The sequence below is a fragment of the Salminus brasiliensis genome, chromosome 1 (genome assembly GCF_030463535.1).
Source record: "Salminus brasiliensis chromosome 1, fSalBra1.hap2, whole genome shotgun sequence".
Classification (NCBI taxonomy): Eukaryota; Metazoa; Chordata; class Actinopteri; order Characiformes; family Bryconidae; genus Salminus; species Salminus brasiliensis.
The window spans coordinates 78,453,814-78,597,992 of record NC_132878.1 but is presented as its reverse complement, the minus strand read 5'-3'; the positions used below and the strand labels follow the sequence as shown (position 1 = coordinate 78,597,992).

The 144,179-nt window shown below is 40.4% G+C and overlaps 6 protein-coding genes across 13 annotated transcripts in view; 4 read left to right on the top strand and 2 right to left on the bottom strand.

Annotated features, from left to right (window-relative positions):
* hhla2b.1 (HERV-H LTR-associating 2b, tandem duplicate 1) overlaps window positions 1-5,014 on the top strand; it is a 7,152-nt gene extending 2,138 nt beyond the window's left edge. Inside the window, exons 3-5 of the mRNA XM_072678039.1 lie at window positions 2,930-3,229; window positions 3,712-3,990; window positions 4,617-5,014. Of these exons, the coding sequence (XP_072534140.1) occupies window positions 2,930-3,229; window positions 3,712-3,990; window positions 4,617-5,014 (977 nt within the window). The remainder of the gene's footprint in view (window positions 1-2,929; window positions 3,230-3,711; window positions 3,991-4,616) is intronic.
* Window positions 5,015-11,921: 6,907 nt separating this feature from the next.
* On the top strand, window positions 11,922-18,688 carry hhla2b.2 (HERV-H LTR-associating 2b, tandem duplicate 2). Its single transcript, XM_072677910.1, has 7 exons — window positions 11,922-12,060; window positions 14,919-15,218; window positions 15,536-15,787; window positions 17,714-18,019; window positions 18,141-18,248; window positions 18,399-18,416; window positions 18,642-18,688. The coding sequence occupies exons 1-7, from the start codon at window positions 11,994-11,996 to the stop codon at window positions 18,686-18,688; spliced, it is 1,098 nt and encodes a 365-aa protein (XP_072534011.1). The 5' UTR covers window positions 11,922-11,993.
* A 2,419-nt stretch (window positions 18,689-21,107) lies between these two features.
* cip2a (cellular inhibitor of PP2A) lies at window positions 21,108-34,866 on the bottom strand. The gene is made up of 21 exons (XM_072658145.1): window positions 34,743-34,866; window positions 33,847-33,994; window positions 33,403-33,515; window positions 32,652-32,746; window positions 31,869-31,965; window positions 31,641-31,763; window positions 31,386-31,531; window positions 31,229-31,304; window positions 30,790-31,017; window positions 30,430-30,589; window positions 29,305-29,446; window positions 28,716-28,815; window positions 28,515-28,633; window positions 27,351-27,540; window positions 27,154-27,228; window positions 26,922-27,032; window positions 24,146-24,342; window positions 23,815-23,928; window positions 22,444-22,526; window positions 22,159-22,277; window positions 21,108-21,573 (listed from the first exon to the last, which is right to left on the bottom strand). Exons 1-21 carry the CDS (start codon window positions 34,842-34,844, stop codon window positions 21,421-21,423), a joined length of 2,691 nt encoding a protein of 896 aa, XP_072514246.1. The 5' UTR covers window positions 34,845-34,866; the 3' UTR covers window positions 21,108-21,420.
* A 4,837-nt stretch (window positions 34,867-39,703) lies between these two features.
* Window positions 39,704-50,207, bottom strand: LOC140536373 (SH2 domain-containing protein 1B). The gene is made up of 4 exons (XM_072658132.1): window positions 49,979-50,207; window positions 45,735-45,798; window positions 44,077-44,239; window positions 39,704-41,801 (listed from the first exon to the last, which is right to left on the bottom strand). Exons 1-4 carry the CDS (start codon window positions 50,110-50,112, stop codon window positions 41,761-41,763), a joined length of 402 nt encoding a protein of 133 aa, XP_072514233.1. The 5' UTR covers window positions 50,113-50,207; the 3' UTR covers window positions 39,704-41,760.
* A 1,799-nt stretch (window positions 50,208-52,006) lies between these two features.
* On the top strand, window positions 52,007-58,718 carry plcxd2 (phosphatidylinositol-specific phospholipase C, X domain containing 2). The gene is made up of 4 exons (XM_072658120.1): window positions 52,007-52,144; window positions 52,944-53,410; window positions 56,297-56,538; window positions 58,565-58,718. Exons 1-4 carry the CDS (start codon window positions 52,045-52,047, stop codon window positions 58,716-58,718), a joined length of 963 nt encoding a protein of 320 aa, XP_072514221.1. The 5' UTR covers window positions 52,007-52,044.
* Window positions 58,719-68,721: 10,003 nt separating this feature from the next.
* Window positions 68,722-138,952, top strand: phldb2b (pleckstrin homology-like domain, family B, member 2b). 8 transcript variants are annotated; one of them, XM_072689966.1, is made up of 22 exons: window positions 68,722-68,965; window positions 80,563-80,634; window positions 81,575-81,698; window positions 84,445-84,627; window positions 96,089-96,208; window positions 101,156-102,327; window positions 108,474-108,791; window positions 111,749-111,880; window positions 113,545-113,682; window positions 114,957-115,085; window positions 117,373-117,528; window positions 119,642-119,752; window positions 121,215-121,304; window positions 122,013-122,192; window positions 123,935-124,072; window positions 125,086-125,185; window positions 129,225-129,417; window positions 132,981-133,071; window positions 134,693-134,839; window positions 135,751-135,970; window positions 136,075-136,160; window positions 136,804-138,952. In XM_072689966.1, exons 1-22 carry the CDS (start codon window positions 68,963-68,965, stop codon window positions 136,942-136,944), a joined length of 4,044 nt encoding a protein of 1,347 aa, XP_072546067.1. In that variant the 5' UTR covers window positions 68,722-68,962; the 3' UTR covers window positions 136,945-138,952. The 8 variants fall into 8 exon arrangements, with proteins under 8 accessions (XP_072546067.1, XP_072546057.1, XP_072546048.1 ...); XM_072689956.1 differs by having other exon boundaries at window positions 111,746-111,880; XM_072689947.1 differs by having other exon boundaries at window positions 81,569-81,698.
* The last annotated feature ends 5,227 nt before the right edge of the window (window positions 138,953-144,179 follow it).

Below are 144,179 nucleotides of genomic sequence, written 5' to 3'. Positions count from 1 at the left end.
CTCGACCCGCCATCCCTCAAAATCTGTGGAAGACAAGCGTCCAGGCTTTTTTCTGTCCTGGCACCAAAGTGGTGGAACGAGCTTCCCCTGGGTGTCCGAACGCTGTCTTCAAACGCAGACTGAAGACCCACCTCTTCCGAGAATACTTGGACGATTAGAGTACTATGGTCACCTTATTGTCTTGTGTTTAGTAATGTCAAAGCTTAGAGGTATCCTTTGAATTATTAGTCTATTCTAACTAGCTAAGGTTTTTCTTGGGTAAATAGCAAAGCACTTTGTAAGTCGCTCTGCATAAGGGCGTCTGCTAAATGCCATAAATGTAAATGTATTATACAGTGGGGAAAAAAAAGTATTTAGTCAGTCACCAATTGTGCAAGTTCTCCCACTTAAAAAGATGAGAGAGGCCTGTAATTGACATCATAGGTAGACCTCAACTATGAGAGACAAAATGAGAAAAAAAATTCTAAAAATCACATTGTCTGATTTTTAAAGAATTTACTTGCAAATAATAGTGGAAAATAAGTATTTGGTCAATAACAAGAAACATCTCAATACTTTGTTATATATCCTTTGTTGGCAATGGCAGAGGTCAAACGGTTTCTGTAAGTCTTCACAAGGTTGGCACACACCGTTGCTGGTATGTTGGCCCATTCCTCCATGCAGATCTCCTCTAGAGCAGTGATGTTTTGGGGCTGTCGGCGGGCAACACAGACTTTCAACTCCCTCCAAAGGTTTTCTATGGGGTTGAGATCTGGAGACTGGCTAGGCCACTCCAGGACCTTGAAATGCTTCTTACGAAGCCACTCCTTTGTTGCCCTGGCAGTGTGCTTGGGATCATTGTCATGCTGAAAGACCCAGCCACGTTTCATCTTCAATGCCCTTGCTGATGGAAGGAGGTTTGCACTCAAAATCTCACAATACAGGGCCCCATTCATTTTTTCATGTACACAGACCAGTCGTCCTAATCCCTTTGCAGAGAAACAGCCCCAAAGCATGATGTTGCCACCCCCATGCTTCACAGTTGGTATGGTGTTCTTTGGATGCAACTTAGCATTCACTTTCCTCCAAACACAACAAGTTTCTACTTTGGTTTCATCTGACCAAAAGACATTCTCCCAATACTCTTCCAGAACATCCAAATGCTCTCTAGCAAACTTCAGACGCGCCCAGATATGTACTGGCGTAAGCAGATGAACACGTCTGGCACTGCAAGATCTGGACAAGATCTGGACAAGAGTCCCTGGCGGCGTAGTGTGTTACTGACGATAGCCTTTGTAAAGTTGGTCCCAGCTTTCTGCAGGTCATTCAAACCCCGTGTGGTTCTGGGATTTTTGCTCACCGTTCTTGTGATAATTTTGACCCCACGGGCTGAGATCTTGCGTGGAGCCCCTGATCGAGGGAGATTAGCAGTGGTCTTGTAGGTCTTCTATTTTCTGATTATTGCTCCCACAGTAGATTTCTTAAAACCAAGCTGCTTACCTATTGCAGATTCAGTCTTCCCAGCCTGGTGCAGGTCTACAATTTTGTTTCTGGTGTCCTTGGACAGCTCTTTGGTCTTCACCATAGTGGAGTTTGGAGTGTGACTGTTTGAGGTTGTGGGCAGGTGTCTTTTATACTGTTAACGAGTTCAAACAGGTGCCATTAATACAGGTAATGAGTGGAGGACAGAGAAGTTACAGGTCTGTGACAGCCAGAAATCTTGCTTGTCTGTAGGCGACCAAATATTTATTTTCCACTATTATTTACAAGTAAATTCTTTAAAAATCAGACAATGTGATTTTCAGATTTTTTTTATAAAAAAAATAGTTGAGGTCTACCTATGATGTCAATTACAGGCCTCTCTCATTTTTTTAAGTGGGAAAACTTGCACAATTGGTGACTGACTAAATACTTTTTCCCCCACTGTATCAGTGCTTTTAAACACTGATATAAACCATTTTATTACCTGAACCTTCACCTCAACCTAAACCTAAACTAACCCTTAAAGGCTGGTCCATACCTACTGCGGACACATGTACCACTAAAAACTCTACCAAAAAATTGGCATCAACACTGCACATTGACGCACAGTAGTACTCAAAGACATTGTTCAATTCCTCAGCAGGCCACACAGCAATGAATTAATTATTACATTCAATTAAAACCAAAATGATATCACAAATATTATATGACATGAAATGCAAGAATTCCAATATTTTAAAAGAAACCTTTCATTTGGATACAGACTGTGAGCTTAAAAGCTTTGCTGCTTTTCTCTAAAGCTTGGATCCACATCAGAAGGTCTTATGACAGCCAAATTGCCCAAGATCTTTTTCCTTCTCCTAAAAGAAAATACCATACAAGCTTTTCTTACCTTACCAATAAAAACACAAAACAGATCTTACGAAGTACAACTGGTTTATGAAACAGATCATTCTAATGAAATGATTAAGCTTTATGCCACATCCATCAATACTTGAGTGTCATCATGCAGATAAGCTATGTTCATATAATTTAGTCCTCCTTTAAAAAGCAGCTTTGTCTAGTTAAATGCAAAGATCTCTATAGACCCATTACATATCCATTACAAATATATATAGAGTTTATTCCAGGTGATTTAGAGCATTTCTATAGACTTCTAGTACCACTATTGATCTAGAATTATTGGCACAGTGTACAGAGAAGCTAAAAACAGACAAAAATGGAAATACATGTTCTCATTGGACAGGAGTGAGAAATATGTTTTCGCCTTTTTTAATGAGTTTGTATTACTTTTAATGTTTTCCTTGGAAATGTGAAGGACATACCTTATTCATTTCCTTAGGACCCACGTGTCACATCCTCACTCTCATAACTACATAACCTATGCATTAGTTACTGAATAAAAGGTCATAGTAATGTTTAAGAACAAGCATTAGCTCCAATTATTTTGTTTCCTTTCTTTTATCAGACATCCAGGTAGCCTGCCTGTTCTCTAAGGACTGCATCCTACCCTGCAGCTTCAAACCCACTGGTGGTGAGGAGGTCCAGTGGTTCAAGCAGTACGATCTGGTCTACAGTCTTCCACAGGGCAGTGACCATCCCAGTGAGCAGTTTGTGGGCAGGACATCAGTGTCAGCCCAGCAGCTTGCCCTAGGCAATGCCTCTCTCTTGCTGCAGCGCTGTGGGCTGCAGGATAGAGGGCGCTACAAGTGCCGCATCGCCAAGGCCAAAGAGGAGAATGAGTCCTTTGTTATAGTGAAAGTAGAAGGTATGTTTTTAGATTTGAAACACTATTATATGGGCTAAAATAAGAGTGTACAATTACAGTGAAAATCTTGGCATATGAAAACTGGTAGACTTGGCCTGTTAGACTGACTGTGGCTGTAAATGTTTTATATACACTGCCATTCATAAGTTATAGAGAATAGACTGATATAAGCTAGAAAACAGATGTTCCTTTTACATTTTTTATTCAGTATTTCATTATCATAGTATTTCATCAACTGCAAGCTGATAAATAAATTAATTAATGTAGTTATATATTCCCAGCTCATTAACAATTTGCCAATTTTTTGTAAATTATGCTAATTCCATGACTTAAACTTGCAATTTGTAGCCACACATTATTTTCATTAAGAGGGAATGTCACAGCAGGGCTCCAAACTTTTGAATAATCATTCTCTGACCTGAGTTTCTGACCTGTAGTGCACTGTACATTGTCTTTTCAAATATCCTTGTCTGTCAATTTAGCCCCTATCCACTCAGTGAACCTAGAGGTCACTCGTCTAAGTGGCTTCGAGGAGGTAAAGTGCTCCACTCAGGGCGTCTACCCTGCCCCTCGCGTGTCATGGTCTACTGAACCGCCCACACTGTTAAAACCGGTCACCCGCAAAATACCCAATAGGCTGGGCCTGTATGACGTGGAGAGTAAACTGAAGAGACTGAGAGATCAATCTAACATCACCTACATCTGCACCGTTAACTCATCCTACTCCAACCAGACCTGGAGAGCATCACTGACAGAGACAGGTGAGCACTTCAACCTAGAAAAAGATATTTGTGCCCCTTACTTATTACACATTCTCATTGTCTGTCTTTGGGGGCACCATCCTTTTCAAAAAGGTTTAATGCATACACTAAATATACTATATATAATAAACTATAATAATAAACTATACTATTATTATAACTAATTTTTAAAAATGTGAATTTATGCTCATTTTCCACAGTATATTTATCTTGATTTTATAGTGGATAGCAATGGTATATAGACTGGCAGGAAAGTTGACCCAAAGTTCGGAACTTCTTTCATGCTACATTGTTGTATTGTTGTGGACACCTATCAGTCTTGAAAAGGTTTCAAAGCCAGTTCTAACACTCTAGGAACCCACACCCACTAATCTTAATTTCACACTCATTTAACCAGCACACGTGTCTTCTGTTGTCTCTACTGTGTTTTGTTTCGATTCGGCAGGGTCAGGGCCCAGGGACCGTTTAATTATGCAGAAATGTGGAAAAATCTGTGGAATTGCAAAACAACAGCAAGCAAACTTATTTAAAAAAACAGCCAGATGTCTAAATACTTTTGATAGCAGTGTATGGAAAAAAAGAAACTACCACCATTTTCACACACATGTTGCTGATATCTCTTGCAGTCATCAACGACATTACCCTCACATCGAAATTAGACTCATCTCTTGTCTGGACGGAAGTAAATTCAGCTGAGGGTAAGGATTTCACCATCCCTTGCAAAGTTCCATGGGTCACACGGAACTTCTCGCTGACCTGGACCTTCACGCTGACCGGAACAAACAAGCCCACAGTCATTTGCACTTATGACAGCGAGGCACAACTGCTGACTAACCAGTGGGAGGGCAGGGCCTGGCTGGATGCCCTAGTGGTGCAGGCGGGGGATGGATCACTGCGGCTCCTCAGCCCTCAGAGCGCAGAGAACACGGGCACTTACATCTGCATTGTCTCAAGCTTGCAGAGGAGTCATGAAAGCCAGACAGCGGTCAACATCACTTCACTGGCTCATGAAAGTACAGTATAACAGTCTAACAGCACTCGATTTACACAAACAATCAGGAAAGCTAGTGATCTTTAATTCAGACAGGTTTCCTTCTTTGGAAGAACTTTCATTTCATTTCATTTCATTTCAGGGGCAGTGGTGGCTCAGCAGTTAGAGCGCCGGGATATTGATAACAGGGTTGTGGGTTTCATTCCCGGGCTCGGCAAGCTGCCACTGTTGGGCCCTTGAGCAAGGCCCTTTACCCTCTCTGCTCCCCGGGCGCTGGAGTTGGCTGCCCACCGCTCTGGGGGTGTGTGTGTGTGTACTCACTGCCCCTAACACGTGTGTGAGTTCATGTTCACTACCAGATGGGTTAAATGCGGAGGACACATTTCGCTGTACAGTGTACACTGTTCAGTGACAAATACGTGCACCTTTTATTTAGAAAAGCTATTTAGCAGCCACTTTATTAGAAACCTCTACTTTATAAGGATCATGTATACTTTACTGATCAATTTTATCAGAGGAATTGGTTATTTTGCTGACTAACTCCACCAGTTTCAATTTTCAACCCATTTTATTTCCAATCAGTGCTTAAACACAACAAGCATGATGATTCTATGAAATAAAAACAGTAACAAAAATGACAGACATGTAATCATATTTCCCAAAAGTCATTAGGCCTTCGCTGATTGTTCCCATCTGCTGAAAAAACTGGAGATGTTTAAAACAATTAGGTGGTAAAATTCTTTCAAAGTCCCATCCCAAATAAAAAACACCTCAGTGTGATAATGTACCGAATGCTCGACCACCCAAATAATATCTGTCCAACGGTGGTCAGAATCTAACACATGCAGCAGTAATTAGAAGGTGAATAACCAACTGTGCTTTACTACAACCTCTGAAGTACAAGGTTAGAGCTGCTAATAAAGGGGATGATGAGCATGTGTAATGCAGGACAGTACGCTGACTGTACACTTGTGTAACTGACTTACAGAGAAGTCTCGTTTCCTTGTTTCAGAGAAGTTTCACAGAATAAGTCGTATTTCTTTTTAATACTATTTCCTTGTTGGCACAAACATGATTCCTTTTTAACTGCATTCCCCTGCAGGTCAAAGAACGGAGGTGACAACAGAGACGTCTACACTGTGGTGGGTTCCTGCTGTTGTATTTGCTGTACTTGCCATTATTGCAGCACTTACTGTAGGAATACTGAAACTGAAAGGTAAGTTTTAGTAAATAAACAACACCTTTGACATATTTAGTTTAACCAGTCCAATTGGTTTACAAGTGTCTCTCCCTTCTCTTTTCTAGATGACAGTTCACATTCAAATAAGACTGAAAAGGTTAGAGAATTACATCAGGTCAAAGGTAGGTATGAGGTATCACCTTTTCTTGATGAAAGACACAAAATATGGTTGTAAAGCTGGGGTTCATTCTAAATGTATCAGTAATGATTAAACAAATTAACAAACAGATCAAATTACATAATTACTATAGAAAGATATGTCCATCAAGGCAAAAGTTTTTTCCACTGTGTAGGGGCCTACTAATGTTCAAATAAGAGTGTTACAGGGTTGTATTTACTGCCAAAATGAAGAATTCTCTTTGTGTGAACAGGTTTAGATATATTTCCTCATTTTGTTCAAGAGTTTGGGGGTTTTGACTAAGATTTTTCCCCGTCTGGTGCAAAAGGAACTGGTCTTGGAAATTTTGATGAATAAAATGTCAAAAAATCTAACTGTATTTACTCAGCAGTGTGCACCAATCTGAATGAAGGGAACCAACTGACTTTGTTGGTCCAGCTTGCTGCTGTTCAGTTGGACACTGTAGCCCATCTGTTCATGCATAATGTTATTTACATTTTGCAAGGACAAATTAGTTTTTTTTTTGCATTGGAAAAACTACCACTTGAAAATGTCCTATGGTTTGTGACTCTAGAGGATGCTCCTTCAGGAGTCCAGAATGAATAGGGTCATATAGAAAGGCAATTATCCTCATTTAAAAATAATGAATAAACTGTTTTTCTAACTGCTCTTGATTCCCTAACACAGAACAGCATAGAACAGTTTAGCACCACAGACAGATTTTCGAACCCTTTTGATCTCCAGTTATAAGACTTTCTAACACTGTCTTTTGTACATTCAAAATGTCAGTGAGCGCTAACAGCCAATCAGCACTCGGTAGCCAGAATGCTGACATCTTTCTACCCTAAACTCCTTTGATATAGAAAGGAAATGGGCTAGTAAGTTTTCAGTATTGCAATGTTTTATGTAACACATTCATCTGCTTCCCAAAGTTAAAAAAAAAATGCCTAAAAGACAAGACACACGGGAGGAACAGGGAGAGGCCAGGGAGAGGCCAGACTTCTCATTGACTGGCTTTGATTTAGCTGCCTAACTATGTCTGGGCGACACATAGGAGAGGGGCCACCTGGTGCAGTGGAGGTTTAAACAAGAGTATCTAGTTGGTGCTGGGATTTGCACCCACAACCTCACAGTTGCCTGCTCACCTCCTTTGATGCTAGGCTATCAACCACTGCAGTGAAATACCGCTGATATAATCATGATTATAATTATTATAATAATAAAAAGAATTATATCCATAAAGTCCAGGGATGTAAAAATGCTCAGTCGACAACTAAATTTGATTCAATTCACAATACTGGGTTCACGATTTAAAGACCACAGAACTGTATTAGGTCATTGATTAATCTACTAATGACACTAGATCTGGGAGGTGGGAGGAGTGTGGAGCCGAACATGAATGTGCCAGAGTGGGTTGCTGATTTGGTGCTGGTTGTTTGGGGTTTGTGCATTAGAGAATAATGAATAAAATTCCTGTTGCTCTATGTTGCATTGATACATCGCCACAATACATATTGTCACATTTGTTGCATTGTAATATCTCAATGTTAGGATGCATTGTTTTCCCCCTGATATACAGTACACACATGTGTACAGTCTCTCACAAAAGTGAGTACACCCCTCACATTTCTGCAAATACTTGATTATATCTTTTCATGGGACAACACTATAGGAATACAACTTGCTTTACAACTATTAGTAAATTTGGTGGTTTGGGTACAATTCTCTCAACTAGCCACAGGATATTCAACATGGCACCTCCTGGCAAAGAACTTTCTGAGGATGTGAGAAATACAAAGATGGCCTAGACTATAAGAAGATTAACTAACTAACACCCTGAAACTGAGCTACAGCATGGTGGCCAAGGTCATACAGCATTTTGTTCAGGACAGGTTCCACCTGGAACAGGCCTCGCCATGTTTGACTTAAGAAGTTGAGTCCACGTGTTTAGCGTCATATCCAGAGGCTGGCTTCAAAAAAAGACGCATGAGTGCTGCCAGCATTGCTGCAGAGGTTAAAGAAGTGGAAGGTCAGCTTATCAGTGCTTAGACCATACGTCGCACACTGCATCAAACTTGATCTGCATGGCCGTTGTCTCAGAAGGAAGGCTCTTCTGAAGCTGCCAAACAGTTTGTTGAAGACAAGCAGCCCAAGAGCATGGGTTGGATAAGTTATAGCCAAGTTTTATTTCTATAGTGTTGTCCCATGAAAAGATCTAATAAAATATTTGCAGAGATGTGAGGAGTATACTCACTTTTGTGAGATACTGTATCTATACACACATACTGAATTACTTATCACCTTACTTACTGTGAGATTGCGGCAGAAATTTACAGATATTTCTTTTTCCACAGTAACCATTACAGACAATGAGCCTGTATCAGAAGGCAGTCATTTAACAGCTGACCCAACCAATGAGCACACATGAGGAGGGAGTGGAGGTTATGCACTGAAGATGCTACTGCATTTACAGCACCATGACTGAACCTTCATCTATCTTCAACTGCCCCAGGTTGTCACCTTTAGCATGAGTCGCTATGATATGATGCTTCAAAGCTAAGATAATGTACAAATGATTCAGAGTTTTTAAACGAAGTTAAAAGTCAGTTTTGTTGGGCGTGACTTCTCCAGTCGAAAAAAGTCAAACAAACAACAGACTCCAAAAATAAAAAGGAAGGAAGGAGAAGGAATTTAAGGGTAATTCTTGGGTGCAGGTCATAACTTCATACCCTAATAGCGGTGAGTTTATTAAAACTGTTTGACAGCAAACATGTTAAAAACATTAGCTTCACAGCTAGATTGCTATATAGACTATAGGAGCTAATTGAGCTGTAGCTAGCTAATTGACTCCATTTTTAACTATGCACCCTTTACATTCCTTGAAAACACATTCTAGTATGGTGGTGATCTTGCTGGTCATCCAGTACAGTCATGCTAGTAAACCAGCATAGTTGTGTCCAAAATCCAACATGTGCGTCTTTTTTTTTTTTGGTGGTGAGACGCTGTGCTAGTCATTGCCGGTTTTGGTAGGTGTTGTGTTGAATAACAGTTTGTAAAACAAAGTTTGATTTATGAATGTCAAATAAAGATATTTGAGATACCTAACTGTGAGTGTTATACACCAGCTTTTTGGGGTGCTTCACATCTACACAAAAAGACAATACATGTTTGCAAAATAAAAGGGAAATACTTGGTATCTTGTCCTTTTTTGTGTTAACAGAAAAGGTTTGATGTCCTGTCTATGGATATACACCAGCCATAACATCAAATCCATCTGCCTAATACTGTGTTGATGCCTCTTGTGATACCAAAACAGCTCTATCTTGTCAAGACATGAACTCGAAAAAACCTCTGAAAGTGTCCTGTCAGGGGTGCTTAATGATGCAGTAATGTAACTTGAAGGACTTAAAGGATCTTTTGCTAACGTCTTGATGCCGTATATCACAGCAGGACACCTTCAAGATCTGCTGTTTTGGACGTGATCTGACCCAGTCGCCTAACCATCATAATTTGGCCCTGGTCAAAGTTACTCAAATTCTTACACTTGCCCATGCTTTTTCCTGCTTCCAACACACCAACTGACTTTTCACTTGCTGCCTAATATATATCTCACCTCTTGAAAGCTGCCATGGTAATAAGCCTGTCAAAGCCTTTCAGCATTGAGCATTGCGTTCTCTGGAGTGACCGTGCTCCAGCCAGTATCTTTGGGATGGGTTGGAGTGGCGTTTGTGATGCAGAACTAACCATCAAACATCACTACCTGACCTCAGTAATGCTTCTGTGGCTGACTTTTATTTCAATTCTACTACAATATCTTTCACAATTTTTTCATTTTCTAAATGTCTGCAGAATTCAATGGTTGAGATGTAAACAAAGCAATTCCTGTTCAGGCTCTATCACAGACATTTTGGTATGATTTATTAAGGATGAAATGTAAAAACAAAAACAAAGAAAAAGAAAACATGAAGAAAGTTAGCAAGTTAGTTAGAGGTCAGAGGTAAGCAATGACTTCAGGTCATTTTAGTCTATCTAAATATGGGGTGTGCTGTAAATAGGGTTTATACGTCAGCCATGTAAAATTGCTGGACACTTGACCATTGGCTTCATTTTTTGTGTTCTGTCTTTGGTCAGCTACAGGACTGATTTTTTTTCAGTGATCAGATTCTAGTGCTGCCATGTGCCAAAATACAGGGCCATGCAAAGGTTTGGGCACACCAAGTCAAAATATATGTTACTGTAAAAAGTTAAGTGAGTAAAAGACGAACCGAACTACAAAAGGCATAAAGCAAAGGCTGAAACAACTCCTCATAGTTTTTCAGTTTTCAAAGGAAGAATGGGTGAAATTTCCTAAGCAAGAACTGAAAGACGCTTAGCTGACTTTAATCAGAATTTACAAACAATAATATTTGCCAAGAGATGTTGGTAAGTACTGATCATACAGTGTGCCACAGCAGTTGCTGTTATTTTGAAAGTATAAAAAGTGATTAAAAAAAAAATAAAACTAGTTATTTTTAGTTATTTTTTATGAAATCAAATTTTTAATTTTAGAAATCCATTTTTGATTATTTGCATTGCTGTTCACAAAGGAAGTGCCCAAAGCTTTTACATGTTACTGTATACAAATTGCATTGTTTTTGGTTTACCACAAGGGGGCATTAATGTGCTGCTCTGTATGAATGTTAGCACATTCCAATAGATGTTATAATCTGAACTATTGCAGAGAGTGTGCATTTGAGAGAAAATATGGTCTTTTCTAACATTACTTTCATGTGGTTTCAACTTGTTATCAAATGGTTATCTTAATCCTTTGTCTCACCTTTTGTTACCCTTCGTCTGCCGGCCTAAAGTGGTCACTCTATGATAATTCGTATAACCCCTAAAAGGTGACAACAATCAAGTGAGCATACCGATGACCTTTGATGTGTGATAACCCTCAACCCCACCTGAACTTCACCCACCTCCTACCCCTCTTTAAAGTGATAACTATCACCCCCCTATTGTTGATACTCCAAGTGACCTATCCTTCATCCCCCTCCTACCCCTCCTTAAACTCCTCTTCATCAACCTTTCTCCTCCCACAATTTCTAATGTATATAAGGCCCTCTCAAAATACCCCTAATCAGACTGGGTTGACCGTGACCGATCGAGTTGTACATCTCTGTGTGTACCAATAAACTCATCAACACTGAAGATCCAGTCTCCTGACTCCTGAATCTGTCTCCTGGATGCCGGATTTCTAACACATTTCATGATTATTTTTTTCACTGTGTAAAACAGGGATGCCCCAAAACTTTGTCTTGGTGGGCTGAGGGCCAAAATGATGAAACAGTATACAAATAAGAAGGTATAAATATAGAACCTATCAAGAAGATAAAATAGATGTACATGCAGTATTGTCCTTTGCTAAAACAATAATAAAAAACAAGAATATATGTTATATTTATATCAGATATAAAAATATGTATGTCCTCTCATTGGTAAATAATAAAAGCCTTATCGAAGTGTGTATGCATGTGCCTTAGTTAATGACTGACATGCAATGCAGATAAACCTGTTGAACGAGAGCAGAGTAGAGAGTAGGATTCAATCTCAGTTTGACGTAAAAGCAACTCTCGGTTGTTTTGTAATAGGAAAGCTTTACTCAGTTTGCTGTGATGAACATAAACCAGATGATTAGGACTATAATATTGCTGTGGTTGCCGGCACTGACCGTGGGAACAAGTGAGTACACATTTCTGTTGCTTTCCTGACAACAAAATCTGCTGTCAGAAGTGAAACCTGGTCGAGTCAGATTAAGGGTCTAAGTCTCGACCTCAAAGTTCAGATACTGAGACGAGAGTCTCTAATTTAGCTTAGTGTAACATCAAATGGAGGCTTACTTTACTCATTAGCCGTGTATACTGTAACTGAAATATTCAAGTATTAATAGTGTATCATAAGTCATTCTAATGGCAGTACAGTATTACCAGACATTGGTCATAAGGCTGCTTTAGCTTTAGAAACAATATATAGTGAAAAGTTATTATTTCCAACTTTATTTTGATGAAATTCACAGGTTTATAGTTCAATTCAGAATTTTTGAGTTATCTAATAAAAAGTGTAAGCTCTTTTTAAAATCATATGAATAAATATATTTGGTTTTGGTTTGTTGTTGTTGGTTTCAGTTCTAATTGTCATTAACACAAACTGTGTTTTCCTGGTCAATGATTGCCTTAATTCCACTGACCTTTGAAACCTGAGTGCAGGTTTCTTGTGACAGAGCAAATCATTACACAGTACAAGTTAGCACTACAGAAAGTCTCTCAGGTCTTCAGACTGCCTATTTGTCCTGCATGTAACACATCGACTATGATCAGTGTATTTTCACTTACCATATAATATATTCCAGACCTTGATGTGCACCGGTCTTATGAGATAATTAATTTATGTGCTGAATTTGCTTCAGCTATGAGTGGTCATACGTTTTTGGCTTATCGGTGGAAATGTAGGCTACTCTAAAATGTATAATGTGCACCAACTGTGTACCTTTGTACAACTCTGTACATTTCCATAGTATAAAGAAACACTTGGGTTAAAGATGAATGTTCATAACAGCAGCGAGTACAACCAGGTTTCGGTGACTTACACCTTGCTTAGCTTGTAATTCTGCATTCCAACATTCATTTCTTAAGCACTGTCAATCACGTAGTCTGAAAAAGGTACTTCACACATACATTTGTTGTTTAGTGTACAACTAATATACGCAAATGAGTCAAATCATCGTAACCTGCCTACTGCCAGGCGTTCATGTGCCAGCAAAACAGCTCAAACTGGCTAAAACATGGACTCTGCAAGACCTCTACAAGAAGGTTTTTCATTTTTCGTAGATCAGACTTGTTCCAGTACAGCTATCAGATTGAGATCTGGGGAATTTGGAAGGCAGGGCAGCTCCCCTTGAACTCTCTGTCATGTTTCATCTTTCTGTGACTTTTGTGCTACAGTAGCCCGTCTTGTGGGTCCAGATCAAACAGGATAGCCTTCGTTGCCCTTGTGCAATGGTCTTCGGTGTCCAACACCATATGACTGGTTTATGGTTTTCTTTTCTTAAACCACTGTTAAGGATAAAGGATAAGGGTGCACGTATTTGTCACTGTACAGTGTACAGCGAAATGTGTCCTCCGCATTTAACCCATCTGGTAGTGAATACACACTCACACGCACACGCACACATGTGTTAGGGGCAGTGAGTACACACACACACCCAGAGCGGTGGGCCAACTCCAGCGCCCGGGGAGCAGAAAGGGGTAAAGGGCCTTGCTCAAGGGCCCAACAGTGGCAGCTTGCCGAGCCTGGGAATCGAACCCACAACCCTGTTATCAATATCCCAGCGCTCTAACCGCTGAGCCACCACTGCCCCTGTTGGTCGGTATGCACCACCTCTGACTGGAAACACCCCACCAGCCTTGTGTTTTCAGGGAGATTTGACCCAGTCAACTGGCCGTAGCGATTTAGCCCTTGCCACTTGGGTCTTCTGGCTGTCTTCTTGGCGCCCATGCAACACATTGAATACGATCAGCAGATGTACAACATCTAATAAATTCCAGACCTTGTTGTCTGGAGAATGAGAAATTGAATGTTTTTTGCTTAATAATTATGTTTTGGCTCATCAGCATAAATGTCCCCTCAAAAGTACATGTCTACCAACTTTAAAGACTGTACTACATTCACTATCACAGAAAGGGATATACTTGTATTTCCTCAACCTAGCAGTTGCTAAACAGAAAAAAATAAGTAAGTGTGAAAGTGCAGTCAGGTCCATAAGTATTTGCACAGTGACACAGTGCACATTTCACAGGTAGCCTGTGTACATAAAAATAATGGATCTCAAATGAAGAAATCAAAATGTAATTAGCCATTTATGAATCATAGCCTTTTTTAAACGCTACTTTAGATGTTTTGCATCAGTCTAATCTGGTCTTTCTGTTCTTTGGCACTACCAGTGGTTTGGGTCTTGACATAAACCTTCTGTATTTGCATTGATGAGGATGTCTCTTGATGCATATTCTTCAAAAGTGTTCTTGATTAGGTGTTGGAAGGTTTTTTCTTCACTAAAGAAAGAAAAAACTGCAATCTTCTACTTTAGTTGTCTTCCATGCTCTGTGGTGTTGCTATGGTTGCCAGAGGATTTCTTAATTTTTAGAAATGCACATAATTGTTGATTTGGTCACTCCTAAAGTTTCTGCAATCTCCCTGATAGGTTTTTTTTCTATATTCAGCCTAAGGATGGCCACTTGGAATAAACTCTAGACCTTTCACCTCCTCAATTTGTTGAGGCAACAAGATGCCAAGAAAATAATTTTCAGTTAATTAATGTTTTATGTCTGTTACATTTCTGAATTAAAGAGACTGAAAGCATACCCTTCAACAGTACCACCTCAGAGACAGTAAGGTACCATGCCAGTACCTTTACTTTTAGAGGGTTTACAGCAACAGAATTGGCTTTAGCATTATCCCATTGATGGGCATCCTATCAAAGGTGATGAAAAAGATATCAGCTATAAGCAATTTTTTAACTCCTCTGTTTGATTTGTGTTCTGCAGAAACGGTCACCTGTCTCTTTTCTAAAGAGTGTATGCTTCCCTGCCAGTCAGTTTACCATAATGTCATCCACTGGAACAAGGATGAGAAGAACTTACTTTCGTTCTTCGAAGGTAAAATGCAGCTGGGAAACCAGGATGAAGACTATAAAGGAAGGGCAGATCTGTTCTCTGATCAGATCCCTAAGGGAAATATATCTATGATCCTGGGTGGGATCAGGATCCAAGATGAGGGGAAATACAAGTGCTACACTGCCATCAAGTCAGACAACCAGGAAAGTTTTGTCTACATAAATGTTAAGGGTAAGTGACACATATTTTTGAAGCTGAAGTGATTTTAAATGATAACCTTTCTAATAAATGTCAGGGAGCAAGTAACTTCCAATGGCGTCTAACGGATTAAGAAAGAAGAAGTAATGTGATGTTCTTCAGTGAGAAACGGGTCTTGGGTCTTTCTTAATCTTTTGCTTCATTAACTCAATCTAGGCACTTCAACTTAGTTACTGTTTGGTGAGATCAGGCAGACATTGTGTTACTCTTTGCTTAGGACAAAGGTATTTGCAGATGACTACTCTACTAAGTCTTGCTAAAACCTTGATTCTTCTTTCCCTTTCTTTTAGCCCCGATTAAATCAGTGGACATGAAAACGACAGATAAAGGGATTACCTGCACAACAAGTGAAGTTTACCCAAGACCAAAAATCTCTTGGAACGTTAAAAATAGCGTTCAAGGGGATGCCTTTCCAGACAGCCGGGGTCTGTTCTCACTGAACAGCACTCTCTCAATTCAGTCAGTCCAGAACAACTTCACATACACCTGCATCATCACCTCTGAAGATGGGACCCAGACATACACTGCCAGCTTGAAGCTAGGTGAGAATTACAAACTACCATCAAGCCAACACTTCCGGGTCAAAAACACTATTTAATACCAGACATAATACAATGTACAGTGGGTGTCCACTCTAAGTGTGAAACAATTAGTGAACATGCTTCTATTTAGCTTTTTCTTTAGAGTTTTTATTTTCATTTTTTATAGCAAACTACTAGTCTTGTACAAAGACTATTACTGACGTGGTGTAGTGTGCTTGCCAGGCTGGGGAATGGGGCCCCATTAGTAAATAATAAAGATAGGACTGATATCATATTTCACACTTTAGTTTATTTTCAGGGTTTAAAGGCTGAGGGTCTCAGGCTTTTGAAGTCCACTGCACTTAAATGCAAGCCCAATTATATGGAAAACTGACCATTTCTGACAAATCATTATATTGGCTTAAGTAGGAATTGCAAAGCTTGACGGGATCCTTAGTCGTTTGTTGCTTTTCGTTAATTAATGTTTTATTTATAACCAGACTTTTACATGTTTAGGTGATCTGAGGTCAACCTGTAGTGCTACAATACAGCTAGATGGCCAATAAGGCAAAAGTCCACCAGAGGCAGTGCTCCATTGCAGGCTGAGTGATGATCACTACACCAGTGTCAATATCTGATGTTATATTATTGTGATTATACCTCGTCTCTTTTACCGCCGTTCATTATTAGGGTTACAAGAAACGGTCAGGACGATGTTAGGCGATGTTACAGGTCATATTAAGCTCATGGCTGCATACAGCGCCAAAGCTAATGGCTAAATATGAAGAACTTAGCACTAGCTGAAGCTGGGCTGTGTTTCCTATCCCCCGCTCTCTGCTCCTATCAGACTAGGTCGCGCTCCCCCTGATTGGCTGATCTCCTTCAGTGTCTCAAACCACACACTGTACCCTACCTACCTACACACCCACCTACCTAGTATGAGTAGTGCTCTGTATTAAACCCACGCTTTCTGTGTTAGTGAACGTATGCGCGGTTTGGGACGCTGCGTAAATCTCCAGCATTTAGCTTAGGTTTCCGTTGGAAATATCAGGCTGGTCATTAATAGTTTTATCGTACAAATTGTAACAAATGTAACACATTTTCAAAGCCAGTAGATATTATGAACTCATTATTATTAATATTATTATTATTATTATTATTATTATTATTAATAATGTTGGCAGTATTTTACTTGGATAAATATAGAAACGTTGTTGATTTGTTATTGCCGGGGTTTTACGTCTAGTCTGCTAGATTACGTGAGAATGTGGCGGAGTAATACTCGAAGAGCTTCGGCTTCGGTCAGAGTGCCAGTATCACTCCGAGAACGTGTCTCAGCCAATCACATTGCAGGGTCGGAACTAACTGAAATGCCGCAACTATACTTTTTACACATTATTATTATTATTATTATTATTAATCATATTATGAATATTATTATGAGTACTATTAATAATAATAATAATAATAATAATCTTATGAATATTATTATGAGCATTATGATTATTATTGTTGTTGTTGTTGTTATTATTATTAATAATCTTATTATGAATATTATTATGAGTATTATTATTAGTAGTAGTAGTAATAATAATATTAATAATCTTATGAATATTATTATGAGCATTATGATTATTATTATTGTTGTTGTTGTTATTATTAATAATCTTATTATGAATATTATTATGAGCATTATGATTATTATTATTGTTGTTGTTGTTATTATTAACAATCTTATTATGAATATTATTATGAGTATTATTATTATTATTATCATTACTATTATTTTGTACATTTTACAGACAAAAGTCTAATTCTGCTCATAGTAGGCAAAACAAAACATGATTATTTGTGTGTGAGCTGATACTGATAAATCTAGAGTTCAAATACAGGACACAAAGGCCAAAGCAGAGTAGATTTCACTCATGTCATATCATATCCTTTCAGTTTCAGGCCAAACTGAAATTGATTCAGGAGAGGATGCAACAATTTATTGTCCAGACCCTCAGGGAGAGACTGAAAACGTCAGCCTCATCTTGACATTTAATGGCTTCTCAAAAGTTCTGAGCTACAACAAACAAACCTCACAACCAATCAACACTAAATGGATGGATACAGAGGCCCAAATAACACCTGAAGGAAACATCAAACTGCACAAACTGGACAGTGAGAAATACACAGGAAACTACACCTGTGAGAGGTCGACTGCCCATTCCAGACAGGTTATACAGACCTCAGTGCAAGTCAAACCAGGTAAAACGTAAGCCCCTAGATAATCGGTTAATAATGAATAATGATCCAGTTATTATTATTCGTTAAACACTTAATTACTTGTAGTAATATATTATCATACTGAATTGATGAATTTTCTCAGCAGGTGTACCCGCCGGTGTCATCGCTATCATTGTCATCGGTATTGGTGCTGTCATTGGTGCTCTCATTTTCATCATCCTCTATAAAAAAAAGACATGCCCATTCCATGGTGAGTTTGTGTCTAGTAATATAATGCGTCTGATACACCAAGTGATAAAATTATGTTTAGATTTATTTTGATTGTGGAGAATTGTGTCATTACTGACTTTGAGCTACCATGACATGCTGTACAAGTCTGACTCTGACCATCTTACCTCAGGAGGAAACAGCACAGGAGGTAACAGCAGCACTGGAAACAGATCTACAATTAATGAAGTAACAACATATTCAAGTGTCAGAAAAGAAGAAATATAACATCATAACATCATTACTGTGAATTGCATCAGCCAGGGACCAGCAACTCCAGCAAATCTATTCCATTCCAATGGAATATATGTCTCTGATTTGAGACCTGAAGGACAATTCTCCTGTAATTTGTAAAACTATGCAATTCATGTGACAGTGAGCATCAGCTGCTTGATATCCAAACTGAGAGACCAAACATTGTGAGAAAAACTGCTGATAAAGACACTGATAAAGAGTGACCATGTTTGAGTAAAGGTGACAGAAATCGACATGAACTAATGCAATGCAGTCCACAAGTGGGACTGATCTACACAGAGGGAACCCCTTCTGGTCTACTCAGAGCTACTGTCAGCCTTCGCTTCAGGGAATAATAGACTCAGACCCAAACTCAGGTTGCTCTTCATCTTAGTTCTGCTCGATTTAACAATCTTTCAGAATCTTTCAGATCTTAGAATAGGCTTTTCACTTGAATTTTATATGAAGGAGGGAATGAGAGAGACAGAGTCCTGTTAGCCTGTCCTGTGAAGGATTTCCATCATGTTTTTATATACATTTATATGGAATTATAAAAATAGGTCAATCAGAAATGGTTGGCCAAAACAGTTGGGGACCATGAAAGTCACAAGCCTCATTCTCATTGTTAAACCATTCATTTGCTTTTTTGTTTTCTTTTTCTTTTTTGCTGCCAACCTGTTAAAGGAAGAAACTGTAAATGTTAAAATTACTTTGCCAAAACATTAGAATCATCTTCCTCGAATGCTGCAGGTACTCCACACGCTGCCAAAACCGTTTAACGCGGCATGGACTCGATCATTGTGAGATGGAATAACTTTGTATAGTTTTGTATTCATTTGTATTTATCTGTAAATACAGACCTATAATATTTGTCTGTCCTGCTTGTTATAGTTTATATTTTGCAAATGAGAAATCGTTGTCAGAGAAATTGTAATCTGCTAGTTAGCTATTAGCAAACTGGTTCCAGCCATCTATATCTCCCTCCTCCCCCCAGACTTAGCGGCCTCTGGCTTTTCGGTGCTGAAGTGCAGAAAAACTCAGCTTAAAAAGTAACAAATACAGAGTACATTTGATTAACACATACAGTTATTTTTTACAGGTTTCAGAAGAAACAACAAGCAAAAAGGTGTCCTAATACTTTTGTCCATATAGTGTAGGACAAGTTGATGACTGACTAGCTTTTATTCATTTACTTCTGAACCCCTAAAAATGGAAAGCTTTGTTGGAATTCCTACACTCTTCACCCAAGCTGAATGCAAAAATACTAATGTTACTGGTTATTGCATTAATCTAACATACTGTTTAATTAATCTTCTCATTAATCTAACAAACAATAAAGAAAACTAAATAATAAACCTTTGCAATAACAATGCTATTGTTAACATCCACACACACGTTTCATTTAGAGACTAATTCTGAAGGATGTTTGCGTGTTGCCACATTCCTTAACAGGGCTTGACAATAACCTTTTCTGTAACTAAAACATAAACTTAAACACAGCATTTACAACCTACCAAGTCACAGCAGTTGAGTCATTGCTATTCATGTGTTTGGAATGATACACACCCATAAGCAAGAAGCATAAGTGAAACTATGACTAATTTTATATATAATTATTAAAATGTATCATATCTTGAATCACACTGTAAAATGACTTTATTTTGTGAAAGCTTTTCATATCTACACAGTGTGTGTTCCAAGTTTGCCCATGATGGAGAGCTTGAGCAGTTTCACTTTACATTTTACTCAGTTTACAGATCTGTAGACCACCATATATATATATATATATATATATATATATATATATATATATATGAACTGAGTAAAATGGAAAGTAAAACTGCTCACACTGTGAAAACTATAAAATCATATCAATATCAATTGGTATTGATCATGGCTCCATCTACTGCCCGAATGGCTAAATCACTTCAGTCCAGGCTTATTAGAAACCAGTGTATGTATTTAGCTCCTGCAGCAGCATTGATTTTGTTGTATTTACATGATTTTTGCTCAAGTGCACAAGTGCCAAATAGCACCTTTATAAGCTGAAGGAAACATCAAACTGCACAAACTGGACAGTGAGAACTCACAGGTGTAGTTTCCTGTGTATAGGTCGACTGCCCATTCCAGACAGATTATGCAGACCTCTGTGCAAATCAAACCAGTTAAGCCCCTAGATAATCGGTTAGTAATGAATAATGACCCAGTTATTATTATTTGTTAAACACTTGATTACTTGTAGTAATACAATATTTTAGAGTTCATACTGAATTTATGGATTTTCTCAGGTGTACCCGCAGTTGCCATCGCCATCATTGTCATCCTTATTGGTGCACTCATTGGTGCTCTCATTTTCTTCCTCTATAAAAAAAAAAAAAAGACATGCCCATTCAAAACCAAAGAAAGAAATGGTGAGTTTGTGTCTAGTAATATAATGCGTCTGATACACCAAGTGATTTATTTTGATTGTGGAGAATTATGTCAGAATTGTGTACTGACATTGAGCTCCAATTTTAAGCAACAAAATTTCTCAAAATAATAAAATCAAATTTGACTCCAACATTTTACCTCTGAGAAAAAGTATTAAATAATTTGTTGCAGAGAAATCATTTTATTTATTTGTTTACAAATGTTAGGTGAGGCGAAAAGCAAGACAGAAAAATGCCAGCACATAGAAAAGGCAATAAGTTATTTGGACCTCAATTAAAAATCATTAAAATGTATCATATTGTATCACACTGTAAAATTACTGTTTATTTTGTGAAAGCTTTTCATATCTACACAGTGTACCTTTGCATGTGTATGTTCCAAGTTTGCCCATGATGGAGAGCTTTTTTGTGTGCGAGTGAAATGTATGGTAGAAGTGTCAGGAGTGTGACACCTGTTCAGGTGCATGTCATGTTTGTAAGTGTGTATGTTCATCACAGTGAAAGGTTGGCTGATGCGTCGCTCTTGAGCTTGCCGCTGCTGAGACTGTGGATCATGGCAATCATCTGTGTGTGTTTGCTCAGCTCCTCCTCCTTCTTCTGCAGCTTGGCTTCTACCTGATTTTTCTGCAGCTCCAGAGATGAAGCCTGCAGAGCATGAACAAACATGGTAAACATCTAGAACGAGGCCACAGCCTACATCATAGCCCTCTCTTTTCCTGACCACCACTCCAACACTGGCCAAACAGGGCTACAACTAACAATGCCTTCTGTAACCATCTTACTAATGTATCTAATTAGCTAATGGTTTTATCCATTATGCTTTCTGCGGTTCCTCTGGTGTCACCATCATTCATCTCAAGTTACAGGTGGCCCCAGAGGAACCGAAGAAAGCATAATAGATAAATTATAGAAAATTAATAATTATAGAGAACGTCCACAAGAGGTCACTCATGAGACACAATCCAAAACAATTTGGGGCTTTTAAAGAGTTTTCCCTTTTCTTTTTTTAAAGACCCATGCCTTTATTAAAGAGATGGTCAAACAGAGCATGTCTCAAAAGCATCTTGGAGTGTACCGTGATCTGTCAGAACAATCATGTGAACGTTACAGAGCATTACAGATTTCCTAATTAAGCAAAACACATAGCAATAAAATGTTTTAATGGATGTCAACTTTGTCAGTTAATTGTAATCAGTCCCAAAAAAAAAAAGAGCCACAAAGCCACCCTACCTTAATGCTGGCCTCCTTTCTGGCCTGCTCAGTCTTGTTGAGCTCCTTCCTCAGAATGTTCATGCTCTCCTCCATCTCGCTAGCCTGCTCCTCCTGCCTCCTCATTTCAGCCTGCAAACCTGTTGTGTAGTACAGTGAGCCATTACTTCCATAAAGCCCACAAACCTCCACAATCCCCCGTCACACCCCCGCAAAATACCACAACCCCCAGCACAGACACCCAAGCGCAGCAGACCAAACCACCACACATACTTCCATTTCGAAAACACCCCCACACTGTCTCACCAGCTATGGCGCTACGTTTCTCTTGCATGGTTTCTTCCAGGGCTGCGATCTGCTGCTCCTTCTGCACCAGCTCTGCAGAGAGCCTGCAGAAAAAAACACATAACATCTCAACCACATTGCCAATACTACCCCACAAAAACTTATAAAAGCCTTCTGTAAAGATGCATCATACGAAAGAATTAGAGGAGAGGATAGCATCAACAATAGACCGAGAATAAACATGCCAAAATGATTGCCCTTAGCTTGTCAAGGGTCGTCGCAGTAGCGACGTAGCAGTACAGTAGAGGAGAACATCAATAAAGGCCTTTTGCTATGGAAGCCACTTACTTAAAAAAAAAAATGCAACAACTGTGCACATCCACACAGATTCCTTAATACAAGACAACAAATTTGTATGCGCAACAACATTAATTAAACAGAAAAGGTTGACCCTTACTAAATCTCATGTCATTTGCTAATTGGTTACAGCACACATCAGTCCGAGTAAAAGTTTTAGGTTGCTTTTATGGACAGACCTTTGGACTTTTCAATTTGGTCTGAACCACAATAGCAGGTGTGAAAGTCTTAGGTACTGCTGCTGGTAATAATGCAATAATATTAATAATAAAGCAGAATAGAGGTAACACAGTGATCTGTTCATTTATACTCTCAGGGAAAGGCTACCTGTCGAACTGACAACATGCCGACATCTGAAAACTAATCAATGTCATGGGAAACACAGCCCATGTAGGTGATGACAAATGGACATATCATTATCACGCAAAATGCCATGGTGCCAAGAAATGCCAAGAAAACACCACCTCAGATCAGGAAGAAGAAAACTTAAGAGGAACCAAGACTCCGGTCGAAACCGGATAGCACAATAGACAACACAGCAATAGACCAACAGCCGAGTCAGAGTGGAAAAAAATTAAGAATTATGACTATGTGAAAGCAAACGGAAGCCAGGTAGGCAGCACAGTAGCAGAAAGTCAAAGTTTTACACGTTAAAGAGACTATTTTGCCTTACAACACCCCGCATATCTGCCATGAGTAGACTGTTACATTGAGGTCCCTCAATGTAACAATACAATTGTGCGATCCCCCCCTCAATTCACAGCAGCCTAGTCAGACCGCCAGTTTTGTTGGGCCAGCAGTGCAGTGAAGTGTACTGAGAATTCAACCGCCACCAACAAACTAGAGGACTCTAAACATTTAAAAAAGACAAAGGTTTTCATAGGGTGTCCTAACTTTTTCACATGACTGTATTGGATGTATTGGCAGCGAACTGTATGAGCTGGGGACAGGCTCAATGTTTACATGCTTCACCAAATGTCTTTGAGGCCTTCATGACAGTTGCACCTGTGAGGTTAGCATTGACCCCAGACTGACCTCTCCTGCTGCAGTTTCAGGCCCTCATTACTCTTCCTCAAGCCCTCGGCCTGCTGCGTAAGAGAGATGTGGGCAGCCTGGAGCTCCTTCAGCATACCCTCATTCTTGTTGTACCTAAAGAGGACATCCCGGTCACGTGCATGTGCACACAGACAGACAGACAGAAATTACTGCAATGTTTGGAAATTGGGTGGTGTGCTGCAATGGTAGTAAATGTAGAGGCAGTCATTTTTTATTTTTTTTATTTTTTACTTTTTGAAGACCTATGCAAAATGTATATATGCTTGTGAAATATACTGATATAGATAGATAGATATACTGATATACTGACCTGCTAAGGAGTTGATTGTAGGTGCCCTTTAGGTTCTGGTGTTCATCAGACACATTCTGCAGTCGGCTGTTGTGCTGCAGGAGCTGCTGGCTGTCGGTCTTCAGCTTCTCCACCTCCAGCACCTGCTCACTGAGCTCAGCCTGCAACTCCTCCTTCCTTCTCTCAGTCTCTTTCAGCAGAGAAGCCAATTTTCGTGCCTACAGATAGAAAGAGAGCAAGAAATAGAGATGACCACTATTAATAGAATCTGTTGTAATTTCCTATCATTCATATATCAGTATGTGATGTCCAAAAAGGAACAGAAAAAAAGTGTGATCTGTGCACATATTTAAATGTGTAAAATGTGGGGTTTACATGAAGCCAATATACACTATATGGCCAAAAGTTTGTGGACATATGCTGTTCCAGATTTTAGGAGATTATAAAGAAATTGTCCCCCCCTCCCCCCGTCTTTGGGAAAGGATCTGCATTGGATTTTGGGAAATTGCTGTGAGAACATAGCCAAAGGAGCATTAGCGAGTATCACACACTCATACTGGGTGATTAGTTCTGGATCTCAAAACACTATTTAAGCTCATCCTAAAAGGTACTGGATCATCGGTCCAGAGAATGCAGTGCTCCACAGCAGTGGAGGAGTGGGGAGGGGGTTAATTTTTTTTTTTTAAATAACCGTCATTTCTCTTCACGGCCTCTGAGTGGGCTCGCAAAATAAATGCAAACGTTTGGGGAAATTATTGCCATCTAGTAGTCGAGAGAGTTGTCAGTTGTCTGAGTAGTGTTGTCAGCCTGTGTTTCAAAAGTGTGAACTACGATTTTACTACGTTACCCATATATCTTTCCTACACTTGCTGGGGCTTTACCTATGAATATACACTATGAGGGGATAAGAATTGGGTTTTTTGTATTTTTAAATTTAAATTGCAGTTTACACTTTTGAAACACAAACTCAAATATTAACAGTAAGATCACAGTGTGTATTTTATTTTTTTAATCAACCACAGCCCTCACCCACAGAAAGTGTGTCAAGTGAGTCAGCAGTGAGTAAGTGACATGTTTAGCGTAATGAAACACAGCTGCAGTTAGCTCAATCGGCCAATGTCAGAACAACTGGGATACAGCTCTGGTTAACTTTAGTTGAAGTTTACCAAGATGAATACATACCACAACCTAATAAACTTGACAAAGGATAGCTGTAGTTACAGTGTTGAAACTAACTTAAGCAAATGTAAGCATAAATGTAGCACCACTGCAAAATCCTGCTAGTACACTAAAAGTTATTGTGTAAATGTGAATTTCATTATATGTGTATTTAAAAACTGAATTGTAAAACCTGCCATTAGTCAGGGGAAGTATGAGTTTTGGGCTAAGTCCTGGATGTTTCAAATGCCTGGCTCCGCCTCTGCTCCACAGCTCTTTTCTATAGAGAATACACAATCTTTGTTTTCGAAACTGGATGCCCGTTTTTAGCAAAGGTTACACCTTAGTTGAATTTATTAATTAGACGAGGTGTCCACAGACCTCTCTATCTAGTCTGTGCCATGTAAAAGCCTAAACTGGGGTCAACAATCTTATCCACAAAGGGTAGGGTTTTGAGAACTCATCGTCATAATCAACATCACTGATTACGAAAATACGCCGATTTGTCTTTTAGCATATCACTTTAAGTGCTATTTCTTCATAAGCCCATTTTAAAAGTAATCTGTGCACCTCTGGTGTTTTTTTGTAACAGAACATTGCACCATGCATTATCGAACATTGTTATTTGGTCGTTTTCTATTTTTCTGTTTCCCTTTATGATTATGTACAAGTAAGAGAATAGCTTAAATAAACATTACAGACTTTTACAAAAACCTGCAAATTGTTTTTATTATTTTTCTTACACTACATTGATGCACAAATACATTTGCCGATCATTATATTAACCACAATTTACTCCAGTGAAAAAATAAATCCAAGTTATAACCCTTTTATGTTTTAAGTCTAGTATTTATGAAAAAATATATTTCATTTCAGGTTTGCTTTGACATAAAACAGAGGTTACCTGTTAACATTGAGCTATTTTGTCACAGAAGTGCATCCTAATATGACAGATCCCTGCCTAAACTCTTACTAAAAACCAATACTACTAACGTAACTAATTATTTTGAGTTGTTCATCACACATTCATTTAAACATGGTAATCACTGATCTAATCTCTTTTCTCTCCAAGACTAACTCTGAATTCAGTAAATTAATCAGGTTCTTCTGTGCAAGATTAGTCTTCATGGTTTTTCATACTGTGTATGGGTTCCCCTTTTTAATAGTTTGTTCCTCTCAAGGTCTCTTCCTCCTGATCTGAGGGAGTTTTTCTTTGCCACACTCACAATTAGCTTGCTCACTTTGGCCTTAGACTTGGGTCTCCGTAAAGCTGCTTTGTTTATTTTTTTTACTGCTTCATTTTAAATCCACTGAGGTGGTATACAGGGGCACAATTATGTCCAATAAGTTGAATTACTTATTCAACAGAGCCTGAATGTAAATCTGGCTCTATTTCTGTGTACACATACATGTGCAAAAGTCTTGCACATCTGAGAATAATTATTAACAGTATGCATTTATTCATCTGGGCAGAAAGCTAAGCAAAACTTAATTAAAATAAATCAATGTGCTACCATTGGAATATAACAAATCACAGTGTCTAGAAAGTGTAACAACAAACACGCACAAAGACAAAAATGTCCCCTCGCTGTGCACAGCAAGTTTTTAAAAGCATGTTGTGAGTAAATGCGTGTCTGACCTCAGCTTCTGCTTGTGCTCTCTGGCAGCGGTACTGGGCGATGAGCCGGTCCGCCTGAGACAGAGCCAGAGCTTTGGCCTCCAACAGGTCCTGCAGACGGCCCTCCTTAGACTGCATGCACACAATACACATAGATATCACAGTTTCTATAGAAACCCATACAGAGCCATACACAAATCATTAAAGAGCATACACAGTACTCTGAAAAGGTAAACTCTGAAAGGCAACATACCGCCAAGGCAGAGATTTTCTGTTCATAGACATCAATGATCTCAGACATGTGCACGTCTTTCATTGGCTCCTGTAACTGGAATAGAAGTAAGAGACAGCACCCGATGTGCAAAAATACCAACAATCCCAGACAAAAACCTGTATCCCCAAAACACACACATACACACACAAAAAAAAACAACTCACAGGTACACACACCTGCATGCCACTCTGGAGCTTCTCAATTAGGCTGTCAATGTTCTTGCCAGATAGGCCGTTAGGGCCTGTGGAGGGTCGAGGAAAACTCTTCCCAAATGAACCTCCATCTTCCTGGACAGCGCTGCCTCTGACCGCCAGTTCAGCTTCCCTCTGTCGGTATGCATTATTAGCAGCAATACTTTCTCCTAGACTAAAAGGAAAAAGTACAACTAACTACAAAGCCACAAAAAGATTTAACCACGCAATCATTTAAAAACACAGACAAATAACACAAACAATGTAACCTACTGAATTTTTCCTGAATTCCACATGGTCAAGAAGAAAAACCTTTTTTGCACTCAAAACACTAGCTAGTTGTGGTTTAAGTTGGCTGTGTTGGTTTTGTAGGATCAGTCAATAAGGTTGCACATAAACCTTGATTTTGAAATGATGTGAACGTGGTCATACAGGCCAGAAGACATTTTCCATCCACCCATTTCTTCTCAGATATTTGATATGCAGAGACTAATTATTCTTAGAGGAGGGTGCAATAAGATAAGAACTTGTCACACTCGTCTTCAAACAGTTGGAGCCACTAGAGCAGAGCCTTTTAAGATCATCTGTGCTGCACAACAAGATGTTATTTAGACACTGCTGACATAGCCATATTGGAAGACTCAATAGTTTTCTATTTAGTTATTAGTATTATGTTTTGATATGTTTGATAAGATCAATCACAAAATTAAGGATATCTTATGGCTGTATTCATTTTAATGTAATACATGTGCAGTTCAAATGTAATTTGCATATATTCTGCATAAAAGTTGAATTGCTTTGTTTGTGTTAGGTAAGAGAAGTGGAGATACCCAAAGGTGTGATAGACTGACTCTCACTCTTATGTGAATGTACCTCTGAAATGCTTTTTTATACATAGTACATTTTTATTTTACAATTTATTTATTTATTTATTTTTCTCTTATCTTTCATTATAACTGGATGCTTTCAAGATGATTTCTTTTCTCTCAGTGTTACTGTAGTAAATTACCCAAACCTGGAGTTAATCTCCAATACTTCTGCCCTGTCTTCCACTTCAGTTAGAAAGAAAGCGAAACTGAAGACTCTGAAACTGAACGCGCTCACCCCTCTTTGACACTAGGTGTGACTGTTAAAAACGTTTGTACTCACATGACAGCAGGGAAATCGGGTAGTGGTGCTGCCTCAAACAGTATGCGCAGGGCAGCCTGCACACGCTCTCTGTGGTTAGATGTTAGGGCCAGAGAGAGGGGCATCACTATACGCTGGTCCTGCACCAAGAACAGATGTCATTGGATGCACCTGTCCTAAGCCAGGCCCACAAACACATAGTGAAAACTTCAGAGGAACTACCTGCAGAATCCGGTAAAAGCTTGTCTCCATGTCAGACACATGCTGCTTTAGCTGGCTCATCAGCTCCAAAGTCTTCAGTACAGTCTCAGAGCACATCTGGCTGCAGGAGCAGAGGGAGACAAATCATGTGTTACCCAGTATGCATACCCGTTTGCTGTAAGACTTTCAAAATCTATGCATTCCTATTTATATTACACTGACCGATAATGAACCGATGTCTCTGTCAACAAGCACATTGTCATTTTTGCTATGGGTGATGTTGACAAATGTCCTCTCTGTTTAATATGTCAAGCACTATTTTTTTCCAAAAAATTGGGACCCCTAAATAACACGCTTTACACACAAAATTCTATACTCAGAGATACTCAGGTTACAGTTTATGCGAGTGTTTTCCTGACACTTCAGTTACACACTGCAGCTAGTAGTGAGCCGGGAGAAGCAACAGTAGAGATGCTATTCTATGTTATTAAAGCTGTTATTTAAAGGAAAAATGCTACATAGTGCTGCTTTAACTGTTACTTTTAGACTGACAAATGACAGACTCTATCTTCAAACTGTGCCCCAGTTGGACAGCTGACATCCTACCCACCTGAGCTGGGAGTCGGCGCCAGAGCAGTTGGAGCTGATGTAGTCCTGCGTGTTGGAGAGCATTAGCTCCACCTGTGATGCACACAGCTCAGAGCTCATGTGCTGCGACAGCAGGGTTTTCAAGAAATCTTCTCCACACAGGAGTGGGCGTGTTAAGGACAGAAAAACTGACCATCTTGCATGAACATTCTAGCTACAAACCATGGTTCTACCAAAAACAAAGTTTTTTTTTCAATTCTGTTACCAATTCCCACCTATTTGCTGGGTCTCCCCTTCACACAATGCCACCAGTGCTGGAAGGAAAGTATGTTGTTCCTTAAAGACAGATGACGCCAGCCACATCTTGCTGCTAACACAACATCTTCAGAACACTTTAGCTGAACACATTTGGAGGAGAACACTAACTGCCAACTCTGTTACATCGACTAACAGATACTCTTACTGGTGATGGCCATTAGAGCCAGGGCAATGCAAGGCAGCTTAAGCTCTCTTGGACATCTGATGCCTAAATATTCCAGAAATATAGTTTAAACCCCTTTACTAATGGGAACTATTATCAAGATTGTTGTGTTGATTTCAGCATTCTATAGAACATTCTATATTCTACATAACTCTATATGTGGTTCAAGTAGAATACAGTATACACTAATACACTAAATACAGTTTAATAGCTAAAACCACAGAAAAATTATAGCGCCCAAACAAAACCATAGAAGGAGAAGAAAATGAATATATAGCCGTCAAATGCAGTATCAGATGCAGTTTCACATCATCTGACATTTGAGAACAGTGTGAAGAGTTGCAGGGGGCTAACATGGGTAAGGAATAAGAGTTACTGTCCCTGAAAGGGGGTAGTGAGGGTGCAACCAATGGACTCAGCAGAAATAAAGGGAAAAGGACTAAAGTACAAAAAAAAAAAATAATTTAGTTATCAAACATGCCCTGGTGGAAGTTGTAGATTTTTTGGCAGAACCATCACTATATGGCCCAAAACAGTTACTTTGGCAGTTATATACGTTTGTACTATTGTATATTGAACTGATGACCAAAAACTAACACCATGGCTTGGATGGTTAAGACAGGAAGATTGTAAAATGAAAGTAAAGATGTATATGAGCATGGATATCCAGCAGAAGATCCACGGTGCGTCCTGCCCTTACACAGTGCCTCTTCAGCAGCTGCTCTCCTTCACTGTGCTCAGGAGCCAGCAGTAAGCTCTGCAGTGCTGGAAGAAGGAGCTCCACAAACGAGTGAGCTGAACCAGAGAGTGAAGAATCAATCACCTCCTGAGGATGAAAAGATTTTACAATTTATTAGAGTGTATCATTTAAAAACGGACAATTACATTCACCAAATCAGTATAGCATTTTTTGCTTGTAGCAGTAAAGCTATTAATATTCTTACAGTCTGTTTTATATTTGATCACATAAAATGATAATGGTCCATATCAGTTTTAGCTTCTTGATACTCGTGACTAAACACACACCTCAAACAGCTCAGTGAGCAGAGAGAGAGCCAGCAGAGAGCACTGCTCTGGTCCTTGCAGAGGCCCCGTGGCCCACTGGAGAAGGTCCAGACATGGCTCTGGCCCTCTAGCCTGGACACCGCTCCTGACCCCAGGCTGCAGTCGAAGGGTCACAGGCCGGAGCACTGTTTCACAGCAGAGCCTGCGCAGGGCTGGAACTGAGCACAGAGATACAAGTAGCTCCAGCACCTGCAAGCACACAAGACATTATTGTTTTTGGCTTTTTAACCAGTCTTTCTGTTGTTTCTCTTCATGTCCATATAAAAACATTATACATGAATAAATATTTAAATAGATGGATTTCTAAATAAGTTAATATCATGGGAATATCTTATACCAGTATTAATGTCTCCGACCATAAGTTTCTCCAACTACAAAACTACCAAGAAGAACGTGTCACCTTAACTGCAGTATCAGAGTCTTTCCCATGGAGCAGGCCGACCACCTCGTTCAGGCAGACGGGAAGGTGTTTATAGCTAGAGTAGGACAGAGTAAACACCTGTTAAATGTCACCGTAATTCAGATAAAGCATCCAGTTTCAAACAAGAGAGACCTACTTGGTGAGGTAGTCTGCGATCTTGGGGTTTTTGAGGAGATCCACCAGTAAATCAACAGCATAATTTCTTGTGAGGGTGCCATCACCATTGACTGTGATGTTAAATATGAGCTGGAAAGTTTGGTGGATGTTCTTTGCATTGAACAGCTGCGCAAGAAAAGCCACAAATAAAACCAGTTATTTAAAGTTAAAGGCAAATTATAGTGTAAAACCACAGAATCACACACATACAAGATGACAAAGAAGATCTAGCTACCTTCTGTCCCACTTCCTCATTCAGAGTTAGACTGGATAGAATAGACAATGCAAAGACTACCACTGTCAAACAGTTATGACCAAGGAAATTAATTAAGGCCCTGTAGAAAGCCTTAACATTGCTCTGCAAAAGAAGAAAAAAACCCTTTTAACAAAACGCTTGGTAACATTTTATATTTTAAAAACCATTGCTTTATCTTCTCAGGTGGCCTAGAAGATAACTTCCTACCTGAGACTTGATCTGAGCCTGCACAGACAGGTTGTGTCGACACAGATTGGCCATCAGGCCCAAGCAGGGCTTTGTAATGTCATCATTACTAGACTGGCTAAGAGCAGGAAAAAAAAAAAACAACAGTCAGCTATATGTCCAGTTGCTTTTCGCACACTGAACTTTATACTTTTCAATCTTCATACTATATACACACGCACATTAAACCACACACTCAGATCTTTAATTTTCACTTCCTATTTATTTTTTTGGTCTCTGTACTTTTAAATCTATTTACAGATAGTTACTGTACATGACTACAGTTGCAATCAAATGATTCAACCCCAATTGAAAAATAGGTTTATTAGCAAAATGTACAACCTTTCAGCTGCTTGCAGTAAACCAATGTACAAGAGCAAATTAAATAGCTCAACACAACTAATAAATCAACAAATGCCACTTTTAATGACACCTGCAGTCTCAGAATTATTCAACCCCCTCATGAGATGGGTCTTTAATACTTGATAATTAATACTCCTTTTTGATAAGAGCTGAAGAAATATAAAATACAAACTCAAGTGTGCACTTCTGCTCGGTTTGGTTAAGAATTTGTGACCAGTGTAGCTATGGTTTTGTAAAAGACACCACAAACAGGAAATGCTGAATGTGCAATCTTAAGCACGTAGACTAAAGAGCTTAACACTGTATCGTAGGCATTAAGACGCAAATTGAGGTAATCTACAGATGTTTAGAACATGTAATGTGCAGTGATAAAAATATGCAGAATCAAACAATATCTCTTACATATTAAGCATGAGGAAGCTGAGGAGTTCATCTATATGAGAGGCACAATGTAGTATCCTCACATTGTAGGAAAGTCGCTGTAAGACTTGAAGACACTAAGGAGAGAGAAAAAAAAACCCACCACACTAATCATCAGACCTCAGGAAACTCAATTTCTCAACATTTTGAAATCATAAAAACAAAGTCACCCATTACGTTTACAGTGGTGTAGCTCTACCACTTAATTGATATACTATTATATAGCTTATATACTACATAAAAAGAGTGAATAATGCACAAAACAGGAAAGCCTGTCAGAAAATTAAACTCATTTAAATACATGTGTCTTAAAGGTGCATTTAAAAAAAGGAAACAAGCTGTTTATTTCTATGGCATAGAATACAAGAAACATTGTGAGATGTGTCCATTACATACTACTACTACTAATAATAATAAAATAAAAACACACAACTAAAACAGAGAGCTTTATATTAAACAATACAAGGTGAATACAAATAACAAAGCAATAATGTGGAATATAAAGAAAGTGATCATTAAATTAATCAGAAGACTAAACATCTGTTCGTCAAATATAATTAAGACAAATAATTTTTGTGAATGCTAGCAAATGTTGTATCTATTACTATAAAATTATGTCTCATAGATTGCATTAATTGGTACTTTGCTCCAGCCTCTTTTGTCAGATCAGTTTGGTGTGGGCTTTAATGGAGAGAAAGTAAGCAGGTTTTTTTTTTGTTGTTGTTGTTTTTACCTGCAATACAACAGGCTCCTCTGGGGTGGCTCTGTTCCAATGGACAATGGCAGCCAGCGTGCCAACAATGCTGTAACTGCTGTGAAGGGCTTCTTTGCTTTCATCATCAGACGCTAGCAAAGAAACAGGGACACCTTTATATTATTATTACTATTTTTTTTATTGCGGCTGTTAAAACAAAAACTCTGTATTTCATGTAATCAGCGAATATCTGTAATTCTGAATTATTTCTAGCAGATCATTCACCATGAAATGTACATACAATTTAAAAGGTAGCTGGCATTTTCCAAATTAGACTCAAAAGTATGGCAATGGAGAAACAAGGTTGTGTTTAACTGACTTGCATAACATTCAACTATACAGTGCTTGTTTCACAGGACAACAAAAAGAATGACTTTCGAGACCCATGAAAAGAAGACCCAGATGAACCCCATGAGAACGTACCAAGTTGAGCCAGCAGAGAAAGGATGGCCCCAGTGAGGGCATGGCTGGTGTTTGGATCTCCGGCTACTTCCAACAGGCTACTCAAACACTCGCTGGGAAGCACCTGGCCCGAGGTTAAGAGTCTGGAGCACTTCAGGCCTGACACATCCTGCAGAAAGGAAACAGCCAGCCACAGCCAGGAGCTCAGTATGTACACGCCAGAGGCAGATAGTACTGCTACACTTACAGAATGTATGATGGATTTTATTTTAGCCATCCTAGCAAAAGTACCAAGGTCAATATATATATATATATTTTTACTTTTTTCCTTTATTTAATAAAAATATTTCCTTGATTTGAAAATGTATTCCCGCGTTTTAATAATAATAAAAAGTACCAAATTCATGGAACAATTTATCAAACTGGGGAAAACATTAAAATGAAGCAACCGTTTCCTAAACTAAAGTATTGATTTATTAAATTGAAGAGGAATTTATGTCTGTAAATATATATTTTTGTTCTACCTTCATACATTTGGAGCTCTGTACCATCCACACTCACTTTTGTCAGCTACATTTTGTTGTGGTAGCTACATAAGTGACAGCTCCTGTAACCTCCACCTTTACAACTGATCACACCTCCACCCACTGAGGTTAATGCTCTTTTGTTGTTGCTGTTGTTGTTTTTACACCAAAATAAACGTTAAAAAGAGAAGGACAGAGTCTAACAAATGTGGGTTCCTATATGCTGATCGCACTAGCTATAAAGTTTCACTGCAGTCATCTGCAATTATTTGGTATTCGTAATATTAGCTACTTGTGCCATTATTTCCCATGGCTAGTTTCTAACTCCTCGGAGGACTGTGCTCTGCTGTGAGCTGGTTTTACAGGTAACCTCTGATAGAAAGGGCGACTCACTTCAATCTGCTTCTGCAGCTGTGAGGAGCTCAGAGTGCTTCTGTTGTTTTTGTACTGCCGAATCGCCAGAAGCAGAGACTTCAGACACGTAGTCACGTCCATCCTGAGAGATTAACTTAAATGAAACACCCGCTCTGTTAAAGAGGAGAGGTGGAGACGAGTCTACTGAATGAGAAGGAAAGCTAAACCACGGCACTGAAGCGAGCTCGAGTTAATGACCCGTCGTTAGCTAGTTAGCTAGATAGGATAGCTAGCTAGCTTAGCTTGTCGTTTAACGGACTTTTGTCAACGCTGTTTGTCCTTCATGCTGCGGTGGAAACTGAATTACGCTATTTTCCCTTCGTACATGATAAAAGAACCCGTAAATAGCTATCTATATTTATTATTATTACTGTTAATATGTGTTCCTACTAAGTTTCTGTCTCTTCCATTCGGCCTGACAAATCTTTTCCTCCCGCTTTCCACTTCAAACCGCTGGAAGAGTTCATGACCTGTGGAGGGGGAGACCAGTGTGAACGAGTGGTCCAGTAAGTAGAGGGAATGCATAATTATATTATAAACCATGTTTAATGCGTTGATATTGGTTATTATGTTGTTATTTCTGTCATTGTTTAAGTTTTACAGCGTTTTATGACTAACCTGTTTTCTGTTTTATTAAAAAATACCCCCCTACCTGCAATGATGCCGTACAGTGACGCAATTACGTACCGCCCGTTAGCCACGCCTCTCCTGGACACGCTGCATGGCTGAATCTCAAATGTCTCACTACCTTTCTCCCAGTGTGGTGCACTACATCGATTTTGCATCAATTTTTACACTCAAAACGTGCACTGGATGATGCAGTGTCGTGCGCCCTACGGCAAAATTCTGAATGTATTTTTATTAACCATACAATGCACAATTCAGGTGTAGAAATAGCTGCTTGATCTACATAGTGCACTTCACAGGCAGTATGAAGGCGAGGCGAGATTCAGCTTGTTGTTTCCAGCGGAGGAAAGTGACTGAAAAACTGTAGGGTGGATCTTTTATCCGTATAATGCATGTAAAGGTAATGAGTTAGTTATATTAATACATAAATGAGATCAATTATTTAATTAAGAATAAAAAAAAAAATTTTTTTTTTAAATCTATTTTTATTTTTAAAAATTCCAGACAAAAAAGTTTTACCCCTGGTCTTCCTGGACTTAAATCTTAAATCTATACCTTTAATAATCAGATGACGAGGTGTTTTTGGTGAGGCTTTAAATCCCAATAACCCTGTACCAACTGTCAAGTATGGTGCTGGTATCATGCTCTGCGGCTGTTTTGCTGCCAGTGGAACTGGTACATTGCACAAAGTGAAAAAAGAATAATGCAAAGGATTCTTCAGCAGAACTTCGTAACATCAGTTGACAGAACAATGACCCCGAACAAGTGGACAAAGCAGGCTAACATTTATCTAGCATTTATTTAACTGCAAGCCTCTCCAAAGTCCTAAACACGCCTCTACTGAAGAGAACTGTACTTGAAAATTGGGTCTGTGGCAGGAAACCAACAAATTCAATGTTAAATGTTTGTGCAATACATAGCCTTATTGCTGTTTTTGTACTTAGGCTATATCATATAAATATTATATATATTATAAATATAAAAATATTACTTTGTTCAGAACGTATTTTATGTTCTTAACCCTAAATTGAATTAGAGTAGCTAAAAGTCATTCAGACATCTTTGTTGTTGGTGTTTTAATCATTCTATTCTTAATAAACAGTTTTCTTAAATAATAGACCTATGCTTCTTTAGTGTTGCACTGTTCATTAAACATCATTCTGAACAGATTTCGGTCATTTAAACAACTTGTAATTGTAGTTAAAAAAGGTCAGTTTTAACAGTCTACTTACTAAAAAAAATGTTGGGTTTAAACAGGCTTGGGCTCATAATGACAGTTCATGGGACGGGCTGGGGCGGGCCGGTGCGGACCCAAATAGAATGTGTGCAGGCTCAGGAAGGGTGGGGCTGTATTTTTAAGCTCTAGATGCTTTCAAAAGCATGTGTGTCATATATGTGTATGTATATCATTCACTCTGTGTTTATTTAAGGAAAAAAAAACTTGCACCAAATTCTCATTTTCTATTGAAGATGTATGTTGAAACTGATTTTGCCCCAGAAAAGAACTGTAAAAAAAGTGATTAAAAGCCCAACATTGCTAGAACATTCCTGTCCATGATAAGTGTGCGTAAACTGCCTAACACAACTGTACATCAAATGCGAAAGCAAAAAATGCACATGTGTATGCTAGCTCTGAAAGCCTCCTCCTTCCCCTCTTCCCAGTTCTTATGAGCATGTTCAAAGAAATGATACATCTCTAAAGGGGGGTAGGCTTTGGTTTCCAGCCAGAATAAAGGAGAAGAGAGAGGACAAGGCAATGATTAGAGATATAAGATTCCCTTGTATTGATATGTAGCCTTACACTATGGAAGCCCATTTCCGCCAGATAGAGGAGAAAATAAGCACCGATGAGCGTTTTCTTCCTTGTCTGTAGTTTTTAGGGCAGCAAGTATCATTTGATGTAGTTGAAACTATGGGCAATTTATCTGCAATGTTGACACATATTCATAAGTAATTACCTTTTTGCTAATATAATATATTGTCCTAATAACATTTTGTCTGGCTTTTATATTATTGCATCTCAAATACAATTCTTCTACAGTAGCTTAAATGTAGGCTATTCAAGAATCTAGTCATGTCAGGGTAAAAGTGACATTTTGTTTATCCAAGAAGGTAAAACCACACAAAACTCACCTCCTCGAACCAATCAAAACAAGTTCTGGAAATGTTTCATATGTTATTCCCAGTTAATTTTTTCACAAATGTGAATGATAACATGATGTACATGGTGCATAAAGCTCATCTGTGTGCATGGGAGAGTTTGTGTGCGGCTTTGTGTTGCAACAAATAGAATCACAAACACAAGAACAGAGGAAGCTTTGTGGTTACAGAGCTATCTAAAGACGAAAGGCTGCTTTATTAAGACCATCGCATGGCAAGAAATGAAAAACCCACACGTAGGTTAATATGAATCAGTTGACACTGGTACCATAAGCATGATTATTAATCTTAATAATATACTAATACATTAATATTAGTAACTAATGTCCAAGCATGATTGTTTTGTGCTCCTGTTCAAAAAATGGATTGTGTTTACATAACCATAATTCAACAGGTTGTTTTTGATATAACTCGTTCAATCTCAGACTTGGGGATACTTTAGAATATGTTCTCCAATGTCTGCAGGATGTCTACTACTACCAAATTAGCAGTAGTAATAGAAGAAGTATTGCAGCATTATGTTTTGCAATACTGTTTCGATTCTTAGAAACACGATTTTCAGATTTTTTACTTAATAGTTTACAGGCAAAGACTTTTCTTTTACTCACCACCATATTTTAGGCTTATGGTGGTGTGTTTTATAATATGATAAATATATATATATTTTTTTAATGAGATGTAATGTCTGTTACTTCTTTATGACAAAAGAAGTTGAGCCTCATTCATCAAAATATTTCTATATTTCTATTTTGTTATTAAGCAAAAGTCCTAAGAAAAGTCTACATCAGGTATGTGATATGTTTGAAATCCACAGCTCTGCTCTTATAATGATGGATCCTATTCTCCCCATAAATTGAGCAAATTTTAAAGAAGAAAACATTGGTGAATGTCAGAATCTTTGTAAAAAACTATTAAAAACTATTTTCTTTTTAAGAACGGTTAATGAGGCTCATTATTCACAAAATAATAAGTAGCCTGGAGTGAAACACTCCACATAACTTTTGGTGAGTGGGTGGGGCTAAACTGCTGTAGACTGAATAGGAACTGTGCTGATTTCAAAACATTGTGCTTTTGCAGCGTATGGACTTTTATGCTTTTTTCTTTTGTTCATAAAAGTGAGAATAATATAGCATAATATAGGAAATATGGGCTCTTAAACTACACAAAAGCTGATTCACTGAGAGTGAATTAAAGAAACAATGCAGAACTGAATGATTTGAACTGATCTAGCTTAAGATTCATTCAAATCCATTCACACAAAAAATTCTGTGCACACTTTAGCCACCTTGAGACATCAACACAGTGAAATAAATAATTAGAGTCAACTTCAGAATTTGGATCTTATACAAGACTGCCATTATGTTTCTAAATAGTCTTACAGGGTATATATAGAAACTGTGTGTTACTGTGTGGGACATAACGGACAGGCAGAGCAGCCACTGCAGTGTGAATAAGGCTTAGAAACCACAAACACAAATTTTCACACACCAACACTCTCCAGCACAATACTTCAGCCACAAATGAAAGACCTAATCCATAGGCCTGAAATCATTGCTGGTTTGTAAGGTTGATTTTTGCATAATCAATTTTACAGGAAAAAAAAAAGGCCAACGTAGGCTGTACCTACACATATTTCCACTTTCCGCAGTATTATGTCATTTGCTGTTTCCATTGCGCATTTTTAAATATTGTGCAGGAGCAAATGACTGTGGTTAACTTGTGCATGTATATGTGGTAACCTACATACACTGCATGGCAAAAATACATAGCTGTTTTGTCTAACTTTACTGTGGGTAGGCTGGAATCACATGGTGTCAAGCTATGCTACACATTACAATCCACCAGACAGTGTCTTCATCTACAGTTTTGAAAAGCTTTGTTGACTGTCACAGGATCGTCATATTGGCAAAGTACAGACATGTAAAAAAGTCCACTAATTTAAAATGAGAAAATTGTCTGCAGTGTATAGTTGGATAGTGGTTGGGCACCAGTGACTGTATGTACTGCAATATTGCAGTCAAGTTGAAAGGGACAATATGTATTAAAAGTAAATGTAGGTAAACAGAAGTAAAATAATAAATAGGCTATCAAAAATCACATACTAGTACATTTTTATTTAACATTTGCAAACAAGCAAACATTAAGAAGGGACAGGTAAAAAATAAAAAAGTAATTAATGAAAAATGCATAAGTATTCAATGCTGTGGAAGCTCCAGTTTTTCAAAGATGAAAGATATTGATCTAATAAAGACATAATTGACTTAAAATTGACTTCTACTTGTCAATTATTAAAAAGTTCACATTTTCTGGACAAATTTAGGAATATGAGGCTGATGGAAAGCTGTGAAGACTGAATAAAGACCAAATGCATTCTAAGAAAATTAGAGATATATTACAAGTTATAGACATGCAGAAGATAACCTCAGTGTGAAGTTACCCTACCCTCCCTACCGGACCTGCACACGGCCAGAACCAAGAAGCGTGTAGAGAACATCGTCCGTGATCCGTCACACCCTGGACATCACCTGTTCCAGTATCTTCCCTCAGGTCAGCGTTTCAGCCAGTTGAGGATCAAGACCTCCAGGCTACAGAGAAGCTTTTTCCCACACGCCATCACACTCATGAACAGCTGAACATTACAACACTACATTCTGTATACAGTCTACTACATACATACATCCTATCCAGATGTTCTCTCACTCTCCTTTCTCTGTACTGCACTTTATTTATCTGATAGTGTCTCAGAACAACCTGTACTAACGTCTCAACCAGTGACTCCTCTGTTCTCCATATTTATATCTATTTAATCCAGTCTGCACTGTTCTTTACTGCTGCACTTAGCACTTTACTTTAAATATACAGCTCTGCACATGTTAAGTTTACAGGTGTGTCTGTGCGTGTATGTCACTCTGATTCTCATTCTGATTCTGATAAGGAAAGGACTACAGGCTATTAATCCAAACTTAAGTGTAAGAGCAATAAGAAGGCTTGTAATAGGTTGTGCAGAGACACCAACAACCAATCTGAAGAATGCTGTGGCTGAGAGTGGTGTGAAATTGCCCCTTCACTTTTTTTTTCAGCCACTGAACTCTTGTTGCTCCACTCTCAGCCACCAGCATGAACCAGTATAAACCACCTACACCATTAAAAAAATAAAGGTGCTACAAAGGGTAGTGCTGCTATAGAAGAAACACTTTGGTCCCCTAAAGAAGATCTTGAAAAGTTGAAAAACAGTATCATCAGGTGAAGGCCTTTAAAAAGTCACTTTTTTCCAACATGGTTCTTTATGGAATCATTTTTTTTTTTTTTTTTATGGCATCATCTAAAGAACCCTTGTTGTGTAAAATGTGAGATCTGTGGTCAGATCAAACAAAAATGGAGCAAAATCCAAAATGTTATGTGTGGCCCAACTTGATTAAACTGAGGGAGTATGAGGGTGGCATCACCATCTTGCAATACAATATGCTTCAGTCTGCTTTGTTCTGCTAATACATGCTTGAAGAAACTTCGCTTTATATCAGTACATGGGGGTTTATTTACCAACCGTTCATAAGAAGAAAAGTCTTCTTAGAACCCCCTTACACACAAAGATTTCACAAAGATTTTGACATTCACCAACATTTTCTTATGTGAGGTTTGTTCAGTCTATGAGGGCAAAGGGATCCATCATTATAAGTGCAGAGCTGTGAACAAATCTGCAGTTTAAAAACACATCATGAATCTAATGTAGACTTTTGGTCAGGACTTTTCTCAAGAACAAATTTAGGAAAATTCTTAAGAAGATATTGGTGAGTGAGGCCCAATGATCCCAAGCACAAGACCAAAGCAATACAGGAGTGTCTGAACAACTAAAAGTTCTCTGAGCAATGCTGGTAGAAACCTACCTCAGCAGACCCTAAGTTTAAAAAAAATCAAAGATTTTTTCTTACAATTGTACAAATAGCTCTCTGTCCACAGGAGCTTCTTCAAATAATACAAAAACGTAAGACCTACAACATGCTTTTACATGATTATTTACATATGAAACAGACTAAAAAGTTAATATGACTGAAACCTTTCATTTCTTCTAAAGAATGCTTCAGGTTGCTTTAGTTTATGCAATCTGTGTATGTTCATTGGCCAACAAAGTCTGCACAGCATTTGTGGCCAACCTTGGCTGCAAGAAATGCAGAAACAATTACAAAAGGTTTGAAGAAAGAGTTCAGTAGAATCAATCTGGCAGCACGACCACATAGTCAGATGACTCCACATCTAAAAGAGAGAGAGAGAGAGAAAAAAACTTTAGAGACTTTAGTGACACCACTAATGTTCTAAAAATCAACCACGACTGACAAGGTAAACAGCTGCAGTACTCCAGTGCTTGAGTGCAAGTAGAGATGCCCTTTGTAAAATACAACTCGAGTACAAGTAGAAGTCCTCCATTTATGTTTCTACTTGCGTTAATGGTCACCCACTGCACACCATCATTATGGACCAAAGGAGTAAGTTCAGTGGTAGGTTGCTGTCACAGAGCTGCTCCACAGACAGACTCAGGAGATCCTTTGTTCCAAGAGCCATTAGGCTCTTCAACTCTTCCCAGTGGGGCCGGAAGAGGGAGGAGGACGGACGAGGACTGAGGTTCTTATGTTAAATAATAGGTTTATTTATCTGCACTATTTCCACTTTACTGTACATCCTGTACATCTGCACTCCTGGACACTACTCACACTTTACTTTCCTTAAATATAAAACCAAATATATGCACAGATCTATTCAGTATTGTCATCTATCTGCTGATACCCACTCCTCTTGCACATTATTACTTCTGTATTCTTTATAACTGCATTGCCTTTCATCTCATGAAGGTGCAAATGCATATTTTATATTTATATTTTATTCTATTTATTGTTGTTTTGGTAATTATTGTATTATATTACTGTATAATTGCTACTGGCTGCTAAATTTATTGTCTATCTATCTATCTATCTTTTTAAATATGTGCAGTAAACACACTGAGTTATTGTAGATATTATGTACTGAATTAGTAAGTTGTCTCTGAATATGTAAGCTGTTACAGTATTCTAAACTAGTAAGGCCTGTGTGGAGGCATGCATGAACAAACTGCTCAGACTATTAAAAAAGAGCATTACTGAGAGACCACATATACAGTGTAACACAGTAGAGCTACTGTTACTCCTTTATATAGCCATCATATACAGAAATATTTTATGATTTCATTCCTTTAATTGCTAGTCTTGTTGTGCACTGTAGTTTGGTTCCAGTATTAAATTATAATACTTTTTTCACATTTTTATGTGTTAGTGCTTTCATAATTATTACAACTACTTCACTGTTTCTTTTGTCGTTGTTGTTTTTTTGGTTGTTTCGTACAACCTCTAACCTCTCTGTCTGAGTCTCTCAGTTACATCGTCATTTATTGTCCTAACCAATTATTATTGAACTTTAGACCATAGTGTGATTTCCTTCAGGGTGCTTGTCATAAGAGAAACTAGTAGGCCTGGCAAGTTAGAATATAATACACTATATGTTCACACTAATGTCAAGCAGGTTAGCCTGTAACCACAATATCTACACAGATCTGCCATAACATTAGCACCACTGACTGGTATAGTGAGAAACACTCAACATCTCAAGTGCTAAAAGCAGGAAAAACAATTGGGTCAGTTGTCTTACGGGGCTTGTGGGTTTTTTTCTGGTATGTAGTGCTCAGTATCTACAAAAAGTTGAACAAGAATGGGCATCTTCCATCTCAAAACTTACAGGACTTAAGGACTGCTAACTTAAGCTGCTAATGCCTTGATACAATTACCACAGGACACTTTCAGAGGTCTTGGAGATGCCATGCCTCAAACACTCCAATCTGGGGGGCCTCCTCAATATTAGGAAGATGGTAATAATGTTATGGCTTAAGTGTGTATGCCAAAAACATATCATTCAAATGATATGTATCAAAAACATAACATATTTTTTGAGTCAGCTTTTCATCAGCGTTTACACATGCTTACTGTCCACCGCACCCCTGCATATTTATTCTTTACATGAGCCATTTTCTGTCCCACTTCTATGAAATGGTAATGCCACATGCTGAAGTAGTGGAGTAATGAGAAATGTCTTGAATGTAAAATACCTGATACCTAATACAGTAACTGTCCACCACTGAAATCAATTCTTCCCTGCAATGACTGGAGAGGCCTTAAGCTCACTGTCAATCCTAACTGCCGATCGATTCTATTCATCTCTAGCTTCTTTTGCACACTACCCGTCAATTATTTATTATTCTTTGTCTGTATTGTGTTGTATTGTCTGTCTGCACTTGTACTGTGTTGCACTTGTGTTCTGTATGCACTGTGTCTATGTTGCACCATGGTCCTGGAGGAACGTTGTTTCGTTTCACTGGGTACTCTGTATATAGTTGAAATGACAATAAAAGCCCACTTGACTTGACTTGACTTGACTTTTACGTCCTACTCCCTACCACCCCCTGTCACATTTAAAATGTGTCTAATATCAAGAGTATTTCACTTACTTTCATAATCATGGGCATCATGGGAAACATCAGGTTCTGATTCTATGTTTTTTCTCTTCACGGAGTAACGCAGGCGTGAGGCCAAACCTTGATTCCTCTTCTTATAGTGACGAATAAGCTCCTGCAGGGTTTTAAAGTACATCTCCTTTGTTCCTGTACTGGTCTGAAAATTAGACAAATAATATTTTAATGGCTTTCATCACAGGAACACCCAATGTAAAACATATTTCCAAACACAACATTACAGAACACACTTATAATAAAGGCCAAAAAGCTGTTGCTTCATCTGCCCATCTACATCATCTTTTAAGTGTGTTTCCAAGCAACAGATTTTTTAATTTAATTCTCTCTTCTCTCTCTGGGGCAATGCGTTGAATTGACTGCCCATGCTAGCCAAAGTTAGCAAAGTCAACTTGGCTGCCCAGGTTAGCCAGGTTTTAGCACTGCAACAATCTGACAATGTAGCAGCATATATAGTGTACTGCTGCCCATCTCGTGAAGCTGACCCCTATACCCATATGACCAGAACCTGAATCCAAATATTTCCATTTGTGTCATTAGAATCATTGTTTGTGCTGGTTTTGCTTTTGAAAATATGTTTGTATATGTTATTAACTGTTAATTATGTCCCGCAGCTCCTTATAAGTGGTCAAACCACACAAAATGGTAGTTTGTAGGTTTTAGTTAATGTGGGGTTTGTGCTGGTTTATGCCAGTAAAAGAAACATTTGTGCTATTAAAATTCTTGAGTTATAAAGCAATACATTTTAATAAGGAAATTCTAAAAAATATAAATAGAACATCTAATTTCTCAAAAATGGCATCAGCACAAACGTCAATTCTTACAGCACACATCGGCACAAATGCAGAACAAACTAATGGAAATATTTATATTTAGTTTCTGATCAAATGGGGGCCCAGTGTCGTGGACATATGCTGCACATTACACAGCAGAGCTGAGTTTTACATGGGAAAGTCTTCTAACACTCTGTAATCTGATTATAACTGTAACTTGCCCAGGATAGGAGCGTCCGATAGTACCGTAAATGTAACATGACCACTGTTGTGTGCCACAAACATATTTTTGCTAGCAGCAGGACTAAGGGTCTGTGAATCTACTATGGATATTTTCCTGTAGCTTTATCAATATAGGTGATGGGTCCATTTTTAGCTCGAAAAACACTAAATCATTTCACTGTTCCATTCAATTAGGGTTGGGGTTTTTACACTGGCGGTGATAGTGGGGAGGTAGTGTGGGTTAAAGAGTTAGGGCGATTCTAAGGGGACTGAGACTGACAGGGACCCTGATAAAATGTATTAATTGAATATATTTGGCAAATTGTTTGAGTTGTAGTGCCCAGTGTATATCTTTTCATGGGGCCGGAAAATCTCTAGCAGCACCCCTTTTTACAGATACTTTTACATCATCAACATTACATATGAAATGACATGAGTGGATTTTGTTTACCTCTTAAAACATGTAACTTTATAGTGTTCAATATTTCTGTGGAAATATTTGTAGCACACACCTGAAATATCACCCACCAGACGGACCAAGGCATTAGAATGACATGGTTTTTACAATTACTGTTACAGTGCAAACTTTGGATTGAACATGCCTTAAAAGTCTTGCAATTGAGTTATTGTAACCTCACCCACCTGTAATGTGTAATTCCCTGTATGGGTCTGTAGTATCCTGTAAGTGTACACAACTTTCTGTTTGCTGTAAGAACAGAGAACAGATGTGTCAAACTAATGGAATCAATAGGGCATAATGCCAAGCTGAGTAAAGCCAAACGACAAACGCAGAATTAAGCTTCCCCTGATAAGACATAAGCACATTTGTGAAACTTGCCCACACTGGTCTGGTACTTGCTATCAGGGCCAAAGCTCTAATAGATCTACTACCATTCATCACAACATCTAAAATGAGTAGATAGCAAGGATGCTAGGCAGGGTTAGGTTCACATGCGTCTTGGTCCAGACAGTTTAATTAAAACTCTGACCAAACTGTGGTGGACTGAGACCCTCTTAAACCAGACCATGTCTGCACTACAAATACAACATGTCACCACTGTCATGTAAAAACCTTGTATCTCCTAAATAGCAACTTTACAGGAAAAGGAAAACATTCTTAACTCTTTCAATGGAAAGCAAAGTAGACACATCATTGTGAAGTATTTCTATTGGTACATTCATCATGCAATTTAGACGCAATGTAAAAACAACTGGCAGATTTACATGATGATAAAATATGAAAAACAGCAAATATGTATATACAAGGTTTTTGTATATACAATGATAAACACTGCATTATGTGTGTTAAGGTACAATGTTAAATTGCATTTGCGTTTACAGTTTAAGGCATTTAGCAGACTCTCTTATCCATACCTTAGCGTCTTCGCTTTACTATTTACTCAGAAATATCCTCAACTAGTTTTTATACACTAGAATCCAAACATACCTTAGCTTAGATACCACTAAACACAAAAGTCAGTGTGGAGGCCACAATACTCGACTCTACACTTCGCTCCAGTACTCTTGGAAGGTTGGTTGGTCTTCAGTCTTGCGTTTGAAGACAGTGAGCGACTCTGCCGCTACTGGTACTGATCGGCTTTTGCCATCAAGTATAGCTGGTCCATTTTTTGCTTTGTATGCTAAAATCAGGGTTTTAAATCTAATGTGGTTGGCAGCAACAGGAAGGCAGTGAAGAGAATGCAGCAGAGCGGCATGGCTGAACTTAGAAACCTAGGTGGCCTCTCTAGAGAGCAAGGGTTTAATTCTCCGGATGTTGAAAATGAGGAAATCTGCAAGATTTGCAACTACACCAAGGCTTTGTGCGTCTGTAGATGGAGTGACCAGTGAGTTCTCAAAGAAGGCATATTACAGATCTATGCAATATTTTTTGTAATGCAATGACAGTAGCGGCACAAAATGTATGTTCAAGAAATAGAAAAGAAATTCCATGTGCACAAATCTCCAGAATCTAGTTATACTTTCAATACATTTTTTCCCGTGTTACATGCACATTTAAAATAAAGAGACTATTTTACATATAAAAAAGGGATATTAATATATGTATATTGATTGTCATATAGGTAAGGAGTGCATTACTGTGCAAAAGGCGCTGTTTATTTCATCGGTAAGTGAATTTTACTTGTAAAACACTGTATAGCTATAAAAATGAATACAAATATCTATTATTAACTCTAAATATATTTTAGAGTTAGAAGTTTTTCCTCAGGTGTGAGTGGATGCCCTGTTTATTTAAAGAACAGGGACCTCTCAAAGTCTGATCTTCACAGCACACGTTTGTGGAAGTTTTTCATGTCACGAACAAAGGAGGAACCTCAGAAGAGTTGTTGATGCTAATCAGGCTAAAAACATGTCTAAAGAGTTTTAACTCCACCAATCCAGGGTGAGACAAATTGCATACCCTCCCCAGGAGTGGTCGACCAACAAAGATCACACTAACGACAAGGCGTGTAATAGTCCATGAGGTCACAAAGAAAAACCTTATACCATAGTGTGTCTGTGTATCACACAAGGTCTGTGTGACACACAGAGGTGGCAGTATCCAGGTTTGGCCTGGTTTGCTGCATCTGGGCCAGGACAGCTTAATAAGGGAGCTTGCCATTATTGATGGAACAATGAATTCTGAGTTATATCAGTAAATTCTAAAGGAAAATGTCAGGACCTTAATTCAATATAAATGTTGTGAAATTGGCTTAAATTCCTCCATGCCAATGTGCTGGACTAATCAACAGTTACTGGAAACTTTTAGTCGCGGTTATTACTGCATAAGATGGCCACACCAGATACTAAAGGCAAAGGTTCTCATTTTTTTTGTCACTCACACTCACAAGATAACACTTTGACGAGTCTAAATGTTGTCTAATTTGCTTGATTTGATGTTCCTTGTCTATTTTTGTCTTGCTTCTGTTTGGGTACTGATTTCTCTGTGAACTTCAATCACTGTATTTATTCATTTGGTTCTACCTTAATGAAGGACTGATTGGTTAAACTAGGTATTAGCTGGTTATTTGATCTGGGGGCTTCAAAAATGCCTGACCCAACATCCTTACATGGAAAATGATCAAGTACGGTTAATTTGTATTTATCCTAATGTTAGTGGGGGATTGTAAACAAATACTGCATACTGTCTAGATACAGTGGGGAGAACAAGTATTTGATACACTGCTGATTTTTCAGGTTTTCCCACTTGCAAAGCATGTAGAAGACTGTCATTTTTATCATAGGTACTCTTCAACTGTGAGTGATGGAATCTAAAACAAAAATCCAGAAAAATACATTGTATGATTTTTAAATAATTAATTTCCATTTTATTGTGGGAAATAAGTATTTGATACACCAGAAAAAGAAACTTCATATTTGGTACAGAAACCTTTGTTTGCAATTACAGAGATGAGACGTTTCCTGTAGTTCTTGACAAGGTTTGCACACACTGCAGCAGGGATTTTGGCCCACTCCTCCATACAGATCTCCTCCAGAGCCTTCAGGTTTCGTGGCTGTCGCTGGGCCACACGGACTTTAAGCTCCCTCCAAAGATTTTCTATTGGATTCAGGTCTGGAGACTGGCTAGGCCACTCCAGGACCTTAAGATGTTTCCTACGGAGCCACTCTTTAGTTGCCCTGGCTGTGTGTTTTGGGTCGTTATCATGCTGGAAGACCCAGCCACGACCCATCTTCAGTGCTCTTACTGAGGGAAGGAGGTTGTTGGCCAAAATCTCACGATACATGGCCCCATCCATCCTTCCCACAATACGGTGCAGTCGTCCTGTCCCCTTTGCAGAAAAGCATCCCCAAAGAATGATGTTTCCACCGCCATGCTTCACGGTTGGGATGGTGTTCTTGGGGTTGTACTCATCATTCTTCTTCCTCCAAACATGACGAGTGGAGTTTAAACCAAAAAGTTCTATTTTTGTCTCATCAGACCACATGACCTTCTCCCATTCCTCCTCTGGATCATTCAGATGGTCATTTGCAAACTTCAGACGGGCTTTTACATGCGTTGGCTTGAGGAAGGGCACCTTGCGTGCACTGCAGGATTTTAATCCTTGACGGCGTAGAGTGTTACTGATTGTTTTCTTTGAGACTGTGGTCCCAGCTCTATTCAGGTCATTGACCAGGTCCTGCCGTGTAATTCTGGGCTCATTCCTCACCTTCCTCAAGATCATTGATGCTCCACGAGGTGAGATCTTGCATGGCGCCCCAGACCGAGGGAGATTATCCGTTATTTTGCATTTCTTCCATTTTCTAATAATTGCACCAACAGTTGTTGCCTTCTCACCAAGCTGCTTGCCTATTGTCCTGTAGCCCATCCCAGCCTTGTGCAGGTCTACAATTTTATCCCTGATGTCCTTACAAAGCTCTCTGGTCTTGGGCATTGTGGAGATGCTGGAGTCTGACTGATTGAGTGTGTGGACAGGTGTCTTTTATACAGGTAACGAGTTCAAACAGGTGCAGTTAATACAGGTAATGAGTGGAGAACAGGAGGGCTTCTTAAAGAAGAAGTAACATGTCTGTGAGAGCCAAAATTCTTACTGGTTGATAGATGATCAAATACTTATTTCCCACAATAAAATGGAAATTAATTATTTAAAAATCATACAATGTATTTTTCTGGATTTTTGTTTTAGATTCCATCACTCACAGTTGAAGAGTACCTATGATAAAAATTACAGTCTTCTACATGCTTTGCAAGTGGGAAAACCTGAAAAATCAGCAGTGTATCAAATACTTGTTCTCCCCACTGTATACCATATATACATTTTAGTGTTAAGTATTATTAAGTGCTTTTTGGATTGAAGCCGTGTATTTGCAGTCTCCAAACACATATGTAAGTTGTATGAGCCAGACAAGTACAAGAACACAGTACTTACTAAACGCAGAGGCATAGAGCTCCCTGGATGGTTTCGCTGTCCCTTATGAGGTACGATCCATCCTTGCCCTTCATGCCCAGGAGCTCTTCGCACCTCTGTTTGCTGATGGGGCCGTGATAGATGGGGAGCCCCATGTCCCCAAATGGAGACTGGGATGAAGCCAGGGCCCCCCCCTGGGTAGAAGCCAGGGCCCCTCCCGTGTTCTCCACACACCTCTCTCACAACCTGCAGAAACTGCTGGTAAGCTGCTGGTGGCCTCTTCGAGCCTGAAAAAATGACCAGCTGGCTCTAGTCCTGTACGCTCGGAGAGAAAGCAGAGCAGCCGATGTCAGAAAGACTCATCAAACCTCATTCTGAAAAGCTGAGGCTCCGACAGTGCACTATTTCCACCACAGTTTTTTAGACACTGTGGCAGGGGGCCCTAGCGTCATCCAGTAGTGTTTTCACACAGGAAGTGTTAAGTGTGTGTGTTTGTGTGTCTGCCTGTCTGTATAAGAACGTGCCTATACATATCTTTACCTGATAAAAAAATAAATCCATAAAAAATTCTTAATGAAAAACATTTACTTGGTAAAGTAACATGACTGTTGTGAATGGTTAGTTAGGAATGTGTTGAACTGGAGAAACATAAAAACTGTACTGTTTTATTTTAAGACATTTCCATTACACAAGATATTCCATTGTGTTTAAATTCCATTGTAAGATCTTTAACATCCTGGGTATGTCTTGAACAGCTTGTTTCATTATAGCATATTATAATATTAACAATAGGAATATTACAATAGGAAATGTATTGAGTTACATAACTTGCGAACTGTAGCAATGTTTTTTTTTATTATTGTAGAGGTGTCAAGAAGGAGAGGCAGGGGTCATGTTTGTCTGCATGACTGTGTGGTTGTGGCCATTTCAGGTGTGGAAACAGAGCATATGTAGGCCAGTGTTGAACACAACTGCAAATGCTGCATGATATTTTCAGCAAACACCACTGCATACTCACTAACAAACCCAGACAAACTGTCATGGATAATGCCTCTCCCCTTTCTAGACTATTAGACATTGTGTCTAGCTGGCAGTCCATTTAGCTAAAAGTGCTAAAAGCAGAACACCAAAAAAAGTGTTAAGAGTGAACACAGATATATGGTATGCTAATATTTTTTTTCACTCCTGGTCAAAACTGTGAATAGTTAAGTGAGTAGAAGGTGAACTGAAAAAACACAAACAGAAAAAAACACCACAGACTGACTGATGAGACACAAATTGAAGCGTGTGGCTTTCCAGCCCATTTCCAGGCCTCAATATCATAGAAAATGTGAGGCTAGATCTAAAAACAGGCTGTGCAGAGGTAGCAGGCCCAAAGCAGCCCCACAAAGAAACCATGGGGACAGTTATTATTCTATTATTATTATTATTATTATTATTATTAATAATAATAATAATAATAATAATAATAATAATAATAATCTTGGTTCAGGCCCAAAGGTAGCAGGCCCAAAGCAGCCCCACAAAGAAACCATGGGGACAGTTATTATTCTATTATTATTATTATTATTATTAATAATAATAATAATAATAATAATAATCTTGGTTCTTTTTTATTTCTAATTTCTGAGCAAAAGCAATGTGTGTATTGTTGTGCCCATCTCTCCCACACTTGTTAGCTAACCTACATGACAACACCATGCTGCAAGGAGCTGACACTAATGGGGATCATTTACACGAATACTAAAGTCCCAGTGACTTCGTGCCTATTTCACAGGGGTAATCCAAAGACACCTCCCCTCACCGAGGACTCTTCAACTCGAGTGGGGAAGCAGGGAGGAGGATGAGTAGCTGTACTTTGGGATTAAGCCGATTAAAGTGATTAGTGGACGCGTTAGCTCCCTGCTATGCCACTCCTTGGTGTTGCCAGATTCACGTTGTTCGCGTTCAGCCGGCCTTTCCGTCTGCTTCAGGCGGTCAGTGGGCTAGAATGAATTACCCGGGTGTGAGCAAGTGGATGTCGGTGTTAAAATGGCGAGATGAGTGTTGTTGCTGACACACTGCGGTGAGGTTGTCTGGGGGTCAACATGAAGACGAGACCGACCGGCAACAGGGGCAACGCCGACTGGATGGGCTCCCTGTGCCCAACTCTAACGGCCATGCCGCTGAAGTACCTGGCCGTGCCAGGTGGGACTTTTCTGATTGTAACCGGATAGTTTATGTGAATGGAGGAATCACTGGACACACTGAATACTGTCCAGTGTTGTTGTTGTTGTCTGTACAGAACAGAAAAATAGCTAAGTGTGAAGTAGCTAAATCAGCCCTTAATTTGCCTATGCCTAAGTACAGCCTATGGGTCTTATTAGGATCACTTGTTGCTCACACTCTAAGCAAAATGGCTTTGTTTATATATCACAGACATCTACTTTACAATTACCAATCTGTTGCTGCACAATATAGACCCCTATCCCATCCATTCATGGAAAGGGACCACCATAGGCCCGCTGACCAGAGAGTTTGCCAGACTACAGTTACAGATGTAGCCCAGTAATAATGCTAAGTCTATCAGCCCTCTCTGCTGCTACTGGACGACCACTGAGGATTAGGACGTGGGACCGTTCTGAGCACAGCACTGACTCTGACATGAGAATGAGTGTATTAGGTTTAAGAGCTTTGCTGGTGTTTTAAAAGCCTTACAGGCGTTAAGTTTAAAACAAGTTTATTGTGTACATGGGTCAATGACATGACCCTTAACTTTTCTGCCCGACTCCGATATTTGCAGTTAAAAAAAGGTTGAAATGCATGAAAAGATTCCAAGATATCTGCAGAACCTCTCTCATGAATGTACGCGCATTTCTCAAAATAATAGTAATTATAATTTTTATTTGTTATTCAAAACATTTAGATGTGTTTTACCCCAACAACAAAACTACGAATACTGTGAAGTTGGTTTCAAAATTAAATGATCTCCATTTTATCATTCTAGGATCCCACGACTCCTTCAGCTTCTGGGTCGATGAGGAAGCTCCAGTTGGCCCCGATCAGAAGGCATTCGTCAAGCACCTGGCAATGATTTTCCGTCTGTTGGCCAAGAAAGTGATGAAGAAGTGGTCCATGACTCAGAACCTCACCTTCAGGGAGCAGCTGGAAGGCGGCATCCGCTATTTCGACCTGCGCGTCTCTTCCAAACCAGGCGAGGCAGGCCATGAGGTCTACTTTATCCATGGCCTGTTTGGCCACAAAGTGCGAGATGGGCTCATGGATATTAACGCCTTCCTCAATGCACACCGCAAAGAAGTGGTCTTTCTCGACTTCAACCACCACTATGCCATGGAGGAGGAGCACCATCGCTATCTGATCAACATGCTGAAGGAGGTTTTTGGAGCCAAGCTCTGCAAGATCAATGTGGTGGAGGACATCACTCTGGACTATCTATGGGAGAAGAAGTACCAGGTAATGGGCTTGCTGATGCACAGGGGATTTCTCAAAGTCAGCAGCTAGGCCAGAAGTCCCTATTGCAATGGTATTGCTGAATATTACAATCTACCTAGCAGTAATTCTCATATTCAAAAGCTATAAATGGTGTTAAATGGAACCATTTTTTTAGTGCCATAGAGGAACAACTTTTGTTTCCCTAAAGCTATAAATGGTGTTAAATGGAACCATTTTTTTTAGTGCCATAGAGGAACAACTTTTGTTTCCCTAAAGTAGAAGCTACTTCAGATAAACTTGAGGGATATGTTTAATATTGTGGGGGGGGAATGAACCAACAATATAATGTGCAGCTCTGTTTGCAACCTTGCCTCCTTAGCCTTTGACCCCAGCGTGTAGCAATAGGAGAAAAAGCTTGTCCATTGCTTGACTGTGTCTGACATTTTGAGCAGGCTGAGTCATGGTGTCAGTCTAAGTGATTAAAGGTGGCAGGCCTCTAAAAGCAACTTATCGCTGCCGCCACAATTTCCCTTTTCCTTTTATGTGATGCCACCTGTAACGTTCACTTTTCACTCTCCACCCTAACAAACAGCCACACATTTTACCCACTGCACCAGACAGGCAGGCGTCAGACGTGGGCTTGCTGTTATTTCTAGCCACAAGAAGAAGCGGGTCAGTGTAAAAGTCTTAGAGAAAGACGTTAACGGGATTAGTGTACAGCGCGCTGATACTAGTTACTGCGGGGTAAGAGATGTGTAGGCATTTGGTAGCAAATGAGTTCCTGTTTTACTGTGTAGGTGCGTGCGGTAGTGCGTTTGTGTCTGCCTGCTTTTTTCTGATATGACTGTATATGTTTGATGCTGAGAAGCTCTGAGAAGCTTGTGACATTATTAGGCTAATGGAACTCAAACATCCTGTTATTTACGGCAGACACTAAATTAAAAACATGCTTTCAGTGAATCAGCTCGGCGTGTCTCAGAAGAACATCTCACTGGCCATCAAACATTTTGGGACCCAGAAATAGAGCAAAAATGTGGACTGCCTTGGGGTCAATCAGGACTGGATTGAGAACTGGCTCAATACACTGTATGTCCAAATGTTTATGGGCACCCTTTCTAATGAATGCATTCAGCTACTTTAGGTAGCACCCATTGCTGACACACATGACAAGCTTGTGCGTGCATTTGCACTAGTTCCTGTAGAGAGGTATTGCCAATAGAATAGGACTCTCAGGACTCAGCCTATTGACACCATTCCCAAAGCCAGGCGTGGGCTGGAGTGGTATAAGCCCCCAGCATTGAGCTGTGGAACGATGATGCTCCATTCAGTACTTTAGGGATGAGTTGGTGTTGAGGTGGGGTGGTCATCATCCAACATCCTGACCTTACTAATGCTCTGTATATTTTGCAGCGCCCATCTTTGTGTTTAACAAAAAGTAAATAATGTTATATTTTTGTCTGATAAATTATTAATTTATTAATTATATTATTTATTAATAAATAATATTATTATTTATTCATATAAACATATTATATTATTTATTAATTAATCATTCATTATGGAATTATGGGCTGTTGCAGCATTTTTTTTGTACCTGCAGATACTGGCAACAATTAAGAAAATGTAGAGAGTGGAACTAGATTGAACTTTCTTTTATATGAATATTTAAAACATTTATTTAATTTAGGGTTACAAAAGCAGTCAAATGAATAAAACACTGTTGTTTTGTGCAGGAGCCCGGCGTCACCTAAATGTTCTGCTTGTCCAGAGAACAAGAAATGTATTCACAATATTGGTCAAATCTAAACACCCATCCAGTGTGCATCATTTATTTAAAAATTCAGCATATTTTCACTGACATAATTCAATATTCTCATGCGTTCTTCTTTAGCAGGTCTCTGCTCTGTCTGATGGGTTATTCCTTAAAGCACGCTCAACCCATGGCAGAGGTCAGTCGTTCCCACTTTGCTCTGACCCTAATCTCTAGAAGATTACAGTCTCACTTCCTACCTCTGCTCAACATAATAAGGCATATCCAGCTATACTTGTTCGGTCCTATAAACATGTTGATGGCAATGGTTTATTTAGTGAATTCTGCTTTACTTTTGGTTGATCAGTTTGTCTCCTCCACTTTTTGGCATGTATTACAGCCTCCACTCCTCCAGGAAGGGTTTTCATGCTCTTTTGGAGTGTGTCAGTGGGATTTTTTTGGTCAAAGGAGCATTTTTGAGGTCAGGTACTGATGTTGAATGTTCCTGATTATTCCATAGGTGTTGAGTAGGGTTAATGCCAGGGCCCTGTGCAGGCCACAGAAGTTCTTTTACACCAAAATCCATTTTTGGTGACCACTGCCTCTGCAGCTTTCTGTTCTAGGCTGGCAGAAGTGAAACCTAACATGGCCTTCTGCTGCCCTTTCACCTCAGGGTTTGAAATGTTGTGTGTTGAGATGCTTTACCACAGATGTACAGGCTATCTGAGTTATTGTAGCCTTTTTGTCAGCTCGGACCAGTCTGCCCATTCTCTGTTGACCTCTCTCATCAACAAGACCTTTCCATTGCTGCACAATGGATGTTTTTTGTTTTTTTTATTACTCCATTCAGAGTAAAATCTGGTGACTGTTCAAAATCCAGGAGATCATCAATTCTGGAAAAAGTCCAACCAGCCCATTTTAAAGCCACACTCTTTCACTGAGAATCACATTTTTTCCCCTGCTTGATGGTTGATGTCAGCACCAGCTGAAACTGCATCTTTTATGCATTACGCTCCTGTTTAACAGTATGGTGTCAATCAAATCAAATTATTTTAATTGTAAAAATGAGTACTAAAAAATCAGATTTACACTATATGAGCCCTATGTGATCTTATGTACTTATGCATCTTACACATATGTGATGATCTGTCTCACAGGTCCTAGTGTTTTATCATCATTCATCTGCAGAGGACTGTCCAGTGATGTGGCCTGGAAGTAAAATCCCAGCGCCATGGGCCAACACCACTGACACCACAAAGCTCATCAAGTTCCTGGAGACCACGTTGGGCGAGAGGGCTAAATACGGCAGCTTCCATGTGTCTCAGGCCATCCTCACCCCCCGCGTCAAGACCGTCGTCGGAGGACTCATCAGGGGGCTGCGCAACTACCTTGTGGAGAAGTGAGTTGTCGACGTTGAGTCCTATTGCAGGGCTTGGCATCATCTACTAGAGAGTCTCGGAGTGTTTTGTTCTTAATAATCTCAATAATCTTAGACCAGCACTAGTTCTGGTTAAGACATGTAGGTGTTTGGCAGGGGTGTTAGTTAAACAGTTTTTCTAAGTAGGCAGTAGATGGCAGTATAGGTGCACATTTACTTTTGGTCCTAATAAGCACAGGCTGGGCTGAATGGTAAAGACTGACCTACATAGGCCTAACTTTTTTCCTGATTCTTCTCAGGTCCATCACATGGTTTAAGTTCAAGTCAGGATTTCCATCTGGAGAAGTGAATTATACATGAGTTGCTCAGTACTGATTATATCTACTCTTGGACCAATTGAACTTTGAAAGAATACTTTTTGGTCTACATTTATGTTCTAGACCAGTCTTGTATGTCCAGAAGTATCCACACATCCTTTTATTTATTTTTTTTTCCAAAATCAGGGGCATTAATAGGGAGCTGAACTCTTTGCTGCAGTAACTGCCTCTACTTTCCTGGTGATGTTGGAACCTTGCTGTGGGCATCCAAATGCAGTCAACCAAAAGAGTATTAGTGAGGCCACCTAATGCTATTGTATGATAGTAGCCTATGCTTGTCATTGGGCATGGTGACCCATTGGCATTGGGCATGTGTGGTTGGCCCAGAGTGACCCATTATACCAGCAATGCCTTTCTATGGAAATTACATGGATACATGTACATTTATTGTGCATTTTAACTCATGTGTCAGAAATAGGGGGAGCCTTAGGGCAGGCAGAGTGTGTGTTTTGAAAACATTTGGACAAATGATAGAATATAGCAAGGATGAAATGTCTCTGTGAGCTGGGTAGCAATGATCAAGCATGTATGACCGGACTGCTAGGCGACTAGAGCTACGTCTTGGCAGACGTCTTCGTCAGACTGCTGTCTCGCAGGAAAAATGATTAATTGTGACTGAGTGTGGAAGGGGTATTGTTTATTATTCCAGGATAAACTCCTTTCAAACTTCCCATTTCCTGGTTTTGTTGAGCCTGCCGCTGTGGATCAGTGGAGACAGAAAAAAAACTCTGGAGACCATTTCCAGTTTGATGTAGAAGCAACACAGCAATGCTAATGTCCTAGACGAGCCAGGTTTAACCTCCTCCTACGGGGTAGTGCCGGTCTGTTGACTGTTGAGGTGGTGTGAAATAAAAAAGTGATCCACAAGAAACCTACAGAGTGAGGCTTATACGTCTCTGAATTTTCAATCAAAATAAATAAATGTGTAACTTGTGATGAGCTGTAGTGCCCTGATCTAATTTCACTACCCACATGCGAATGTTAGCCCCAAACTAACACAGTAGCCAAAAGCTAACAATCTAGTCACAATATACTATGATGCAACTGGGACTCCTCAGGGCCTTCTAGGTTTCCAGAGAATGCCTAATGATTATTAGTTCAACAGAATTATGCTTACATTTAAACTGCAAGATTTGAGTGCTCAATATTTTCATTATTTTAATGTCAACAAAGGATTACATTTGTGAAGAGCTAAATAGAAAATTGTCCAATCAGGATTTGGTTGTTCAGTAGTATCCAGGTATGATGAGGATAAACAAGCTCTCTAGTTGGCTGGGACTCCTTTGCAGGATCTGAACAGCCCTCTCTGTCTTTCTGAACTGCAGCTAATGCAGGGATGGGCAATTCTGGTTCTGGAGGGCTGGATCCTTGCACTGGTTTGTGCTTTTCCTGCTCAAGCACATCCGATTCAACTTCCCTGTTCAGTACCAGGTTTAGCAGATCTGTTAACAGACACCCGCACTAAGTGATAGGGGAGAGGAAGGACCATCCTACCCACCCAAAGAGAATTAGGGTAATTCTGCTTTGATTGTTTGTTTGATCAGACGGAGGACACTCTTAGTAAAAAGTGTAATTAGAATAAGGCCAGATTATATTCAGTTATGATCAGAACATGAAACACAAGCTCCCAGACTTGCTGCTGACTGAGGCTTCACTTCTGTCCCATCTAGAAACCTGCCGATCATCATGACGTGGGTGGAGGCACAGAAGCCAGGCGTGAATGGCGTAAACATCATTACCTCAGACTTTGTGGAGCTGGTGGACTTCGCCAATACAGTGATCCGGCTCAACGACCTGCTCCTCTCTGACCGGGCAGTCAGATGACGTCTGCAGTAGGTGGTTGCTTGGACCATCAAGAGACATGAGATCACAAGAACTACGGAAACTAAGATCATATGATCATCTTGCGAGAATCAGATTGTGTGACCATCGCAGAGCATCACAAGCTTGAAAGAGCTCTCCCAGCCTATACCAAATGGGGACCACTGTCAAACTAACTACCAATTAGATTACTTAAGACATGGTCATAGACTATTCTCTATGTTTTAGCTTTTCATTCAAAAGGGCTATAAAATCTCTCTGTGGAATAGACTTCATGTGTAACTTTAGCTGACAGTTTTTTTTGTTTTTTTTTTAGCTCTCTATGAAAGTGCTTGTGGGCAACCAGAAGCCTGTCCCAATGAGCAGTAATTCACACACATACAAACACACACACTCCCAAAGAATGTATTTGCATTTTCAATGATTTAATATTATTTATTGAATTTTAGTCTCTTTTAATAAACATCTGCTGCTTACCCTTGCGGTTTGCGGCAAGCTGGTGTGGAACAACAGGATGAGTTTGTGTTTGGCAATGCAACTCTACTTGGCCTCTCCAACCACAGTGCATTTGTCATATTGGGCTGAGTGAACATTCACATATCCACACACAAGACTGGCAACTCTCCAGCAGAACCGTGGCTGAATTCTTCCTCCTATAGAATAGGATAGACCTTTGGCTTAGGTTATCTGGCTAACTAAAAAATCTTAGGGGGATTTCAAAGGGCAGGATTTAGAATTATTGTGTAAACACTTTTAATGTTATAAAGACCTCATCCACTTCCAAAGTTCATACATATGGAAACTCTGCTGTGAAAACAGCTTGTTTTGAATGTATTGTTTCTATGAGGTCATGAAAACCAACTCCAGTCTAAGTTCAGTCTACCACAGTTTAGCCTCACCAATTCATGCTACAGTTTTTTGGAGTGTTTTACAATATGGGGTGGCCAATCAGAACATGCCTTATTTATCTTAAACAGCCTATTCTAAAGGATAAAGAGAGGATAATTGTCTTTTTAAATGGAAATGTTGTTGTTGTTGTTGTTTTCAAACATACATAGTAAATAGACTGAAAAATCTATATGTGTCCTTTACCCCTTAGACCCTGTGTGCTAGCCCACACTTCAGTTCTCCACACTTATGACCACATTACTGTCACAATTAGTATCGATTAGTATTGCTGTCGCTATCAGTTTCATAGGCACTAAAACAGAGCCCTGCGGAACGCCACAAAATATGCTCAACCAAATGCTTCCCAAAAATTCACAGTAGTTTCCACATTAGGACTGATCAATTTAGAGTTCAATGGATTCAACTCAAAGTTCAGGGCTGTCCAATGTCTGTCCAAATCTTCTGCTTTTCTCCTATTGGACAGGCTTGACTCTTTAGCTTAAGATATCTGGCTAAACTGAAATACGGCCCTGCAATGTTGTGTTTCTATTGTGGTTTAATCATCTTTTTTCTTTTTCTTTGTTTTTTTGTTAAATGCTCTTTCTTCCTTTCTTTCATCCCACTTTGCCTTTTTTCCATACTCTCGTTCTCTCCTCTTTCTTAATGTGCTCTCTCTCGTTCTTTCTCGGCCTCTCTTTCTTCCCCTCTCACTTTGTTTACTGCCAAATTCTCTTTCTTATTGGTCTGCCTTTCTTTTTCTCTTGTGTTTTTTTTTTTTTGTGTGTGTGTGTGTGGCAGAGTACGGTTGGTTGCCGTGGGGAGAAAGGTATGTATTTTTGGGCTCGGGCCTGGAACAAACACCAGCACAGCGGATCTGTGGTGGTCTGCTGAGTGTTTATTTTGGATGCGAGGTTGCTCTTATTTTGTCTGAGCTCGTAGCTGTGAAGGAAGGTGTCGGACACCAGCCTCAAGATGGCTTTTGGGCCTTCTTCATGTGACCTGTGCATTTTTGGGACGCCCACTGCATGTTTGTTTGGCTGGGCTTGCCTGAACCCTCAGTGACCACAGGAACATCTTTCTGACAGACAGTCAGGCAAAGCAACAATGATCAGTTCCTCCATTTAGGCTTTTCAGTGAAGGCCCAGGTCTCTCAGCATTTTGGCCCTGGAAGAGCTGCTGTGATGGATTGTATGAATGTGTATATTGTCCCTGTTGTAAAATCTGACACTTTATAGGAGAAGGTAGGTTTTTAATGATGATGAGGCATTTGTGTTGATGTGTTTTAAATGTAAGCAACCACTTTACACATTCTAAATGTGTTAGTTAAAATTAGTTGCAGTGGCATGCAAAAGTTTGGGCACCCCGGTCTACACGTTACTGTGAACAGCTAAGCCAGAAAAAGATGACCTGATAAACAAAAGGTATTCAGTTAAAGACACACTTCGTTAAGATTGTTAAGATTTATTTCCATCTTTTACAGTTTCAAAATCACAAAAACAAAAAAGTATGGTATTTGCTGGTATTTAACTAAATCAATTCTTCCCCTTACAAGTGAAATGTTCCCTGTGTCACTAGCTGCAACACAAACCCAAGGCATGATTGATCCACCCCCATGCTTAACAGTTGAAAAGGTGTGCTTTTCATGACATTCTGCACCCTTTATTCTCTAAGCATACCTTTGCTTATCATGCTCATACTTACTTAACTAGTCCTAGTAAATGTTTACATTATACTGTGTAATATGTATATAATGGACTGTTTCGCTTTGTCCATTTAGTGTGAAATGTTCACACAACGTAAGGGGCTGCTGTTGTTTTTACATGTTTTTATATTCCTTTGCATCCAGCCTGATGGCCAGGTTATAGTTAAAAAATGTCTTATTTGAGAGAGCAGACTAGAGTAAGTATGGAGGCAGTGAGATACTGCTATGCACAGAGACAAGAGAGATCTAATCAGCACAGCTGACTTCTTTGCAAGGCTCTATGGGTTGTTTTCATTGCGAGCACCATGGCATTCATTCTTACTGGTCCAGCTCTGCTTTTCATTTTCAGCCTTACCAGTGTTTGGGTTCGCCTTTCAAAAATGTACTGCTTTATAGCTTGCGTGACTCCGCTGAGCTTCATGATGATTAGTCTGTATTTAGGGAAAGGAAGTCTTCCATTGTGTCAGAACAGTCAGAACATTACTTTTAGTACAAATAATGGTCTTTAAGAGCTAACCTTTCTAACCAACCCTTACCATTAGACAATCGCTTGAGATCTGGCCGTCTCTGTTAGATTTGACTTGTCCATCAAAATTTGTATCCGTGCTGGTTTCTCAAATGGCCTAGTAGTAATAAGTCAAGGTGGCTGGACTTGTAGTGCTATCTTGAAGCCAAAATCATTTACTATGGCTAGACTCAAGAACAGTTTGGCTCACCAGAAAATGTAAGCTAATGTAGCTAGGAAGTAATAGACAGAGACAAACAGAGCCGTTATGAATGGGGAGACCAGCCGTTGGTTGAAAACAGTACTCGAATTGCTCAACATGGCGTCAAAATGATCCAATCAACTTGCTGGTTGTGCACAGACTGGAGGAATCCCTCACCATGTGGAACACATACTACAACATACTTATGACTTTCTGTCAGATTTTTAGCCGTTACAAACATGCTTTTAAAATGGTAACTTGACTTTCAGTTTTGAAATAATGCTCGTGTACGGGAAATAACTGCCCTGCAGTGTTGCAAAGATGGCCACTGAGTGAACAGGCTTGCCTATAAGGACTTTGAAACTAATGATTGGCTTTGTTTGAACTGCATACCTAAATTATCACATACTGTCTCAAAGCATACTTAATAATTATGTCTTGATTTAAAACAATATGAAGTATCAACAAAAAATGACAAATGTACAGACACCCTTCCAGCTAACTGCACCTACTGGTCTTAGCTGTGCTATGTATATTTGTGAACATCCATAAGAATGCTATTTTTAATAGCATGGTACACTTGGACATTTACTTGTGGAAGACATTAGAATTTATGTTGCCTTTTATGTTAAAGTTTGCTGGTTCTCCAATCCAGCTGTTGAATCAAATTTAAGCAAAATGACAGAAACTAGATTATTGCTAGAATTTTCAGCAATTCTCTATGTCACACTTGTAAAACTGTGAGATTACAGTAAAACAGTTAATGTTAAGCAGCTTCTCAATGCTGTTTCATTTAATGTCTGGCCTGTATTTAACATTGTGAAACAGCACAGACACAGAACACACTGGCTAAAATAACAGCTTAGGTAATCAGCTGCCACTTATTTTCCTTTCTAGGTCTAATATCACAATTGCATTTGGGGTTTTGTTTTAGCAGGATTAAAGACTTAACTTCTTCCTCAGGCCGCTGGAAAGCAGCAGACCTTGACCTTGTCATTCATAGCTATCACATGGTAAAAACAAGAACATCTCATCAGTTGTATGACTATATATTTTTATTTATTCAGCAAATGTGTTTCCATGATATTTCATTGCATGTCTTTTTTATGTATCTACCTAAACTGAGTGTTCAAATGTTTATAAGGATTCTAGTCAGAATTTGCTGTTCCTATGTCCAGCTCCTAAAGGCCTAAGCAATGGGAGAGCTTGTTTAGCTGAATCTGCCTTGAGACCACAAGAGAAGAAAATGCTGGTTGGACAAATTTCATTTGTGTGTTTTAAGACCTTTAGCCTGTTTGTTGTAATGTTTTTTTTTTCTCCAAAAATACAAAACCTCAGACTGTTCTCAGAGGTCCTTATTGACTATATCTGGGCAAGAGAGAAATATTGGATGGTTTTTGGTCAACTCATCGCTTTAAGAAGCAAGCTGGGCCTAACCGATTGAGCTACATAAGAGGCGGCACACTAAGGGAAATTGACTTTCTCCATTTCTCCCTCCCTCTCATTCTTTCTCCTTGTCCTCCCACCCTTTCTCTTTTCCACTTTCATCCTCCTCCTAGGTAAGTTCAGATCATGAAAGAATGTAAAGCAATGTTGTTTCATGCTGCCGCTAAGGCAGTAACTTATATAAAGGGACACTAATTGCAGTGTAATTACACACACACACACACACACACACACACACTTACTGCTTGAAGCCTGTGGGTTCGGACTGTAGCAGCAGACACAGGCGGGTGAGCTCCAGCCCTTTTGTTTGTTTTCTGAACTCTCTTGCCCAGTCGCTCTTTATTTGAGGATCCCGCAGGGCTCTTCCACTCTCCAGGGTGAGGTCAGGCTTTGTGGCCTGCTGCTGACCGCTCCAGAGGGCAGCGGTCATCTGTCTTACCTCTGTCTGAGCAGCTCATCAGTGGAGCATAATGATGTGTGGGTGATGTTCGAAATGTATTCATCAAATCACTGTGAGTTACATTTGAGAGTTAATGTGCATTGGATGGTTTTACTAAAGACTATTGTGACCTTTCTGACCTCTCTGATCACTCTGCGATCCAACGAACTGTGTGTCTATGGGGACATACTGCTTAATCTAGTGTGACTTTCCAAGGAGACGACCACAAACAAGGTTTCTAACTCACAGGACATGGTTGCAGAGCCCAACACTCAGCACGGCATTTGGGCCCGTTATACTTCTACCTTCTTAACTTTTAGTAGAATTCAATGTAAAAAGATTGTATTCCAAGTCATTTTGCTGGATTTCTAATGGTCCATTCATCATGAAACTCTGACACACTATGAGGAACAACTTCCATGCAAACTGGGTCCAAATAAAATCTATCGCTGCTGTCCAATGAAAAACATGTATCTCCATTTTGTCTGTTTTTAGTTTTCTCCATCGTTTGAGCCCTGTAGCTGCTCTGTAATAATGTTAGATGAATGGACCAATAGAAATGCTCTAAATTACTTGGAATATATTCTTTATATATAACGGATGGCTATTTAAACAGGTTCGTTCCCATCAATGATTTCTTCCACCTATTGTGTTGTTATAACCTTACATCAATTCTTTTCATGTCCTGTTTGTTAGGGCCATTGCCATTGTGTCGAGTGGGTTTTTGTGTACCAGAACATCTTATTCAGCTGTGGCTGGAGTTAAAACAAAGAAAAGTAAATGCATGTTATGATTGCTTTTTACCACCACTGCTGATTTTAGAACTTAAAAGAACTAAAAGAAAAGATAGAACATGTATTGGTAAGCCCATAATTGAGGATTGGGGAAAAACTAGAGGGTCATCAACTAGTCAGAATAGAGCAGATCTGCACACAGATGTGAGTGAATAGTGAAAAGTGCAACGAAACAAATAATAACTATATTAATTTTAATACTATTAATAATATTAATAATTTTTTTAAACCCATGTAATTCCACAGCCAACTGTGATCAGGAGTCTAAAAAAAGAATTATTATCCTGACTTTGGGTGGATAATATGACCCTGCCTTTCTCCCATTACTCAATGCAATGAAATGCTAACTTATGCAGGCATTGATTTGCGTTCTTGTCCAAGCTGCAGTTCAAAAAGATGGTGTGCAGCCTCACGTCTCATAGGAAGCATGGACTAACATTCACCCTGCTAGTTCTGATAACACTATGTGGCATTATTATTATTCATTTTGCTTTTTTTTTTTGGCTAATTAGCAAAAACATAGTCAATCACAACAATAACAACAAACAAATTATGAGGTTATGAGATCATAAAACCATTTCAGCGTAGGCCTGGGCTATTTCAGTCCATATAAATCACCATTACCTGTGTAACACCTGCTTGTTATGATTTTCATTCAAGTGTCAGTCAACACTGACCACCCTGCCCTTCAGTGCCCGGGAGAAAAGTAGCCTCTGACTGTTTTTTTTGTTTTTTGTTTTTTTTTTAACCTGCCAACAAACTCTGAGTCGTTAGCAATTATTTTATATAAGCAGCCCAATACATATTCAATTGTTTTGATATATCTAAAAAGGAAGAATCATGTAGTCCATCTGTTACATTCAGAGTCTACTGTGCACTAAAAAAGCTAAGCAGACTAACTTGCTGAGCCTATCATGGACAACATACATCACATATAGACACTATTGTAGCTAGCTGACATGTTAGCTATTGACTTTGACAACATAGTTTTATTGTTTATTATTTTCAGCTCTAGAGAGCTTTAATACATACATATGTGGACAGACGAACAGACAATTTGCTTCTGTGATACAGAACTGAATTCATGGTTCCTCCAAAAAAAGTTTCCTGAGACAGCAAAACACAGAGTTCCACTACCACCACCATGTTTGCATGTTGGTGTATTGTTTGTACTTTGTAATGCTGTAATAGTTTAAGTCGGATATGAAGGGACTAGAAATTTGGAGGCAGAGTTCAGCTCTCCCATGAACGCTGTCATTGCTGAGTCTCTTTCTTACTGTGGAGTCATGACCATTGACCTTAGCTGAGGCCAGAGGCACCTGCAGTTTCTTGAATGTTCTCTTGGAACCTTTGTAGTCTACTTTTGATAATTTTCCACCATACCCTTGGGGAAATTTTGGCAAGCCAGCCACTCCCGGAAAAATTCACAAATGAGCTGAGGGTCCAGCTGGGAGTTGTGATGCTTAAAGGACCCATATCACCGCAACCCAAATGTAGTATGTGAACATTCTTTCATTTGAAAAATTCACCATTTACTGCCCAGTAAATTCAGTCCAAATTTACGAAAAATGTGCTGCAGAAACAGCCCGTTTTGAAATGATTGTATTCATGATATACATTCACAATACAAACCGGATTCCAAAAAAGTTGGGACACTAAACAAATTGTGAATAAAAACTGAATGCAATGATGTGGAGATGGCAACATCTAATATTTTATTCAGAATAGAACACAAAACACAGATCAAAAGTTTAAACTGAGAGAATGTATCATTTTAAGGGAAAAATATGTTGTTTCAAAATTTCATGGTGTCAACAAATCCCAAAAAAGTTGGCACAAGGCCATTTTTACCACTGTGTGGCACCCCCCCCTTCTTCTTACAACACTAAACAGACGTCTGGGTACAGAGGAGACCAGTTTCTCAAGTTTAGAAATAGGAATGCTCTCCCATTCATGTCTAATACAGGCCTCTACCTGTGCAATCGTCTTGGGCCTTCTTTGTCGCACCTTCCTCTTTATGATGCGCCAAATGTTCTCTATAGGTGAAAGATCTGGACTGCAGGCTGGCCATTTCAGTACCCGGATCCTTCTCCTACATAGCCATGATGTTGTGATTGCTGCAGAATGTGTTCTGGCATTATCTTGTTGAAAAATGCAGAGATGACGTCTAGATGGGAGCATATGTTGTTCTGGAACCTGAACATAGTTCTCTGCATTAATGGTGCCTTTCCAGACATGCAAGCTGCCCATGCCACAAGCACTCATGCAACCCCATACCATTAGTGATGCAGGCTTCTGAACGGAGCATTGATAACAACTTGGGTTATCCTTGTCCTCTCTGGTCCGGATGACATGGCGTCCCAGTGTTCCATAAAGAACTTTAAATCGTGACTCATCTGACCACAGAACAGTCTTCCATTTTGCCACACTCCATTTTAAAAGACCCCTGGGCCAGTGCAAACGTCTGAGCTTGTGGAGCTTTCTTAGAAATGGCTTCCTCTTTGCACTGTAGAGTTTCAGCTGGCAACGGCGGATGGCACAGTGGATTGTGTTCACTGACAATGATTTCTGGAAGTATTCCTGAGCCCATTCTGTTATTTCCCTGACAGTGGCATTCCTGTTTGAGGTGCAGTGACGTTTAAGGGCCCGGAGATCACGAGCATCCAGTAGAGTTTTACGGCCTTGACCCTTACGCACAGCGATTGTTCCAGATTCTCTGAATCTTTTGATGATGTTAAGCACGGTTGATGATGATAACTTCTAAAGTCTTTGCTATTTTACGCTGGGTAACACCATTCTGGTATTGCTGCACTATCTTTCTGCGCAACAATGGTGGAATTGGTGATCCTCTTACCATCTTGGCTTCAGAGAGACACTGACACTCTGAGAAGCTCCTTTTATACCCAATCATGTTGTCAATTGATCTAATTAGTGTTAATTGGTCTTCCACCTATTAGTTATATGCTCAATTTCCTTTTTCCAGCCACTTATTGCTACTTGTCCCAACTTTTTTGGGGATTTGTTGATGCCATGACATTTTGAATCAACATATTTCTCCTTTAAAATGTTACATTTACTCAGATTAAACTTTTGATCTGTCATCTATGTTCTATTACGAATAAAATACTGACATTTGCCATCTCCATGTCATTGCATTCAGTTTTTATTCACAATTTGTTTAGTGTCCCAACTTTTTTGGAATCCGGTTTGTATATTCAGATGTTTCCCCAAAACATTGTAGTGTTAAGATCTTTTTAATTGGCAGAACGATTGTTCAGTGTGTCATTTTTGTGCTAATTCTTTATGTGCAGCCCTGTTTAATTAAAGCAACATTATGCAGCATTTTACCTTAAAATAACAACTTCAGAATCATTCTGATGGTACATTGACTTGTATTAGGGGGAGTGGCATCTCAGTCATTGCCACTCTGGGCCAGAAGGGGATTTGTACTTACTGCAGTGCTGTGAAAGTGAATTACACTCCCCACCTGTAGGAGAAGCCTTAGACCAAAAAAATACATATTCTCACATAATGCTGCTTTAAAATGGATACAGAGGACATGGGAAATAGTCTTGAATTTAAAAAAATGAAAGACAGGAGTGCTGCCAAGGGTTTTGAGCCCATGAAAAGATATTACACTGGTCCCCACAACTCTTAACAATTATACAAAAACACTCACCTATTTTTAGGGCCTCTGTCTGTCCCCAGCCTGAATATCTCTCCCCCATACTCCTATATGATATAGGAGGAATGTAGGTAATGGCTCTTCCAACCCCTTGAATGTGAAATCATTACAGGATGTTCATTACAGGTTAAATATCTTCTAAATGGACCTGAACTCTTCCGATTATTCGAATAGTTCAGACACTGAACGGTAGAAACCTTCGACGCTTGTGAACTACCAGCCAATCACAACGTAGGAGGCGGGGCCTGTCTGAAAGCGGGTGGGAGGACAAACAACGCGCTCTAGAGTCCCTGTCCAGCTGTTGCGCATTCCACAGCACAGAGTCGCCACTGGCAGAGAGGGAGAGAGAGAGGGAGAGAGACGGGAGGACACTTTCACTCTCTGAAAAGCTACAAGAGCTGCTAAAATTCCCGCTCCCTCCGCCTCTGACAGCAAGAGCTTGACTCACTCTGAAAACCTTCAACAGCAGCACTGAGCCGCAGAAGTGCTGAAGAGCGCTCTCCCCTGCTGGACTTCTTGTGGAGCTTTGTGGAAGCGGGATCGTGGCGCACCTGAGTAGCTGCCAGTGGCATCCACAGCGACAGCTATGGTGAGACCCTTCTCCTCCCTCACTGTCAGGAAAAGATGGAACTGGGGCTGATAGAAACGACAAAGTGTGGCTAACTCCTAAAAAGAGCTATTAGAAGATTCTTTACTGACACATTGTTCTATATGGAGCTAGGAAAACTTAAAGAACCATCTAAATGGATCATGGATGGTTTGGTCTTTCTTCTCTAGGGCTACCTTTGTATGGTTCTTTAAAAAAAAGAAAAAAGGATTTCCACTGTTGTTACAAGTTAACAGACCCTATTTCAGTAATACATGCAACTCAAGCTTCCTAAATGCTTATTTAAGCTTTTACTTATGGTTTCAGGAGAACCTTTAATTTGTAAAGAACCTTACGTTCTTTACACAATGAAAAATATCCATTAAAATGTGTTTAGGGTTGCAGCACAGTTTGGTGATTTTCCTGCTCTACACTATTAAAAAAAAAGGGTTCCTTAAGGGTTCTTTAGTCAACACAATCTGTATGTCATGGTTCTGAGTAGAACCTTTACGATCTGAATGGTTCTTTGCATGGTTAAATGGTTTTACTCTAAAAGAGTGAACTATGGCGATATTTTTTTTCTTTAAAGAACCTTTTAAAAGCAACTACCAGGAACCCTAATGGATTGAGAGAGTGTAACACACCTAAAAAAGCTGGCATTTAAATTTAATTTAATTTAATTAAATTTTAATTATGTTTTGGAGCAGGGAAATCACCTGTGCAGGAATCTGGACCTCCAGGGACAAGAGTTCCCCATCCCTGTTTTACAGCAGCATTCCAGAGAACCTTTTGTGGCATGGTTATTTTACAAATACAATATATTTTTAATATTGTACAAATGAACTGGTGAGAGTGAGAAACATGGCCGCCTGCTCATGCAGTGTGTCTTTTTGTGTTTTTTTTTTTTTAAGAAGAATCATTTAAAAGAATGTTCTGAAAAACATTTGGAAGAATGACACCCATCAGGCAGAAACCCCAGAGGAATTGAGTACCTCACCTGTCAAAGGGCCCACATCCTACACTGTATGTCCTAATGTTTGTGGACACCCCTTCTAAGGAATGCATTCTGCTACTTTAAATTGCCAATAAAATAAGACTCTCTGGAGCAGATAAACATAAATGTATTGGCACCATGCTGCCTAATGCCACGTGTGGACTAGAGGGGTATAACCCCTTTGAGCTGTGGAGAGGTGGAACTGTGCTCTCTGGAATGATGGATGGTGCTCCATCCAGTATTTTTGGGAAGAGTTGGGAAGGTGGGGATGAGGTTGGGCCATGATCATCCAACATGCTGACCTCACTAACTAACTAATCCGCACAGCAGTGCTCCAAAATCTAGTAGATAGTCTTCCCTGGACAGTAGAAACAGGGTCAACTTTTAATACCCTTGATTTTGGAAGAAACAATGAATGAACAGGTGTCCCAATACTTGTCCATGTGGTATACATGTTTCTTGTGCAGAATGTTTTAAGCTTAGTTCTGCTTCTGAGATATGGAAGGGTTCTATAGCCCTTTCTATGGTTTGAAATATGGCTTCATCTCTGGGCTCTTTAGAATAGTTTTGTGGCGTGACAAAACTGTGATATCTGCTCTCCTCAGCATTTACCAGCGCTTCCCATGTGAATCCTGGACAGTTTCATGGAAGAAAAGTTATAGATATGCTGTGGAACCACATCATATTGTTTGCATGCTGTGCAGGGTCTGTTATACACCACCAAACTAAACACTATGGTAGCCAAGACTCTGGTCACTATCACTGTAGCAGAAGAGGCCTACAAGTGCAGCTACTGGCACAGTGCTATTGTTTCAGTGGGAAAGCACAAAGAGGATGAATGCTGCAACATCGCTGAGCATAGTGCCTGACTTCCCCCGAGGCAGGAAATAGGTGTGTTGAGAGACCAAGCTGTTGGTCATTCTACTTCCAGCACCAGGAAAGGAACCACTGCTTCCTTTCGGGAGTGTCTTTAAAGCTGCACTACACTAAATTCAAGTGCCAAATAGAAAGAGGCAGGCTATTTTGGTACAGCCCGTCAGCTGAAAGGACATCCAAAAGCGATTCTACATGCAAAGTGTTTCAAATATGACAGTAATGTGAAATGCATATGCAGGGAGAAGTCATAACAGAAGTATTCCGTGAGCCTATGAGGCCGATTTTTGGATTTCTTAATGGTTCTTAGGGCACCGGACCATTATTACTTTAGCTGCATGCAGCTGTAACAACATTCACTTGTCTGCTTCATATGTTTGCATTGGATTTAAAGGTTATCGGGCCCTTCCCGAGGTGCTGGAAAACATGACACTGCGCAGTGCAGGTGGATAGTAGAGCTGGGAAACACTGGTCTGAATGAGAAGCTTTGGTATTCAGAGAATTTCATTATAATGCAATCAATCTCTGGTTCTTGCTTCAGCTGTTTGAGTGGAGTGCACTGAAGGGCCCAAATTGTAAAAAAAAAAAAAATTGGTCTTTTTTTAGATGATTTGAGTTTGATGTGGTATTTAAAGGGCCCATTTCATGGATTTAATAACATGACATGTTGGATCATTGACTTCGGGAGAAATCTGGTGAAAATTCCTATATATAATGTTATATAATAATGTATATTTATATAAAAAAAAATCAATATTGTGCAGCTCTATAATGCATTGTGCCCAGACCGTTCGCTTAATATCTTGATAGGTATCTTGAAAATGTTCAATATTCATTTCATGCTACATTTAAAACTCTTAATCTTTCTTTGATTTTGCCGCCCATAGCATTTAACATAAAGGAATTCATATTGTTCTCTCTGCTAATGCATCATAACACCTCGCTGCGGTTTGAGCTAGTAAGAGTGGCCTTGCAGGGGACAGGCCCGGAACAGACAAAGGTCTGTCTGCCTAAAGGTCCCCACATCACAGAGGAGAGAGAGAGTGCGTAGGGGAAGCTGAGGGCCACTCGCCCCCTCATAAATGTGAGGCATGCTGGAAGCCTGTAATGAAAGCCTGTAATGAGTAAGGGGCCAGAGACAATGAGAGCATTGTCATATTTGACAGGCCGACTTGCATTTGGGGTACAGCCCATATGGTTTTCTGTAGGGTTGTTGCCTTTAAACTGTTAAGAAGGATGACCCTTAATCAAGAGATCACCAGAAACCACCAAAAGAAGAAAGCCAATCACCAGGTCAAATCTTACTTAAATGAAAAGATTTAAGAAAGTTAGACAGTTGCCATGTTAGGAAAAATCTCAATTCAAATACAGTACTGAGCAAAAAATCTCAGATCACTCTACATTTACGTGAAGGGCCCAAATCATATTTTGTTCTTGTTGGTTCACTTTTAGTATTTATGAGGGTGTATGAACAAAAAAAGTCACAATTCAGTTCTATATGTTTTTTTTCATATTCTCTGTATACCTGACAATTAAAGCTACATTATGTAGCATTTTCATCTTAAAATAACAGCTTTAAAATTACTTTAGCATAGCCTCACTGTCAGTGCTACTCCGGACTCGGCACACTGCTAACTGTATATAGTAAAGTATATACAGTATATACGTTAACACTTGCGAGAACTGCGTAACGCTGCGTAATCCGAGTCATATTTGTGTAAGATCCAATAATATTCCTCTACTACGTCAGTCCACATACTATTTTCACCATCAGTGACTGTTCTGTATCTCTCAGCTTGTTCAGAACAATGTGTCCTTTAGTGCTGGCTCAAAACACAAGCTCCACTTTATGACTGTAGGGGGCGCCAGGAGCAAGAAATGCTTGTTTGCCATACTGTTCCTTTAAACAGGATTTTTATCTTACTGCACCTTACAGATATATGGTAAACATATGGTAAACAGATATGTGTTCTGACTGGCTGACCTGCATTAGTCGTCATTCAGAAATCAGGCTTAAATGTTCCTTGTAACTTTAGTGTGAAGGGGCGGAGCTAAACTGATGCATGCTCAATAAGTGGATATGTGCAAATGCATTGGTCAAAATTGAGGCCCACTCTGCTTTTCGACCATCGCATGGTCTTCTGCAACACTGTGTGAGCCTTTATAATGCTCACTGTTTGAACTGAAGTCCCTCAGGAGATATTTCTGAGTAAATGATTTACAGACTCATCTCAGAGAAATGATATCCCATACAACTGTGTAAGACCTAGGAAAGCACCAAAACTGCACCCCGTTTTCTTTTTTATCAGTAGGAGTTTGTTAATCAGCTCCACGTCCTTTCAGACCCACAGTGTTGCGTTGTCTTCGCACAGTGGAAGGATGGACGGAAGCACCTGTAGATTATTTCACATCTGGAAAAAGTAGTGGTTTATTTGATGGGAGCAGTTTTGGTGGTCTACCGGGTCTTTTTCTCTACCTGGTTTAAATAGAACATAGCTCTTCTATTTCAAAAACATGGGGGGAATTTGGTTTTCCATGAGATTGGCCCTTCTAAGTAATATGTATATGCATAACGGACAAAGAATGACCTCGAAAGTGGCCATGTTTTAGCCCTGTGTTTGTGTTAGATTAGACGAGGGGGTGGAACGAAAACATGGGCAAGGTTGACAGACAGTTTCCCTTTTTAAACCCCCGCCCCCGCCCATCCGACCCATTGGCCTTGCCACCTTGTGTGGGTTCCCTCAACACTGTCTGAGCTTTTATGATGCCTAATCAAGGATGTGGAGTCTCCACATACAGCCTTTGATGGCTCCTTATGCAGTGCAGCTGAAATGAGGGTTTCCTCCAACGTTCCCTCCCACTTCAGCAGCTAGTAAACAGAACATGGCCTAAATAGCTCTTTGTGCCGGCTCTGCTTCCTCTTTTGTCTCTGCGTCCAGCGTCTGACATCTTCATCTTTTCAAGCACGCTGTGCTTGGGTGTTTCTTCTGTTTCCGTTCTTTTCATCAATGCTTACAATTAAATGCTGTTTTTGAATCTGGGATCCTCCCTCATTTCCTATCCCTGCTACCAACGCCATCATTTCGCGTGCAGATAACCAAAACAGGCAGCTTCAGAAGCAGCTTTCCCTGTTTGATGTGGCTGCAGCCGACCAAACACACCTGCATTCTTTCAGTTTTCACCTGCCCGAGTTCTTAAAGGAGAAAGTCGATGGCATAAAGCACGAGCGCTAATGTGCAGAAAACAGTGCTTGGACCCCTAGTGCACCTTCATCTGACCATAGTAAAACATTCCCCCAAGGCATTGATAGGATCGAACTGTGGCGTTGAGGAATGTCTCTGGCTGGAGAATGTGCGTCCTGGGGCGACATACCTGAGTGACTCTCAGAGGCATAATATAGGCTCAGTCCTGTAGGGACATGCCCGTCTACCTGGGGGATGGGGGAATGGGGGGCCGGAGGAGCTTACTGAGGTAAAGGACGCCCTTACATGGTAAGAAAGTAGGTCATGTCATTGTGGAGTGCCCTTCCAGATAGGTCAGTAAACAAGGAATTCTACACTGATTTCCATTTGTTCTGTGTGCCATTTTTAACACATGGTAATTTATTCCACTGGTTGAGGAACAAACCGACAACTGAAACAAACAAGCACACAAAGAAAGATGTCATTTAAAGCATTATAAAAAGCCAGCAGTGGTCCATTAATGTCAGAGCCAGTCCTTGTCATGTCATGTTGGGCTATAAACGTTACAAATAGGCTTCCCCACAATAATGCTAATTTCTGCTAACATCAGTAGTTTATTAGTGCTAATCTAACAGCAATGCTGCACATAATAATAATAATGATACAGTTTGATAAGTGCCTTTTAGGACACCCAAGGTCACTGTAGAATAGAAATAGAAATAAAAAAATAACACATGAGAAGTCTTTGAGTCCAGCTTTGAACGTATTGGTGGATGAAGAACCACACAACTGCCCCACACAACTCACCAAAAGTACGCAGCTTAGAGGGAGGAACTTTAAGCAGAAGCAGGTCAGATGAGTGAAGAGTTTGTGCTGGAGAGTACGACCTCAACAGAATACCAAGATACGAGGAAGTGAGGCCATGCAAAGATTTAAAAGCCAACATAAGCAATTTATATTGGACACCATACTGTACTGGGAGCCAATAGAGACGTTTCAGAATTGGGTCGATGTTCTCCTAGTATGAGCTAAAACCCTTGCAGCTGGGTTTTGCACTTAGTGCAGCCTGTTTAAAACCTGAAAAGACAAAAAATGTCTCCCACATTTAGATTATTCAGTAACTACAAGGACTTCTGTACAAACTGGTGGGGCTGTTCCTTGCTAATAGAAGTTTGTAATAACACTTTTGGGCCATAGCCTGTTTAAGGGGCAAAGCACATTACCTTAGGATCACAGCTCAAAAGCTAGAGAATAAAAGTGAGTCTTTAAGCATTTTTTAAAAGTAGAAGTCTGATATCAAGGGGAAGACTGTTCCATAATTTTGTTGCACACACAGCAAAAGCTCAGCCTCCCTTTGACTTCAGTTTACTTCTTGGAACAACAAGAAGTCCCTTATTAGAGGTCAGCGACCTAGTGCTTGTGTAGAAAACTAACAAATCACAAAGTTATTCAGGCGCCTCACCATGTAATGTCACGTAAAGTAAGAACCAATACTTTAAAACCAGTTATAATTTTCACTGGCAGATATTGAAAAAATCCATGTTCCTCTATGAGAACATCAAATCCATCCACCCAGCCATCATTTCATAGGTTAATGTGTATCCTGTAGGCTACAAGGGTTTAAGTAAATAGTTTACCTGTTGGTAGTTGGTGTGTGTGTGTCACAACAGAAATATGATCAGCGCTGTCCTGCAAAAACTGTGTATCTCTAGCAGTTGTTATTTACACTGGCTTACATTGACTTTCATGATGAATGGACCAATAGATGCTCCAAAATGACTTGGAATAAAATCTTTCTACATTGACTTCCATTGAAATTTAAGACAGGGTTTTCTCTTCTCCTGTTAAGTTGCCGTTTTGGAGATACAGGATTTTTGCGTGACAGCAACACATTCAGAGTGTGTAAGACATTGTGTAGTTCTATTAGTAGTGTGTTTTCAGTGGTAATGTAACCTCTGTTTGGTGGCTACTGTTGTACTGCGGCACTTGTGCTGAGTTTAACTTAAGGCCCTCAGGTCATTTATGAAATCACTAAGTCTTTACTCACAATATTGATCCCACCTACTGTAAATCACACTGTGATCGGTTGATTCCTATGTCACATTCTAATTCAGGGTGGTAAATCTGATGTTATGTTATGATGTTTGGTTGGTGTTGGAAACTGGGAAATACCCATTTCTCTTCACTTTCCCCACTGGAACAGCCAACAAAGTTGTGTTTACAAATGGGAAACCCAAGATTCTAGATGATACATGAGTTTACCAGATGTGAGGTTTCACCTTTTCCACCAGTGAGAACTGTAAACCTAGCACTGAATGTCAAATAAACGGATGTGTTTCTGTGTGCTTTCTTTATTTAGCAACGGAATATCAGGATACATATCCCCCAAACTTCCAAACTGCTTAAATACAGAATTGATTACTGTTCACTAGTTAATACATCTTGTAGAATGTATATGAATGTTAAATTCATGTCTATAGTGACTTGAAAAGTAGTGATTCTGCACCTCCCCCTCCCCTGCTTTGACCTCCATTGAACCAAGTCAGTTCCATCAAAAAAATGTCTGAAATGTCTGACTGAGTCACTGGCAGAAAGAACATGTTGTGTTTTCCTTGCTCGCTTCCCTCAAGTGAAATAGCACTGCTGTAGTGCTGCTTTACAAGCTGGAATACGATACGTGTATTGTGTGTGGTGTGATAAGGGAAGTAGATTAGGGCAATAAGCAGGGCAGACTGAGCTGTGAGCGGAGACTACAGTGTTTAAACAGCAGTGACCTCACAGGGGAAGTAAATTCTCAATCTGAGGAAACGGGAGCCCTGAGAGCCGGCTGTGACCTCGGCCTTCCTACTTCTCAATGCTTTTTAAGTTGAGTTGCCCCCGGCGGTGTTTCCAGAATTCATCAATTTTTAATGAAACTGAGTTCTGAGTGGCAAATTCTGTAGGTGTTGTAGGCTAATCAGTGTGAGTTACTGCACTTTCGGCCTACCTTTTCAATTTGCCATTCAGTAAATTTTTTTTTCTCTCTGTAGCATGTTGATTCTAAACAGTATGATGTCACAAACACTCTTCAGGTTTATTTCCCAAGCATACTTTATTTACACTATATGCACTAATTGCAATGTACTAGTAGTGTATTTGTAAGTGTACTATTTTAATACTTTAGGACGGCCCCGTTTTTACATTTATAAAGTCTATTTTTATTACCCTTTCTGTGTAAGAGCAGTAAACCATAAGTGAACAACTAGTTTCATTTTTATTTTTTGTCTTCAACTATACTGTCAGCTACACCATAAATAAACATATAGATGCTAGTTACATGCTTCTTTTACATTTTTTATTTTCTAAAAGTAAACTTTTAGGTATACTTTACAAAAATTATATACTTTTAAGAGTAGAAAACTTTGAATATTCACTTAATTTACATCCTTCCATCTTCTTATCCGCTTATTCCTGGGACACTCACACCTAGAGGCAGTTTAGCATGTCCAGTTCACCATATGCCACCATGCTACCAAATGCCACCATATGCATTTTGGGATATTAGGGTTTTTTTAATATATATATTTGAAGTGAACACATGTAACTCTACTTAAGTTCACTTTAAATAAAACATATATATAAGGTAAACTCAGGATTAAGAACATATTTGCTTTTTTTATAAATTGAAAATTTCAAACAAATATTGTTTTGGATGTCACATCATAAGAACACCACAAATACACAATCTTTAGGGGACATTTTTATGAATACTTCTACTGACCAGGTCAGTTTGCACTAATGTCATTTTCTATTCATAATGTAGTTGATAAAAAGGGCAGCACTGTTGTGAAATACAACATAAATGTTCCAGTAATAGTCATTAATAACACTACACATCAACATCTAAGGTCAAAAATTCAGCTAGGGTCAAGTTTTGCCCCTCTCACAAGGCAAGAGTAGGAGGCAGGAGAGAAGTGTGAATGCACTTTATCGGCAGGAAGATCAGGTGCAAGGCGAAGACAAACAAAAGTTAAACCAAAACAAACCAGATATCGAGTAGAACTCAGTCTAAACAGAATCTACACTGGCAACCAAGCAAAGGCTTTATACAATGCTCGCCACGGTGCCACTGAACTCATTGTCGTACACACACTGACATGCCAAAAGTCATGGGATAACAGTATGTAAATTGATTTGTTACTTCAGGGGACAGCTTGAGAATGCCCACAGAAGCATAAGTTATGAGGTACTATCATGTGAGTGGGGTTATACACTGGCTAGTAACGGCAAGGTGTAATGAATTTTTTTGACTTTTGAGTTTGAATGAGGCCTGATAGTGGGTGCCAGATGGATGGGACATTTAGTTCTCAAAGTTGTGAGGGCATTTTAATTCACAGTGTCACGTGTATACCGGGAATACGTCATAGAAGACAATACCAGTAGTAGTTTCCATTGGACATGGCCAAAGTCATGCGACACCATACTAGTTCCTGTACTATGACTTTTGGCATGTCTGTGTATATTGAAACACAGACATGAAACACATAGGACTAATGATAAGTAGGCAGGGCTAAAGGTGAGATGAATGAACCAATACAAGGAGACTAAAGCCAATACAACAATAGAAACACACAGACCTAAAGAAGGCCAATTATAGCCTGGAGAGACCTCAAGACTTCATGTACAACAAATTTTATATATGTGTATGTTACTATGTATGTTACAACCAATGTGGATATGGGACCAAATGTGACTACAGTCTGAGTGTGCAAATATCGGATTTGGTCACTTGTAACATGACTGGATCTTGGTGAACCTGAGGCAGTAATTAGCTCTGCTCAGGAAAGTGCTCTGACAGTGTGTAGAGTGTGGAGCCTTGACATCGGCCCAACACACACACGCATATGCAACATGCTGATTTGGTTTCTTATGTGGTGGTGTTTGTTTGTCACTCTCTACCCCATTCCAGCTGCATGAGACTTAGGTATGTAAACTACATCATAGTAAACAGACTATTTCAGCCTCATTCTGCACACCACATTTAAAAGCCCCCATCATAAGAAAGAGAATTTTTGACTTATACAAACAAAATGTTGCATAATTAAGTGGTTATGTTGTAAGTCATTCAGAATGGTTTGGTGTGAAATTGACCACAACTTGCTAGAATTGCTACTTTTTAGAATTTTTTTAAATATATTCAGGGTGAAGAAAAACATGCAGAGAGTCATCACATTTTTGTAACCCTTTAAGCAACCTATGGACTGCCAAAAGTGTTATTACAAACTATTACCAAAGAATAGCCCCACCAGCTTGTACATACGTCCCTGTAGTTCCTGAATAATACACCTTAGTGTTTTATTATTCTTATTTAATAATACTTATAATACTAAATAATACAAAAATACAACTTTATCAATTGTTCACTCTAGAGATTGTCTGATTTGAGTTTTTGATGAAGTTTCTGACGCCAATTTTTAGAGGTCAAGGTCAGCCAATGGCTCATATGCGATTGTTTTGGCCAATATCTAGACATTTTCCACTTTATTTGCATGCTAAAATGTCACACTAATAATAACAAGTGGATGCACAATATTTCTGAACTGCCTCACTTATTGAACACTGACTTGAACCATCTTTATAACTAAAAATCAATTAAACTGTAAATCAGGGCTATTAAACATGGATATCGGCTGATGCCAATATATTACAAAATGGCAGATATCGGCTCCATATATGGGCCGACCGATATATCGGCCCTCCTCTAGTTCACTCACTAACTCATTCACTATTTGCAATACAGCACTTGCTACATATGGAATGGACTAGGGGGACCAAAAACTAAAATATGAGAAAAATGTAGAATGTGGACCTTTAAACTACTTCATGACATCAGTATAGGTCCACAGGTTCACAGATCCTCCAGCTGTACCTAGATAGCACTAACAGTGAGCAGGAGTGGCATCTCAGGCCACAGCTGTGAAACAGTTGACTGTGTGGGAGGGGTTGCTGCTTCTAGCTTTGTGGTAATGGCCACCTCCAGAACAAGAGCTGTCCATTTTCACAGTTCCTCCGCTGGCACCATGTGCCAAACACTCCCAGTGACTCGTGGGAAATTGCAGGCCTGGAACATTCCTGCCAGTTCCTCCCACCCTCTGTTCTACAACCATTTACTTTTTTCCCCTTTTAGAGCATTAGTCCCCCCCCCACACACACACACAATCACACACATACACACATTCCACTGTATATTTTTGTGGGGTGCTGGGACACTGCTAGTGTCAGTGTGGAAGTGCTCTGGTTTTTAAGTCATTTTAGTGAAATTAAATGTAACCCCTTATCTGCTTTCACACGGTACAGTTACAGACTGATAGGATCCTGCTGTAGGGGTTCGCAGCAGAAAGCTCTGTGATGTCTGTGACAAAATACAGTTCCAATCTGCACTATCATTCAGTCATCCAGCTGCAGACAGTCCTTCTATGGCTGGTCTGCATCTGGAGCACAGTCTGGTTCTAGTATGTGTGTGCGTGATAACGTGAGTATGGAAATAAAGTCTTTTTTCTTTTGTCCTCTAGGACACAGAGACAGAGAACATTGCATTTAAGGGATTGCAGCCAGAATCCGACCAGACCCTCCAGAATCCTAAGGTGAGTGATGAGCCCCTGGTAAATCTTTTCTGAATATTTAGCAGCTGGAGTTACAGTTTGTGAAGCTAAAGAGTGGTGATAAGGATAATGAGGGCTACTTGCCCCTTGTAAAATGCATTAGCCAGGACATGTTGGATGTCAGATGTTTTGCAGTAAGGAACCCTAAGGAAGTAATGGAACCTTATACCGGAGTCATTCCTGTGTTCCCAGGGCCCTTTATTTGCTTTTTGAAGCAGTCTTGGAAACAGCCCTGTGTTCCCCAGGCTCTGTGTTATCGCTTTGCAGTTGTCTGAGATTTTCTGAGAAACATCTTAAATACAGTGACATGCAAAAGTTTGTTATGGTGAATAACTAAACAAGTAAAATATGATCTGTCATCCATATATCTTAAATATGACACATTTCTTTAATATTTTAATTAAGGGTAGTTAAAAAAAGAAAAAGAAAAAGGGTCTGAAGCTTGTAAAGACTTTGTTTGGAGGATTTACTCCCATTTTCCCTTGCAAAAGGCTTCTTGTCATGTGAGAATCCTGGGCCGTCTGGCATGCCCTGCTCTTTAAGGTCTATCCACAGATATTTGATCATGTTTAGGTTGGGGGCCATGGTAAAATCTTCAGCTTCTGCCTTTTGAGGTAGTCTAGTGTGAGGTCTGTTTAAGATCATTATTCTGCAGTGTGATGTTTGCTGCCAAATTTTGCTGGTATTTCAATAAAATTAATGTTTTTCATTGGACAGTGACAATGTAAACATATCAGGCAGTGGCAGAAGTGAAGATGCACAGTGCTAACTAGGGGTTGTTATGCTTTCTGATACTTGTTAGCTACAATGATTTGTAGCTCCAGTGCAAAAGTAAGGAATGAAATCAAATATGTCTTGTCTAAATGATGTCTTGTCTATATTAGGAAAAAATGTGTGAATATTTCTCTCATCTAAGGTGCAGAGCCCACCCTTGGATCTGATTGACACTGGGAAAGGACTGAAGGTACAGACAGCCACACCCCATCTGGTCAGTCTGGGCAGTGGTAGACTTAGTGTGGCCATCACTGTCCTACCTCTGAAGGAGGGTAAGTTATTATTTCTCACACTCATAATCCACATAAAGACTGTCTGTTGGTTATTGGACTATTAATAAGGTAGCCTATCTTTGTTGCTCTGTCTGCTGAAAGTGATTGTCTCCGTGGGACATAGGATGCATGTGACTGCTATTGTTAGTGCTGACTCGGTGCCTGAGGGCTACAGAGGATGAATACAGTGCTAAGGTTATCTAAAAGGAAGGAAGGTGAAGGTGGGGGGGGTCACATTTCTGATGCTGATTTTCCCATAGCATAGAACAGGGTGGAGTTCATTCTGGCTTTGTCTTTTAGAGAAGATGAGGAGGCTTCACATGGATTTAATTTCACGTGATTGCCAGGTCTTGTCCCGGCGTTACAATCTCCGCATACCAAGAACACACTCTCCAAAGTTTCAGTCACATTTTTAAGATGCCATCACCTATCACAAACCTCCCCAATCAGTAGTGTGTAGCATGTGATGATACAAAAGGGTAATATTGTGGTAATTAACTAAACTTTTGTTTAAATGTCACTATATTGTATTTTATGTTATTTTTAATAGCAATAATTTGGTGGTGGTTATGCAGTTTATGACAGTATACCTTAGTGGTATACTTCTATTTAGTAGAAATAATTGCCATAATCTGGGCTAGCTCCTGTGAGCTGATTAGTTAGCAGAACAAACACTCCTAATGCAAAAATACAAACAATCTTTTGAGAAGCTAAAGTAATCAGTTGTTTAAAAACATAAGACAATGTGTATATATAAGTGGTGTAGTTTTCCACCTAGTTTGGAATTACGTTTAAAAAATTGTTCTGTTGGGGTTTTTTAACACAAAAACAAACAAACAGTACAAATAAAATGTGTCATTAGTACAATTGTATTTTTCCAAGGATACAACATTCCCCTTATCATGGAAGACGGTTATAGAGGGAAAAAAACAGTAAATGCACACTTCCAGTAAATAAACAAATAAATATATAACACCCTCACACATAAAGACACTATAGTCATCTTCACACCATACCTACATACTCAGTTTGCTTCATGACAGGTTCAGTTGAAAGTTAATGGAATACTTTAAGAGTGGTTCCTTTTATTTGACAATGTTGGGTTAGTGATCTTTGTTCCTAACAGAGCTGCAGCTGGTGTCTGGGTCAATGGGCTTTGTCCAAAATGTCTGACAGGGACTGATATACGGCAGACCAATAACTTGTAATGTAAGGACATTTCCACAACACATTTGCCAGGGAAGCTGACTCTTGTCCACATCGGCTGCAGGTCGGGTCAACATTTGGAAACATCTTAGAAAGAAACGTGAGGTTTTTAATATTTTTTGCACTGGCACACAGACAGCTTTGCCAACTCAAGATCTCAGTGATTTCTGGGCAGTTTCTGATCCTAATGTCTGCAATAATGTTCACTTGGGCCAAACAATTTTCGTACAAACTTAAAATGCTAATGGAAAAGCAGTCAAAATAGTTTAAAGTTGACAAAGGAATGTTCAAAAGTACAGTACTGAAACAGAACATTGCTCTGTTCACCTCTCCGGTCTCGCTATCACCATCGTCCTGGGACACACTGGAATGCAATCACAGAGAGAGAGAGAGAGAGAGAGAGAGTCCTATCAGAGTAGAGAAAGGACAAGGAGTCGACCTCTCCTCCTCCCGGTAGAGCAAGTAAAAAAAACAAAGCCATGTATTCCTGATTCTGTGACGCGCCGGAGACATTATCAGAGGAGACGAGACAAGACAAGACAACCATATTTAGGGATCAAACACACACAGTGACAGTGAGCACATGAGCACAGTGAGTGCCTGGAGCAGTGGGCAGCCATTGTGGCGGCACCTGCCTGGGAAGCAAAGAAGGGCCTCCAGCCACCACTGCCTCCGCAAGGAGGATGCATATATATATATGAATGGCGTAGGTCACAGCACTCAGTATAGCATTTCATATTGCAGGATGTTCCTCCCTTAAGTAAAGCAAATAGCCAATTCACTTGTTGATAAAGGTGTTACTCGTGTGTGTTACTACCTATGTAGATAGGTCTCGACTGGAAATAGCTAGCTTTGGGTTTTGCCAAGATGAAAACCAAGTAGACCGATTTATGAGGATTTTGACTGGAAGCAAGGATTTTGAGGGCAGATCGGCGCCTATTAAATCTGCAATTAATTGAAAGTACCATTATATTAACAGCTGTGATCAACAAAACCAACACATGGTCTTCTCTGAGTAGTTACTGTAGGACATGGTGTTCTGAAGAGAGGCCTAGGAGGGGATCTGTGTCACATCTGTAGTGTAAGAGACCGTAATGGCCAGGCCAGAGTGGAAATGTTGAAACAGTTTTCACACAGAGCGCCATTTCCACACAGACCGTTTCCTCAGAACACGACTGCCGGTCTCACTGCCAGTATTTGTCTGGCTGTATTTGTTCTCGGCTATTAAACTGTGGAGGACAGCGTCTTTCATCCAGTGGGGAATTCTGTAAACGTCTGTATTTTCATCACAATTAAATTTAAAAAGCCCTCGGGCTGCAAAACAGAGCAGGCAGAGAGCAAACCACACAGCTAGATGGCTTTCATTTGCATCTCTGTCAGCTGAGCTAACAGGCACAGCATGTGTAGATCACACAGATGGAAAGGTGATTTCAAGGTAGACAGTAAAAACTGGCATCCAAAGAACTGTTAATAGCCAGTCAGCGTTTTGAGTATAATCACTGCCTCAGTTCTGTTCCCTCTTGTCTTTCTTGTGTTGTAGGAATAACACGCATTGGCCGCGATGACGCACCCGTGCCTCAAGACATCAGCATTGAAGGGCCTGGCATTGAGATGGAGCACTGCATTATTGAAAACAGAGGAGGGGTCATCACTCTTGACCCCTGCGGTCACCTTTGTTCGCTTGATGGAGTTCCTGTCACCAAACCCACCCAGCTGACGCAAGGTACCTCAGCGTTTACACAGGGGCCATTGTTTTACTGTTTATGACCCGCATCGAGCCGCTTGTTAGCCTAATTGTTTTTTTGTTTTTTTTATTTAAGAAAAAAATGTAACACCTCAGAGGACCTTGATGGCAAGCCTTCCAGAAATGTTGTTGTCGCCCCCTGGTGGCTGAAATGTGCAACACAGTTGTTTCTTTGGAGCTCTTCTTGAGGATTATCCCAACTGATCGTGCATTTTGTATGCATTAGGACTACTCTGCAGTTTACAATATAGTTACAATATTATTTATAATATTGATTATTGATGATGATTGATTAAAACATTGTTTAAAATATATTTCTTGATGAATCAACATCAATTAGTTGGCAATAAATAACCTTGTTTTTCTTTGATTAGTACGCTTAGCAAAAAGGGTTCTTGGTGGTACCTTTTAGCATTATATATGGAACCACTTTATGTAGAACGGTTCTGTAATGGACCATGCACAAGAGCTTTTTCTTCTTTATGAAGAACTGTTTAACCAAACAATAAACAACTTTTTATTCATTGAAGTGATTCTATAAGCTACCATGGATCTATACAGAATCCTTGCAGAACCCTGTGTAGTGCTTTGATAAGCTCTGATTACTCGATCAGTTGTCAGTCGAAGATAATCAGCCGATTTTAAGACAGCACAGTCCTACTGTCTATCTAAACGGGCGTAAAATGGGGGAGGAGTTTGTGACCCTGGCAGTGAAGCGTGCTGTGTGTTGGAAAAGTGACTGATGTGTCTTTTTCCAGCAGCAAGCTGGCTCTGGACGTCACAGCGATCTTAATTGGAGTGGTTTTGGAGCGGCTGGCTGCTCCGTCTGTCCATAATGCCGTGACTCAGACCTTCCACAGGCACCGAAGCTGAGCAGGAGGCCTCACTATTATTGCCCATTCCATTCCACTTTCCTCAGACTGAGCTTTTCTTAGTTTCTCTACTTAATCATTGCGGGCTCTGGGCTCATTGTGTTGGATTACTTGCTGTGAAGTGATTAAGTGCGTCTGGCAAATATTTGCCACCATTGTTTGGCTTTGCACTCTCTGGTGGTGAACTGCAAACACTGACAGCATTTTGTACTGGCTCTTAGATTTTTGCATGTGTTTGTGTCTGTAGGGGGAGGGGGTAGGGGGCTGAGTAGAATTGAATAAGTGGTGCTGGAAGACTGGGGCTTAAGGTTTAGCTTTCTCCAGTGCCTGCAGAGATACTGGAGAGGGAGAGCGAGAAACCAAGCTTTATAAGACTAAAGGGGACGAATCAAAGAGAGACTGAGTTTCAGAAGGGGGAGGAAGTTGTAAGAGATGGAAAGAACGAGCGGATGGAGGGGTTAACCTCAAAACCACATCACCCATCTTCAGAGTACTGGAACACCACGTGCTGGCATAAAAGGTGCAAACAGAGAGCGTGAAATGGAAACAGTCTTCAGGCTATGACCACCCCCCATCCCCCACCCCCCGGCACTAGATAAGTCATGTGAATTAGATTTTAAGCATGGTCTAGTGGTTCTGACACTGCTGTTACTTCTGCTGATCCAGGGTTTATTAACAATGCATGCTTTCTCAAGGATGCTGGATAAGTTAAGCTAAAAGTGATGATTGTCCAGTAAGAACCTACATGGATCGATAGGGTTGGATATATTAGGTAGCAAGTGAACAGTCAGTTCTCCATGGCAATGTGTTAAAAGCAGTAAAAATGGTCACACATAAGCCACTTTGACAGGGGGCGAATTATGATGGCTAGACGACTGGGTCAGAGCATCTCTAAAACATCAGGCTGGTCTTGTGGGGTGTTCCCAGTATGCAGTGGTCAGTACCTAGCAAAAGTGGTTCAAGAAAGGCACCACTTGTCTTGGGCACTTAAAGCTAATTAATGCAAGCCATGGAGGCCCCAACTCATGGACTTGAAGGATCTGCTGCTAACTTATTGGTGCCAGGTACCACAGTGCCCCTTCAGAGGTTTTGTGGAGTCCATGCCTTGAATGCTCAGATCTGTTGTGGAAGGACAAGGGAGACCAATTCAATATTGGGCAGGTGGTGTTAATGTCACAGTCATAAAAGTTTAATTACCACATAAATTACTGAAAATGAAATGTTCTTGTAGTTGAAATTATTTTCCACTCTACTTTGCAGAAGGTCTCTAGTTCAGAGATATTCTTGGGTTATCCTGCATACACAGCTTGTTCAAGGTATCTTCACAATTATTCTGATATTTAGGTCAGGGGACAATGAGGGCCATTCCAATAATCTTCAGTTTGAGTCTCGTTAGATAGTCCATGGTGGTTCTGGTATGTTTTGGATCATTACCTTGTTGTAGAAAAATGTAAGCATTTAAACAGATGGTTTGACATTGGCGTCCAGGATTTGCTGCCCTTTTGTGGAATTCATTCTTCCCTTCGCCCCCAACACAACCCCAAAACATGATACATCCACAGTTGGCAAGGTGTCCTTTTCATGAAACTTGTTTTCACTCCTTCCAGCCCTTGTTTCCAGAGCTTTTCTGGCTTTTCTGACGAATACGTCAATGGTTAAGGTTTCCTTCTCATGACTCTTCGTGAAGATTGCGTTTGTGCAAGCAACACTGCACAGTGGAATGGTGCGGCCCTCTCTTTACTTAGCTAAACGCTTATGCAAGGTCTGGCAGTCTTATGGGGTTTTTTATTTGTCTGTCTTATCAACATATGCAGTTCTCTCTATGAGTTTTCTTGGTCTTCCCGATCTTATCTTGACCTCCACAGTTTCCCTGACCTACCATTTCTTGGTAGCATTCCACACTGTAGATAGCTCAAGCTAAAAACCTCGCCTGCCTTGTGGGCATTGATTACTTTCATTTTCAGATCTTTAAACAGTGTGTTTAGTCCATGTTTAGTACTGCTAGTACTGACAGTTCCTAATTATAGGCAGTGACCTGCCCCAGGCCAGATTTGCCCCAGGCCAGATTTGGGTTTCATTTATGATGCTAAATGAGAAATCCTATTTTTTGTTAATTTATTTAGAGATTAGGGTTAGAGACAGTTTTGGCATAACATTTCCACTTCTATTGCATTCTATAGAATTTTTATTTTAGTGCTGCTGTATTTAGTTGTATTTAGTATTTAGTGAGGTGATTGCTCGAGTTGTTATTGTACTTACTGTGTTCATTCTAAGTTAATATTAGTTCTAAGTTAATATTAGATTTTTTGCAAAGTTGCTCCACTACTTTGGAGCCATTGGCCAACCAGTACATTCACTTAAACCAATACTTTCCAAGTACTTTAATTATGAAATTTCCTTTGAACTTCATATCGAGGCCTAGATTAGGGCTAAACATCAGTCACTGTTCCATTTCCCTTTTATGCACTAAACTGCTAAGAATTTGGCCTAGCTGACCAATTGGGAAAAAACTGGCGTTATGAGGTCAATTCTGCAGACATTCCACTGACTCAGGCCTCCTCATGAGAAGGTGCACAGGTCACCAGTAAACATTATTTCTCAATTACATTTGCACTCTGAGTGCGTTCAGCATTGATGGCACAAAGTGCACTTGGGAGGGTACCACTGCAGAGATTGAGAAACAGCCACCCCCCCCCCCCCCCCACACACACACACACACACACCCTGTGAGAACAAAACAAACCTGCTATGAGGAGCAAAGTTCTTCTTCATGTCTGCCTCTTTCCAAATCTGTTCTGATACCATCATAGGCATTGATTTTCAACTTTAAGGGATCGACAAGGCAAACAGTATGTGATTTCTGGATTAAATAAGTATTTCTGGATCTATGAATGTTTAAAACAGTGGTGATTGGCCCTTCTGAGGTTCTTTCATTTGCAAAATGCAAATATGGAATTGTTCATGGAAAATATGGTCACTGGTAGGGCTGGGCGATATGGTAGAAATACTATGTCACGATATGGAAAGATTTTCTTTTGCGATACACAATATTATTCACGATATATATAATCACAGACTAATATACTTAGAAACTACTATTTAGATACTCTCCCTGAATAGAGTGTTTTTTATTCAACATCTGCTGCTCTTCATCTAATTAAACCAGTCTCATTACACTGTTTGTAAGGAAACCTGCAGCTGATCCGTGTTTATTAAGCACCAACAGTATCCTCTATGTGCTTAGAAAATCCTATTGATATCACAGTAACAACATTTATCATGATACGATAAAAGGTTGTCATATTGCCCAGCTCTAGTCACTGTTTAAAAATATAACCATTACTAATATATAATATAACTAATATAACTAATATAACTAATTCCTATCAGTGAGTGGACCTGTACGAGGGTCTTTGGTGGGGCAGTGGTGGCTTAGCGGTTAGAGCCCCGGGCTATTAGATGGCTTTTAGATGATACCCGGACTCGGCAAGCTGCCACTGTTGGGCAAGGTCCTTCACCCTCTCGGCTCCCCGGCCGCAGCAATGGCTGCCCACCGCTCCGGGCATGTGTGTTCACTGTATGGATGGGCTAAATGTGGAAGCCAAATTCCATCTGTGCCTGTCGACAATGGTCAGTGTGGTTGTTTAATGTTTTTTAATGTCTTTCGTTTGGTGCTATTTTGCCCCAAAACACCCTCCACATATCTCTGCACCCGTATTTTAGGCCATAGTTTCTCAAAACTACCAGCAATGGATGTCTGTACGTGTATGTTCTCAATGGGAGTAACATGTGACATGATTTAAGGTAATTGTGAAAATGAGATCTGAGAACATTTCCTTCCATACTGGGCTTTAATCATTTCTAACTTGATTGGGTAAAATCTAAGTTGAATCTTTCACAAGTTTCTCTTGAATTTCTTTGTCAACATCTGACTTCCAGATTTGGGATAAAAACCAATGGAATTCCCCTTTAACTGGTCACCTTTAGGTATTTTCTCCATCTTTCCTAAAGGGAGCTAGACAAAGGGGAAAGGGGGGAAAGGGGGGAAAGGAGGGCGGGGATTAAGCCTGCCCTTTACACTCCTCCAACTCCAGTCATTCTGCTGAACTCCTGGCAGTCGACTATTGCTACACTGTGGCGGCAGTGCTGACCCTCCCAGTGCTTATACAAATGGTTTGTTGGCGAGTTTATGGTCTATCCTAATAAGTTTAGCTTGCTGAGGGCAGCACTTCATTCATCTCCGAGGAGAGCAGGGAAACGGAGGACACGCCGTTCACTTTCTCCTGCTTTCTAACCCAGGAGACAGTTGGTGTTGTGTGGAGCTCTCTGGATGGCACACTGTGGAAGGTTAGTCCTTTTCGCTAGTCCGTTTTCACCAAACCCTCTCACACCTACAGCGGTGACTGATGTAGCTGTAGCTGTCCGTCACGTGGCCTGCTTTAAATAATAATAATTATTATTATTATTATTATTATTAATTAATTATAAAATTCAGGTTTTAATGCTGTTTCTACTTCCGTAAGCGGTTCTTAAGGTTTAAAAGTTGTTTAATGAAGAATGTACTTGAATTTACTTTTACGTGGGAGAGTTTTTGCCAGGCTGTGTGACGCCGGTGTTGCTCTATCTACCTCACTTTGCTTTAATCGATGCTAAAGGTGTTAGCGGTGTCCGACTCGTCAGCGAGTCGGTTCTTCCGAACAGATTGTTTTCAGCTGTTCGCCTGAGCCGATTCACAAGTTCGAATGGGATGGGATGTTTTAAATGATTTATTATTTAGAAATCAACGAGATTAGTATGTCCTAGACTGAATTTCATTTGTAACCCTCTAATCTTTCAATCAAGTGATGCCCAGCAACTACATCTAGTTTAATAGTAATAAAGAGAAATGCCTCAGAATTAAGGAACAAAGGTCCTCGGCATAAGATGAAGGTTCTGTGTCCATTAAAGAGTTTTCCTAGAGCGTCCAAGCCAAGAACCGTTTAGATCTGATAGGCTTACATTGGTTTTGTATAGATCTGCCATGGCTAAGCATTTAACAGTAGGGGAGAGTAGGGCTTTTTTATTGAAATAAGTGTTATGTGTATATGAAAATTAATATTTATTATTTATTAATATTTATATTCAAGCAGTATACACTTCTTCACTGCAGATGAAAGTGTAAACTTTGTTTTTAGAACCAGCCAGGGGTAAATGAAAGGTGTGCAAGCCCTATAGGCAGGTTTATTTGTAACATTCGATAACAAGCCCGGTGTGTAAATGTCGTTTTCTCTTGTCTATCTATTAATCTATTGTCATTGTCATATAGTTGATAAAAAAAAAAAACTGCAACTAACCCCACCGTGTGGAGGCTGTACTCTAGTGTAGCTTTTACTGCAAGTTACTTGCTTTAAAATGGTGCTTTATTACAACCACAAGCATGCAGATCAAGTAATAGATGTATAAATGTGATTTATGATTTATATTAATATAGATAGTTTAATAAAACTAACAGTCATCAGGGTGAATTTATGCAAAGGATTAGAAGTTTCCCCCTTGTATTGCTTCTATAAATGAAATCATGATAAGTAAATTCATTATTTAACATATATATATATATGTGACTGACCTAATGTGACTGATTTAACATATATATATATAAAGTGACTGACCTAATTCTACAGGTCCAGGCAATTGGTGCTTGTAGTCTTATGGTTGGAGATCACCTGAGTGTCTCTAGAGATTGTAGTATGAAGACTGGACATGTCTGGAAGATCCACTGACTGGTTATTCAGTATTCCTGGCTATGATAACACCATGAAGACCAAAGAAAGCTCCACACAGCTCTGAGAAAAGGTTCTTGAAGTGTGTAGGTCAGGAGAAATTCACTGAGCATCCCTTGGAGTTCAGTTAAATCCATCATTAAGAAGTGGAAGAAATATGGCGCATGTGTAAAACCTGCCTAGAGCCAGACACCTATGACTACAATAGTAGCAAAATATCAACATTTAAAATAAGTGACTAAAAACCACTCAGCCCAAACAGCCCTAGCTCTCTGGTGTTCTCAGGTAAGCTCAGAGAACATAAGCGCCCAAGGAAATGTATGAATGTAAACATGAATGTAGACTCTCTTAGTGGGTAGAAGTGTCATACTCTTAAAGTTCAAGTCTCTTTCTCTCTTAATGAAACTTTCTGATTTATCCGATCTGTGAAGTGGAGGTGGAGTCGAGTGACTTAATGATTTACTCAGTAAGTCTTCTGGAAGTGAGTAAAGTCTTAATATAACAGCTCCGTCACAGGAGCGGAAAATTGACTGCTTGACGTTCTTGGGTAATTCGGCGACTATAAATGGCTGGTCTATAAAGTCGCATGCAAGTTTAATTATCAGATCAAAGACACTGTCTTTTTAATCCCAGGCAGAGACTGGGAGTGATTGAGTTTATGAGTGTGTGGATTTACTCGTAGTGCAGAAGGAAATGTAAGAGAATAATCGCAGTAGACAGCCAGTGCATATGACCCCCTTCCAAAAGGTATAATCACACTCACCCAGAGTTTTTTGTTGTTTTTTAACACAGCTGGGTTTTGGTAGGTGACATTTAGACAAAAGTTTGTTCACAAAGCTCAACACTTACATACAATGTAAGACATTCATTGTCTCTATTTATTTAGGTTTTTAGGCACTGGATCCCAGCTGTGTAGACTAAACACACCTTTCTGGTGACCGAACCAAACCATGTTTATCTGACAGTGCTATCTCTCAGATCACTGTTTAGACAGACTGTGGGGATTTTTGTGATGATGAAACGTCTCGCAGTATGAAGCACTCATCAGGCATTTTGTCTCCATCTGTTTTGTTGTGAAATCTTTTATGACCTGCTGTTCAGGCTGCTTTTGTCCTTTTTTGCACTTTTTTCCCAACAAACAAGGCTCTGACAGAATGGGGAGAAGTAGTCTACCAGTGTACCTAACAGAGGAATGCTTCTGAAAGATTTAGGAGGCCAAAAGTCAGGGCTTTGGCATGTTAATGGCATGTAAGGCCATCATCTTTTTCACTGAGGGCATTGAAATGCAGACCAGCTTTTCAAATGCAAATGCGTGAACTAACTAAAGCCTGTGCTGAGATGGACAAGAAGGGTTCAAGTAGCCTACAAAACATCTTGAGCTATGTGGTATAATAAGCAGACCTGTAGTTTCTTAAGAGGCTAGTATCTACTACTAAAATTGAAGTATTGAAACTATGGACAGTTATAGTGTCCATAGTTTGCAGTATTGTAAGTGAGTCACAAAGGCCCGAAACATACGTCGCACAAGAATACGAACACATACGCTTCAGGCCACGTAGACTGGGTTTTGCTCATAGCTGTGTTCGAAAATGTGAAGCGGACTTCAAGCGTGAGCTGCATTCTGAGCGCTGCCATAAGGAGCTCTACAGTGACAGACAGCCAAATTGTCTTGCACCCGTAACATGCATTTTTCCAGTCAGCTGGCAGGGTGGACCAGTTTTGTACAACAGGGCCGTGCATTACTAGGCATTGGCATTTGCCTTTGTACCTGTGTTGTATGCTTCTGGCCTCAGGGTGGTCTAAGTGGGTTTTTTCTTTTCTTTTTTTTATTGCCATGGATCGCTGGTATCTGGTATCACTCCCACCCCAATCACAGCTGTTGATGAGTGCTTTACTGATTGTTTTAATGAATGGAAAAAAATGCAAGTCTGTACTTTTTTAATGTTGTAATCACAATACACCGATCAGCCATAACATTAATATAACATTGATTAAATGGCAACTGTCAGGGGTTGGGATGCATTGGTCAGCAAGTGAACTGTCAGTTCTAAAAGCAGGAAAACTGCCAAGCTAAAGAATCTAAGACACTTTAACAAGGACCAAGATGGGATTGCTAGGGGCAGTGGGGGCTCAGCGGTTAGAGCTCTGGGCTATTGATGTCAGGGTTGTGGGTTCGATACTCGGGCTCTGCAAACTGCCACTCTGCCACTGTTGGGCCCTTGAGCAAGGCCCTTCACTCTCTCTGCTCTCCGGGCGCTGGAGTTGGCTGCCCACCGCTCTGGGTGTGCGTGTGCTCACTGCCCCTAGTTCAGTAGTGTGTGTGTGTTCACTATCACAGATGGGTCAAATGCGGAGGACACATTGACAAATACACTTTAGGTTTGGTTCGGTGCACCTTTAGACTACTGGGTCTACTCGGTCTCTGAAACGTCAGGCTGGTCTTGTGATTTTTTTTTTTTCTTCTGGTATGCAAAAGATGGTAGGTACTGTGGTAGGTATTTGTGGTCTTGCCATTCTCATTGTGATGCCCGACCTCGCAGTCTAAAGGACATGCTATTGCTGCTGCTAACATTTTGGTGCCAGGGGTGCTTGGGGAGTCCATGGCTCATTGATGAGGGGGGACCTACACAGTATTAGGCAGGTGGTTAGTATGTTATGGCTGATTGGTGTTGCATTATAATGGTATTTTGGCTGTATTGTGCAGATGTGGAATCTGGGCTGGAGGACAGTAGGCTAAGCGTGTTCATTTGTCCAACAAGAGGGAACCGTGCTAGACAAGAAGACAGAATATTTTTACACAGCTGGAGAGGAAGTTTCTCTCTTGCTCCGCACACCTATGACATAATGCCTGCAGACTTTCTTGTATGATGTAATGTTTTATAAACTCACTAAACTTGGCATACTGTTCTTCCCGATTCATGGTCACATCTCCTGTACAATAAAGTGCTTTTCCCTGAGGCCTTGCTCCTTACGTTATACTCTTCAGAATTGAGCTGCTTCTCCATTTGCAAGCAGCTCAGAATCGTCCAGCCAGAGGTTTGGGGTTTGGTGGGGAGGGGGGGAGAGGTCCCACATATTTTCCATGAACTGTTATTCCACTTTCTGGTGCAGTATTTTTTTTTTTTGGCCACTCAACGCTCTCTGATTTCAAATCAGTGGAAAAATTTGTTTAGCTTTTCCCTAAGAGAACATGGAGGTAGGTGTTTACAGCACTAAAATGTTACTGTCTGGTTTTTACTTACAAATTTGAAACCTTTCTGACCCCTTTTGCATGCCATGAATTGACTCTCTGTAATAAGGACAGGGAAACAGTAATTGGGCCTGACCATTTTTTGTGTTGATTTAGCGATACTTATTTTAACGGATAATCACATTGGTTTTGACAGATAATTGCTCAAGAAAGAATCACAGCTGTGCCACAGTTCGCATATCACATAAATATAATATCACTGTCCTTCAAGAATAATAATAACGAATAATAAAAAAGAATAGAAAAAAGGTTGATATGCGTCACATGGGCGTGGGCAGTATGGTCAAATTATTATAGCATAATATTTAAAGACATTGCTATGATACACAATATTTATTGCAATTATTTAGATTTTTTAAAAAACTGCTATTAAAATACTGTCCTATACTCCCTACAATGGATTTTCTTCCAAATTTGCTGCACTACATTCAATGAAACAGGACTAATTACACTCTTTGTAATGAGAAGTGCATTTGGCCAGTTTTATCCGCAATATGCTCAGAATAAAATAGCGACATTTATAACAATACAATAAAATATTGTTTTGGTGCCCACCTCCAGCGACACTATAAAAATTACTTATCAAATCGAATGTATTTTTATAGAGCTTTTTACAACTTACATTATCACAAAGTAGCTTTACAGAAATTAGTTAGAGGACAAGAGAAGAACAAAACATAAACATAAAACCCCCTGGTGAGCAAGCCGAAGATGACAGTAACGAGGAAAAGAAACCTTGGGAGGAACCAAGACTCACAAGGAGAATCATCTTCCTCTGTTCAGAGCTAATTATGAATTATCACTGTACCACCGAGACTGTTCATCTGCTCAGGTGTGCTGATCTAATCCTAATATAATCATAGTAGTGATGGTAAAAATAATTAGAATAAAGAGGGTTAATGTTGATCATAATAATGGTGGCAGATAATTATGTCCATGAGTCTATGTCCATTGTCTTTAGGCAGAGGGCAGTGGCTGGAGGGTGGGCAGCTGGTCTGTTGCAGGTGCAGGGGAGTGTATAACTGACTGGCTTGAGTGTAAGTTGTCAACTATCACATATGTTTAAAATATATGACCAGAACCAGAATTTCCAGGAATGTAGATAAAAGCTCCAGAGTGGCGGCTGGCCAGTTTTACCTGCCAAACGATACATCAGTCAAGCTTTATGTTGAGCATAAAGTGGAGAAGGACTCAGTCTAATATAAACCACCATGAGGGCGTGATTGATTGGTGGAGAAGAGCATTTCTCCATATATGTGTTTAGTTTTAGGAATGTCCATGTTGAGAATTAGCAAGGTCCTCTAGCTGAACCTGTTCCTCATACAAGCTGTGAGGTGTTTGGACAGCTGTGGCCCTGTCACGGTGAGGTCGCCACCCCAACGTTTTGTTTAATGCTCTGGGTTTTGATCGTAATTGATGGCCATCTCCAATGCAACTCTGCTTGCACACACACACTGACCAAACAGATGGACTCAGATGGGTGCAAACGTCTCAAATGTTGCTCCTCTGAGGTTTATTTGACTGTAAACGTTCTTTCTCTTGTGTTCTCTCTTCTACAGGGTATTCTCTCTGTTTGGGTAAATCCTACTTCTTCCGTTTCAACCATCCAGAGGAGGCCAACCGGATGAAGAGCATGCTGCCTCAGAAGAGTCCCGTGTCTCCACTGGTCTACAGCACAGGTATTTTTTTTCTTCTCTTTCCTAGACCTCCATTGGAGGGTTTTGTTGCCCAACAAGGCCAAAACTAACAGTCATGTAGCTGACAGATTTGCAAATGCACACACATCTTGTCTCTCTGGAGCAGAAAAACATGAATCTGAAACTGTCGGCACCATGCCTAAAGCCCCCCAGCATTGAGCTGTGGAGCAGTGGAACTGTGTTCTCTGGAATGAAGGATGGTGCTTTGGGAAGAGTTGGGGAGTTGACAATGAGGTGGAGTGGTGATCATCCAACATACTGACCAGAATCGCTGTTTTTGTTGATTGCAATCAGACCTTCACAGCAATGCTCCAAAATCTAGTAGAAAGGCTCCCCGGACTTTAGAGGCAAATAGGCAGGTCCATGTAGTGTATCTCGTCTGTAAGTATTTGCAAATATTTACCTGCTACATTAGTGACTGTTCAAGCTGGCTGGATTTTCTCATTATACTGCATATAATCAGAAGAGTATCAGTCCTAATACTGATACTTGAGGTACTCCATAGCTGATGGTAGCTATACAAGAGGAGAATTACCCACATTAACTGAATGTTCTATGATCCTGATTTCATAAGTGAGTTTTCCAGGGATTTTTCTCAGAGTGGTATAATGACTCTGATACCACAAGGCAAGCTGGGTTAGCAACACCAAGAAAAGATCTTTTACAGACAACATACCCTGAAATTCACTTTTTTAAACCTGCAGCTGTAATACTGTACTGTGAAAAGCTCATTGTTGTGTTGTGCAGAGCAGACACTGCTGACAGTGGTAAAATTGTGAATATAATGTTAATCTAGTGTAACATAATTAAATGCTAAATGCTTCAGAAGCCAGTATGTAAATGTGTTCTAAATGCTATTTTGGTGTGCAATACCATGGATTTTACTACAGTTTGGCACTATATAATGCCTCTGTATGTTATGCCTTTAATATCATAACAGTATGTCCCAGAAAACCTGCTCCTTGTGCTCCTTGCTGGCTAAAATATATGAAGAACCTAAAATCCTAGCTTAGTAAGGTAGCTGCAAGGGGGGCTTAATAACTTGATCCTTGTCCAATAGGAACAGAGCTGATTGACATTCACATTGGACACTCCTGATATTTGGGCTGAAATGATCTGGCTAATTGAAACACGCTGCTTTGTGAAACACTGGGGAGTTTAATAGTTGGGCACCAGAGTAAAAACATTTACCAGATTACCAGGGTTAACAAGATGCAGCGTACAGTCTCTTACTGACTAAACACCCACCTTTCACATTTTATTCCAATCTAAGTGGCCTGAAATCAATTAAAAAGTGGTAGGATGTTGCTGTGCCAGTGGTGGGTCAAAAATCCACCCGCCCCTGTGTTACAGTGAACATCAGGCTGGCTGTTTGTGGGGTGTCTGAAGGTTGAGACTACACACTTCCCATTCTATCTTTCTATCTTTTTCCAGACAGAAGGCACACAAATGAAAAAGACCCCCCCCCCCCCCCTTTCCCCACTTATCCCCTATGGACTCATATAGAACTCATATCCCATATCATACACAGCCCTCATGAACCCTGTTGTGTGTGCGTGTGCGTGTGCGTGTGCGTGTGCGTGTGCGTGTGCGTGTGCGTGTGCGTGTGCGTGTGCGTGTGTGTGTGTGTGTGTGTGTGAGAGAGAGAGAGAGAGAGAGAGAGAGAGAGAGAGAGAGAGAGAGAGAGAGACAGAGAGAGAAAGCGAGAGAATTGGGTTCGGTTTCAGGTAACTGGGCCTTCCCTCCTCATCTTGGACAGGTGTGTGTTATCAGTCAAACAGCAGACTCCCACAATAGGAGCCTCTTTGCCTTTGAAGTGCAAGAACCCTTTTAAGCACATTTTACTGTCTGTTCGTTCGGATGTCTCTGCTCACAACACACACACACACACACACACACACACACACACACACACATTTCGTGTGCAAGCAGCCAGCCAGTCGTGTGGAATGTCTTCCCCTGTCTGTGTACAGATGTGGTTTGTAGTCCCTGTGGTGATTGATAGTTACGGGGGAGTACTGTAGTGTACTGTAGATCATTTTCTCTCTTGGTAGATGGTGGAAATGCATGCGCAGAGTGGCTCCTGACCCAGAGACTGCAGATGGAAAAGCCTGAATCTGCAGTAGGCTGTGGGAGACCTTGTGCTGTCTTTGTATGGCAGGGTGCAAGTTGAATAAAACTGCTGAAAAGAAAATTAACAGTTGCACAGAGCAATTTATCAAACTACCATAAAATACATTACATGTATTTTAAATACAAATACCTGTAATAGGCGGAATAGCTTTTCATCTCCAGGCTCTGTGCGGCAGAAACCGCATTATGTAGGCAGGGCAACACTCTAGTGATCTCCATAACTTGCATAATCCAAGTTATATTAGTGTAAAATCCAGTACAATTCAATGACGGTTCTGTGTCTTTTAGCTTGTCCAGAAATGCATGTGTGAAGCGTGTCCCTTATGGGTGTCAATGCAACCATGTCTTCCTCTGGCCGCGTTCAGACATTTTTTTTTTTTGAAATTACATTGTAACACAGAGCGGTTACAAGCTGTGCTGTTCTAATTCTACTTGAACAGAGACCTCTCCCCAACTATTTATAAGGTATGTTACCGCACTGTGCCACCATTGAGAACCTCCCTCACTGCTGTGGTCCATTTTCCCGTCTCCTCAGAGAATATTGAGTTGAACTGACATAAAAGTCACATGAATTCCTGTCTTGCTGTTCAGACCGAGTCTCGTTGACGCGTATTGGATGAATATCGGATTTTAATACCACTCGTGAAATTAAAAAATGTCAGATTCAGTGTGGGTTTTTTTTTTGCCCTTCGCACTGCCACACAGATAACACAAATGGGTCACATCTGATGTAAAAGATTGGATTTGGGCCAGAGTAGAGTAATATAACAGGATTCTACACAAATATAATGGTTATGCAGAGTTAAGCGGTTCACGCTCCATCAGAGTTACCTAGTGCAGCAGCTGTTAATTTAGGGTCAAAACGCTGCATAACATGCCTTTAAACAACTCAAAGGTTTCAGGCAGCCAAAGTAGAGGAAAGCCTGCTTCCTGCTTCTTGGGACAGTTCATATCTTTCATATGCCCATGTGTGGCATAAAGAGACAGATTACTGGAGGAATGTGTGTGTGTGTGTGTGTGTGTGTGTGGAGAGAGGGATGTTCTTAAATGCCTTTCCCTAAATGACCCTTGTGATAGCTCTCAGTTTCTGCTCTAGTTCCTTGTCTGTTTGCATGGTACAGATGTAACTCTGATTTAAATGCTGTACATGTGCACACACACACACACACACACACACACACACACACACACACACACACACACACACGTACACTCTTCCCCTAAGGTTAAATGGATTTCTCTGGCCTTGGCTGAGACCTGGGAGAGTTTATGGTCTGCGCTGGTATGCGTGTTGTACGAGTGTGCGTGTGTCAGGCGTCTGCTGAGAGATATGCTTTGATCTGTTTGCACTGTGTCTTGACGCACAGCAGACTGAAGCTGCTCTCAACCGTACGGTGCAAAGGCGAAACAGACAGAGCGTTTGCAAGGGAGACGGACTGCGAACACAAAGCCAAAAAAAAAGTTTTGACCGAAGAGTTCTGCCGTCCATTTTTGGCTTAGCCACGTCCAGCTGGACTGGAGAGTGAAGCTTCCTTCGGACTAAATTGGGAATTGGAATTTATGTTTAGTCTGAAATATTTTAAAGAGACTATTAGTGCTAGACACCAGACATTTTATTAAGGTTTAGAATGACTTTAAACAAGTCAATTATTATTATTGTTATTATTATTATTACTTACTTCCTTTTTTAGAAAATATACATTTTAATTTTTTTGTTTGATTATACAAGCAGCTAGTTTAGAAATAGGGTTGTTACCCATTGGGCTAGAGCAGAGTATAGCTTGTAGTTTGTGTGTGGTTTTCAAAAATCCCAAAAATAAGTTGTAGCTGGGCTTTGAGTCGGTTTCTATATTTAATCTTTCTTTAGAAGCCATGAAACAACTGAGGAAAAAAGCATTTAGGTACTGGGTCATTTAAAGGCAGGGTTATGCTGTTTACCCTTGAACGATTTATGCCAAACTATTCTATGAATAGACCAGCCTCAGGTACATCTTAATAAGCATGGCTCTGTGCTTTCTTAGGAACCATTAATTCAAGCAGTGCTTTAGCCAGACAGATTGGCAAGAATGCAATATCACATTCTTTAAAATGCTTGCCAAAGTGAACACAAGCAGGAGTCGCATATCCCTTAAAAAGTAAACAAGATATAAAAATGCATCAGCGCCAACTCATTACTGATTCAGCTGCATTGATTTTGGAATTTTGTAATTTTCAAGGTTTTTCAGGCTTTTTCAGGCTTTTCTTATACATATAAATAATGCATCTCGAACAACTTGCTTGGCAAGATGAGCATAGGGTTAGTCTGGTTTAACCAAGATCTCATGAGGGTTTGACCAGGCTGCATTGCCATGGCTGTGCTGTGTGGCAGGTTAAGTTTTTGGATAATTATTTATAAACAGCTTTTGGACCGATAAAGGCCAGGAAATTTCATCAGAATCAATTAACTATGAATATTTGTATAGCCATTTTTAAAGGCTGGCCTACTGGTGCATTTAGTCTGCTTATTATAATGTACTGTCTTTTAAATGATATAATATTTCTGCCATGTCACCCACACCTGCTGTTCATCATAAACTTTCAGGAAACTGAGAACAACTGTTTGGCTTTCTGAAGCTGAAGCTTCGTATTTCATTCCTATTGACTTAAGTGTGTTTTTAAAACATCAAAATTGTAACTTAATAACATAAATTTGAGACTTACTGAAATGTATTTAATAATTAAATAATAAAGGATTGAACCGCTGTGACTCGATTACCACTCTGATTACGCCCCCTACCTCCCCCTCTCTTTCTCCAGACTATCTGAAGTTCAGCAGTGATTTTAGCCACAATGTGGGCGGGCCCAGCTCCAGAGGGATGCGCTCCGTCTCCGAGCTGCGAGAGTTGATGGACACTCTGCAGAGAAAAAAACAGGCCTTGGAGAACAGCCTCCGGACCAGCGTGGACAGCAGCCCCTCTTACTTCAGCATGACCCAGTCCCCGCCCACCACACCCAACGCTTTATCACCTGTGACCACCTCCAGCCCTATCCCGTCCTATCAGGAGCAGGCAAGGCGTCTTTACACCTCAGATCGTCCTCCCCTCTCAGTTAAAGTGCCCACCCACTCGTCCGGGAGCATGCCCCCTTCTCCCCGGCGTTCAGAGCCGTCCCGTGAACGGGACCCATCCCTGCCATACTCCCGACCCATGACCCGAAACCAATCTCAGGACAGCCTGCTCTCTGACAATCGTCGTGCTCAAACGTCTGGCTCTCTACTGTCCATGTGGAACGGTCAGACCTCCAGTGTAGGTGATTTCCTTCCCCCACCAACAGGGGGCAGTGGTAGTGGAGCAGCCAGCATGCCTTCCAGCCCGCGGCTGGCCCGCAGACACCCGGCTCAGGACGCAGGGCAAAATGGTGCTCCAGAACCTGCACCCCGCCAGAGAAAGTACTCTGCTGGTTCTCTGACGGGACTGAGCACTCATAGCCGCTCTTTGCCTCGGCTTTACCGCCCAGCCGATGCCCCGCTAACTCCTCTCGCCCCTCTAGTGCTCCCCCTGCCACGCCGTTCACTAGACAGCCGGCCTTCTCGGCCCTCCCCTGAAACAAACCACCAGAACGGTCACTCTGAGGTGGTGTCAATCTCTCTGACCACCAGGTCAGGCACCAAAAGTGCCCCAGCGCCTCCAGACGTCACCGTGCCCTCAGGTGCCACCACCAGCCCCCGGCAAGCTAAGAAGGTCAGCCTGATCTCCAGTAGCGGCTCCTGCTCGGACCTTGAGAGGCTGGCGTCCTCCGGGCCCTCGCCGGCTCCGGAGATTGGTCTGGGAGAGAGGAGGCAGTCGTTTGGAAAGGCCGGCCTGGGCTCACAGGGTGGCTTCCGAGAGAGAAAGGGTAGCATCAGTTCCCTAAGTGGCAAGGAGGAGCTCCAAGATTATCACCAGAGACAACGAGACGAGCGACTGCGAGAGCAGGAGGTGGAGAGACTGGTGAGGAACTGTTCTTTGTTTTTTGTCAACCTTTGGTGTCTGACATTGGCTTCTTTATTTTTTACACTAGAGCTGAGAAGCTAGGTAGATAGATGCTTTTATCCAGGGATTAGCATCATGCAAACTGCATGATTAAATCATTAAACACTGGACTGAACATATAAACATGTTGATGATTTCTTACTCTGCTTAATGACCAATCGTTATGACCAAGAATATATTTAATAAGTTCTTTGCTGTTTTGATTCTTATCTAAAGCAACTTGGAGAACTGTTCAGTTGCCCACTCTAAAATTAGCTAGTGTGAATAGGCTGGAGTCCAGTTGTACCTCTCAGTTTAGAAAAATGACTACCTTCACCATTTGTGTTGGATTGGATGGAATTTGGCCTCCGCCTTTAACACATTTGTGCAATGAATAAACGCACACACACTTGTAAGCACACACACAGTGATACAGTCAGCATGTGCCTGGAGTAGTGGGCAACGAGAGAGGGTTAAGGGCCCAACACTGGCAGCTTAGCGAACCAAGTATCAAACCCAAACCCAGTTCTCTAACCACTGAGCCACCACTGCCTACTGCTAAATATGAAAAATAAATAACTAAATAAATTGGCCACAACCTTGATACAAGGATGGAAAAAAACATCTCTTGAACCATGATTGTTCAAGCCGAGCTATACCTGAAGGGCACAAAGGGATTTTAAGAATTTTGACCATTAGTTGGGGAGGTGTGGGTCCAGTTTTAGCTTTAAGGAGCAGGGTCAGGGTTTTGAATCTGATGCAGGCAGCTTCATGAAAACCAGTTAAGGGTCTGTGTATCGTTACAATGCAGTTGCTGCTGCAACTTAAACTATATCAGTATTTGCTTGACTTTTGTGTTTTTTCTAAAAAAAAGAAAGAGGTAGCCACCCGTGGCAAGTGGCAAAAATAGACTGGAAGCATATTTTTGCAGATGAACATAGGATCCAACATCTGTACAACCACAGATCTCCTTGAGCCTTGCCTTTTTTTGCTTCCAGTGCTCTTTCCTTCCTTTAGTATAGCTTTATACATATTGTCTCAAAGAACATTGCAAAGAAATGAAAGGCTCGAAAGGAATGACCCCCCCCCCCCTCTCTGTATTTGCTCTGTGTCATTGTGAAGAGTCACTTCGAGTGGAATTCGAAGTTCTGTAGGAGGTCAGGAAGGGAGAGGCCTCCACCTGCCTCCAGATTAATCTCTTGGCAAAAACCCTCCCTACACACACACACACACACACACACACTACATTCCACTTTCCTAATTACACACAGACCCTGTGCACTCCTGGCTGCAATAAGCATGGCCCCTCGTCTTTTCTGTAGTGGGGAGACCCAACCAGAGGTGGAGCTGCAGACCCCGTCCTATTAATAGGCAACCCTGAACCGCATCCACATTTGCTGACCGCGGCCTTCCAAACACAGTCTCTTTGGGAGGCCCACCGCCGAGGCGGGGTTTGCTGGCTATCTGCCCACCCTAACAATCCTATTCTCGCTCCTCAGCTGGCTGGAGTGGAGTTCCGATGAAAGACGGCGATGTTTTTATGCGCTTTCTCAGGGTTTCCCAAGGCCACCTGTACCACCGCCCCTTTGGCCCCAGTCCAGACCATACGCCATGACCGCTTACTCATTAGCCATTTCAGGCCTGTAGTTGTGGTGGAGCTTTACGGGTTCTGGATTAGAGGCTAGCCCTGGGGAGAGTAAACACTAGTCAACTGCAGGTGGAGACGGGTACATGCTTGTACACATATGCATGGGCTTTGGGACAAACACACATTTTCGCTCTGGAATGTGTTATTACAAGCCTTTGACTAAGTGACCTAGTCAGGGGTTTTAGTATGTGTGCCATTGCATTGATGCATCTCAGTGTAGGCCTGGGTAATAAAACACTAATGATAATTATATCATTATTCTTGTTTGAGAAAATACTGGTTTTAGCAGCATGTTTCCAAAGTGTTTTTGGAAATCCACTCTCAGGCCTCTAAGGCTCTAATAAAAGTAGTCAGGGGCATTGCCACGCCAGAACGCACCTTATACGTGTGACTACGTTGAATGATGTAATGCCAGAGATGATCCATGTGTTTCCAGTGATGTAAGTTTGTAAGTGATGATCATTGGCATTGTATTGCCGATGAATAAAAAAAATAATAAATAGTGTATCCCAGTGTATCCCATGAATCAAATCGAATCCTAGGCTGAATGCATTACTACGCCCCTCATTAATAAGTACAGATATTGAATGATATAGGAAAAATATTGTGTGATATGTTTATGTCCATATTGCCCAGCCATACCTCCATATTTAAGCAAATGCACTTTTGTGATGCATGTCGTAGTATCAAACAAGCCATTTTTATATATGAGCTTCAGAAACTGTCCAGACAAGTCCAAACCTCCTCTGGAGTTGCTGTTTTACACATGTAGTACACAGCCAGAGATTTCTGTGTCAGATGTATTCTTATACAGCAAAGGTTTTTTGTGGATTAGGCAAGGGGTGTGTGTAGCCTGTGTAGGAGACACAGCATGACCCACTGTATGTTCTTGGGTAAATTACCGACTCTATTCATATTGGGCTGACTCGGACATTACCTGGACTTTGTAATGCAGGGCTGGCATGATAAAGTCCAGGTAATGTCCGGTGTAACTGATCAGTGACATTTGCGATCACACATACCGCTTCTCCGGGTAATGTCCAGAAACGTTCTGGGTTACTGTGCATGTCTATAAGGAGCTTTATTTGAAGCCACTAGGGGGCTTGCGGGAAAAGGATCTACAAAGTACAATTAAGAGTACTGATTGGTTTCCAAGTTGCTGGGAGTTGGGAGTGGGCAACATGACAATTTCGCACCTGTTCGCACTAAAGTTTGTACTGATATGATTTTCTGAGTCTATCGTAGGTATAATCAGTATTAAAATACACTAACCACTTACATATTTTATTACAAAGAGAGCAAAAGGTGGCTGGATTTAGTGCTGCCCAGTATTGAAAATAATTATCTTAGAAAAAATTGAGTCTCATGATGATGTTTGAGTATGAGTATTTTCATTGTATCACACAAGCCTGCAGTATTATTCTAGTTGTATTTAAAATTTTCTGCAATTCGTCCACCGCTCAACCAATATTAACCCCCTCCTCCATCCTCACTCACAGTGGGGTGAGTAATTTGAGAGTTGCCCTGCTCACAGTCCTGACAGTCCTCACCCTCTCTCATGAGGTTATGGTCAACACCCTGCAAAAAAGGCCCAGATCTAGAGGCCAGTTTTAAACGTGGAGAAGTTAATTAAGTGTGTGCTTACACACACATGCTCTAAAGTGTCCAGTGTGGGCTTTGTTCTTCAATTATAGTGTGGTTTGTGTCCAGGCTTTTAAAACGCGTCAGCTTTCGGCTGTGAAAGAGAGCATGTGAGAGTAAAGGGAGACCACTCCACTTTTAGGCTTGTTTACATTTGAGCTGGTCTTGTATATCTGATCGGGCAGCGAGTGATCTGGTGGGAACTTTTCACCCCTCTGTAATGCCCAGGACTGCACCAGCTGGAACTGCGGGGCACAGGAGAAAGCGGAAGGATTAAATCACTTGCTCCTATATTTGCATCTCTTCCGCTGTCCAGTGCCAGCTATGATGGCATTTGGTTTCACTCAGCACCCACTTTCTCAGAGCTGGACTCTCTGATCCTCCTCAGTCAGTCAAAAGATCTCCTCTCCCATTCATCAAAGCGATCATCTGTAGTGTTCTGTTGTGCTCTGTTGAGACGTTGGTTAACCTTGGTGGCCGTCTTTCCGTGTGGCTGTTACCATGCACCTCGGCCCCCTGACCTCTAGCACTGTGGGCATGGTGAGTGTAGCTCTATCGTCACAATTCTTTCGTCTGGACAGCTTGCAGGGCTTGCTGCATGATGTGGACAGACAGTCATGTTGCGATTACGTTGCGCTTGAAATATGCCTTGCAAAAAGACATTTACATCATTTGTTAAATGATCTGAATGCATGGATTTATCTAAAAATGACTGATTTAGTGAGTAGTTAATGATTTGTTGGTTATTATATGTTTTACAGCCCTCTGTAAAAGAAAAGATTGGCAAAAGATCAATGAACATGATTTATCATTCAACTTTTTTTAAATTTTAGACACTGGACCAATCTCATGTGCCTTAAGATGTTGGAATGTGTTTAGCTAGATGGCATGTTTTAAGTCCAGAGTTTGTTAGCAGTGTTAGCTTAGCATCTTTTTTAGTTGTAAACTAAAGGGAAACTAAATCTTGGCTGGGATGGCTATGGCCAGAGATGTGAACTTGACCAAGCCACTTGCATGCACTCAAGTTGCATGTTGGCAGACTTGAGACTTGGACTTGCCCTGACACAAGAAATATAAGGTGGAGAAAGAAAGTAAACAACAGGAAAGACTTGGTATATCAGTCTGCTGCTGTCAGGGGCAGTCATTAGTGCAGTGTCTTCATTCAGTCTGAAGAGGGGAAGCCACCTGAAGAGAAATTGTAGAAATTGGATACTATGTAGTTTGGATATCAAGCAAATGTAGTATATGCACTAATACTGGGCATTGATGTGTTTTGGCTCTCATAACAGCTTCAGTTCTTCATGCCATGGATTCCTGGTCAGTGTTGATATTGTCTGCAATGGCTGCAGATTTTTCAGGAGCATGTTCAGTGCTGCAAATCACGTGTTCTACCACATCCCATTGCTATTGGATTCAGAGCTGGAAAGGCTACTGAAGAACATGAAAACAGTTTAAGAGACTTTTGCTTTGTGACATGATGTATTCTCGTGCTGGATCAGTTGTCCTCTTTTGAGCGGACCAAATGTGGAAGTAGCAGGGAAGAACTTTCTCAGAGCAAGAAGAAGAACGCTTCAGACTCAAAAGCGATGACTGATTAGTATTAACAGGCCCAAAGTGTGCCAAGAAATCTTTTCCCACACCATAACATCACCTCCTGCAGATTATTATACACCATCTAACCAACACCTGCACTGGCTAGAATCGTGCCAAGTAATGGGGGGAGAGGAAAGGTCATTTTATCAACCCAGAGAGAGCGAGGCCAATTATGCTCTTTTGGATTCTCATTGGGTTCCAAAATATTTTAGACCAAAATGGTTTTGTTTGTTGTAACAGGTGATTACATATTTATTTTAATAACACACACTCATTTAGTACTATCTAATATTGTACAGCATGTAATACATGACCTGCTGATTTGCATGTTACGGCCTCCTGCGATTTAAGGACTGGAACAAGACATCCCACTATTTACATTGAGGCTGAACTAATTCTAGAAGCTGGTTACAGTATTGGTTTGGTATACACAGATATACGACATTTGGCAAGAGTATTAAAGCCTGAGAGCTTTGTTTATAGCCTGCTACATCAGCTGTAAATTATTGCTGGATTTGATTTTTTAACATTTGGCTGCATCATGGACTGTATAATTGATGCACATCTGGATGAAACTCCACCTGCAGGATTGTTTGTCCTGGCTCATATTTGCGACGCAAGCGTTAACTGTCATGCAAATTGTTGAGATTGAGTGTTTATTTCCACAGCGGGGGCTGCATGCAGGGCTTTTCCGGCCTGTTAAATAGCTTCAAAGCAGTTTCCCAGATGAGTGTGTTCCCTCAGATGTCTCTTCCGCTGAGACTTTTATTGAATTCCTTCTTCTGTTCCAGTTTTTCTCTCTGCTGCTCAGGGTGGGGAACTGCCAGATCTTACAGAGGTTGGATAGGTGTAATAGAATGTTACTGAATGGAGAAGGGATGTCTGGAAGAATAGTCATGATGCAGGTTTCAGGTTTGTGTGAGACTGACATTGTGGTTTAGCAGTTTTGTGAGATCTCCAGCTGGATCTTTAGTGTGAAATGTTTGTGTTCTTCGTTAATGAGCGCTAAAAAGCCTGTTCGCAGCTCCAAAGGACTCATTGATCTGTCCTGCAAATGTTTGGACAGAGCACCTCTTGTGGTCAGCTAGGATGTTAAAGCTACGGTTGGACCACAAATCAAATTTCTACAGTTTCCCCTAACCGCAAATGGGTCATTTCAGCAGTTAAGGGCATTCTCAGCCCTTTTCATGACTTTGGAAGTGCCCTTAAATCCATGCCCTCTGTTTCTCTCTTTCTTAAACAGGAACGCCAGCGTCTAGAGACCATCCTGAGTCTGTGTTCGGAGAGAGATCAGAGCACCTCGGCTGTGGCAGACCTGCAAAAGATCAATAAGGAGCTGGAGAAGCTACAGGTGTTTGAGGATGAGCCCCTATTTACAGATATGTCCGGCAGCACTGTGGAGAATGGCTACACCTCCAGAGCCAGGGACCTCCAGTCCAGTGAGGAGCGCCAGGTACGCCAGCGGCGCAGCAGCGGACAGAGAGATGTAAGGGCAGAATCACCTGCTCTCAGTTTAAGCTCTGCCCCCACCCCATCTCCACGACTGACACGGACCACTAAGGTGAGTTTTCAACAGAGATTCATCCTAATGAACAGTTTGGAATGGAAAAAATGTACATCTAATATACACACTTACACAGTTCACCCTCATGGAATAATTTGAGAGGTGTTTGAGGAAGAAACATCCCAACAAGCTGCCACCACCATACTTTGTGTTTGTTGAGGAATAGGCAGTGTTTGGTTGAGCTGGGTCATTCTGATGCTTTCTTACAAACTCTTAAGTAATTGCTTACTATGGCTCGCTCTTGAGATCATTGACTGGTAGGCTTGGGTGTTATAACAGTAATACCTCATATTTAAAAATGTGGATTTCAGAATAAGCACGGTAAGCCTTGATAGCTGGCCAAACACAGCAGATCCCAACACCGGTCGCTCAACATCGCTTTCTCAGACACAAGTTTTTATCGTCAACAGTTGTAGCGGTAGCTCAGCAGTTAGTCAACAGCAGCTGTACTGGGCTGTCTGATTCTCTGTGGAACTAGCTTAGCGAGTGGGCTACAGATCCAAATCCGACTTTCTGTCCCCTTAACAGCAGTTGCTCAATCATTAGTCACCTCGTCTAAACTTTTAGAAATGGGTTTCTGTCAGCCAGACTTGAATTTGTTCTGTGTATGTCAATACTAACAGTACCCAGGCCTTGCTCTTCCACAGTGTGTCAAATGCATTCCTTCCTGGTATCTTAAGGTCTTAATAAAAAGGTCTAGGTCTGGTATCTTCCCATTGTGCACATGCACAGATAATGCTGCTATTTTGGCAAGAAGTTTATTCTTCAAATTGATTTTTAGTGCTTTTCTGGTGACCTCTGTGTGGCACTGTGGTCTTCCCTAGCTTGCCTCACATGGCTTCCTGTGTGCATAACCTTGTAAGTTAATTGTCTATTTAGAAAAGGCAGTCATTCTTCCTGCTGCTAATTCATTTGCTGTTTGGAGAGGTTTCAAGCTTCTTCTCCTCCCTCCTCAGGCATGCATGTGCGTACGCACAGACACACCGCGTGCATCTCAGCACACAAAGGAATGTCGGGGGGTGTTCTTCCTATGCAGGCTGGTCTAATGTAATTAGGTGTCTTTAAGTGCAGGAGGGTTTTCCCATATCTGATACATAGACCACATCTACACTCCATGCACATGCAGCCTGCCTGCAGTCTCTCTCTGGGTCTCTCTCTCTCTCTCTCTTTCTCTCTCTCTCTCACTCTCTTTCAGTCTCTTGTTTGTGTGTGTCTCTCTCTCCTCTGTCTTACACTCTTTCTCTCTTGCTGTGTGTGTGTTGCAGTGTAGGTCAGGGACACACTCCATAGCATAAACTGTGCCGTTCAGAGATAAACATCGCTGTCCAAATATAGTGAGGTTATGCACGGTGTGTTTGTGTTGAACTGAGGGAGAGAGATTAGGCATGTCATGCTTTAAAGTCCTTTTTTCCCTCTTCACCTGTGAATCACCCTTACACACGCACATAATTGCTATGTGCAGTCCTCAGTCCTCACTTTGACATGTCAGCATGGGTATAATAAAACAACAACAAGCTCAAGAAGGTTCTTTCATTGGCTGTTTTTTTGCGTTAGGTTGAAAATAAGTGGGGCAATGAGTGGACAGTTCTTACGCTGTCCATCTATATATATTTGGGGATCCTTCATTTTTTTTTAATGTTCTCAGCATAAATAACCAGGCTTTTACTGTTGGTTTGTAATAAATCATGAAAAATATTAAAGCCAAGTTTGATTGCCTTGTTGTTTTATCAGCAGTCAAACCTTCAGACCTTCAAACTTTAAGATAAAGAGGTTTTGATATGTGCTCTGTTTTATGGTCTACCTTCAAAATGTCTTCACCTTCTACATTCAAAATAGTCCTAGTCCTAGTCCTAGTAGCCACCAAGAAATCTGCTATCTTCCCTTATCAGTTACACTGGCTACTGGAATGCCTACTAAGGATTCAGGTCTTCTAGACCTAGCAGACAACTTCATGCTGTCTGCTATGAGTGGCAGGTCACCCGCTCTGAAAGTCTTTCTACTCATCTTTTTATTCTACCTGTCGTCTTTGCCTTCTTCTTTGTTGTCACCTTCATCATCTTGTTCATCTCTGCCTTCTTTTTCTTTGGCTTTTTTCTTTGCCACCTTCTTCATGTTTGTCATTTTTGTCTATTTCTTCACCTTCTTCTTTGGGTGCTTTGTCAACTTTTTCGTCTTCTCCTTTCTTTGGCTCTGCCTCCTTTGTCTTTTTTTTTTGTTTGTTTGTTTCTGTCTTTCTCTTGTTCTTCGTCTTCATCTTCAGCAGCTTTGTGGTCTTCACCTTCTTCTTTGTCTTCTTTGTGTTCTTCGTCTTCTTTCATGTCTTTGCATTCTACATGTTCATTGTTTCCTGTGTCGTCTTCTTCGTCTTCTTTGTGTTCTTAGTCTTTTGTCTTCTCATTCTACATGTTCGTTTTTGTCTTCTTCTTTGTCTTCTTTTTTGTCTTCATGTTATACGTCCCCTTTTTCGCCATTTTCATCCTGTTTTTTGTTTTTTCCTGCTTTGTCTTCTTTTGTCTTCTTCACCATCTTCTTCTTCATTATCATATTTCTCTTCCTCTTCTGTGTTGTCTTCAGTTTGGAAGAGAGAACCTTTATGTACATTAAGTTTGCATTAAGATTAAATTTATTTTCTTATTTTAGAGAAAATCAAACCTTTCTCAGAACCTTTCAGCAGAAGGCAATGTATCTTTTGAATGGGGAGTGCATTCACTGTACAGACGGAGTGTTTATTAGATTAAGGGGTGAAATGGCATGTGTGTGGACAGCTGGCCTGCTATCAGTGCTCTCTTAGAAAGGGGTTAAAGGATTCCTCTGCTAAACTCCATCTCAGCCAATAAGGGTCCAGGCTAGATGTTCATGTAAGGAAATGAAGTAGTCACTTACTTGTCAAGGTGCCTCATTGTAGCTGGATGGGAATCCCGTGTTGGGTTTTGAGGTTCTGATGTTGTCAGCAGGGACCTGAGGAGGAGGTGAAACAGGAGGTGACTCGTATCGAGGAGGAGAGGATCCAGGTGCTCAATAACATGGAGGAGCTGGAGCAGAAGATCAAAGAGCTGGACAACCAGATGGAGGAGTCTGTCAGAGAGGTAGAGGCCCTCATAACTCTGCAAGATAAAAGGATGAAAACATGATAAGTGGGTTTCGTTTGGTCAGTGTTTTCCAACAGTGGTCCTCCAGCACCATATATTTCCATGGTTTCACTGCTGTACCACACATGATCTGTCTAATCAGCTAAATAACAAGCTGTTCTTGAGTTATAGTGAGTTGATGTATGTGTGCTGGACAGGGCTACTACTGGGCCAGGAATACTACTGAAACTCTGCCCTGAGCTACCATTGCTGTTATTAATACAAAATTTGAAGGTTTTTGTTTTCATGATCTGTTTTTGAGCTTACGTTCATGTGAAGCTGCAAATTTCAGTTTGGCCAAAAAAATGAGTTTTGAGTATTATGAGTAATTGCTCATAAGATTCTAAAATCAGTGTAGTTGATTTTACCACTAGGGATGTCCGATCCAATTTCATTTGGTTTTGCCCTTGATCTGATTCAAAGAGTCTTGAGTATCAAATTCTGTCTTTTTGTTTCTGTAGATTCAGCCACACATTTTACAATGAGCTGAATGAGCTCAAATGTGCTGCAGATCAATACGGAATTAAAATGTTTTTTTTAGTAAACTGTTTGTGTAATGGGACATTCTGGAAGGATTTATTCAGTTTGGCAGATTAAATACCAAAATAGCAGTTAATATAATGGGACATTCTAAATGGTCATTTAATAATGTTTTTATGATCTTAAAATACAGTCTAACCTCGCTAATTATTAAGCTTTCAGTTGCTTTAAACCAAGCAGGAGAAGCATTTTGTGTATATGTGTGTCTGGTGGTACACACTTTGAACTGATCTATTTTGTTTTTTAGGTAACTTCTAATGTGAAATGATTATTTTATAGTGCTGTTATGATTTGGCTTTCTATAAAGGGAGCTGTTCAGTGCTGGTTTAAAACCAAAGAACATTTTCGTAGTATAGTATCTCTTTCTAACCAGCCATAATTCAGAAGTAAAAACAAGGTGGGAGTGTATTTCTCCATCTAAAAAAAAATGTCCGAAAATTGTACTTAAAAGCAGTCAAAGCACTTGCACAACATATTTATATGTTTTTATGCTTCTCTGTAAAGTAGTCCCACGCTGCAAACTGCCAGAACACAGTGGTAACACGCACACAAAGAATCAGAACTGAATAGGGCTTAAAATAGATATTAGATGATCTATTCAAATATGACTGGATCAGATTCGGACATCCCTTATTGCCACTGTCAGATAGCTAATTGGTATAATGACACAGGTTAGATAAAGGTTAGGGGGGGTGTTAATATTGGCTCTTTCCGAAACAGACAGGATAGGAAAATGTTACCTACAAAATTGTTATTAATAGACCTACATGAAGTGTGCTGACCATTCATTTACAAATATAGATTTTTAAAATTAATTCATTAATTTAATCCCAATAGCAGTTAAAATCTCCCCATCAGAAACATGCAATTACATAATACCACAGACAAGTACCGTAAAGCACTTTGTATACTGTGATATCATATTTTTGCTGTAATGCCCACCCTAGTGTTGGCATTAAAGCCAGTTTCCTGCCTTTTTGTATAATATGTCGATTTCAGTCAAAAACGTTTCACTTCAGAGCATCACTACCCAATTCAATTTGACTGTGTGTATGTGTGTGTGTGTGTGTGTGTGTGTGTAGATGGAGGTGGAGCGTGCTCTGTTAGAGGGAGAACAGGACTCTGAGATGTCTCAGCTGCAGCAGGAGAAGGAGACTCTGGAGCAGCTCAAAGACAAGATGGCTGACATAGAGAAGAAGGTCCAGGCAGAGAAGGCTCAGGTATTCAGCTGAACACACACACACACACACACACACACACACACACACACACACACACACACACACACACACACATACACACATCTCTATGGCAGCCAGTCAGTCTTGTTCAAAGGTGATAAGCTCCCCCTATCCGTTTCACACTCTCTCAGCCTCATATATATCCATACTGAGGTGGAGTGTGTTTGTGTATGTGTGTGTGTGTGTTCTGTTTCCACACACTCAGCTGGACTTTCAACAGGGTGACCAGCACCTGTGGCCCCTCGCTTCTGTGGGTTTGAGGGTTGAGGTTTTCAAGTCGGCTTCCGGCATCTTCCAGTTACCCTAGCAGCTGTTTGGGTACTCAAGATCCAATGCCATGAGGGTTAGCGGGTGGGTGTTGTGATGGTGCCTGACTTGAGGATACCATTGCAAGTTGAAGTTTGTACCATCTGGCATTTTCAAAATTCACTTTCTTTTAAAGTTAAAGGGCCCATATCATTTTTCAAAATAAGAGTTTGATGTAGCTGCAAAAACAGCCCATTTTGAGTTCACTGGATTTGTGAGGTAACGTAAACTAAAGCATTTGCACATACTTGTCAGTTCAGCCTACAGTAGTTCACACTGATGTTATAAGGAGTGTTTTAGCAGGAACGTCTGTAAAGGCCCATACTTGAAAATCTTATTTTATTCTTACTTTATTTATGTAAAGTTTCAAACATACCATTTACCCCTCCGTCCATACTGAATATTGACACTAAGGTGGCTAACAGCCCGTTTTGAGTCTATCATGGTTGCGATGTGAAAGGATCCAGATATCTGAGAAGTTGCTGAACGTCCCCAAGGATTTCAGTCTAAACTGAACAGTACACAGTACAACTTGTTCAGTACACTTCAGCCCAGACTGCTTTCTGAACATGTTGTGCCTCATTTTGCTTGTCGAAGGGCCATCCAATCATTGGACATTAGCCATCCAGGTCATTGGCTTTAGTATTAGTATTGACATCATTATTATTGCCACAGAACAGCTAAAAGAGAACAACAGGGCCCTTTAAAGTTAAATTTTGGTTTTATTACCAAAAATCAAAAGCTTTTCTCCTGTTCCGAAGCCACACTAATCCATATTGCATCTCTCCCCTGCCATAATGATCCACGTAATTCCACTCATCCATCACCTTCCTCCATGTTCCATGTGTTCTACTGCTGATCCTGGTGTAGTAACTAACCCACCCTGCCCGACCTGCGCCTGCACTAACGCCTCTGCCCTCTCTCTCTACCCTGTGTGTGCGCTGAAGGATAAAGCCCAGCTCGATGCTGAGCGGGCAAAGGTAGAGCGTCTGGCCGCCCTGCTGGCCAATCAGCGTGCTCAGCTGGACACGTGCCCAGAGGCCCTGAAAGAGCAGCTCCTTCACCAGCTCTCCAGGGTCAGTACTCGTGTGGAGCCCTCATCCTGCTCATCTTCCTCTTCCTGTGTTTGCTTATTTACTCACACCAAATACTTATGTAACCCTCCTCTTCCAGGGCTGCACGATACATCATTTGTTAATCAGTATCACAATATTGAACATTGCAGGACTGATACTGCAGAAGGCTGCAATGTACAGTTGAGCCTTTTACAAACTTTCAGAAATGTCTGTGATCCAGACCAATCACAGGCATTCCTGAAGGGTGGATCCAGCATAATCAGAAAAAAACTCTTGTGGTCAAAATCAGTGTTGGGAAGATAACTTAACAGATGTAGTACTGATTTAGTACTGAATACCAGAGAATACCAATGTGATTGTTGAATACCAACAATCACAGACAGTGTAATTAGTAAGTAGTGCAGTGTAATGTGAACTGCTTCTAAACTGACTGTATAATATGTTTTGATAAAATTGGTCGTTATTGATTATAATTGGTAAGATCAATTATGTAAAAGAATGGGAACCATATATTTATCATTCATCACCACGGTGTTGTGTTTGTAGGAGAGTGAAAATGTGAGGTATAATGCATGTAAATTGAAAACTGTAAAAGTGTAAAGGAGTGGAGAGTTGAGTAATTGACTTGGTGGGTGTCTTTGGGCATCTGATTGACATTTAGCGGTGAGAGGTAAACAGTATAGTACAGTATAGTATAGCATTGGCAGTATAGTACAGTGAATGGGCAAATGGGACAAAACTGGCTCAAGTTAAATGATAAATGAGACCATTATCAAACAAATGAGTTAAATGAGTAATGATTCAAGATTGCAAAATTGGTAAAAGGAGAAATGATTGTCAAATATGTTCATTTGCATTTCATCACCTTTTCTTTTTATTAAAGATTATTTTCCCACTCTGATACATAAAACGTCTTTGTGAAAGATTGATGACAAATTTTTCACATACTTTCCTACTCTCAGTCCTGCTATTGTCTGCTATTAAGCTGTGGCTGCATGCTCCATACACACTTATAATAATACAGATGCCAATAATATCCGGATGCTCGTTGTGTAATGACCTGTGTGACCACCCACAGTCTGTACATTGACCTGTCACGGAACAGGGGTGAAAGACTGGAATGGGAAGTGTGTGTGTGTGTGTGTGTGTGTGTGTGTGTGTGTGTGTGTGTGTGTGTGTGGTGTCAATGGTGCAGTAGTCAATTATGAAACCGTTGAGAATGCAGAGGACAAAGGGCGTGACTGTAGCCGGACTGGATGGCGGCTATGTTTTTATGTGTCTAGAAGGTCTGAAGTTTGAATATACTGCTCCACTCTATGGTAGCTTTGCTGACATCACAGCCACACTAAAAACAAGATGCACTGCTTGCTTTCTACAAACCGCTTAAACAATAAAATGCTAATAATTGGTAAAACAGGACAAAATACTTTTGGGTGGCCAACACTACTGTGCAGAGGTGAGTAGGAAAGAGGTCAATAGCAAATTAGACTGGCTTCTGCCAGTTTAGTCGCCTTTTCTTAGTCAAACTTTTCATTTGACAATGGTGCTGCAGTTACATTTTGGCACCTGTACCATTTAAGGCCAACACTAGTTTTGCAAAGAATCAACATCTTGCCCCTGTTTGTAATTGCAAACGTAAGCAAACCTGCGGCACTGTACAACACCACACTGACCCACAACACTTATGTCATCGCGTGGCGTTATCATGATGTACTGATCATATTTCAGGGTGAATTTACTTTGCAGAATAGATCTGATACAGATCTGATACATTCTTCTTTTCCACTGATTTTCGATCCAGCATATTTTGCTGATATTGGCCTGATATGGGGTATCAGATCAGTGCAGTAGTCAATTATGAAACGGTTGAGAATGCAGAGGACGAAGGGCGTGACTGTAGCCGGACTGGATGGCGGCTATGTTTTTATGTGTCTAGAAGGTCTGGTTATGCGTGTGATGATTTGATTTATTTCAAGGTCAGGGGTCAGTGGTGTAAGCTGTAGGGCTTGCTGCGCCTTGAGTGGCGGCCAGCAGGAGCACAGATGCTCATGATTGGACTTGCCTCCAGGCAGGGTGAAACTTTTAACTCTTTGTTTACATCCAGGGTCTGGAAAGAGGGGCCTGAGCGTTGGACAATTGCTGGTGTGGGAACTGTTAGAGTTTTGAGGTCCATAAGTATGTGCTTGTGGGCATGTGCTCATTGTGCTTGTGTAAAGCAAGCAAATATCTCTTAATATAGTATGCATAAAATTAATAATCAGTTTTTTTTTTATTTTGTGTAATGCAGGATTCAGAGACCCTGGAAGTGGAGACCAAGCAGTTTGAGGATCTGGAGTTCCAGCAGCTGGAAAAAGAGAGTCGTCAGGATGAAGAGAAGGAGACCAAAACCCAACATATCCTTAGGGAGATTGCAGAATACCAGCGCAGTACAGTCACCCGCAAGGTAATACATACCGGTGTTTTTGCATTGATCTACACCATGTGCATAAGTTGGTGGAAGCTTCTTCTAACAAGCTAATTCATTGCATTGAGGTGTATCCTCTGCTGACACAGGTGTTTAGTTGTTCACAAACAACATCTGTCATCAGTAGAATAGGACATTATAGAGCAGCAGAACATGAGTCTAAGGTCACTGTCTTCAGTGCCAAGTCTCAGCTGGAGAGATATAAAGGCCTCCAGCTGTGGGCTGTGAAGCAGCAGAACTGCATTTGGATGAGTTGGAGAGCCAAAACTAGTCAGTACCCAATCAGTACCCAACCTTACTTATGTCAGGTTGTGACTAAATGCAATCAAATCCTCATTACAATGTTCCAAAATCTAGTGGAAGGTCTACTTGGATGAGCAGATGTCCACCAAAGGTTTACCATATAGTATACACTCACCAGGCAGCTTATTAGGAACACCTCTACACTCTACCTCTACCTCTACTCATTCATGCAATTATCCAATCAGCCATTGCAGTGCGAGTGTGAGAACTTGAGATTATAGATAGAATTACATGGGTCTCACAGCCAGTGCATGAGATTTGGCAGCCCTGTTTGTTTTTTTGTTTTTTTTTATACAGTTTGAATGTACTGCTCCACTCAATGGTAGCTTTGCTGACATCACAGCCACACTAAAAACAAGATGCACTGCTTGCTTTCTACAAACTGCTTAAACAATAAAATGCTAATAATTGGTAAAACAGGACAAAATACTTTTGGGTGGCCAACACTACTGTGCAGAGGTGAGTGGGAAAGAGGTCAATAGCAAATTAGACTGGCTTCTGCCAGCTTAGTCGCCTTTTCTTAATCAAACTTTTCATTTGACAATGGTGCTGCAGTTACATTTTGGCACCTGTACCATTTAAGGCCAACACTAGTTTTGCAAAGAATCAACATCTTGCCCCTGTCTGTAATTGCAAACGTCAGCAAACCTGCGGCACTGTACAACACCACACTGACCCATAACACTTATGTCATCGCGTGGCGTTATCATGATGCACTGATCATATTTCAGGGTGGATTTACTTTGCAGAATAGATCTGATACAGATCTGATACATTCTGCTTTTCCACTGATTTCCGATCCAGCATATTTGGCTGATATTGGCCTGATATGAGGTATCAGATCAGTGCAGTCTCTGGCTGTAAGAAAACCCTCTATATCCAGAACAACTGTTAAGAAAATTATGTTTTAAAAGTTAACCTGGAATCAAAATTAATTTTTTTATTTAGTTCATGTCCTTGCTAGGGTTGCAAAATTACAGGGAATTTTCAAAGTTGGGAAATTTACCATGGAAAGGAATGGGAATTAACAGGTCATTGTCAGAATTAACAGGAATTTCTGGGAATTTTTGGGAGTAAAATGGGAATATTCTAAGCTAACAGTGAGAAACTTAAATAAAGTTGGTGAAAATTATACAGAAGCATAATCTTGGCTAAAATAATTAGATATGAGACCAGAACAGTTAAATAGCAAAGGTGCTCCTCAGTCTCAGGCACATGGCACGTTACACACTGAAGGGCAATTGAGACCACAACCCCTGTATTCACTGTTCATTCCTCCATCACATGTACAACATATGTCCAGATGATTTCTAGAAACCTGACACTCACTACTAGCTTGTGGGAAAATACCTTTATTTGATTTGATGTAAATAATAATTAATTTTTTATTATTTACAAGTATTCATTCTTGGTTACAGAAACCAAGTTGAGGCAAAAAACATAGGTAGCTAGCCTATGCTAGCCTTGGTAAGCTAACCTCTTGCTAGCCTGCTAGTCTTGTTAACCCCAAACAAAATGGTACATTGATGATAGTGTATGATACATTTCCTTTAAATTATCCAATATTTTCTATTAATTCCAATATATTCCCAAAGTTCTCAAATGTTTCAAGGAAAGTTTACATTTTGGAATATTTCCAAAGTTCCCGAGCTAAAGTTTCCATGGAAAGTTACAGGTAATTTACTTTTCCACCCCAATGTAAAGGGGAGCAACAATGTGTGTGTCTGTGTGTGTGTGTGTGTGTGCGCATACAAGTGTGCTCATGCTTGTTTCCAACATCCACTTTCAGGAGAAGCTCCTAGCCCTGAAGAAGCAGTCTGCACAGATAATCCAGCAGGCCCAAAAGGAGAAGGACAGCTTTGTGAAAGAGAAAACCAACCTACAGATGATGCTGCAGCGGGTGGGTTTCTCTACCTGGAGTTATCCCTGAATAAGAACCAGGAAGAACACAGACCTTTAACAGCCTCTTTCACACATACAGGTGTACTCATCTCATGTGTCTGAACGCAGGCCAGGGCCCAAATGCAGAGAACATGTAAAGGAAAACAGTGCATTGCTGAAAACAGGGGTGCATGTTTATATTACCTTTTTTGTTTGAGGAGGCATGAATTTGACAGACATAACATTACAGAGGCCATGTTGTCATTTTATTCCCTGAGGTGCACTTATGTAATTGTGCTGTTTGAGACTGCTATATGTAAATCTATACCTCTGTTCTTATGGGCTGCCCTGTAGTATTCCTCATACAAATACATCTGGGCTGAAACACTTATAACTTTATTATAAGTGGGTGGAACCAAGCTGCTGTGGGCCAAATTGAGGGCATCACAAAATCAGTGTATTAGAAAATGGGCTGTTTTTGCAGCTTAGTTTCAATATATGGATTAAGGAACATTTAAAAGGTAAAGTAAAGGTGCACGTATTTGTCACTGTATAGTGTGCACTGGACAGCGAAATGGGTCCTCCGCATTTAACCAATCTGGGTAGTAAACACACACTCACACTAGTGAACTAGGGGCAGTGAGTACACACACACACCGAGCGGTGGGCAGCCAACTCCAGCGTCCGGGGAGCAGAGAGGGTAAAGGGCCTTGCTCAAGGGCCCAGCAGTGGCAGCTTGCCAAGCCCGGGAATCGAACCCACAACCCTGTTATCGATAACCCGGCGCTCTAACCGCTGAGCCACCACTGCCCCATTTGGAACTTTGACAGTGTGTTTACGTTTTAGGCACACAGAAAGCAAATTTTCATAAATCTAGGGTTTATTCCTATAGTTCTTAATCCTAATGCTAAAACTATTGGGTTATTTTGTAACTGTTTGGTTTAGCTATATCATGTGTAGGCCCACATATGTTTATGTTGATGTGGGCTTATGTAACTGATATTAAATTTGACAGCAGTGACGTTAAGAGTGAAGAACTGAACTGTGGGCTTACATATAGAGTTTACTCTAGATTCGTAAAAATTTAAATTGGGACATTTTTGAACATTAAGAAACTCTCAAAATGATTTTGAAGAATTCTACATTGACTTCCATTGAAATTGAAGAAGGTTTTTCCAGGTTTTTGTATGACAGGAAAACTTTGTTGAAAAATTGTTGTCCACTGTAATTGAAAATTCAGCAAATTGTAGCGGTCACAAAAAACGTCTATCTCCAAATTGCAACTTTGCAAGAAAAGGAAAACAACGTCTTATATTTCAGTGGTTGTCAATGTAAAAAGATTTTCTTCTGAGTCATCTAGATTCAAATTTTGTGAAAAAGTGAAAGACACCACAAATGGAGACAAGGTTTTGTGTATATCTGTAAGTTAAGGCTGTGACTTCTACCTGAATTTCTGCTCATTACATTCCTTCTTTTCTCAGGAAAAGGAGAATCTTGCTTGCTTGGAGAAGAAGTATGCTGAACTCACAGGAGGGCGAAGCTTCCCTGTTAACCCTCTCAGTATGAAGGAGGTAGGTGTGAAACATCAGCTGTCCGTTATGAGTGTTTGTAGTCCTTCATTGCGGATATGGACTATATAGTACCTTTCTCTCTGCTGGACTACACGTGCAGTGTTTGTCTGGAGTACATCTCTATGCTACACGGTCTCCATTCACATGCAGCAGCGTTAAGGCTGTGTGTGTAGGACTAAGTAGGGCCATCTTCTCGCTCATCACACGCCCCCATGCAGCTCACCCAAAAGCCCGGTCATGCCAGGGTGATCACCATGGAATCTGCGGTATGGAAATGGGGTCTTTTTTCCCTGTTTTCCAGGACGGCTCCTCATTGGCTGACGTGTGTCAGCCTCATGGCGACTTTAGCCACGCCCACAAACGCCTCTCTCTACCTCCTACAGACCTCTTGGCCTTTTCTTCTTTCTTCTCCTCTCTGTGCATCAAGAGCATTGAGGTATCATGCTAGCGCTGTGCTTGCACTGCATGGGCCTGCATGACAACAAACTTGCTTCTGCATCCCACTGCTTTAATGAGAAGCCTCCTCTTTGAGCAGAATATTAAGCATTCTTTGGGTGATTAACACTTTTAACTATGTGATGCTTGATTGTTTTCAGTTATTAATGCTTGCCATCTGTTGCAATGATTTAACCTACTCTAATGTGTCTATTCCTTCAACCCTCCTAACCCCACCCCCTCCTGTTTTTTCCCCAATGGTCTGTTCCACAGGGCTATGTTACTGTCAGTGAAATCAATGAACTGTACTCCCAGCTGGGGGTAGACCCCACCCCAGCCCCCCTCCCTGCCCCAGCACAGCTCTCACCTGAAGCCCCTGCCTCTGGGTCTCAACCCACCCTCAGCCCTGGGCCTATTGTTGAGGACGACAGCCCCCCGCCTGGAGAGGATGAGGTGTGTGAGCGTTGGTGTGAAGCCTCCACATGCGCCTGTCAGCAGCTTCATACCGTCATTTGGTTTATTTGTGAGCCAGTGACTCATTCTTGGCCAAGATTACAGTGTTTGTGTTCAGTAATTAAAGTGATGGTTTGGCCAAAAATCAAATGTCCACAGTTGTCTTCTTAGCTCAGATGTGGACATTCAGCTAAGACATGCTTGGGATTCAAAGTTTGCTGCTTTGTTTTAGTTTTTGCACTGGAGCTACAAGGCTAATGTAGCTAAGGAATGGAAACTTGGAGCTTGGAAATACCAAGTAGACTTTCTTGTAAATGTATATGTATGTAAAACTTTGGAAATCCCCAGCCAAATTGCATATTTTGTTTTTGGAAGTAGGAATTATTGAAACATAGCATCTATCTATCTATCTATCTATATATATATATATATATATATATATATATATATATATATATATATATATATATATATATAGACAGGTGCTACAGCTGCTAGTGCTTTAGTCATTATAACCTTAAAAATTTTAGGACTCAGGAATTATAACTCTCTGTTTCTATACGGATCACTCTTAGGTCTGGAATATACTTGGGCTGTTTTGTCTGCACTGCAGGTTTAATTTCTACCCACATATTTTCAATTATATGGAAATTATGTGGACTGTGAGGGTCATTCCAAAAGCTTCAGCTTTTGTTTCTTGAAGTACATCGTGGTGGCATGTTTTTGACCGTTGTCCTGATACATTAGCCAACCACCTTTTTTTTAGCTTCCAGTGATCTTATATATTTTAGGAAAACCATCCTATAGGCCTTTGCTGTTTCCTAAGTCTTTTAGATCTTGCCTTGACTTCCATAGTTATTCTTAACTGATGTTTCTTAAATACATTTCAGACACAAATGTATATAATTTATATATTTTTATATTCTATAAATTATATATATATATATAAGTAAGTATATATGTCTGTTCATTTCTATATTACCAAATAAGCTTAATTTTTAGATCCTCAGCCAGCTGGTTAGAGAAGCCAATGGTTGTTGCCTGTTAACACACAGTTTAAAGCATCAGAGTATTTGTTGTGCTCTGGAATATTCATCAGCGGACAGTTCTTGGCCTGCTTAAACAGTACAAATAAGTCAGTTATGGCCTTACGGGATGGTTTATAACTGAGACTAGAAGAAACTAGAAGGGTGTAGTTTTTGCCTACATCAACACAGCTGTTATATCTGATGTATAAAGAAACTGCATTACCAGAGTTGCAGAAATTTTATTTTTTGTGTAAATTCACAATTTGGCCAAATCCAATGCTTTAAGTGTGTGTTGAGTGATGTGGGGTCAGGGCTTTTATCTCTCTTTTCTTTTTCCTTGTTTTTTCTCTTCTTACTATTTACAAAGCTCTGTGTCTCTTCCTGCTCGCTGGTCTGTCCTCCTTGTTCCTCTCTTTCTGCGTGCTCTCATCCCGTCCCCAAACCCCCCTCCGTGCACTGGCCGGAGGATATGGTGACCTACCTCAATCCCTCTCCTCTCCCTGACTCCACCCCTCCACCTCTCCCTGCCAAAAAACACCCACGCCACAGGCAGGTAAACCACGTGTGCACTTTGCCTGTTCCGTGTGTGTGTGTGTGTGTGTGTGTGTGTGTGTGTGTGTGTGTGTGTGTGTGTGTGTGTGTGTGTGTGTGTGTGTGTGTGTGTGTGACCCTGTGATAATAATTGTATATTCATCCTGTATGTTTTCTTCTCAGCATTTCCGAAGTGTGGAGGAAAGGAAGAGGTTGGGTAAGGACGGGCACTTGTGCGACACACTTCCTCGGAAAAAGACCCAGCCAGCCATCAGCCCGCAGTTCAGCTGTGCAACCCTGGGCCGCAACATACCTTCAAAAGTGAGAATGCAAATGTCACGCATGTTGTTTTATATATATATATATATTTATATATATACACACACACACACACACACACCACTCTGAACTCTACCCATTACATTAGCTTCACTGACTGTATAGCAGTAGTTCATCTCTTTTTCTGCCTACTTTGTTAACCTCCGTTCTTTAGTGGTCAGGACCCCACAGGACCACCACAGAGCAGGTATTATTTGTATGGTGGGTCATTCTCAGCACTGCAGTGACACTTTGTGGTGAAATGTTAGTGTGTGTGTGGTGTTAAAACAAGTGGATCAGACACAGCAGTGCTGCTGGAGTTGTCCACTCTATTAGACACTCCTACCTAGTTGGTCCACCTTGTAGATTTCAAGTCATTGACAGAGGCTCATCTGTTACTGCACAGTTTGTGTTGGTCATCCTCTAGTCCTTCATCAGTGGTCAGAGGACGCTGTGCTGGTTGGTGGACTATTCTCAGTCAAGCAGAGACTTGGAGGTGTTTAAGAACAGCAGCACTGCTTTGTCTGATCCACTCATAAACCAATGCAACACACACTAATGTGCCACCACCAGTGTCAGTGTCACTGCAGTGCTGAGAATGACCCTGCTCTGTGGTGGTCCTGTATGGTCTTGACAAAGGATAACAACATATGCAGAGAACCAGAGGGACTACAGTCTGTAAATGTAGAACTAGAAGTTACTATATGGTCAGTTGAGCTGATATAATGGGCCTTCATCAACATTTATTTTCTACTTAATTTAATCAGAGCTGAACTATATGTTGTTTGAGCATTTCATGATAAATGCACTTTTGAAGATGCACATGATATTTAACAATTTCTTGTAGTGCTACAGCTTATCCTAAACCCTGTTATTATTTTTATGGTTAATTTTACAGTTAGGGTTAAGGGTTCAATGTTTTTCTGACATAATAATGATATTTTTGTGTCAAAGATCCATTCAGTGTACATAATATTTCTTTACACACATTACAGTTTTCTCTTTCTCTGTTTTAGTCTCATCTCCCATTGGCTCAAAGCTCCAGCTGCGGTAGTGTTCTGAACCGGGTCCTTACAGTCTCCAATAAAGACACAGATGCACGCCGCCTGCACAAGGGTTAGTAACATCTCTCACACATTCATGTGTACACACACACATACACAAACAAATTCCAGAGGCACACGTCAATGAAGTAAAAATGAATCACTTGTGAAGAATGACATCATCTGATCTTATGTTGCTCTCTCCCTCCTACAGGCAAGTCTAAGAAAGGTAGGCCAGTGTCTGAGGTCTTTGTAGCCCATAGTAGACTGCTACCACTATAACAGATTCCACTGCAGTGACCTCTGGTATCGGCCTTCTGACTTAATACACAGCTTCAGCTTCAATTTCTCCCCTGAGTCTGCGGGTAACGGAATGCGTAGCTGACCACTGTAGGACCTGATATAAAACATGTAAAAAATGCGTCCGAGCAGAGTATAACACTGACACTTTCAACCGTATGTGAGGAGTAATGAAAAATTAAAAAGTAATGAACAGAAACTAGTAACACAACTAAGACTGCTGGAAGACTCCATCTCCACAGTGTTAGAATATGTTATTAACATAAATGTATTTATTATAATGAGTTTCTGCATCTTATAAATTGGAGAAATGTATTAGTTGAGCTCATATTTGATCACTGAAAGCTGATCGTGCCTTAGTCCACAATCAGCTAGTGTTAATCTCATTAGATAAAGGTGTTATTTCGAGAGTACAATTAGTTAGTTGAGTAAACTAACTAAAAGTTGAGAACTTTGTCTAACATGATAAAAATCTGACAATTATGTGACAACATTTATATAACAAAACATGGCATCATTATTTGATTTCTACTTCATCAGTATTCTCACAAACCAACACTGTGTCCACAGTAGTTCCACCTTAAATGGTGCAGCAGTTACATGAAAGATACCCATACAGGTGCCTTGTTTAAGGTGGAACAGAAAATGTGAATTAGGTACTGCTAATTAAAGATCAGTTTTAAAACTGCACACTATTTACTCTATGATTTACTACTACATTGCTTAAAGCAAATAGTACTCTACACTCATCAGAGGTACTCAAATACCCCAAACCTGGTTTTAACTAATTATTACATTGGCTGAAAAAACATCCTGTCTATTTTACTGCTGCAACTCTGCTTTAGTGGGACTGTTATCTACTTCACTGTTGGACACCGTAACCAGAGTTTAGTAATATATAACATTGATTACTCACAGTCATTAGATAACTAAAATAGACTTTTTATTAAAGACGATGAGTAAACATGACTGAACCTAATGTCTCTGCAGTGGAAGAGTATATAGCATCTTGTCACCATAGTGCATGTCAGATTTAGGGTTTTAAAGGAAGGGGATGTTGTTTTGTAATCTCATACAAGAGTAGTACCTTGTATGAAATGTGGCTAATGCACGTTACCATTCTCTTGGCATGATCCGTGGTGTTGGTAGCTTTTTGTTTTTTCCTGTGATTCCCAGGGGTTTTACCTTGTGGCCTTGCTGTAAACATTGTGTGAATGGGAGTGTGTAGTGAACGCAGAACTAAGTTTACAGACTGAGAAGTCACTGGAGTCTTTGGCATCTTTGGCGAGAACACTGCATCCTGTACAGGAGCCTTGGGCATGATTACAGAGTCAAATTCTTTCAGAGAGTGGTGAGACATTCAATACCAAGCATTCAGCACCAGGCTCAGTCTAGCTTGGTTACATCTCTTTCAGAGAAGCTGCTGGCAGTGAAGCAGAGTCCTATATTGACTAGCACATACAGTGTCAGAAGTTTGGACTAGAACTATAGTTTATATATTCTGAATATTTCTGAAAATTCAGAATGATAATATTTAGTTTAGCATAAATAAAGTTAATGAGCCTGTGCCTTGTGAGTATGGGTACTCTTAATATGATGTCACATCAGACAATTTTATGAATTTAAACTACCCTGCAATGATCTGATGCCCTGTCCAGAGGCCTGAGCCTTGCGCTCAATGATTCCAGGTAGGCTGCATAAGCAGATAAGATGTATGGATTTTAATCTTTTATCTGAAACAGACAGGAAATGAAACACACTGTAGTTAGCAGTCAGGAACTGGTACAGTAAGTAAAGCACACAAAACCAAAAGAATCTAAGCTAAAAACAGGGGCATTTCATTGAGAGCACTCTGTCAACCCCATGTACCTGCTAATGAGAGCACCCTGCCATCACCCTGCCTTATGGACAATAGCAGGCTGGTCACTAGAGGATAAGCCTGTCATAGAAGAGGACTAAGGGCTTCTCGCAATGCCCTTTCCTCCTTAGTCACAGCTCTTCAGTTACAGAGAGGAAACCGCAAAGAAGGTCATCACATCATACTATTACAGTAAACGCACAGCATTCATATTTTACTTTTTGAATTGTTCCCTGAGCCTAATGCTCCATGTCTTGATCCTGCCAACTAAGCCACATATAAAAGCAGGTCTGACAAAACATAGTGGTGGTATTAATCAAGGGAGGAGCACCAAAACCTGAGACAGACCGCAGGTCTCAACTGTGCATAAATTCACAAGTTGGCCTTAAATAACATTGCAGGCATTAACACGCATTTTAAGTTGTTCTTTTATGTATAAATAGCAAGTATGTGACTTTGATCGGGGTGAAATATGCCCAGACATGGATTTACAAGCCTATTTACAACCCTGTCATTTTAAGTAATAAATATATTATTTAAAATACAGTTCTCCGTAGTAGAGAAGCTTTAATCAGCTATTCCTTTTACTGTATTTATTAGGGTGTGGGTCCCAGAAAATATTTAAATGGCACCGTTGAACTACAGTGTGAAAACTAGTTTAAAATAGCTGACGTCTGAATGTGTGGCTGGTGCTGCAGATTATAAAGCATATTCAACATCTCAGCAAGTATTCTAGTAGGTTTCTTGTATCTGGGCGGAGACTTTGTGGATTTGTTTATGCGTTTGCTGAGATAGTGGAAGAATGTTGGTAAGATGAGAGGCAGGAAATGCTCTTCTGTTATTAGAGGTAGACATTTATATCCCACTAGACCTTTGAAATTCTAAAGTAGGCCTAGGCCTAGCAAGAATCTTTCGGTAGATGTTCTTTGTAGTAGTAGAACCTTTGTAAAGTTGAAAGAGCCTCACAACCACATAATGTAAAGGTTCTCATCTAGGTCTGTATATTCAAGCCAAGAACCGTTTTTTTATAGGAGCTTTCATGTCCTGCTATACTAGTAGAAGGTGGTTTCTTGGGTGGGTGTCTTGGTAGAAGGGTTTATCTAGGGTTCCCTTGGGCCAGGTCATCAGCAGGGCGGTGCCCATGCCTTTTGATGCATATCAAGGTTCCTGTGCTGTCCCACATCCGCTAAAACCATCCTCACACACTCATACCACACTACCCACTCACTCAGAGCTGACCTACGGTCTGCCTATTCTAGGATTAGACCTGACTGACTTGCAGACAGGTCTGTCTATGAGTCTCGAGCTTCTTTTTGCATGTTCTGCACCTAAGATGGTGGTTTGAATGTTTTGGACTTAAAACGGTTGTCTGGAGTTAGCTTGTCTTTGAAGTTTGGTGTAAGTGTAACGCTGCACGGTGGCTGGTGTGTGTGAGGACCAAGAGGGGCCGCAGGCTCAGGCAGCGGGCAGCGGCTTGGCTGGCAAGCATGGAGAGCTGTGGGCCCCTGGGAAAGGTACTGCTGTACAGTCAGGTGTGTGTGGATGTTTGGTGCTTATGGGACGGAGTCTGACTTGGAGTCATCTTAGCTGCTTCTTCTTTTCCCATTAACATCTGTTGTCTGTTCTGTTCTTTTTCATTTTTTTTGTTTCTGATTCTGATTCTCTCTCTTTTTTTTATCTATTTTAATCTATTTTCTGTGTTTGGAGATTTTTGTTACATTTTTGGGATCTTTTTCTTTCCATCATTCTGCCTTTCTTTTGTTATTTTCTTCCTCTTAATCATTTTCTTTTTTTTCTTTCTCATGCTTGTATTTCTTTCTATTTTCCTTCTCTCAATTATTTCTTTCTCCCTCTTTCTTTTTCTTGTATTCCTCCTTTGTAAGTTTGTCTCTGCTTTCTTTGAGTGCTGTTTATTTTATTCTGTCTGTTTATTCTCTCTCTCACTCTCGCTCAGGCTACAGTCAGCAGCTGGTGGGTGACGAGCACCGGTCAAGACTGAACGAGCTAAGCGGCCGCACCGCCTCTCAGACCAACGTCTACCTGGACACTCACAGTTACAACGGGCACGCCTTCGACACACTCAGCGTGGACAGCTCGGACAGCATGGAGACCAGCATCTCCGCCTGTTCACCTGACAACATCTCCAGGTCAGCCTCTCTGTCCATTGTCTACTGCATGTGCAACACTGTCAGTCAGACTTCATCAGTTCCATGAGCTGAAGCGTCACCACTGCACTTCTGTAGTGCTAAGTGCCAAGGGTGGGGGAGTTCTGACTAGGTTATGTTGGAGTAAGCGTGCAATTAGTGACTGCAGTTGAACTCTTTGTATTGTCTATAGTTTGGTTAAAGCAGCATTATGTGAGAATTGGTGTACCTTGTATGTTGTAGTCGGGAACTGAATTTGTGACAAAAGTGAAAGAAGCAAGATGCTTTTTTTCTATATTATAGGTCCTTGAAGGATCACAATGATTTTGAAGTTATTTGAAGATATAAATGCTACATAATGCAGCTTTAATCCACTAATCTGACTATAACCCTTCTATGGTTCTCTATACACCGCTGTAGTCACTTAAAATTCCATCTGTTCAAGCAGAGATTCCTTCTTTTATGGTTAAACAAAACAACAAAAGCCATACTGGCCCCACATTTTTTATAGTGTACTGCCGCCTGTCTGCTTGACCATGTGTGCCATATGAACGTTATACAGCAGGGATCTTCAGTTTCGGTCTTGGGGCACTGGTGTCTAGCACAGTTTGGGGATGTTTCCTGCTCATACACACTCTATTCAATATATTTAATAATTACTGGCTTTAAAGGGTGTGTTTAGCAGGGAAATCACCAGGCTATTCTGGACACCAGCCCTCCAGGACTGAAATTGAAGAACACCTGTAAAGAATAAAGGACAGTCAAAATAATCTACATAAAACATTTTGTTCATAATCAGTCTTATGAGGACTTTCTTTTGCAGCTCTAGTTACAGTACAGATTACACTGAAGCTATGTTTGGAGTGATCAGTTAAGGAAGCATTCAAAAAAAAGTGACACAAGCCAAACTGTAATCATGTCTTACAGTGTAGCATGTCTGTGCAGAGCTTGCGTTTTTTTAAGAGGGTGTGTGTTTGTTTTGATATACTTTCAGGACAAAAGTGTTCTGACTTTGTAGGGAAACCAGAGAGAAACAGGGCTAACCTATAATTTAAGAACATTTGCAACATGCTTTTTATATTTTTAATTAATGAAAAAAATGATTGATGACTTTTTAACTATTTAAATAAATTAAGACAAATTTGGAAACATTAGGGCTAGAGTTAGGGTTATGTTCAGACATTTCTAGTGACACATATATGTTACAATATGTATTAAATTAAATATATAACACACATGGGACACATTTGTCCTGACATGGTATAAAAACAAGTGTACGTGTGTGTGTGCCGAGGCCTGGTGCTGGCGTAATACGAGTGCTATGCTGGATTAATGTAAAGCGTGTGCTGGGCTTGTGGCCGGAGCTCTCATGAATCAGGGCCCATACAGAGCAGAGGGGGTACCTCCCCCCCCCTTCCATCACTCAGGCCAAAACATGGGGGGCTCGAGTTACAGCAGGAACAGTCGGAGGAAGCAGATTTAGATTTTTTTTCCTTCTTCAGTTTGAATGTAATCAACAGCAGAGCGCGGGCGGTTGTATATTCTTTGTGTTGCTGCATTGCGGCACGTTCTGTCTGGCTTTCTTCAGGTTCTTTTGGTTCTAGAGTGGATATGACGACAATTCATTTGCACCGTCGCAGGTAAGAAAAGCTTTAGTGATGCTGCTGAGGACTAGGGATTAAGGAGGAGAGACTCTGCGTGCAGATGTTGACCCACACGTTGGTCAGATGGATGCCAGCTTGGACTGAGTGAGGGAAAGGGTATGAGGGAGGGATTGACTGCACTGAAGATTTATGTCATCCTGCCTGTTATTAGTCTGATGCTGTTGCCAGAGCATGTTGAATGTGCTGCAGTCATGTATACACGCTGGTTTGGACTGGTTCTTGCCGAGCCTGGCTAGTTGTGTATGTCTGTGGTATTAAGTGGTAGGTAGTGCAGCTGTGGTTAGACCGAACTGTGTATTTGACTAATTAGCGGTGTCTTAACTGCACACTTTCACGTTAATTGTGGAGTAGCTGTAATATGTAATTATAGTGCAGGAGTTCAGGGTCTGTTTACACCTTCCAAATTTTGAGGACGAGGGGAAGTCATCCAGATTCTGAGTGAGGTGATGATTGAGGTCTGTCCTGTAATACAATCTCTCTTTTTTTCCTACAGACTAATGCACATAATATATATTAGTGCATTAGTCTGTAGTAAAAAAGAGAAAGATTGTATTGCAGGATATATTACAGTTAAATGATGAAATATGCAAGATATAAGTGGAAGAATATATTTATTGCCACTGTCATGCAAAAACCTTGCATATCCATTTTTGCCATTTTTTGATATTTTGCCATAATGTGAATCTGGTAGTTGTTCTTTACATACACACAATTTAATCATAAATGAACCAATAGAAATGCTCCAGAATAAATCCTTTTACATTGACTTCCATCGAAAGTAGCTTGTACCCAATGTACTATATACTATTCCGAGTAAATGGCCACCCAGCCCGACCTGCTGGAAGACTGCCCGCTGAGGTCCCCTCTACCTGCGTCAAACCAGCTGCCACCTACCAGTCTGGCCAGCGGGCCCCCCCACCCGCCACCACCCATGGCGGACCGGCAGCTCACCCACCTGCCGCTGCTGCCTGTTTGGTGGCCGTGTTGAAACCTAGATGGACTCGTGGCTGTCTGCCACTATTATTATCACCACAGTTAACTTTCTGTTGTATCTGGTTTGGACATTTTTATCATTAATGTTTAAATAGTTCTGACCAGAGGAGGATGGGTCCCCCTTGTGAGTCTTGGTTCCTCCCAAGGTTTCTTCCTCCAGCTCTAAGGGAGTTTTTCCTTGCCACTGTCGCCGTTGGCTTGTTCTTATGCAATGTACTACAGTACACTTTTATAACAGTATGTCATACAGTGTTAGAAACCACATAACTCAGCCTATTCTTAGAGGCAAGTGTGTGAGGATTTGGTCATGCAGTTTGCACAGTGATAATTGGCAGGATAGAAGCTGCTATTACTTGTTAGCTGCATTCATCTCATGGCTCTAGTGAGGAAAAAACAAGCCACTGAGCGTGAATTTACAGAACCCGGTCGTGGTTACTGAAAGGCCTGTCAAAGCCAAGAGCGAGTTGGGGTTTGGACAGAGAGGGATGGATATGTGGAGGTTGAGGGGGGTGTTTAGGGGCTAAGGGTTTAGAAGAGAAAGTCTGGGGGAAAGTGAAGGACTTTTGGGGGAGGAGGGGCTTCTTCGATCTGTTCCACGTGTTGCTTTTGAAGTTTGAGTAGAACGCATCGGAATGCAAATCTGGTCTGTGCTCTCCAGCTCTCCGCCTGGGCTCTAATGCGTTCCAGTGCTGACCAGCTTTATTGATTCCTGCTGCGTTCTGCAACGGATGAGCGTGTGTGTGTGTTTGTGCTCGAATGGTGTATTAATTCCAGAACTGAAGAGTTCTTGTTTTTGGGAGTCACTGGAGCTCATGTGCAGTGTAGTTCTGCCTTATTGTCTGTGCTGTGGGTGGTAGGTCTGCAGTAATAAAGGAGAAAATCATGCCTCATCTCATTTGTTCTAAACAGTGCCAGCACCTCCAACACAGCCAAGATCGAAGAGATGGAGCGGCTGCTGCGCGAGGCCCAGGCTGAGAAACACCGGCTACTGGAGCACAGGGTGAGAACACGTCCCTTAGCTGCATCAGCGAATATACTGGATGTCCACAATTATCCAGACACCCCTTTCTAATAATTGCACACCCCTTAACCTGTGCTGCATTAACCTGCACTTGAATTATTGTGTTATTTAAATGCTGCCATTGGACACTGTTAACCACACAATGACAACACCTGACTTGACTTGATTTGACAGCGGCGTTTAAGTAGCTAGTCCATGCTCCCAAACTACCACTCAACCAGAACTCATAATGATCTTTGGTTAGAGTCACTCTATATTGCTGACAGTCTGAAACCATACTCTACAGTAATTACACACAGTGAATTGTTAAAGAACTTTTACTGGTTCTTCAAACCTTAATTAAAGGTTATTCACTCATTTTCACATTTCACTCACATCGACTGTCCAAACATGGTTCTTCTATGGCACTAGTTTTTAGGAATGTTGAAGAACACAGGTTTAGTTGCTGAACTCCGGCCACTGTATGGGTTTGTTCAGTGCTACCAGCAGCTCACATGATTTGCTTTAATGACAAATTGATTAGATAAACTAGGTGTTAGTTGGGAACAGCAAATACTGATTTTCCTCAAGGAAAGATTGAAAGAGGCCATTTTTCTTAAATGCCTCAGACTTTTGTACCATTCATACCAGCATTACATGAACTTGAACACAAAATAAATGCAATAAATAAAATTAATAGCACTGTGTAGGTAATACAGGTAAAAATATTTAGTACATATTTTTGACTGTGTTCTTTAAAGCTTGTCTGGCCAGGTGTTACTAAGAGAGAACATTTTGGGCTGAAGTTTGAACAGGTGAATTGTGCATGTACTGATGTGTGATCACTATAGAAAAGAGCTGACATGTAGAATGAGCCAAATACAAGGCCTAAGCCCACCATGCATAAGACTAGGGGGCCAGTTCTGGACAACACAGAATTTTCTGAGATTTTCCATTGAAATGAAATGATAGATTACACTAGGCTTAATCATGATTTGGGGCACTGGCCCCATATCTTTGCTAAAGAGATGCAAAATCCCTTATTATTGGGCTGTGGAATTGCATTATTTGCAGTGTTTGAGCACCATTGAATATATTTGGGGTGAACCAAAGCGCTGTTTGTGATCAAGTACACATCTCAGCTCTTCATGCAAGACTCAGGTCCTTTATAAATACTTAATTTTGAAAATGATATTGGACAGTCAATTGCTTGCTTGTGTAAAGCAGATGCATACTGGCCACAGTCCACTGCAGCTAGAGGCTATAAGCCCTTCTGGAAAAAAACAAAAACAAAAAACAAGTTCCTTTTTGCTAGAGGGCTTTACAGCTCTTTAACTCGGAGTTTGTTTACTCTGTTAGAAGTCCACCACTCGAGCGTAAAGAGGAACAAACTGGACCTGAGCACTGTGGGAAAGCGGCCACTCTTCCTGTGGCTTGTCACGGGAAGCTGCAGAGACCCTGATAGTGCTAATTCTTTTTGAGTAAATCTACTAGGTTGAGTTCACGATAACGTCCCCTTAGTCTAGTCCACTTTAGTCTAATTTGGCCATCTAAGAACACATAAAGGTTACACCAAGTACAAATACACAGAACTACACCCTATTTCTGTGTTTGTGTTCAGGAGAGAGAGATAGAGGTGCGGCGGCAGGCTCTGGAGGAAGAGCGGAGGAGGAGAGAGGACCTGGAGAAACGCCTTCAAGAGGAGACGAGCAGGCGGCAGAAACTCATTGATAGGGAGGTGAAGCTACGGGAGAAACAAAGGGCTCAGGTGAGAGACAGAAACAGGCCTTGGTGATGGATCACATTCTTACCACACCAAATATATTCCATTTGGGGCCCAAAATCAGCTTCTTTAACTTTGCACTGGAGTCACAATGCTAATGTAGCTGAGCAGTAGTGAAAGGTTAAAGCCCAACAATGAAGCATCCTGCATCCTGTGTACACTTGCTAATATGGTTTCTGACACTGTTATCTATAACCATAGACAAAACTGCATGCATTTCTGTTTAATGAGATGACCTGGAAGGTAGCCAAAATGATTTGTGAAATATATTTATAATTTATTTATACTCATTTATTTATGATGTGTATAACTTGTTAGCTTTTTTCTTGATGGGAATTCTACCTTTTTTTCTGCCTGCGTAATGTAGTCGCTGAAGTATGGTTAATTGTAGGGAAATTCAGATTCAGACAGTGGTGGTCAAAAGGGACCAATCCAAATAACGGTGTTAAAAGGTACTATTTTTGGTATTTACCACACTTATGACATCTATTTTACAATATGATTAAGGGTAAAACTATTGCAAAACAATGTTTCTTTGATAAATACCTATTTTATGTAAAAGCCCTCTATGGTGTAGCTTTTAGTCTGGTTCCTCCTCTGGTTCAGCACCACTGTGAGCAGATCTGACTCTGTAAGACTCTCTAGAATTACACACATGATTACTTTTATTTATTTATACTGAAATGTTACATTTGTGTAGTGCTTTTTGATCAGATACAACCTTCTATTACCATTTTAGCTCAAGTACCCACAAAGTCCAGTTTTTCAGACATCAAACATAAATGCAGTATAAAACCCTTATTTAATAGTGAAACCTTTTAAAAGAGCATCGTCAGTTTGCTATCCCTATTAGTGTTTGCACTTTGACGTTTGACCGTTGCTTCCTGCCTTCCTAGTCTCGGCCGCTGACACGCTACCTGCCCGTGAGGAAGGACGACTTTGACCTTCGGGGACACGTTGAATCTGCTGGCCACGGCATAGAGACGTGCTACCATGTGTCCATCACAGAGAAGACCTGCCGCGGCTTCCTCATCAAGATGGGCGGCAAGATCAAGACATGGAAGAAGCGCTGGTTCGTCTTCGACCGCAACCGCAGGACCCTTTCCTACTACTCAGGTCAGACTAATGTACACAGCCTGGCGTCAGCAGCGTAGTTATATGAGCTCCTGTCAGTCCATAATGGATCAATACTGATTTAGTTTTCCTTATTGTGGTTCCAGATAAACACGAGGCCAAGCTGAAAGGAGTAATTTATTTCCAGGCTATAGAGGAGGTGTATTATGACCATTTAAAGAATGCACATAAGGTAGGTGCTGTCACATTTCACTTGTTGTTTTTGACTTTTAACCTCCTGAAATGCAGGATTTTTATTTAGTTAATAATCTTAAGGCTTAATAAAGGAAAGGATAATAGGAGACATGTGATGTTGCTGTAACAACAAAAATCACAGAGCATTGTTCTGAATACACTGTCTGTCAGAGACGCTGTTTTACAATAACTTTGTAACTTAAGACGTGTATTAAAAAAAGTAACTATGAAAAAAATTATTGCAGGGACGTTGTTTGGAGAAATAACTAAAAACATTTAAAAAATCAACATTACATAAAAAGTCTGGCCTGTGGCCAATACACATCTGCTTTACACTGCATGCAGATATGTAAGTATAAGTTATGTCTGTTCACTGGTCATTTTGGATAGCAAATTAAATGGGTTACTTGCGTGGTTGAGCTCCTGGCCCCTATCAACACCACTGTAAAAACATCTGGAAGTTTCAAATAAATGTTAGAGTACTTCTTCTTTACGGAGTGTTGCTAGGTAATACCCAGTATATGATAAAATTCCTCTGTGTTCAATAACAACCCGTCAAAAAGTAGTGTTTATTTCCCCACACACTCTACTGCTGCCCCCTTGTGGTCTGATGATGTATTATTTTTCCTCTAACTCTCCAGAGTCCAAACCCATCCCTAACATTCAGCGTGAAGACTCACGATCGAGTGTATTACATGGTGGCTCCTTCTCCTGAGGCCATGCGAATCTGGATGGACGTCATCGTCACAGGGGCTGAGGGGTACACACAGTTCATGATTTAGAAGAGCTCTTCCAGTGTGTGCGTTAAGCTTGGACTCTTTCTGCTCTCCGTCGCTGGACATCAACGCTGATGACTTGAATAATCAGGTGCTGTGCACCTTTTCCAGCATGTATGAAAACTTTCTGGAAGCTCTGGAGAGGCCACATTATCCAGTGATTGTACCACAGTTTGATGGACTGATGACGCATCATAGCTTTGCATTTTTATGAGCTTTAATGGACTCTGTGGTTATCTAAAGTCCCTTCAAATGCTGATGAAGCTGTATTCTGCCTGTGCCTTAGTTACATTATTAAGTACACTCTTAAAAATACAGGACCCAAAAAGAGGTCTTTGGGGTGGTGCTATAGAAGAACTACTTTTGGTTTCCTGAAGAGCATTTCATTGAGTGGTTAATTAACCAGTTTTACATTTTTTAGTTATAATTTTATTTAATAAAATACAGTGGAAAGGTTCTAGACCAGGGATGCACAGTGCTGTCGAATGCATATTGGCTAATAATTGCTTAAAACATTTTGGATTTAGAATATTTTTTATAAATGAATTGAATTTGAATTGAATGAACTGAATTATATTCAATATATCTTTTTGTAACTTTTTATAAATATATGTTTTTGTAATACAGGTAGATTTAGCCAACTTACATTTATACATAAACATATAAATGTTTATATACCAGTGTGAAACGATATGAAATATTACTCTTGTGCATCCCTGTTCTACACCAATTTCACATTTTTCCTAAGCCTGGAACCACTGAGCAATCTTTTATTTTTAAGAGTGTAGCAATTACCCACGACTGCAACTGTTACAAAAGGCCAAAAGTGAGTTTGTGAGAGAAAAAGAAAGAAAAGAAAATGAGAGAGAGACACACACTGAGTTGCCTTGTTTCCAGCCATAAGAGCCCACTGACGGTATCTGGATTGATCCAGGATGTTTGTTGGTACCTAGCACTTCCAGAACAACACATCATGATGTGAGTCACATTTGCTGGAACACCAGCTTTGTTTTCTGACATGGAAATGGAAGTGACGGTATGTGTGACAGCAGGCCACTATGTGTTGGGAAGTACTCACCTTGTGTATTGGTCCTCAGGGATGCACAGGTCTATAGCAATATTGCCACAAGTGCTGTTTTTTTTAAAGTGGAAGCACATTTAATCCACCATACAAAATGTATGCAGAGAGGTGAAACAGCAGGGGTAAATATATTAAGTGTGTGTGTGTGTATGTGTGTGTGTATATATATTTAGAGAGAGAAATATGTATGATTTGAGAGTGTAGTATTAGTTAAGTATGATGATCAGACATACATTACAGACATTGTAATATTCACAATAACCAAAGGTGCTATAACATGTATGCTATCTTATTCTTTTGTTTTAGTATTATTTTTATATATGGCCAAAGGCTTTGGTAATAGAACAGTAATTGGTTATTTGACTTGTCAGTGCCATGGTTTTACTGAGTATAAATGATTAGCATTCTTATTTTTATGAGTGGTTTTATTTTACAAATATAATTTAATAGAGTTTGGAGAAAAACTTATATCCCAGTTGCTTGAGAAGCAGTGTATATTGCATCGTTTTATGTATGTAGAGACTGACAATGTTGACTGAAGCTTTTTAGGTCTGTTTTTCAGGCCATGATGTATTTTATTAGCACGAAAGCCATATGTTTAGTTACAGTTCTTCCTTCACCTGCCTACAACTCCAAATCCTCTATTCATCATGGGGAGATATTTATTAGTCTTTCTTTGCTGTTGCTGTTACACTACGACTCTATCAGTGCCACTTTTCCCATATCACCAGCAGGGGGCAGTAGAACCCTTAGACACTCCACCACTGGAGAATATGGATGATAAGCTTTGGCCTGATGTATATTTCTTAAAGCTGGTTGAATTCATAGGAATAAATGGTCTGTTTTTGAGACATCATTTATGCAGATGTTTACCATGCATGCACCTGTATTTTTGCATCCAGAACAATAAAGCCAGGTCACGTCATACCTTAAGCTGTGTGGGTGATTCCTATTTGCTTTGGCCACTTGTCTACTTTTAAAGGGAGCTTTACCATCTACCATATTTGCCTTCCTAATTTTAACAATGTTATAAACTGAAGCTTTTTGGACTTGGAGGTTAAGGTTAATGTTTAACAGTAGACTTCATCCCTTAGCATTAATGTGGGATTTGACCAACTTTCTAAAATGTCTGCATTATTTAATGGTTAAGCTGTTGTAAACAAAGTCATTCAGAATTGGAAAGTGTGTGCTCTAAACTTTCATTTTCGAATAGGCATAGCAGATTTGGTTTCCCACTACGTCCGTCCTTAATAAATGTAACTTGGTGGGTGTAAGCTGTTTTAGGTGTCAGAAGCTATTCGCTTTTCAGGTGTTTCTCTCTTTCCTCAGCCTGGAGTTTCATGCGTACCACAGGGCAAGTGATGATAACCCAGTTATGCCAAAGTACACGCACAAAAACAGTACATGCACAGGAAATAAAATGCACCCCTTGGCTCCTCTGCAAATGACCATGTCAGTAGGGCTTAGTCCTGAACCTGCTCTAATTCTGGTTAATGCGGCATCTGTGGCTCAGGGCTGGTGAAGATGCGGGCTTCGAGCGTGTGTCCGGTTTGTGCGTGTATCCTGTCTCCTCTTGGAGAAAGCCCAGGCCTTGCTGTTATCACAGAAATCAAATGAAGGCTCTCAGCGATAACAAGGTGCAAAGTGGATTTGTCAGAGCGATCAGACGATTACTGCATGCAGTGGATGTTCCGCCAAGTCAGATTACTGTAAAAAAAAAAAATGCCATGCTTTTCACCACAATCCCAGCTTGGCCATGCATGGGTGTTTGCTGCTTTAGCCTTCTGGACTACAAACACCACTAGCCAAATAAAAGATGAAATTCTCACGCATTCATTATTTTTAGGGCACCTTGTATGTACGCACACACACACACAACATGTATTGTAACACTCTTTACTTTTTACATGTTCCCCCCCTAATATGTACACACACAGCACACTTCTAAAAAGCTCTATTGTGGAATGTGGAAACCTCCTCAGAAGAATATGATGGTGTTATTGCTGGAGAGCAGCTCATCGCTTCCAGATATTGCTACTCATGGGAATACGGGTTTTTACTTGAACCAGACCTCATGCCCATGGTGGTTGGTGTGGCACAACAAACACCACTACCTGTCAGTGAGCTACCACACCATGTGGGAGACTGGGGTTTGATTCCCAGTCTGGGTGACTATGCTGTGCTACACCAATAAGAGTCCTTGGGCAAGACTCCTAACACTACATTGGCCCACCTCTGTAATATGAGTAAGCTTGTAAGTCGCTTTGGATAAGAGCGTCAGCTACATGCCGTAAATGTAAATGACCACGGCTTTTCCTGTTCCAGCGTCCGCAGAAGGGGAGCTCAAACACGGCATACAATGACGGCAAACAGAGATCCGCAGTAGGCTAAGACGCTATCACTTACACTATCCTTCTACCATCTCTTCTTTTTTCCCCTTGTAAACAAACTGGGCTACTGCAGCTGACTACCAACCTGGAGCTAAACACACATCTCTTCCCTTGTAAACAAACAGGGCTTCCTCCACACATCAGATGGGAAAGCATTTGCTTATTTTTTCCAGTAAGACTCAAGCAAGCCAAACCCAGAGAAGCAAGCAGGTGCTAGGCTAAAAGCTGACCATCTACAATCGCTTCAGCTTGTTTAGAGGACACAACAGTACAATATAGAAGACTTATCCAGTAAGAGAACAATTACAGTGTTTTACAGTGTTACAGGGTAAAAACTATGCTATTATATGCAGCTTTTGTGAGTTCATCATAGTGCCCTAAACCATCTTTTAAAAGCAGAGTTCATTTTTTTCAGAAGCCCTCAGTAGAAGGAAAATTAGCATGTTTCATTCTGCGGAAAAAATAACAGGTTTGTTAATAGACTTGAAACATCATGGCTGAGCATTTTTCACCCCGACCAAAGTCACATATACTATATGGACAAAAGTATTGGGACACCTGCTCGTTCATTAAAAAAAAAAACGGTAACCTTCTTTTGTTGGTTTAGTTTTGGTGGAGTAACTGTATTTATGGTGCAGGGAAAGTTTTGAGAATTTGATTGCATTCAGCCAAAGAAGTGTTTATCAGGATGATGGATGAGCACCCCCCCCCCCCATCCCTAACTCCCCAATCATCCTAAAAGTATTGTATAAAGAACACAGTTCCAGTGCTCCACAGTTCAATACTGGAGGGCTCTATACCCCTGTAGCCAACACCTTCCAATAGGTTCGTGTTTATCTGTTTCAGAGAGCCCAATTCTATTGGCAATACCTTTCTTCTAGACAAGCTGTGTGTGTCTTTTGTCCATGTAGTGTACCATAAATATTAAGACCCCCAAATAATGAAGAGGACATCAAATAAACAATGCCTGGCACAATACACACTTATCAGGTATTGATTAATACCAGCCTGTCTCACACACACATATGACAGAGCTGAAGCTTTACAAGATGTTCTCTGTTTGGTTCGTGGCTGGCCCAGTTGTAATATGCACAGTGGACTTACAGCCTCAGGTGGTCTTACATTATTCATCCTATGATGTTGTACCCTCTTGTATTCTGTTCGGTTCGTGTTTTTAGCCTACTCCAACTTTCAAAGCTGACCTGAATCTGTGTTCATACATAATCTCAAAGTCTGAATCTTAAATATCAGGATGTCTGGATCACCGAAACCACTTCAGTAGGTGGTCTGAGACACATTTGGGACACATGTTAAATCAGTGTAAACGCATTCATCTCTCCAAGACTCATTCAACAACCAAATCCCCTCCCATGACAACTGAACACCAGTAATGACTGCCGCGCAACAAGCAAATTAGCATGTTACGTCCCACACTGAGATCGGATTTCAGTCTGACTAACCAGAGACGCATTTGACTGCCACGTGTAAATGCAGGTGGTTCAAATCTTATGAGGATACAATCCAGATACAAGTCACATGAAATGATCAGGAGCTCGTTTACACCTGGTCACTTCATCTGTCTTGAGTATCAGGATTGTTTTTGGATAAGGCCAAGCCACATAAAACTGCATGTGTAAACACACCCAGGACGCATACAAATCTTATACAAATCCGATCACTCAAACCACTTCAGAAGGTGGTCTGAGACATTTCAGCCAGGTGATAGCAGCGTAAACACATCCGTCTCTCCAAAATTCAACAACCTAAGCAAACCGCTAAGTGAACGCATGTGGCTAAAGTCCAATCAGGATCCAGTCCAGATACTAGTCACATGAAGTGACCAGGGGTAAACGGGGTCAGACAGTTTCACAGTTTTGTGCAATGCAATGGCTGCATCCATTAACAAGACTCAAGACTTGACCTAGACCTAGACCTAGAAGAAACCTGTGAACATCTCAGGTGTTAGCTGTATGATAAATCTATTACTTGTTAGCTGCGTTAGCCTTGTAGCTCTAGTGTAAAACTAAAGGAGAAACTATGGAAACTGTCTTGATTGATCATCTATATTTGATGTTATGGACTAAGAAAACTCAGATGTGTCAGTTTCTCTGTTTTCCTCCCACATTGAAAAGAGGTGTTTGACATGCCGCCGTCAACAACACATCAAACAGTCGCCATTCTTCTTCATCTCTCTTGTTCCCCCATTCAAACTGTCCATTTTCACCATCTTTTCACCGTCTTTTATCTGCTGATCTCGCGCTTTTAGTTTGCCTCCTTCTTTTGTGTTTTTCCCTCCCTTTAGGTTTAACAGAATCTCTTTCAAGATCATACAGCAAGGCTGTACACGCACACACACACACACTGTTACATATGCATGCTGCAAGCGGAGCGTGATAAACACACTGTTTCATCCGCATGCTTAAATGTCACAGCGAGGGGTCAGACAGTGGCCCCTGGTCACTAAAGCGTGGCCTGTCATAGAGGGGGAAAAGACGGAGGAGCGTCTGTCCGAGCAAAGCACACTTATGGAGGGATACGTGTGTCCTCTGGGAATACACATATGGGGCGCTTGTAATTTGGTTTAAGGTTGGTCCTGGGGGACACTTATTCAGGGGTCAGACATCCAAAAAACTATATACCTACATCTACCCAATTTTTAGACATTGTAGATGAATTTATATATTAAATATATTTTTGTTATGTACATATTATCATATAATAATTCTTAATGGTTTATTGATTTACTTAGCATGGATTCATCATCAAAAATCTTTCAATTTCACTTTCAATTTCACACAAAAAATAAAAAATAAAATCTTATTTTATAATAAATTCGTTTTTCTTTATTGTAATATATTTAATACCACATATTTTACCAATTGCAGAGGTGTCAAGTAATGCAGTACAAATATTTTGTTACCTTACTTAATTAGAAATTATGGTTGTCTATACTTTACTGGAGTCATTATTTTTCAGACGACTTTTTACTTCTTTTTACTTTTTACATTTTACTTACATTTTCACGCAATTATCTCTCCTATTTAATTTCGGTTTTATTTTCATTCCAGCTTGTCACCCTATCCAGATGAATCGCTCCATCAGAAAAGGGTGAATTTGATTGTTGGATGAGAAATATAAACATATATCATTCTGACCCCCTATTGGTTTGTAAGTGATCCATCGCACCTGCACATCCCGTCACACTCCAACAAGGACACAGCAGATGTATGTAGCCTAGTATGAAGATGTCCGTGGAAGAGACTCAAAAGAACTCGAGTGAAATGTTCCAACTAAGCCCCACATTTACACTCCAATAAAGCTTATTGATAACATGCCTCTAAAGTTTGACTTTTTGCATCATTACAACACTTATAGGCAACTTCTTTTCATATTTTCCCCTCCATGAAACACATGTTAATGCTCAATAGTGCCTATAGATGCTCCTTTAATATATTAATATAATTATATTATTATTTTATATTATATTAATATAATATTATATTATGTATACTTTTTCTATTAACATTTTAATATAACATTATAGTCATTATGGCTTTTCAAAAATGTATTTTTTGGAGGTGGGGTACTGCACTATGGTGCACCTGAGCTTTTGTCATTTGTTTTCCGTACATTACTTTTACTTTTATACTTTAAGTAGTTTTGAAACCAGTACTTTTACAATTTTACTTGAGTATAAAGCTTCTATAGAAGTCTTTTTAAACCCTAGTATCTACACTTCTACCTAAGTAATGATGTGAATACTTTTGACA

Coding starts and splice junctions, on each gene's coding strand:
- hhla2b.2 (XM_072677910.1), top strand. CDS start 11,994: ATGAACATAAACCAGATGATTAGGACTATAATATTGCTGTGGTTGCCG. Junction 12,061..14,918: donor GGCACTGACCGTGGGAACAA/GTGAGTACACAT, acceptor TGTGTTCTGCAG/AAACGGTCACCTGTCTCTTT. Junction 18,020..18,140: donor CTCAGTGCAAGTCAAACCAG/GTAAAACGTAAG, acceptor GAATTTTCTCAG/CAGGTGTACCCGCCGGTGTC.
- cip2a (XM_072658145.1), bottom strand. CDS start 34,844: ATGGACGTGACTACGTGTCTGAAGTCTCTGCTTCTGGCGATTCGGCAG. Junction 28,816..29,304: donor GGCGCCGACTCCCAGCTCAG/GTGGGTAGGATG, acceptor CTGCTCCTGCAG/CCAGATGTGCTCTGAGACTG. Junction 28,634..28,715: donor GCTTTTACCGGATTCTGCAG/GTAGTTCCTCTG, acceptor TTCTTGGTGCAG/GACCAGCGTATAGTGATGCC.
- LOC140536373 (XM_072658132.1), bottom strand. CDS start 50,112: ATGGGGCTCCCCATCTATCACGGCCCCATCAGCAAACAGAGGTGCGAA. Junction 45,799..49,978: donor GCTCTATGCCTCTGCGTTTA/GTAAGTACTGTG, acceptor CTGTTCTTACAG/CAAACAGAAAGTTGTGTACA. Junction 41,802..44,076: donor TGATGCCCATGATTATGAAA/GTAAGTGAAATA, acceptor TCTCTCTTTTAG/ATGTGGAGTCATCTGACTAT.
- plcxd2 (XM_072658120.1), top strand. CDS start 52,045: ATGAAGACGAGACCGACCGGCAACAGGGGCAACGCCGACTGGATGGGC. Junction 52,145..52,943: donor GAAGTACCTGGCCGTGCCAG/GTGGGACTTTTC, acceptor TTATCATTCTAG/GATCCCACGACTCCTTCAGC. Junction 56,539..58,564: donor CGCAACTACCTTGTGGAGAA/GTGAGTTGTCGA, acceptor TGTCCCATCTAG/AAACCTGCCGATCATCATGA.
- phldb2b (XM_072689938.1), top strand. Junction 125,186..129,224: donor TGCACGCCGCCTGCACAAGG/GTTAGTAACATC, acceptor ACTCTCGCTCAG/GCTACAGTCAGCAGCTGGTG. Junction 135,971..136,074: donor GACCCTTTCCTACTACTCAG/GTCAGACTAATG, acceptor TTGTGGTTCCAG/ATAAACACGAGGCCAAGCTG.